Source organism: Trachurus japonicus, chromosome 20, assembly GCF_045865225.1.
Source record: "Trachurus japonicus isolate A0001 chromosome 20, Traja_1.0".
Classification (NCBI taxonomy): domain Eukaryota; kingdom Metazoa; phylum Chordata; class Actinopteri; order Carangiformes; family Carangidae; genus Trachurus; species Trachurus japonicus.
Window position 1 is genome coordinate 19,716,889 of NC_140926.1, and position 144,179 is coordinate 19,861,067.

Sequence of the window (144,179 nt, forward strand, 5' to 3'; positions counted from 1 at the left end):
ATTCATCCACCCTTCAGTTCTGACCAGTTTCCTCATCTGTGCTGCTGAGAAGCCTCCTTCCATTTGCACAATGCAGCCACAACCATTCACTGGAGGCTATGGTGGATCTGGCTAATACCCGTGGACTCCTGCTGGTATACCAAATCTCTTCTATTTCACAATTTTTGAGGCCACTGTGCTCCTGGGGACACTCGGAGCTTTAGAAATGATTTTATATACTTTCCCACATCCATGGCTGGCCGAAATTTTATTCCAGAGGTCATCAGAGAGCTCCTCTGACTTTGTGGCTTGGTTTTTGTCCTGTGTGAACACTGCACGACCTTTCTAAACTATGTCACGTTCGCCGCAAGTGCAATCACATCCCAAGGATAATTAAAGCAAACAGAATGTGCATGAGCACAGAAATCGAACATATGAGATCTGCAAAAGAATGTGTTATCAACTCAGGTTATCAACTATAGATCATATAAAGTGTTGAAAAAGTGAGAGGTTGTGAATACTTTATGATGCCACTGTAACTCTGGGTTTAATACAAACAACAACCCTGTTCCTGTGACATATTTTATCCTTGAAAAACAGCTCTAAGCTAAATTTTATATTCAGGATTTTCAAAAAGCATCGTGCCATTGTTTCTTTACCTCCAGGAACTCGTCCTCCGCAACTGACAGACGGCTGCTCCATCGCCATTCATTACAAATCAAGGCATTTACTTGAGTAAGGTGACTGATCCCTTTTTACACAGACGCGCACGCAGGTATTGATTTTTCTGAATGTCCCGTAGCTGAATCAATGTACCAACAGTCTGTAATCTATGCCTATGTGGCTATAAACTCATAATATGCCATCACCCGAGGCAGTTTTCATTAACGACGCCTGAAAGCCAAAGAAATCTTACCCCATTCAAATGACTTTTGAAGCATGACTGTTGTCCTTGAATACTAATGGGTGATTTTTTTTTTTTTTTTCCCGAACGTACAAACGGAAGAGGGGGTGAAATCAGTAAGTTGCTCACTCCTCAGAGGATCTCCTCGGGGCACAATATGTCTTAGTCCTGTCAGCCCGTGACCTTTGTGTATCCCTTCCTGATTTCTGAGTTTGTAGAGCTGCGCTGTGTGTCACACTCCGCCGAAAAAGGGCAATAGTCTCCATGCTAAGGAGACACCATGACAGCGTGGATCGCACGGGGGATCGGCAGTGTATTTTTATTGCATATGAAGGGCTGGAAGGCATGATTTAGAATGAACATGCCCTTGTATGTTTCATGAAATTCTGTCATGCTGGAGATTTTATTTTATTTTATTTTTTTCTCACATGCTCTGCTCAACTAACCCTGCTGTTTGACGAACAGTTGGGGCAAAGCTTTGCAAAGATGCGTGTTAACCTCTGCCATTTACGAAACTGTATGTCAGACTCCATAACTGGGTGGCTGTGCCTGTGACTGGTTTATTAAGATGCATTAATCTCTCTCTCCCTGGCACATTCACAGTGGAGGTCAAATATCATGATCCTGACCTTGGTCAAGTGGCCTCATCAATCACAATCTGATGAGACAGAAATAATGTCACACAGAGAGCTCTCTGGCCGATCTACATATCAATCACCGTGTGTACAAGGCTGGAGTGACCCCCCCTGATAACTGATGTCATTGATCACGCTCGGCGTAACACGCTGGGGTTTAGCTCCAATGTAACTGCAAACAGCTGCTGTAATTGTGCAGAAGAACGCAGGTTGTCGACGTCTTGGACAGCTGCTTGAGGATGGTGCCGAGGATTTTTTTTTTTTTGCAAGTAGGTGTGAAGAAAATGTCACATGAATATGAAGACAACAGGATGAATTCAGCCGGAGCCCGGAAAACAATGATCACGGCCCCAGACTTGTCAGGACCCGGAGAAGTTGTGCTTGCTTTTTTTCCAGCAGGCTTTCTCTATGAAATCAATAGTTTCATGGCCATTGGAGTGTAACTTCCCTCCTCTCCCTGCTCTTTCTTCTTGGTGGGATTGAGATCGCTATTGTATGAAATGGTGCACTCTCTTGTGACTATGCCTGACATTCATGGTGTTTTTTTTTTCTTCTTCTTCCTCCGTCTCCTTTTCTTTCTTTTTCTTTTTTTTTCTCAGAATGCTGTTTTGTTCTTTTCCCATCTGGCTTCATTTCATCATTCATTTAGCCAGGACTGGCTCATATCCACTGAAGCAAAGGCATGTCACACATTTGCAGACCCGCGCCCAGAGGATGATATGATAGAAATGATCAGTTGCAGCATTTCCACACATCTGACAGTCCTTCATTCTGTCCCTGTCATGTCCTCAGGCACATAAAGCAAACATAAAGTAGAGTACTTCCACGCAGGAGCACATATCCCTGTGTTGTGTGCATATCTGCATGTGCAAATTACAAACACTGACACATGCGTGCATGCCTTGAGGATATCTACATTCACACGCGGCGCTGGAGCACATTCGGTATCAGGATATGTGCTTGTGGTTCGCACTCTCGTATCCACCAACAAAAGCACATGCACATAGGTGGCAAGCCTTTAAATGTAAGTTATTTCCTCCAGTGTGTGATATCAGCTAATGCCCTGCAGCCAGGAGACAAGTGGGGGTCTAAAAAACTAATATTTGTATGGATAGTTATCTTTATAAGGTCTTCTGGCTTTATGAAGTTGTAAACCTTGGACTTCATTGAGCGAGGACAGTATGGGAGTTAAGATAAGGGGAAAGGGCTCAGCTGGAGTTATAGTGTTTTACTATTTATCTAAAGCACAAATGGCAAGAAGAAAAGGCTGAGATTGTATCCATCTCTACTGTGGACTCTTCAGAAGAGGACGTTATAATATTTAAGCTGCTGTGCATCAATTTGCTGCTTTATAGTTCATGTCTGTTATGTTTTATTAAGATTGAAGCTGAGCATATTCTTAAACCCACAATTTGAAAAGAGATCATATTCTATTCATGAAATGTGGTTCAGAAAGTTTCCGCTATCAAGAAATCTGCTTTGACATGTCATATCTGTCTGGCATCATCGAATCAGTAAATAATATATTTGTCACGGTCTGCTTCCCAGCTCCGGTCGCCGGTCCCCCGCTCGATTCCTCTCACGCCACGCTCTGCCCCTCGTTTCCACCCAGATGTGCCGTTCTACATCTGTCCACCAGATGTCCCTGCACTGTTTTCTCCCCATCTACAATTCAACTCACTCGTTACGCAAACACCTGAGCCTCCCCTCCCTTTGCACACCTGATCCCACTTCCACCAACACCCAAACTTTTATTTGTGCCGCGTTCAATACAGTGTGTGTTCCGAAAAACGTGCATGTTTTTTTTTGTCTATTTGATGCTATATCCTTTTATGTTGTATCGTTTTTTTTTTGTTTTTTAATTGACACATTAATATGTTTTATTGGTATGTTAAAATGATGGAAACAATCCTTTAAAATATTTTTTTTACAGTGTAATATTTTACTTGATCTTCTGTGCATAAACTAAATCAACTGAGAAACATCTTCACACTTTATTTTTGTCTTTAAACAGGTTATTGCAGCTGTTTCTTTGAAGTTGAGTGGGACAGAAAATGTCGACAGTGTGAGTTGTGTCTTTACTAATCTGTTACAGCTGTATAACATCTATAATCACAGCCAATAGCAAAATGACTTATTAAAATTAATTGAAATTTTTGCTGGAGTATTGTCTCTGCCATTCACGCCATGAGATTCAGAGCAAAAGATCCAACCTGTTCATGCGTTCAAATAATCAGCTCTGACTTGGCTCGTAGTTCCTGATTTTCCAGACGTGCCACGAATGCAACATTAAAACCCTTTGCCCTTGTCACCAGCTCAGTGCCATTTCATCTGCTTGTGTTCCTTGGTATTTCGCTGAGAACCAGCACTTGTTACCTGTTGCCTGAACCTGCCTGCTTACCTGTCAGCACACAGCCTGCCTGTATACACATCCACCTGTAAGCCTTGTTTCTATTAATAGCGATACCTCACAGCATCACCTTCCTTTTGAGTCAGTGTCTGGGTCCTCTGTGACAATATTTATGTTTGGTCTGGTTGGTAACATTTTCACTGTGAGTGCTCATCTCCAAGGTGAAACAAGTTCACAGCACAGATGCTGAAATCTCTCATGTTGTACTTTGAATGTGAATACATTTTCACAAGTAAACAAACATTTGCATGATGAGATGTTGTTTTCCTGCTTAAGTAAGGTCTGAAAGTCATAGACTGCACACAAAAAGTAATTATTTGAAATGTAAAACAGATGATGATATAAGAAAAAGGCCTGATGGTAGTTTGAGTACTGAGTTGTTGTTTTTTTTCTCTCTTTCTTTGCAATTAACTCGATTTTGCATAGCCTTAAACCTTTCTGGGTGCGTCTGAGTATGAAAAAATTGATTTTGAACGGTTGCACAAAGTTGTACCAAATGAACCCCAGATTGCCTTCAACTTAAAAACAAAGAAGACAAAAAAAAAACATCAAGGTAACTTCAGTCCTTGTGAACATGTGTGTAGATTTCCAGCTACACTAAATTACCAAGTCTGTGGAGCAGTCTGTCTTTTCCAGTGGCGTTTTATCCAAGGTTAATGAGGACAATATTCTTCTACATCTGATTTCTTTCTCCCCCTCTGCTGCAACAGACTGTAAGAAAGAAGGGGCTTCTGAAGGTGCAGAACGATAATGGGATAATTTATATCATCTGCAGGGAGGATGATGAGGATGATGATGATGATAACGAGCGTCGCTTTCATCAAGAAGTCCTACAGCTGCTCTCTGTGACCCCCCCTCCTCCTCCTTACATTCATCTCTCAATCTGACTGAATAAATGTGCCAGTTGTGTCACATCTGTGTGTCTGTTAAGTCATTACCAATGTCATGCAATATAACCAAACCAGGGTGCGGTGGGAAGACTTTGACACAGAGGCCATGATGTATGTTAATATGTGTGCATGGTTTATAGATGTATGTTACATAAATGATAGCTGGAATGATAGTTTGAAATTAATTAGAAATTAACATATAGGCATGTAGAACTGTTATATGTGTTGCTTTAATAAACATATATTCAAATATATCATAAACATAGGATAGTAACAGAAAAATAATAATATACATGTGCATTCATATATATGTCATATATCACGTAAGGTACTTTTCTCACACAGTCTTTCCAAAATATACAATCCGTTTTTTGAGTATCACAAAGGCTCAGGAGCAAAATTGGAAATTGCATTTTCGCAATTTGAGTTATTAAGTCTATTAAATATTAAAAGCTTTTAGGAACTTTTTCAGCCTCCACAGGCTCCAAATGAGAAATCCTTCCCTGTAATTAATGAGGTACTATCTTGGAACATAGTACCCAGTTCTCATAATACTTCTAAGGACCGACAATAAACAAATGTGGAAAGCAGACTCAGTGGAGGAGGTTATGGGGGAGGGAGGAGAGACTGAACCCAGTAAAAACAGCATTATTGAAGGAGATAAAAATCCAAGCCAAGAAGGCACCAATGCACTGGAAATGGTTTGATTGAGAAGTAATCACTGGGAAGTGTGTACAATCACATTACTGCTGCAGTGCATCTGCTTTTTTACCAAGCATGAGGAAAAACAGAAAACATGGCAATGATTGCCACTTGAGCTGTGTTTTTCTTGATGGCAACACTATCCCAGCAGATTGATCTGGTGCATCCACTGCATCTTAATGTCCTGACTTACTAACTGCACCGCAACTTTATCTGAAATGTATTAAGCTCAATTTACCATGGGAGCTGCTATAAGGTCACTGCTGTTTACTATTATGAAATCTCGCAGATTGTATAAATTTGCAGCTAATAACGCTCGCTGAGGTGCTTTTCTAATAGATGCAGAGTCTGTTTATGTCTTGTTGGCTGTTTGAATAAAGTCCTGTTAACATTTAGAGTGTTCTGTTAATAATTATGCAGATAGAACATTTTATTGTCTGCCTTCTTGTATGACATTTGCAGCAAATGAAAACATGATACAGATGAATAGATTCCGTTTTCTGGAAGTGTAAAAACAGTACGGCTCAGTCAGTTTTCTCTCCTACTCTCCTGCCTGCATACTGGATAACTGTGAATCTTAATAAAGACAAGCTTCCCACCAATACATATGCATGCAGCTGTGGTGGAAATGACAGTCATCTGCGTCAGAGATGTCACTGTGCCCCATGCTGCATGGAGTGGGGAGTATGAAGCTGCCTGCATCTGGTATGAAATGTCAGCAACTGGTCGATGTGCCCCCCGCTGCAGATCTGTCCCTGTTGTCTGTCACCACTTCTTTTCAGGGCTTTAACAAATTTGTTTCATGACCTCTTTCAAAAAATAAATAGACGTGTTGTAACCGTAACAAAAGGAAAAGCTTCTGAACAGATGCTTTGTTTTACCAAACTGATTGTTTTTTCCAGACTGCATGTTCATATCTTTATCTGCTTGTACTAACAACAGGAACCGTTGATGAACTTATTTGTTAGGGAACCCATAGCCCAATTATGCCTGAGTCAGCCTGAGTTTGGCCCTTACACTTTCACATCTGGACAGAGTCTGGCTATTATCCTCCTGACAGCTGGAAGATTTTCTGAGTGTGTGCATCTGATTTCTTCCAGATGTGGAAACAGCATCTTAAAATGATGCTGTTTGTGGTCCAGAATTGGAAATAGGACTGTACTGGGCCAAAAGAAAACACAATTCTGGTTTTTCCATCTATAAACATTTACAATGTGCCATTCCTGTTGAATAAAGTTTTGTTTAAAAACAAAAGGAAACTTTAAAACGATCATTTTGCACTTTCACAGTCCGACATACACAAAACACTGTTTATATCATCACAGTAAAGGCTCTTATATATCGTTACATGACCTGTGGTTGCTTTAGATTAACAAAACATTTAACTGGCTGTGAATTAGCATTAACAGTAGCAATTACAACTTTAACTTCCCTGCGAATTGCTAATGCTACTCACACAAACTACTACTGCTAATTACTAATGATCACTAATGCCAATTGCTGGCTCCTCCAGCACACACACATATCCCAACTCTGAATGTTACATGCACTCATATGCCATCTGCAACCAAAACAAATGTTAATTATGGGACTTAAATAGTATATATTGGCAACAACATGCGCTTCACAGCTCTTCAACCTATGAATTGGTGTTATATGAAGCAGTCTTCACACTATACACTGTGGAGTTAATCAAAGGGCCACAGATTGCAGGTCTGAACCTGATTTGCACATGTAAAATGCGCCTGATGTCGTCAAACCCTTAGAAAGTTTCATGTATCAGTGGGTTTCATAACTTTCTCATCAAAAAACAAAAAACAAAAACTGTACCCATTTTAATATACACATATCTGGCAAACACTAAAATAACATTTCTAAAAAGACAGATCACAACAATTACCTTGGTTTTCTGCCACTCTCTATCTCAGCAACAAATTCTTATCACTTAACGGATTGAATTGGAATTAAAGTGAATTAAAAGTTAAAACATAGATAAAGTTGTTTTTCTTTGCTTCATGACAAATTATTATTATCTAACTGTTTAAAGGGCAAAAGAGAATATCATTATGCTGATATGATCTTGTACTGGGTTCATCAGCTGGCAGATTACAAGCTGTATTGTACTGGGTGTTGTAACATTATCTATTATGTTGTTGTACTGTGTTGACATGGACCAGAGCCATGGAGAGAAATGGATGACTTTCTATGGCTTTGACATGGACAAGCAATCATGACCACGCCCACTTGGTGGAGACAGGAAGTGTGCACCATTTCACGCCGCCGATGATGCTTGTAATTCATCATCTAGCGTCTTAGGTGGGGACGTAGGAGGAGTTTGGTGACAAAGTCAGTCTGCTGTGGTACGGAGCAGTCTGCCTCACAAGGGCAGCGGCGAGCTGATAATAGCCGTGGCCCATTTGAGCGTCTGCCTCCTTCAAAGTCAGACATTCAACACAGCTACATCACAGCAGGTCACCGAGGCCGTCGAATGGCCGTCGCCATTACAGCGGAGCTCCTAAATACTGACTTATTTCCGCGGAGCCGAGAAGTGGCTGAAATGAGTTTGTAATATTATTGAGATATGTCTTTGCTTTAGTAATAACTTGGGTGAAAAGCCCACACTACAACCCACAGCATAATGATTAGAATAAATGTTCCATCTAAAAAACAGTTCTGTAAATTCTTTGAAATCATCCACCCTCCAGCAAACAAACATTATTTTGTTAGGAGTGCGTTTCTCCCACTCATAAATACTGATTTAAGTATCTTTGTCATAATGGAGAATATTATAGGATGGGCTTATGAAGTGATTTGTTCAACATGGCACTGCAGCAAACATAAATCACCACTCATCACTCATTAACGCTGACAGATCATTGTTGCAGCGGGTGTACAAACGTGTCCCTCTGTGCCCTGGGATGAAAGATGAGCCTTTGGCTTTGAACTTGAACTGTACTTGCCCCTTTTTTCATGGTCTCCTCAGATCCTCATTTGAGAATACAGAAAAACTGCAAAGTCTTTTATCGGATTTAATTTGATGGATTTGAGGTGTGTTGTGAGCAAGTCTGAAGGGTGTGTGTGACCTTGTTCGTGTCGGTCGTACATCAGCTCAATCTCTCACGCCGGGGTGTTATGTGTGTGGTAAAGATTATCGATTTGTGAAATCATTCACGGCGTGCGTTATTGGTATGTTGTGCTGCACATGAGGTACATGGACATATGAGGGACTCGGCTCTCCATCACTGTGCTGATCCATGTGGAGACAGTATAAGCCTGTGTGAGTTTATGTTCAAGCAGTCAAGTTGTTTGGACTTGTCTCTAACAGTAAACATTTAGTCTTGTCATAGCAGGTAAAGCCCTAAAGAATAATTGCATTCATGATAACTGCAATCCATACAGGTTCAGTACACCAGGGCCTTGAATGGTCTGGAGTCAAAATACCTGCTTTAAGAGTTCATATTGGTGTTTTAAGCTGTGTTTTGTCCTTAATCAAATCATCTCAACAGTAGCCGTCTTTTTAATAACACTTTAATAACAGTTCAACACTTCAAAACGTGGGTTAAAACACAGAAACAGCTTCTTTTTATTTTCCCTGCGCCTGAAAAAATTTAGAAATTGAAATAATGTTGTCTCCAATTGATGTCAAACACAACCTTTGGGGTGAATTGACTCCACACAGGTTGGCTACTGAGTAAGTAATTACAAAAGACAACAATTCAAGTTTTGTTTAACACATAAATGATCTATCTGGTCTTTAAAGCTGCATTGATCTTTTTTCCTTTTTCTTTTTTACCTTTTTTTAATAAGCGGTATTTGGAAAGCACAACAAGCTGAAAACACACAATAATACATGAATACAAATTTCCTGATGAAGAAGCATTGTTAATTAAAAACAACATGACAATGGCAACAATAATCTGATAGTCACTGAAATGCTGGGAAATGGTAAATGGACTTGCACTTATATAGCACTTTTCTAGTCTCTAGGGCCACTCAAAACGCTTTACACTTGCATATTCCTTCACACCACATTCAAAAAGAAGTCTACAGCCACTGATCTCTATTGCATACAACATTATACACAAGTGCGAATCACACATTCTCTTTCATACAACCTGATACATTACAAATTGTGCAGATTCATGACCCTGGATTCATATTGCACTTAATTTTAGCTTAGTTGGCTCATGAACTGATATACAAAAGAATTTTGAATTAATTTCATTTGAAAGAAGGAACTCTGTAGAGATTGTTTGAGGGCAAAAGTTGATATTCTCTATATGTGAAGAGTCAGAGGAAATATTTCTGGACAACCTGATCATACTCTTATTATGGGCTTCCTGAAAAGACTGTGCCACAGGTACTCCAATAAGCAGATATCAATGCACTCAGCCAAGCTATGCTGCAGAAGAGCATGACGCTCTGAATCCCTGATATGAAAAACAAGTAATCAATTTGGCTACTAGCGCCAACAGATTTCAGTCTCCAAAGAAAATAAATACGCTGTTTTATCTTTTTGCAAAGGAATTCCATGTGAGGGGCCCATGTAAGGTTTTCATCTATCATAACCCCCAAATAGTTATAGGATTGGACTTGATTGATTTCTGCATTATGGATCTTCACTGGACATAAAATGAAACTGAATTTAATGTTGTTTGAATTCATAAATATGAATGCATTCTAATAATTATAAGATGTCAATAAACAGGTGTCTTCTTTTGAACTCCTCATCTGAAAGCTGATCCCTGGTCTGGAGTCCAGTTGATCAAGAAGCCTGTACCTCCCCCATCCTTGTATTTTTGCTAAGGTTAGAGCTAATCTTTCAGTCCAGCAACAAACACCAGTGACCTTCCCTGCATGCGTGAAAGGAATGCCAAGGTGCATTAATCATTCCTGCACATAGACAAAATGTCAATTGCGAGATGCAGAGTGATCAGAGGCAGACAGGGGGGTGGTCTCTGGGAAGGTGGCTCTCTCTGAAGAAAATCATCTGACAACGGGAATATTCCTTGATCAGTCCAGCTCCCTATCAGCCTCACCAGGTGATCTCAGCTTCTTTAATCTATCTAATGGATTCGGTGAGGCTTTCTTTTTATCAGATATACTATGTTTTATCCTGACACACTCTTGTTCCCCAAAGAGAAAAAGAGGGAGGAAAAAGAAACATTCTGACATAGCCAGTAGGTAGGTGAATGGCTGGATGGCTGGTTACAGAGATTGTCAGGTCAGAGAAAGGTTACAGGCGGCATCTCCATGAAAACTATAAAGAAGAGAGGATTTCTATGAATAGCTGTCTTGCTGCTCCTTAAAACTTGACCCTTGTTTTTCTGTGACACTTAATAAATCATAAATCATATCCTCTTTCACTGGATGTGGCTACAAGAAGAGATATGTTATGATAAATATTATAAGAAAAGAGAGAACATAGACCTTTCTTTTCATTCTCTTCCACCAATTTTTATAACATTACTTGTATCAGCTCTCATTCACACTTTTGTGGAGGGTTTCCTGGAGCTGTAATTTGGACCAACTCTGGAGATCCAGGTACTTTCAGGAAGTTGTAACAAGGCCATCAATCATGGCCAAGCTAGCAAATTCGTTGTTGCATCACAACAAGGACTCCAACACCAAAAACAAATCAATAATCATCATATACCACAGTAAAAGCAATGAAACATGCACAGAGGTGCAACTGCTCGGGGCCCCAGGCTATTAGACGCAGCCCAACGGCTGACAAACTTTACTTTGCTGTAATGTCTCAAAATGTTGCTCTCTACCCCTTAAATAGAAATGCTACACTTATTCACAGCTCGTTCACATCTTAGTCCAGTTGGTGATTGATCAACTCAAGGTGGAGCTGCTCTGTCCTGCCCACATCAGCCACATTGGAGCTTTGTCACTCAGAGGGACAGGAAATAAGGTCTGTCCAAAAGATCCTTAATGAAAAGAGGGAAAAGGTTTTACCAAGTCACCATAAAAGTGCCCACACTCAGTAGTATAGTAGTAGTATTATTACATGTTTTGGAACCCTGGCCTTATTGTGGATTATCTACAATGTCTAAGTTAGTTTAGTTATTTAATTAGATTTAAATTACATTCTCTTTTTTAATTTTCTTTTTAGAATTGAACTGATGTGAACACCTGGAACAAACATTTGGTCCCAAACGGTTGAGGCAGATGGCTGGCCACCCCCTGAGTCTGGTTTCTGCTTAAGGTTTCTGCTTCTTAAGTTTTTCTTCATCACTTTTGTCATTGTGTGCTTGCATTTGGTGGGATGTTGGGTCTCTGGTAAATACTATCATGAAGAAATCCCGCTATCCCATGGCATTTTACACCATAGGATAGTGGTATATAAATAAAACGGACTTGACTTGACTTAGTCCCAGATTTTTTCTATAAAAAAAACGCTAATGAACACTGATTGGAGGAAACCCCCTAGCAATTTGTTTGCATGGGGCCTGACTGGACTCTAGAGTCGCCCTTGAATATTATGTACGTTTGTGGCTAAATAATCACATCCAGGCCCTAAGGAACACAGGCGATGAGTGAAGCTTGTACCAAAGCCTCACAGGCATTAAAAAGTTGTCGCTCCACGTTAAGCTTCCGTAATGAAAATGCTTCATTTAAAATCTATTGTTACAAAAGTCCAATTTTGTTCCCCTCTGAGCCGTCCAAAGAGTGATCTTCCACCCCAAGAGAAAGACTGTGATTTCTGCCACTACACACTAATTTATTTTGACAGAGTAATATTGAGAAAGAATCGTCCAAACTGGTTACTAATGCATCACAGCTGCAGGATAGGAAGCCTCCTCTCAAGTTGTTCACTGTTGCCATTAAGCTTTGTGTAAATTACCATCTCAGCATGTAATTGTTTAACCAAGATTGATGTCTAAATTTACCTGGCAGCGCCACAGAACACTCTTCCAAATGCAGCCTCTCTCACTCATCTTTGTCAGGACTTGTTTTCTTTTTTTTCTCCACCTAAAAAAAAAAAAAAAAAAACCCGAAAAACAAAGCTTTAAACCTAGCATCTGGCTACAGACAGTTTGGCAGTTTTTCTGTGAGGTGGTAAGTGGTGACTTTAATGAAGATGCATCACGCCTGTTTCAGATTTATCTCCTATCGTATGGCCCAGCAGATGCTAATGTAGTGTACAACCTCCACGCGCAGAAGCCTCTCATTTCTACACACCGCTGCATCCTCATCAGGGCTAATACACCGTAGATCCAAGCAGCAGGTCTAGCAGCCTTTCCCAGCCCTCACTGGGAGTTCACTGTATACATAGCATTTCAACCAAGGAAGAGTTTGTATGAGCATTCTGTCTTATTTGGCAGAGATTCAATAGCATATGATTGTTTTTTTGTTTGTTTGTTTGTTTTTCAGGGATTAGAGTGTGTCAATCACCTTTTTTACAACAGTAAAGTCATATTGTAGCAGGGAAGTTCTGCACACTACTGTATGTAGATGTTGGGTACACTGGTGTCTATGAAGACGTCTCAGCAGGGATAGATGAAGACATTATAGCTGATCTTTTCACCTTCCACTTTGTTTTCATTGAGAAACCGGCATTATCCATTCTTTCCTACAGCTATCTCTATGTATCTGTTTCCTTTTACCTACATGAGAAATTCTGTTGTCATTTCTGTGAACCCTTATTTGTGCAAACATGAGAAGATCATACAGCGATATGCAGCAATAACAATGAAGCGCACAGGTGTTGGAAGAAAACTGGAGAGGCGTGTTATGAAAACCCGCTGTGTGCTCCGGCGTATGTGACAATGACACATTCTAAACAAGTGCACACGAGCATGGAAGCGAAGAAAACGCCAATCAGTGATAAATAAGTCTTATATGAAGCAGTAAATGACAGTTGAAAGTGATTACAGAGAAAATGGATTGCCAGCAGTCTGAACACTGGGATGCAACATAATGGGTTTTTCTTTTTTTGTTGTTGTTGTTGTTGGCTGTGTTGCATGTTGATCTGTTGAGAGGTGGAGAAAACACATCTCTTCCTGTGCATTTATTCCTGCATTGTTTTTGCACAATACATAAAGTAGCCTATTGTTGTAATGATATCCACTGAAGCTGCAAGCAGTACAGATTAATCAACCACGTCTTCCTATCATTTAGAATTACTTTGAATTTGATCTTATTTTCACACATACACACATTATTGAATTAATTAATCAATTAATTATGCCATCATTTTTATATTGTCTATCTATCTATCTATCTATCTATCTATCTATCTATCTATCTATCTATCTATCTATCTATCTATCTATCTATCTATCTATCTATCTATCTATCTATCTATCTATCTATCTATCTATCTATCTATCTAAACTCTGCATTAGTTCACCAGGAAAGCAGCGTTATTGCATCAGTACTAATGCTCAGATATAATCAGACATATACCACATTAGCATCTGCATCTGCATCCGCCATCAGCTCCACTATGCTGTTACTCACTGGCAACAAAAACACCTGTAATTTCAGTCATTTACAGTCGTGGAGTCTGGCCAGTGTCCACACTTTCACTTTCAGTCCTGTGCTCCTTTCATTTATATGTCATACAAATAAGATTGAAATACAAGTAAATGCATGTCAACATGATAATAGGTGAAAATGGGACTTCTCAGCATGATTCAGAAGCTTGTGAATAGGTATACAGCCTGTGCATACAAATACAACTGCAGCCACAAAACACTGAAAAGAAAACATATAGCACCAGCCCCAGCATGGATTGAATAGATGGTAAATTGTGAACAGGACAGCAGTGGGGCCAGTTGTGAAGACCTTTCACTTTCCTTTCACAGTATATTTTAGTAGCAACTGCTGCTTTTAGTTCTTTTTGAGTTTTTACCAGCTCCTGAGAAAAATGTCTACAGCTCTTTGTAGTTACTAATTGTTCAACTCACCACTTGATGCTGTGCAGTGGGTTAATTAGGGCATATTCAATAAAAAAAAACAAGGTTAATAAGAACAAAGCACAGTCGTGGGCTTAAAATCTTAACGATGAGCTGAAAGACACTAGAACATCCCACAGAGCTGAGAAGCCATTGAATTTCATCTTTCAGGGAGGATGTTTAACCATTGTTTATAAAAAAAAAATATTGATTAGTGCAGCTTTGGGCTGAATGCTTTTCTCCGAGCTACATCTCTTCACGACTTTATACATTCAGCCAGTTTTGTGGTGACGCAAATGCATCAGTTATAGTTGTCTGCTCCACAGTGTTGAAGTGTTTCGCATTTGAATTTCCCCTTTGGTAAACTCCCACAGCCCCACAGTACAACTTGCTTGAGCTGCATCTGAGAGGAGCGAGCAGCATCACTCCTTGTAGGATAACATGCATTAAGCACATGGCCTGTGTTCAGCTCATTTCTGAGTCAGTCAGCGACGCACAGATATTCCAACAAGTCCACAAGAGCCTGATTGTATCCCACGCCTGATTTCAGTGCTAATTCAAGCCTCACACCCAGTGTCATTTGGCAGTAATGCAAAGGTAAAGCAGTCGCCGTCTCAAAGGGATCTTTCACTCCTCACTTCCATATGCTCTGCTTTGAGCCAATTTATATTTAGTGTTCTCTTTAACCTCTGTGTTATCTGGAATTCACAGGCATGAAGGACAGAGGATGAAACGAAATGTTTATTGAGTTGTAAATATTGTAAATGGAATCATGATGTTGCGCCCCCTCCTTGTGAGGCGTTTCCAATTATGGAAGGGTAATAAGACTCCTTTGTCAGGTCAAATCCAGCACGTCTAGCTGTGTGATTGCTCCAGTGCTCGGTTAAAGACTGGTGTAAGGGCTGCGCTCAGGAGATGTGGTGCACGTTCTGGGAGGGACCGGTCCGGCTATCTGCTCTCCTGAGCGTGCAGATGAAGTCATTCCTGTTGAGAAAATATGCTTGTTACAGTCAAAACAGGTCGTTAAGTCTTTATTAGAGGTATCCTTGCAATGCCCTCGTTTGTCTCGCTGGTCATTATAGATTAATTCAGCCCCAGTGCAACAGCTTTCCATCCTGTTAAATATGGTTAATATTTATGGAGATATTGTGTTTTCGCACACACTCCAGCTAGTTTACAACGGCGACAGAATGCAAGCGTGAATACCGGAGATCACACAGTGACATGGGTTTAATTATTGATGGAAAAGATATGCATAGGAGCGTGTGATGGTGTGAAGGTGCTCACATGTTGAGTGGCTGCTCGGCAGGTGTGTTTGAGGCAGTGTTTGTGCAACAGAAGCAGATATTTATGAGCTCCTGTTAGAGTTGTGAGGTGACTGGTGCAGATTTGTTAAAACAAAACGGTTGAATTAACGGATACAAGCACAACACTTCATAAACGTGTCACTTTTCATGTCAAGGTAGTTAGTGAATGCAGCTTCTGAACTTTTGATACTGTCAGATTTTCACCTCACTTTAATTAACTTGTCTGACCAAAACTGTGTGTTTTTGGGACACTTGATGATACGTCCTTGATATTTTTTAGCAAATTGAATAGAAAGATAAACAACATTATGCAAGGCATTAAAAGAGGAAGAAAACTGAATCATATTTGGAACAATAATTTGCAATCTTTCTGAACTTTCAGTTCAAATTATTTTTGAGCCACCACAACAGAGATGTTAAGAGAAAAACTGCCATGAAAACAGTAACAGCTGTGCAGTGTGTTTTAAATCAACTCTTTTAGTAAAACCAACACTTGTTTTTGCTTACCCCTAAATGTTTATGTCACACAAAAAATAAAAACAGCCTTAAAATATTAACAGTATCATCACAGAAAGGTATTGTGACACCAAAAAAACTGGTTTGAAAACCTGAAAAGATTAAAAGTGTAATTAAATATTTAACTTTAAACAAAATCAAAGTGAAAAAAACAAGAGTTAAAGCAGAAGTAAGCAGAATATTTGTGTTAATATAAGTCTTAAAGCAACATTGCAGAGTTTCAGCTCAGTGCTTCCACCATCTAGTTGAGAAGCGCTATCGTCTGGGGGGGAAAACGAAAACGAAACTTATCAGCCAGCGCATGCAGCGACGACGACCGGAGGGGAACCGTAAGTTTCGCTTTTACCCACCACGTCTCTCTCTCGACGCAGAGGGGAGGGGGGCGGTGATTCGTACCCGTGCAGGGAAGTTCCATAGTGCAGTTTCAGCCGATGCGACCCCGCTCAGGCTGCGGCGGCAGCACCATTCATCCTATTAACCATTTTTCTACCGTTGCAATGAGTCTGGAAACATTATTTTAAGGCCGAAAAACTCCGCAATGTTACTTTAAATAGTTATATCTTCCGACAGCAATCACTTATATAGAGTGTTTGGTCTTAAACACGGGTCTGTCAGTCACTCTGCTCTGCTGTAAGCCAAGGAGAAAACTTTCCTTGTATCCTACAACCTTTATCCAATGAGGAGAAAGAATGGCATAAAGGGGCGGTCCTCTCTGTGTGTGCAGCCAAGGGATTCGCGTGAATGTGGTGACGTAGGGACGAGGGCGGGGACTGCTAACTCCATCGGCTGACAAGAAGTTAGCCAAAACGACCGGATCGCTTACTTCTGCTTTAAATAAATTGTTAAACCAAGCTAATGGTGCTGTGAGGAAGAAGCCTTTTTGGGTTACTTTATCTCATAGCACTATAGCTGACAGTGGCAGTGCATTGAGCTAAATGGTAAATGGCCTCGAACTGCAAACACCCTGCAGGTGAAAGTGGGGCGGCTGGTGGGAATCACAACACTGTGTTTTGGTCACGCATGTCTTATCAATAATACACTACAACATAATGGGGATGATAACTTCTTTCTCTCACAGTGTTGTTAATATTGTATCCTATAGGATTACATTTTTTATTTATATTATGGAAAAAAAATGAATCCATGTAAAAAGCAAAACAGTTTGCAGCTGGAATTTAAAGCCGGGTGAAATGCTGCGAGGACTCCAATCAGAGATGTTCAGTAGGTACTACCACTTGATCAGGGCTGTTTTTGGGGTAACTATTTTACCCCAGAACCAAAATTTAGTTCCTGGTTCCTCTGGTTGAAACATGCATAGTTCCTTGACAGGTTCCTGTTTCCTGTGGAAAGTTCCTGCGGTGGAAACACAGCTTTATTCAAACAGTAGCTGCGTTTCCATTACAGATTTTCGCAAAATAAAAGCAATATTTCTGAAACTTTGAAAAAGTGCAATTGCTATTTGCGGGTGTTTCCATTGAAAGGTATTTTGCGAATGAGCCGTAATGCGTCTTGCGTTTCTATGGTGACGGCACAGCGATCTCAGCTGCCGACAGCTGTTGCTGTTATTGTTTTTAACAAAGACAAAAACAGCGCTTGATTGCTGAAAGGCAAAGCCCGTGTGGCGCTGCAGCGGCCACAAATAAGGACGCACTCACACGGGACAGTTGTACCGTGCTGAAGCTCTAATGCCCCCTCCTCTGTCCCCCGCTGGCCCGCACTCACACCACCTCCAACCCAAGCTGATCAAGCACGGTTACCTCCGTTGATATAGAGGGATTATTTGTTTACCAACACGGCGGATGTGCGCTTTAACTTGACTGCAGGAAGAACAGAGCCTTTTAAACACCAGCGGTGATGAGGCGCTGACAACAATATAGGTGGTGGTGTGTGTCCACACACCCGTACTGGTTTATGTGACTTAAGGTGACATTTCGGCGCAGGAGGGAGTGGGAGCGTGGATACGAGCCAGTCTCCTTCAACCAGCACGGAAAAGGGGAATGATAGGAAAGGTTTTTCTAATTTATTGAGAAACAATGCCCAGGTCAGCAATGCATTACAATAAACATGTGGTTCATTTGTCCCCTCAAGTTACATAAACCAACACAGCATGGACGGTGGACACACACAACTCCAGTGACGCCGGTGACGTGTAGAAAAGCAGTTCCATTACACTTTTGCGATACACGTTTGTATCGATACGTCTCAAAAACCACCTCATGAGAGCGCAAAAACTTTTTTGCGATATTTGAGAGTTTTTTCGAAATGTAGGTGTTTCCATTATCAGTTTTTAATTTCGATATTTAGGTTTTGCGCATTTCAAGGGGTAATGGAAACGCACCTTGTGACTGTGCTAATAGGAAGCAGATACAATATTTACCATGAATGTCATCTTAGTTTTAAGCATGATGGTATGCTAACATTTGCTAATTAGCACTAAAGTGCAGTCCAGATGTAGCATTCAAGTCCTGGTTTATATCACAAAGCACACAGTTGATGTTCTGTGCTGAACCTCTTGAGTTCAACTCAGAAGTGCACAGTAGATGACACACCTGCCACAGGTGAGTGATTTGAAGTCTGCTGAAAGAAAGAGAAAACATGTTTATGTGCATAGCAGTAATGGGAACCTAATAACAACACTGACTGACCAAGGGCCACCTGTCAGTTCTGAAGCTTGAGAGAGACATTGGGTATGAGTGTCAGACAATGGCTGGATTCTTCAGTGTCAACACCATAAGTTGGAGTCTTCAAGTGGCTAGAGAGGGTTGGTGACACTTGGTAATGATATGATACATGACTTCTGCATGTAATGATGTGCAGACTGGTGGTTATACAGTATATGCAACAATTTGTTCTGCTCTGATAAAGTGCAACCCCACAGCAACAGCTGAGATTGAATGCAAATTTTCATTTTGTTTACAATGTAGACATTTAGTGCATGGTCGACTTAGCAGTGAGTGAGCACACACTGTACGAGTTCACTGTCTTTCTCTGAGACACTTTGACAGGAAACATGGTTGTTTATGCATGTTGTGGCTGTTGTGGCTGAACTTGTGACTCTCTGCTTTTCAAACAACCTCTTGATGTGCTCAGCCACCCTGCCACCAAGTACCACCAACTATTTCTAAAAAAAAAAAAAGGAAAAAAATACAAAAATATAACCCTTGCTTTCATCAGGGAAATATTTTAGCGTCAAAGTAAATCAACGCAATGAGGGTAATGTTATTCACTGGGTTGCTGATAATGAAATGTGATTTGAATGAGATTCATAAGATAAGAGTCTGGTTAATACATGGATGTGGCTTCACTGTCCTAGTTGCAACTGATTTGCAGCTGATTTTAAGTCCTGGAGCAGTACTGTCCCAAACAGCTAAAAACACTTTATAGTGCACCGACGGTAAGAGCACAGAAGTCTGGCTGTGTAGAGCCAGCAGTGAGGGGAGGGCCGTGTTTTTCAGATATGACTCATTATCATTATTATTATTTTTAAATTAATTTCTGTGTTATTTTCGAAAAAGAATTTTAATTAATCTTTTTGTTCCAGTCGTCATTGTTATGTGAAAAGGCAGCTTTATTTCCTTTTCACCGGCCCTTGTTTCCCAATCTAAGCATGATTTTTTTTTTATGTGTGTTTGTGTGTCTATTAAAACATTCATTTCAGCCAAGTTAATTAGTTAAGCTACTGGACAGGTCGGAGAATTAACGGCACAAAAATCAGTTCAGCAGTAATTGAAAATCAGAAACTGTTACTTTGTTTGTTATTGAAGTTGCCTGTTAAATAGCAACTTCAGTGCGTTTTAAATGAGGCTCTGTGTAGGTGTAAATGCAAATTCTGTTTTGACCAGAATGCTGTGAGATTGGTCAGAGTACTCTGCTGGCATTTTGATTGGCTGTCATCTAGGAGTGAATGCAATCCATATGTGGCCTCAGTTTATAGAATTATATCTAAGGCCAGGAAGTTGAAAGGTCACAAATTCTTTCCCACTTTATATGGCAGCATATAAAACCCATGGTTTGAAACGTGACAAGTTAGACAGAATAAAGGCACTTATTAACAGAATAAATATTATTAAACCTGTATATATTCATTCATTTATTCATTCAGAAGCCACCAGCTGCTTTTCTGTTTAAAGTTGTGGGGAAGGGCCAATCCCAGCCAAGTGGAGTACGCCCTCAGCGGTCAATAAGTCTATCACTGGGCTGACACACAACTATTAACACCCGCATTCACACCAGTGGGCCAATATAAACAGTCGCCAATTAACCTAACCTTGGGTTGTGGGAGGAATCCAGAGTGTCTGGAGGGAACCACAGACTGTAAACAGAGATGGACGTAGCCTCCATGACATCATCATCCATAGGTTTTGTTTTGGGAAAAGGGGAGGGGCACGTGTGGAGCTGAGGCTTTGTGCATGTATACGTTCACCCACCTGTCACTCAAAGCTGCATGCCCTGAATGAGACCAAACTTTTAGCCTTAATAGAATTTAAACAGGTGAGTAATTCACCCCTATACAGTTGTTATGGAGGGAGGAAATTAGTCTGTACTCCTAATTCAGTTAAGATTCAGCATTTGATGAAATTAGCTGTTAATGTGATACAGTTTATCCAAGTTTATATTTAAATACTCAAACTCTGGAGCCAGTGTGGTTGTAGCTGTGTCATATTACAGAGTGTTGTTTTTCAGAACAAACATCGCAGCTGTACATGAACTCCTGTGGCCCACAGTTTACTCACTACAGTTATTTCTGCGTGAATGTTTTTGTTCTCTCCCCGACTGTAAATATACTTTTTTCATCTGAAGGAAAAGACCCGGCAGGCATTCACAACACTAAACTCATCCAGAGCAAAAAAGGTCCCAGACAGAATGAGATCATGAGCAGAGGAGACACTGACTTCTATTTTTGTCAGGGAAAATCAGACATTTTAACTCTCCCTGCCTCATAGTATATAATATGGTGTGTGTGTGTGTGTGTGTGTGTGTGTGTGTGTGTGTGTGTGTGTCTGCGTGGGGAGGGAGGGGGTCAGAAGACACTGAGCTGTACTTAGTGAAAGATGTATGAGCATGGCTCGACAGACAAGAGCCTCGGGGAGAGAAATGTAAAGTGGGAGGAAAATCATTAGCTTTGTTTGCATGTTCTCTCTCAATTACGTGTCTCACAAGTCTGGCAGAGCGGGCGAAAAAAGAAAAGATCTGCCGCTTGGATAACAATTTATCACTGGCTTTTGTATCACAGGCGCATGCGACTTCAAAAAGCATCCTCAGCTATTGCCTCCTGAATTACAGCTCTCTGCTCAGCCCCTCTCTGCCCGGGCCCAATCACAAAGCCACATTTCATGGCGACGGGGGGGATGTGGGCACCTCCGCATTGTGACAAAACTATTGCTCATTCCACCTCTCAATATTTATCATGGTACAATTCCCCCCACCACCGCCACCACCAGCAGCAGCAGCACCGCCTCGCTCTCGAGGGCATGATTTATGACACGCTCGCCCTCAGCCTCATCACAACGACGACACGTTCATCACAGGGACTTTTCACAGGCATCGGTTTTGTTTAATCCACGAGCGAGAGAGCAGAGGAGAGAGGAAGAGGAGGAAGTGGTGGCAGACAGACAGACAGGGAGAGAGAGAGAGAGAGAAGGAGAGAGCGGTGGAGATGGATGGAAAAGGAGGGAAACTGACTGGAGAGAGTGAGGCGGACGAAACAGGAAAGAGAGAAGGAACCCGGCATCCACTTATCTATACATCAAAGAGGTGACACTGCCTTGCAAATTTGCTAAAGCTCATTTGTAATGTTTTCCGCTTGTCACTGGCCTTAATGCGCACAGCTCATGGGAGTCGCAGCCTGCCACATGATCAATGGGAAGAGAGGGAAGTTACATCTCACCATTAAACGCTTTTGACTTGCAATATGCAAAGCGCGGCCGCTGTGAGTGATGCTTTTTTTTTTCTTACTTTTTTTTTTTTTTTGCTGCCGGCTGGGGGGAAGTTGTCAGATAGATTATAAATTGCACTTTTGGTGCACAAGCGAAGGCACGCTCCCCTGCATGTAAAAGGCAAAGGCTTTTGTTGAGCACTCTTTCAAAGTCACCCTCGGCCCATACTGGAGCCTGTGAAGCAGCCTGTGCTGTGGGGGCCGCCGCCGGGACTCGGGCCAGCTATAAATGGGAGAGGAATCAGAGCTTGTTATCTGTCCGCTTTGCTTCACACGCGCTTTAATGATTTCCCAGTGATTATGAAGTTTCTTTTTGGGGTCGACAGGTGCCTCCTTTAAATCATCGCCTAATTGGCCAAAGCTAGTCATTTATGGATTAGGAATAAAGACACAGCTTTGTGCTTCCAGGAGCCGTGAAGTACTTCCTCCATCAAACTTTTTCGCTGTCTTTGTCGCTGTGTTCACTTTGCCTCCTCCTGGGGACAACCAAATCAAGTCAAACACAGTTAACATGCCATTCATCATCATTATTATACTCTTATTGAATCTTTCAGGGAATTCCCATGAAAGACAGTCCATACTGGTGCATTATTAAAAACAGCTCAATCCACAAGGTAATTAAAGTCTATCAAAGCGTAATCATCAATTATAGATATGTCATAATCTATTTTCGGGTTTCACTAAACACCTTGAGTGTCTGAAGAAAATATTTCCAGCTAGAGTTGGATTTGACAGCCGGCTGAATATAGCAGCCGCTGGTGAAGAGAAAGGGTCTTAAATTGCAGTGTGTGGGGGTTTGGGGATCATTTTTGAAATAATCTGATTATCTCGAAGGGGGCTGTCAAGGCAGGAAAGAAGACCAGCTCTCATTAAAGGTGCATTTAGAAGTGGTGGGATTCCAACATGTGTCCTCCTCCTCTTCCACAAGTTTGTTTATAAGTAGGGAAAAAAAATCATCTATTTGGATGAACCCGAGGCGGGAAGCAGGTTCCAGTCATCAGTCTGTGGGAGAAAATTGCAAACTGGCACTCTGCTTCACCATTAGCGGTGCATTAAGAGCACCTGTCAGCTCTGGGGGGCTAATTCACTCATCCAAATTATAACCTGCTACTAAAAAAAAAAGGAAAAAAAAAAGCACAAACCTTTCTGCTGATCTGTGCTTCGGCTCTGACTTGTGCTGCTGGATTAGCAGAGGTAGAAGTCACATAAACATAACCACACAAGATAGTTTTATGGTTGACTCCATTACAGATGAAATATACTCATTGTTTGTTATAAAACTTTCGACTTGAATCCACTAATCCGAAAGCGGCAAAGACCCCCCCAGAGGAAATTTTTGCTCAATTTGCCCTGATATTTCCTCCTGTCACAAACATTTCACTGAATATATCCATTCAATTTCCTCGAGCCTGTGAAATCCATTTACTTAGGAGCGACTGCCTCACCCCTTCCCAAGCACCAGAATGGCAATAATGATTTAAATGACCCCACAAATAAATGGAGATCTCTCTGCTGTATATCAATTCTGCTGCTTAAGAGGAAGTGGGGAGGATTTTAAAGCAGACCTGGTTGGTGCGGTGGCGGTTTTTCCAAATGCTTGCGGTAGCCTAGACCAGGCTCCCCCAGGAGAACTCTGTGAAATACTTGGTTAAGCTGTTTATTGATCTTGGAGGAAAGGTATTCCCAGTCTTGTGCTCCTTCCTGTGCAGGCGAGCCTTTTAGAGGAAGACCTCTTTGCACAGATAGTCACTACTGATACACATCACATATCCATCCACCCACACAGTCAACAGCAGATGCAAGGCGGAAAGCACCCACACATACACACTTCTCACAGGCGATGAAGGACATGCGGACGTTCAATGCAGCCCCATAGAGTCACACACTTTTCACCGTTACAGTGCCGAACATAGAGATGTATCTCTGGCTGTTTCAACGCCTGATAACCTATTTAATGTCCGGAGCATTCAAGCAGTCCTGTGCAGTGACTTTTCAGCTTTACTCAGTGTCAGATCAGCCGTTGTACAGCGGGAAATGTCAGAAAGATAAATGCATAAATCCATTCTGGGACATTTTCTAACAGAATGGTCACACTTTGTAGATGCATGTAAAGCAGTCATTTCTGTGAGATATCTTCATACCAAGATATTATTGTTATGCTGTCTGATTATTAAATTCCTCCTGCGCAGTCGGATCTGGAGGAGTCTCAAGATGGAAAGAGCATCAAACCGCATGTACTAAAAATGCAAACAGATGATGTGCTCTGGACAGATGGTTACTGTATTTATATCAATCTAAATATCACTATTAGTCTGTAAAGAGTGTAATTAAAACATTGAAATATTAAAAAATGAATGCCATTTAAACATTTGTTAAATACAGGCGTGTAACTTGGATACATATTGTTTTTGCACCTTTTTTGTCTTTTATTGCTCCCTCTTTGATTGAAGTTTATGCAAGTACTGACTATACTGACTGCACCATGTTGCCTGCAGGTTTATCGCTCAGTCTGCAAGTGCAAGTTCCACCTCTTTGTAGCCTGACAGGCGAAAACCAGGGTAAATATATCAACGTATCACTCCCTGCGGCTTGCAAAGCCTAATTAATGTGAATGCGCTCTAATACTTAAAAGGGACCCAGAGGAGCATCCACGTTTTTTTATCAACATCTCTCTTCCCTCCTCTGGATTTTGGCAGTTTGACAGTCCAAAGATGGCATTACAGAGAAATATTTGTGATCTAGAAGTTAGGAGGGAATTGGGCCTCAAAATCAAACTCAAGTCAGAGGCCTTCTCAAAAGGGTAAAGAGCTTTCCAGATTTCTCTGGGAAACCAAGTTTGTTTACATCTGGACTGAAAGAGCCGCCTCCAGTGGTGGAAAGCAACTCTCTTGGTTTGCTTGTTTCCTGTTTTCTTCCATTTAAATGGTCAGACTGTCTTGTTACTTTCTGATACCAAGTCACTGAAGAGTACAGGCTGCCCTGAAGAAGTTGCGCTACTCTTCTAAACACAACAATGGCTGAAGCTCTCCTCAAGTTATAGGTAAACAGCTTTTGATGCTAACTTTATAGCAAAAGTTACAAGCTCCTTTTACCAGCCTCCAGTTTTTAAAGACAGTTTGAGGGATAAAAAATGTTTTATTTCTACTTTTTTAATTTCTATCACAAGAGTTATTTGATTAATTCGGGTACATGATTAAAGTATGAGCACATTTATCACAAAAATGAAATTTCATAAACATAGTAGTTTGCCTAACATCCCTACTACAGATTTTCACAACTTTGCTTGTTAACCATGAGATTTAATTTAAGAAACCGACAAGTTTTGCAGAGTTTGATGAATTGCGGGTGTGTTCAGACTAAACTTGCTTGGGCAATGTAACACACAAAGCAGACACGTTATCGCTCATGCGGTCGCCACACAGTGTGCTGCCATCCAGACAGATTGGACAGTTTATGCAGCTCCCAGGAGCAGAAACTGTATTTTCAGCTGCAAGCCTTGGCTGAATAATCATTGGGTTATTACTCCATACAGAGGCTACTGTTGTCTTATCTCGCCATGTAACCATTAATTAATTGATGATAATCAGTAAAGAGAATTAGAGTAGCCTTCCGTGTGACTTAATTAATTACCTAAGCCTGGGCATAAGGGGAAACACCCAGGAAGCACTCAGAGATTTACCAATATAAATGTTTGTCCTCAGCTGGAGAGCTACCATTAAAACTGTGGCAGGGATGAAATTCTCTGTTAGAGGAAGTTGAGAAACCGAAGATGAGAAATAATGAGTTGGTACATGGATGGAAGCAATAACCATCATTTCCCATTAGAGCCTCCTGTAGCCTAATGCATGTAAAGCCACACAGAGAACATGTATGAAAGTCGGAAGTCACACCAGCTGAAGTAAGTGATTGTTGTAATTACGACACAGATGGGACACGTTGGTGCTGATCTACAGATTAGAGAGAAAATGTCTCTTTCCTCCTATGAAGAGCATGATATCAGCTGGTCATCTACCTGTCGTAAATATACAGTAGCACCCTGCCGATTTTGTTTGCATAATTGTTTCTTTAAAATATATTTCAGCTGAGTATTTACATGGCAATACTTCTGCTTTGAAAGATCGATACTGTGGAAATACAGTCCGAGTGAAGCGCTGGAGTGGCGGGCCACTACCCGCTCGTCACCATGTCATTTCCATAAATGAGCTCCAACAGTGCTCCAATGTATGGCACCATAAACCTTTTAGGTCTTAAATTATTTATTAATTACAGGCAGTGTTAAAGCAGAAGTAAGCGGAATATTTGTGTTAATATAAGTCTTAAATAGTTATATCTTCCAACAGCAATCACTTACATAGAGTGTTTGGTCTGAAACACGGGTCTGTCAGTCACTCTGCTCTGCTGTAAGCCGAGGAGAAAACGTCTTGTATACTTCCTTGTATCCTACAACCTTTATCCAATGAGGAGAGAGAACAGCATGAAGGGCTGTGTGTGCAGCCAAGGGATGCGCGTGAATGTGGTGACGTGGGGACGAGGACCAATAGATCCATGATGAGGGCGGGGGCTGCTAACTCCATCGGCTGACAAAAAGTTAGCCAAAACGACCGAATTGCTTACTTCTACTTTAATAATATAATTGTCAAGGTCAAAGTTAACCAATTAACAGAAAAAGAATCAGTTTTTTGCAACCCCTGGCCAGATGTTGAAAATGCAGCCTAGTAATAAACCTTAATGAAATTTACCTATTAAGACGCACAATGGGTGAAGGCATTTCATGATACTGCATAGTTGTAGTGCAATTAGGCTGTGGCACCTCAAAGACTCCTTTAAAGCAGAAGTAAGTGATCCAGTCGTTTTGGCTAACTTCCTGTCAGCGGATGGAGTTAGCAGTCCCCGCCCTCGTCCCTACGTCACCACATTCACGCGCATTGTCCTCAGTCTATGCAACCATATGTCTATGCACGCAACTGCCCCCTTGGCTGCACACACAGAGAGGACCGCCCCTTGATGCCGTTCTCTCTCCTCATTGGATAAAGGTTGTAGGATACAAGAAAAGTTTTCTCCTCGGCTTACAGCAGAGCAGAGTGACTGACAGACCTGTGTTTCAGACCAAACACTCTATATACGTAAGTGATTGCTGTCGGAAGATATAACTATTTAAGACTTATATTAACACAAACATTCCGCTTACTTCTGCTTTAATGTGTGGCCGACAAAATCATTCTTCTGTTCCTGGGCAATGAAGGGCCCACTGGGTGGAGCCCTCATGGACCCTCTTATCAAAAGATTCATTGCACACTGGGAATGAAAGCAAACATCTCCATTCCGTTACATTGATAAATGCATCAGATTGCAGCTCAGTTGAACAGCAACAAGCAGTGTGACTGTTTAAAAAACATCAGGGCTGTAAAACCTCAAGTAAGATCCATCAAAGTAAATATTGGTTAAAAAAGAGAAAAGGAAAAAAAACAAGCTCTACCTACATGCTTTATCTCAAGCTTCTAGTCACATCTGCACAACACATTAAAATTAGTTTTCATTGTCTCCTCCATTGTGGTTCTTACACCACTGAGACTGCAGATTTACACCTAGAATAAGTTCAACCATCTGCTGTGTTTTTTTAAAAACATCAGTTTTCAGTTGAGGCCACCGGCTTTATGTTTATTGATAAGTTAGTTAGATACTTAGTTTCATTTATTTAAAGCAGAAGTAAGTGGTCCGGTTGTTTTCGCTAATGCTGCGTTCCAGGCAGGCTTTTGAAATCATAAATTACAGCTTCAAGTCACAACTTACGACTTTGTAGCGTTTCAGGTAACCCACTCGTGTTTTTCCGACCTGTTTTACCGGTGAAAGTCACTATAACGGCCACTCGTAACTTCCGACCGGTGAACTCGTACCAGATCGAACTGGTACCACTTCACGGTCGGAAAAATACGAGTTTCCTTGAACGCACCATAACAGTCCTCGTCGCTACGTCGCCACATTCACGGCGTCCCTTGGCTGCACACACAGCCCTGCATGCCGTTCTCTCTCCTCATTGGATAAAAACTGTAGGATACGATAAATGTTTTCTCTTTGGCTCAGAGCAGAGCAGAGGGACTGACAGACCCGTGTTTCAGTCCAAACACTCTATGTAAGTGATTGCTGTCGGAAGATATAACTATTTAAGACTTATATTAACACAAATATATCACTTACTTCTGCTTTAAATAAGGGAAAAAACAGTTTTGAACTTGCAGCCATCAAACTTATAGAAATGGTATTTGTAGTTTTCGACAAGAAAATCTCATCACAGGTGTTTCCAAACCTGTGTGCCATTGTGCACAATCACATGACCTACCTGAGTGAAGGAGGTTGTTATCACATGGCCTATGAATGGAGCCACAGCTGAAATGCTCCCTATGCTGTTGAAGGGCTTGATATGTAGCTAAAAGCTTTGGTCCTACTTCCCTGTGGTGAATTTGTGAGGTTGACATCCTGGACTAAGCTGATACAAGCTTCTACCAAACCTTGTTTTTATTTTCAGTATTTACAGCCTGTTTTGCCATCTGCTACAAAATGCCCCCATCCCACCCAACCGCCACCATCAGCCCCCAAATCCAGCACCCCATCACCCAAAGCCTCCTATCTCTCCTTCTATCTGTCTCAGCTCTCTTTCTTTCCTCAGCCTTCTATTAGTGTCATCACGCTCTATTGAGCTGCACTTGTCATACTGATACCAAACTAATCAAGACTAATGAATTCATTTAACTGATGATAATAATGTTATTAAAATGCAAATTGTTAATTTCTTCTAATTGCTCTACATCACATGTAATCAATCACAACTTCTATCGTCACCACAAATCTTTTTTTTCTTCCCCCTTCCTCCCCCCTTTGCCCTCACCGTTTCTAAAAAGATTTCCATTTCCGCCTTTTTTTATGAAGAGTCGGGCTGTGTTGGTTAGTTCTGTCATGGTCTGGTTAGAGACGTGATTGTGTGTCATATCATTTATTCTTAATCTCCTTGTTTGTCTCTGCTCCGGTGATTGTGAATCGGCTGGTGACTGTAGAGTTGTAATTGGAAAATGCATGACTGATTTGCTAAGATGGAGAAAACGTGGAGGATAGTATTTTTTTTTATCAGCATTCAGTGTTCTTTTCTGGCTCCGGACTGCAATGCAACATGGGAGATAAGTGAGAGGTAACATACCAGCTCCATCCTGGTTACCGGAGTTCATGTAGAAATTAATAAACCACTTCGTAGGAATTATCACGGTGGCTTATTGAGCTCAACTTCATTAATCACATTAATCAGTGCTTTTCTCTGAGCTGCTCTGAAGGTACAAAAAACTTTAGAGTGTGGGATTTTTACATAGGAATTGTCATCTGTTATGTTCATGCTGTTGCCAAACAAGTTCATACAATACCAGTTAAGCCTACCAATACCAGGTAAGCCTCTCTGAGTGTCACAGTTTAATATCTTGTGTCCACACTGGTGCATTAGTGGGGATATTTATATAGGATGTATATAAGTAAGTATGGAGGAGCCTATGGTGGAAAAACCTCAGAAGTAGCCTATCTGAGAAATGTTTTTGATCCTACAGAAAAAAACAAAAAACCAAACTCAGTGTTCAGAGGAAGGATTAAAGTCTGAGAGAGAAAGTGACTAACAGCGAGGACAAACGTGGATTATCACTGGTGTCGCTTTTTCTCTTTGGAGGATGTGGAAAGAGGAGAAGGGACTGAGAGGGCAGACACACATTCACAGTGTTTGTGTTATTACTGTCACTGCCAGAGGAGGGCGACAAAAGTGCAAGGAGGCAAGTTTATACAACCCAAAATCACAAGTGTTGTCTCACCCTTTACAGCCAAATAGCCAAAATCAATACACTGTGAAAAAGTTCAGATATGTTCAACTTTTACAACAAGTGCTGTACAATTTTAATTTTAACTTCTAAATGACTTCTAACATTTAAATCAATAAATCCATGTTTACCTTACAGCTAACTTCAGTGAGACATTTGGGCAAGTGTAGTATAACCTGACGCAGCGTAATGGTTTTGTTGGCAGACTGCATTAATAGTGTGTTTAAATCCTAGGTCAGCTAATATGAGCCGCTAGAAAGACTGTGGCAGCTAAAGAAAAGGTGGAATAAAGGTTACATTATCTCCTTCCAAATGTATTATGTTTTAATACGTTTTAATTTGTTTGTTTTTTTGTTTTTTTCTTGTGTGCTTCATGTATTATACTGTATCTGTAAAGCGTCTTTGGGTCACTGTAAAAGCGCTATACAAAATAAATGAATTATTATTATTATCATTGTTGTTGTTATTATTAATGCAAATGCACAGTATTATCAACAAAATACAGTAATATGTAAGATTTAAGATTTAATTGAGTTACATTATATAGTTATATTATCATGTATAATTGATGCATTATGGGCTGTATTAAAAGTCCAGGATTGGTTAAATAAGCAAATTTTAGGTGCATCCCTGAATCCACACAATTAAGTTATGTGTTTAAAAGTTGTATAGCTCATAAAACTTTAAATATATTATGTGAAATATAGTGGAATAGCAAGTAGCAGTGCACTAAACATACTCAGCTGCTTGCACATTATACAAGTCTTACAAAGTTACAGGGCAACTGCAGGATCAAGGGTAATAACATTACAATTTTTGAAGCCTAAAGGAATGCTAAGGACAGAATACACTGGCATGAATTTGCATCTAATGTGGAAAAATTTGCTCAGCAACTATGACTTACACGTCCTCATCATTTTCACCATTTACTTTGTGATACATACAAGCGCCTTCAGCTACACGGGTCTCACTCTTCTGAATTCAACGGCATCTGAAAATGATTTTCTCCCCTCATCACTGTTCAATCTCTCGTTTGCTTGAGCTCTGTGTGTGTGTGTGTGTTGTAAATGCACAGTATGTCAGTGCCAGGGCCAAAGAAAAATAGCCACAACCAAAAAATCAATCAACAGACACAATATGGTGTGCATTTAATCCCAAGGGTTTATGACCTTCACCGCGTAGAATATCAATTTATCTCAAAATTATTTTCAACACTCGATCTTCCAGTGTTTTATTACAGCACATTGTCAGCCCCCGAAAATTCCTTTGATTCCACCTCAAGTGCAGATCAATCCGGGTCTTATAAGGTTAGACTCAAATTAATCTAAAATCCTATATTGTGAATTGACACTGTTTTATCACAAAGGTGAAAAGTGGGTAGAATCAATGTTTTTTTATTTTTTTTATTCTTCTTCTATCTTAAAAAAAAAACAAATGCATTTGAATCACAGTGTTTTGAAGTGAAGCAGATTCTAACTAGGCCGGTTCCAGACCTCCCGAATCACAGCACAACATCTCCAGATAGGTCTGGAGCTGTGATCACTAACAGCAGCTCGGAGAAACAACCAATCAATCACAGCTGTATAGGAGGGATTAAGCACTGGGATAATCTTTAAGTGTCTGAGTCAGAACAATAGCTGCATTACATTTAGAGATAGCGACAGGAAAATTGCCTGCTGAAAATGTGGATGCGACAACGAGGGCAGGTAAACAAGTTGATGTGAGCAAACTTGCAGAAATAACGGCTCTTGAATGAGAACATCTTTCAGTTGGTTTCAGCAAAGCAAAAGAAAATCAACTCTCCTTCCAAAGAGAATTAGCTCTAAGTGTCGTATTTTTATTTTGGAGTAACGCTTATCTGCTAATTACTGACAAAGTGTGTGCTTAAGTTTCTTTTCCAGAGATAATTTATGTGCTAATAGTGTTATCAGTTCTTCTGTGATAGAAGCTGAACTCCACTAAGTTGACGTAGCTCTTTCAGGGAGGAAATTACATCCTGAGAAAACAATACTGTTTGTAAATTTGCCACTGATTAGCCGTTAAACTTTTCTATTTCTATCTTCCACTTGATGCCTTTTGACAGGAACTATTACGGCTAAGTACCCGGAGGATTAAAATGCTTTCTTATTTTAATTCAAATGGGAAACATCGCCCTTGGGTCGGGATCATTTTACTAGCTTTCAATTATTTCCCACCATGCTTCAACATTTTTGAATGAGCACATCTTTTGAATGAGGTCAAATTGTAGAGAGCGAGTTTCTAAAACGTGTTAGAAAATAAAAATAAGAAAGAACCTGTCAGTAAACTCTATAATCCAGAGGTATTTTCACTCTCCTAGGAGACTAATAAGACTCCAGCTACAGTGAGACTGAGACAGAGTGAGGATTTCTCTTCTATTGTTTTGTGTCTTTAACCTGAAGCTGTAGCAGGAGATGATCCTCTGTCTATGTCATGATTCCTGCCACGGTCCTGTCATTGTGAAAGGTTAGTGTTCGGCCTTTGACTCACACAACCATGGATCAAATGAATTGTGCAGTGGCTTTGGAAAGGTTGTGGCCTAGGCGGCGGCTGAGTAGTTGGAGCTTCCCTCTGTGAGGATAAATTTATATGTGTTCATGTTTGTGCGTGCGTGTATGTGTCTGTTTCTGAGAGTTCAGCACAAAGCTGAATGCAGAGAGAACGAATGACTGTATGTCCTTGTGTGGACATTACAAAGTTTTTACTCAGGCTCTGTAGTTTTAGTCGCAGCAACGGTTGTTGTAATCACTGAATGATTACAAAATATAAATGTAACTTTGTTTTGTGTTTCAAACATAAAAATGAAAAATATAGTCTATGAAACAAACTGCCAGACTTTTATTCTATGATTAGACAAATCCAAACTATGGTGATTTATATCCTGAACAATAAAGTTTGCACTCTGTCTTTTTTGTTCCTCCCATCGGGCAAAACTTATATCACCTGGTACCTGACACATATTTTTGTAGCATGAAAATATTAATTTGACTGAGAGAAATGTCACTACTGTCTGTGTCATGGTTGTGCGAGATGGGACATTGTGAACAATTCTGCCATTTTTAAACAGTCAAGTCACTGTGTCCTGTTCCATCTCTGTTAGGTAATGTATTACACCTATCACGGTATAGCAACCCAGAAAACTACAGTCATTTAAGAAGACATTTCTTTTTTTGGTATTCCTGTGATACGGTCCATTGTCCAGGTCTATGTCTCATTACACATCATGACAGCTTTGTATGTCGCTATAGCAACAACACCACATTGAGGGCATGTTATCTGCAGTGGGAAAATAAGTCAAGTAAAATTGAGGTGAGGTGGCACCATGTTGACCATGTTGACCAGGAGAAGTGGTATTGGTTGCTAGTTGAAACTAATCTGTAGTCAAGTACTTTGCTCAAGCTAAGTCTACTTATTGCAGTGTTTTTCAACCTTGGGGTCGGGACCCCACGTGGGGTCGCCTGGAATTCAAATGGGGTCGCCTGAAATGTCTAGTAGGCCTAATTGCTTAAAAAAAATTCTGATAAAAATGTTTTTTTAAAGCAGAAGTAAGTGATATATTTGTGTTAATATAAGTCTTAAATAGTTATATCTTCCAACAGCAATCACTTACATAGAGTGTTTGGACTGAAACACGGGTCTGTCAGTCACTCTGCTCTGCTCTGAGCCGAAGAGAAAACATTTATCGTATCCTACAGTTTTTATCCAATGAGGAGAGAGAACGGCATGCAGGGCTGTGTGTGCAGCCAAGGGACGCCGTGAATGTGGCGACGTAGGGACGAGGACTATTATGGTGCGTTCAAGGAAACTCGTATTTTTCCGACCGTGAAGTCGTACCAGTTCGATCTGGTACGAGTTCACCGGTCGGAAGTTACGAGTGGCCGTTATAGTGACTTTCACCGGTAAAACAGGTCGGAAAAACACGAGTGGGTTGCCTGGAACGCTACAAAGTCGTAAGTCGTGACTTGAAGCTGTAATTTACGATTTCAAAAGCCTGCCTGGAACGCAGCATTAGCGAAAACGACCGGACCACTTACTTCTGCTTTAACTAATCATTATTCTTTTTAAAATTCTGATTAAAAACACCACACACAATCTTAAACAACTATATTCGATACTTCCACTTTCTCGAATATGAGTTCAAATAAAATACAGCATGTAAAAATATCTGAGCTTGTGCATCTTGATTAACAGCCGTAATGACGTGATCACGGGGGTCGCCAGAAAATCGTGATGTCAAAATGGGGTCATGAGCGAAAAAAGGTTGAGAACCACTGATTTATTGTGTTTACTCAGCAGGGATTTTGCACACCAAATTATAACAGGTCATTCCACAAAGCCTTATTCTAGATATTTCAGCTAAGTCGCAGGTGTTGCATTATGTTCAATTATGTTATTTTAATATCAGCTTGAATAACCTGTTGTCATTGAATAAGGATGTAAGTAGGTGTGAGTGGGGGTTGTATGTCATTAAAAATGATATACTGTACACTGTGTCTCAAATTATGAAATGCTTTTATGCAATAGTATTATCCTAAATGACTACATACACTGTTTAATGTGGGTTAGCTTAGCATACACAGAATTGAAATTGGACTCTCATTGTGCATGTTGAGTTTTAATTTTGCAACCCTAGTTTAGAACTAGGTAGTAATAAAATAAACCGAAAATTAAAAGCCAATACGACTTAATCTGGGCCTTTTATTGTGAAAACCAGGAGGGGGGTGCTATTTAAATTAATGCTAATATTGAAGAGACTGTGCATGCATGTGTGAGCCTAAAGTGTACACATGACATATGTGTGCACACGTGGCATCACACGTCTGTCACACACCAGACTCACACTGGCAGACTGCATTCATGTGTCGATCAATCAACCAGCTGCAGATCATAATGATCACAGAGGGAACAGTAGGACAAAGACAACCGTTAATTTCTCTAACTATAGAAGCTCCCAATTAGTGTCTCCCTGCGTGTCAGTCAAAATAATTATCAATCAATGAACCGCAATTATGGCTAAACACGATTAAATTGTCATTATTCCAGACAATCGAATCTGTCTTGCATAGGACAAACACTGTGGGATGTGTCAGCTCCCTTTTTTAAAAAGATTTTTAAAAAGTCACAGGTAAACATGGCTTTATTTTGAAGGGTTGTAAGCCAAAGGGGGTCGGGAACTATATGCAGCACTGTACCACCATGTAACATCTCTCTTCAGCCCTCTCCACACCAGCTCTGCCTAGAAACCATGCCTTATTACAGAATCCCCACTTGGTCTCCTCTAACAATCTCATTCTCTGCAGGAGCAGCAGTGTGGCTGTAGCTATTTCAATCACTGCTTTACATGAAATGATGAATTCCAACATTACTTACACTCCCATTACTTTACCTTACATTAGACACACATACCATCTGAAACCCTGCAGCTCGCACGCAGTGTCACACCATCATGATAGATGTTTCCTCTAGACTCCATATTGACACCTTGTGCTCTCCGAGTGGGTGGCAATGATTTTGCTTGATAATAAGTCGCCTGACTGCATGAGTCCATTTTTTCCCCCCGGAGGCATATATTCCACAGTCGAGCTGCTGGGAGATGATAAGACCACGGCGAGATAGCGGCTTTCGGTACGACGTGTTGTAGCATCTATAAGAGGGCATTCGTTACCGTGATTATTGGTTTGACAGCAATGCTGAGAGGTGAGAGGGACAGTCAGGTTTTGTCAGGAGCCAAGTCCTGTTATCACAGGTTCTTTGCTGGCTAAGCTTAATGATGGTGCGTCATCTGTACACACCACCACACGGCAAAGTTGTTCAAATACTATTAAAACTTGAAAAGAAAGAAAAAGAAAGACTCTGACTTTTTTCCAATACTGTGATGATGAAGCCTGGTAAATATCTAAGGGTGTATTCAGACCTGGCTCGTTTGGAGCAGTTTAACCCCAAAGATCGGATCATTTGGGCATCACAGCAATCGCACTTGGATTCGGTATGAAACAAGCGAGCCAAGATCGACAAAGAGGGTTGTATCGGCTCGCTTCCACTTGCACCCCGGAGCAGTTTGTTTGCAGTGAGAAAAAAACAAACTAGCCAACCACGCTGCTGATGTTCCATTGTTTTTGTTTTTCCCGGGTGAAGATTTCTGGCACGTGTTTACAACTTTGGACCGCTTGGGACTGTTACCTTGTGAACACAAACTACTCAAAGGGAAAAATGTGACAATTGTATCGTTTGAGCCTGTGAATCAGAATAAAGCGGACAAGCCACATGTCTGAATGCAACCCTAGATTTAGCCATCGACCAACTGTGTTTGCAAGTGACAAGTTAGTCCTTGGTGGCGAAACTGCTGTAGCTGCTTTGTTTGAATCCCTGTGGTGTTTGTGTCCCATTTCTTTTCTGGTGTATAACCTTGTGAATGTGATGCACCAGATTCATATTATACACAAAAAAGTCAAAAAGCAAAGAAGAAGCTGGAAAGATATTTGGACTGTTTCTTTTTTGTTTGTTTGTTTGTTTTTACAGCAGGTTTAGGTGAATCATCTAGGAAAAAGATTCATTTAATAAAAACAAAACAAAACAAATGTATTAATTATAGTTTAAAATATAACACTGATGTTGGCATTGTGAAAGAATATAAAAATGCAATATTTTGATATTTTCTTTTTCTTTGTATAGTTATGTAAATACAGATTATATAAGAAAACCATTGGGTCAACAGTATTAAAAAATCCTCTTTGATTTGAAGAGGTTGACCTGTAAGAGTAGAAACACCAGTTTCACAGTAGAAAATCTGATTTGATCTACCTTTTGCATCAGTGGATCAATAGTCATAAATATCTATCAGGTTATCAGTATCTATTCTCTGGGTACCATGAATGTGTGCTATCGTTGCATTCACTCATGATCTTTCTCTAACCTTAACTAAGTGCTGTGAGTGCCCAAACATAACATTAAAGTTTAATCATGCAAATAAGTGCATATTGTAGGCCTAGCTATTGCAAGATCTGATAGTTTGGCTGAGCAAATTGCACAACTGGTAGAAAAGGGAAAACATGAAATCACAAAGTAAATAAAAAATTAAATGTTGCTTTTAAAGGATTTCCTGAGGGGTTTCTTGACTTTTATACAAAAACCTTGAAATGCATGAGGACTGACTGAGAAGTTTTCCTTTAAGTAATAAAGCTGAAAAAACAAGTGAGAACAAGAACAATTACTGAATAGCTCCCCAGTTGGGGTTGGCATGGCAACAACAAAGCACAGCTCTCTGTGCTCTTTACAGGAATTATCAACACAGCTGGGATCCCTCCTTCAAGTACCAATCTGATACTTGAAGGAAAGAAGGATTGCAGTGTTGTGCTTTTCTGAAGTGGGGACGGGCAATAAATAAACACATAAATAAATAAATAAAAATTGATTGATAATCTTTTATTTATACTTCACCTTCAAATCCAGAGTAACAAAGTGCTGTAGAAGGAAATACCAGTGTAAAAACCATAAAATCACAATCAATAAAAGAATAATAACAAGAGGCGGAAAAAACAAAACAATAAAAACACAATCCATAAAAATTAAAAATTACATTAAAGGTAGAAAGACACTAAAGCCATAAAAACTAGACTCTCTAATGCTCACAAAAAAGATAGATTGTAAAAACTTCTTAGAACTGGCGACTGATTCTACAATTTTAATAACTAAAGAAGACTGTTACAGAGGATGGGAGCTTGGTCATCTTGAATTTTTAGTTTTGATTTAGGGATTTCCTTGGTCAGTAGACTGGAAAGAGCTCACTAAGTTGTGGTGCAATAACTCAGATATATATTCTGGTGTGAAGTCTGGCGGCTGCATTTTGGACCAGCTGGAGCCAAGACACAGTTAAAATTAATGAACTAAAATAATGAGGGCAAGAGGAAATAAAAACATGGATAACTTTCTGCAGATCTTGTAAAGATGAAACACTTTTAACATTAGCAATGTTTATTTACTTTATATGTTGGCCAGATACGACATGGTCTTCTAGAGGGAGGACCAAATCCTTAGTGTTGCTTTAGCTCTTCAACGAGCGACAGGAGAAGACAGCACCTGGACCACCACCAGGACCAGAGGTTCTAGGTGTAGCTACAGAGTCACAGTTTGTGGGACAAAGCATCGTTCAAGGCCACAATGTTTCCACTTTTCAACCAGGTTTCAGTAATAAGCAGGAAGTCTAGTCTTATTACACACCGTCATTAATGCTGTTTGTATGGGGGTGGGTTGCTGTGATTGTAAATGTGCAAGGTGAAGGTAAAATCCATTCACTGCACTATAATTTAAGGAAAAACTCTGGGTAATAATACAGTTACACATAAATAAATGCACACAGCCTCATAAATGCATACAATGTTGCTCCTGCTGTTCAAGAATGACCATTAAAAGGAAACCAAACCAATAATCAACCTGCATTCAGAATCCTGTTTGTGTTATTCGCAGGTGCTAATATGAAAATTAATGCCTTGTTGATTAAATTCCCATGAAGTGTCAGCTAACACGGCCAACCACCACCGTCAACAGTGCTTAAGTGAATGGAGGTGGAAAAAAGAGCAAAACCTTTCTGTGCTTGCAAGATAATTACAGCCACTTGCATATTTCTGTCTGTCATTTAAAAATGAGTGTCTGGGAGCAGGATAATGGGAATAATCCCACTGCCCATTTTCAAATTAAATTTTGGTGTTCATGGTGAGAGGAGCGTGTGTGCTCATCTCTTGGAAGCAAATCCTCCGTTTGAATAACTTCCCTCAAGGCTTGATGGATGTGATACAGATATTAGATTTCCATCACTTCAAACCCGAAGTTTCTGCTACTGGGTGACTAAATAATTGAAGACTTCTTCCATAAAAACGCAATATATCTGCTTGAGAAAAACGTTGCTTCCTCAAATTTATCCGTCAATATTTCAAAAGTGGGGATAAGTCCTTCCCCAGCAGCATAACTGGTCTGTAAGCAGAGGCTGTAAAATGTCTCGTTTTTCCACCAGCAATTATTTTCTGAAAGTATGTCTCCATAGGTTTCCAAATTTATACGTTAGCTATAAATTTTAAAATGCTATATCAAATACATATATAATGTATTTCTTAATTTATTGCATTTTCAGATTTCTCATGTTTATGTATTTAATAAATTTCTAGAACGTGTGCTACAACTGGTAGCAGCAGAGTCTGCTAGCTCTGAGTTTTTACTCAACCTTTGCTTTATTTTTTTGTACGTTTTTGTCATATTTGGTCAACTACTGATGGATACTTCTGTGGGGAGAGTTGTTTGTTTAGGAGAGGAGCTCTTTCATTGAAATGGAGCAAGTCTGGAAGATGTCACCCTGTTCCAGCTGAGATGAAGAGGTGTTTTTTGTGGCTGCCATTCTGGTGCAAACGTGAAGACTTGAAGTGGAGATGAACTGTAGATGCTTTCTGTCGTCAGTCATCATGGGAAATGTCAACTCTCTGCCCAACAAGAGTGATGAGCTGGAGATAGTGAAGACTCAGCAAGTAGACAGTTTTTCTTATAGCACTTGTGTACATCCTTCCCAATGGCTACTGCTGAAGTTAAATGTAAAGTTTTGTAAGTTTTGTAAAGTCTTAGCTGGGATACAGACTAAAAATCCTGGGACACATATCAGCAGATTTAAATCACGTTTCCCTGATGGACTCACTGGAGATGGGGTGGAGAGATGTGCACTGATCCATTCTCAACAACTGGGATCATTCACTTCATAACACCAAAAAATGGCAAAGATGGACGGCTCCTCTCTCTTCACTGCAGGACAGAGAGATATAGAACATCCTTTTGTACCTACAGCCATTAGGTATTTTTATTCTTCTGCAAATGGTAGATGAGCTGCCAGACAAATGAATTCCCCTTTGGGGATTAATAAAGTAATTTGTATTGTACCGTAATGCAATTTCTCATGTCACAAAGTAGTTAAAATATAAAACAATTTAAAAAGAATGTTACATTTATTATGAAATGTGACAAAAAAGAGAGAGTTTTCAATATATTATTTATTCAGCTTTTACAAAGAAGGCAGGTGCAAATTAATAGCATGTGATAAAGCAACTTCACCAAAAGATTGATTTAGTAGTTGCTCTGGTGTTTGTTTTGTTATGATATGTAATGTATTATCTTAACAAATTTCTTTTACATCAACCTTAAATTTGAAATGATAAATCTGCTGTTGAGGATCGTGTCATTTGATGTTTTATGGAACAGTGGTGATTTGGGGGAAGGATTTTCACATTTTGTCCTTGCAGCCAGATGTCTTTAAAGGTCAGACCTAACGGATAGAAATGATCTCATGGAGAGAGAGATGTCGGATGCAGACCTTTCTCTGAGGTCAGGTCGGAACATTTGAAGAGATGTATATAAAATGTCAAATAGTTTGTGTCCATACAGATGAGTTTCGTTTGTATCCTTTTTTTTTTACCTTTTTTTAAAAGTTTATTTGGGGGGTGAGGGCTTTTATGCCTTTAATTGATAGGATGGTCAGAGAGAGACAGGAAATAGGGGGAATGACACACAGCATACGGTTGCCGGGGGGTTTGAACCGGGGACAGCTGTGGGGAGGACTGTAGCCTAATATGGGGCGTCTGTTCAGCTCAGTGAGCTTTACGACGCCATGTGAGCATTAGTTTATCTCAAAAACTCAACAGCAATGTTGGTCTAAGAAACAAACAACCACATCATTAATTATCGTTTTACTATTCACATTAGGAAGGTGAATGAAGCAAATCTCTGCAGAAATTGCTCCACGTGTGACTGGATGACCCTCGCTCAAGTTGTTTTTCTTTATCCTATTGTCTGCTGAGGAGTAATTAGCAGAGCTGTTCATTAATTACACATGTGAGTCCATAGCCACACTTCTCGGTGCTGCCTGGGCAGGTGACTGTATCTGTCAAATGAATCCAATATTGCCGACTTGCGCAACGTCTGTGATTTGTTCAATCAAGACGTCACAGGCAATTTGTCCCGACCCCCGGCCACCTCCAAGTTCTTCACGGAAAAGAAAATTAGAGTATCCGTCAGCCATACCTAAGGGTCCTGCCTTTGGGAGATGTAGCATCCTCCCCTTCTGTTGACAGACCTGGCGCCTGCCTCACTTGTCACTGTAATTAGTTTTGTTTCGCTACCATTGTTCTCAGCAGCCCCGCTTTATTGCTACATAGCTGTGGGCAGCCGACGCTCATTCCACAGCGCTGTATTAAAGTAGGCTGGGTTTACATGGCCGGACATGAAGAAAAAAAAACACATTCTCCCCAAGCATTGATTTCCCCTGCTCTCAACAGTCTATAATAAGCATACATACGTCTTGTGTCCGGCTCCTCGCTTATTTGTGTCTGTCTCTGCAAAACAACAATTACAGGCCAGTGCTCCATTGATGAATCACGACTAGTTTTAATTAATCAGCTGCATGTGGGCACAGTGCAAATGAACAAGGTCACGAGGGGGCTCGGCCCATCACGGATGGGAGAGCAAATCTCAGAGATTGATCAACAGCAGGAGAGTTAGTTTGTCAGCCCACACACACACTCTTCTCTGTGGAGGTGTTTATCTGTACAGGGAAGTTTTTGGTTAATGGGACCAAAACCAGGATCAGTAGGCTATACCATTCCTAGTGGAGAGAATCATCCACGTCGAAAGAATATCATGATATCATCTGCATACTGACATACCGCCGAGTAATAGTACATTATGGGTTATTGACTCGCCCATTAGCTTTGTAGCATACCTGTGCTTCTTTAGTCCCCACATGGGAAACACTGCGGCTAATTTTCTTGACAAATTCAAACTCAGACAGACTCACCTCTCAGTAGAATGGCAAAAGGTTTATTGGCATCATTAAGGTGTGTTTTAGACCACAGTTGCATGTGAAGGCAGCACAAGGAAGGAAGCAAATGAATATTGGAGAACAAATTGTTGCAAAGGCTGGAAATGTTAGCACTCAAGCAAAGAGTCAAGGGTTTATGATTCTAGCTCAGTAGGGTTCATTATGTCTATGATTGCAATAATTATGTTAGCAAGAGGAAAAGAAGGGAGATAATGGAAATAAATAAATATTTTAGGTGCTGTGTCTTGTTGGGATAATCTTGTTGGGATAATAGCTTGCTAGCTAGCTTTAGCAAAAATTGACGACAAATACACTGCACTGGGGGAATTCATGCAACAATAGGTAAATTATGCACACTTAAACTACTCCATTTACATGAAATTGATAAACAGTTAATATCATAATATACAGTGCCTGACAAAAGTCTTGTCACTCATCCATCTTGCAGAAACAACAGCTTATAACCTGACTTTTAATTCATCCATTGGTTTTAGAAATGGCTCATATGAAAGCTAAAACCCTCCCAAATTATGTTTAATATACTTATTAAATTTCCTACACTGAAGAAAGATTGATCATTTAATGAACACAGAAAGGTCAGATTTTGGCAAGACAAAAGTTTTGTCGCCTACATAGAGTAATGTAAAAATTGAACAAATAATTTACTTCAAATACAAAAATATGTTGCACAACATCAGTGAATTAAGTAGTGGTGCTGTGAGATCCATATTTAATATCTTGTATGACTTCCATGAGCCTGAAGAACTGCATCCATGCGGTTCGGCAACGATTCATACAATTTGTTGATGAAGTCATCAGGAATAGCAAAGAACGCAGTCTTACATGCCTCCCAGAGTTCATCAAGATTCTTTGGTTTCGTCTTCCATGCTTCCTCTTTCATTCTACCCCAGACATGCTCAATGATGTTCATGTCTGGTGACTGGGCTGGCCAGTCCTGGAGCACCTTGATCTTCTTCGCCTTGAGGAACTTTGCTGTAGAGATCGAAGTATGCGATGGAGCACCATCCTGCTGCAAAATTTGACCCCTTTTATGGTTGGGAATGTAAGAGGTAGCTAATACTTCTTGATATTTTAGGCTATTGATATTGCCTTCCACCCTGCATATCTCTCGCACACCTCCATACTGGATGTAACCCCAGACCATGATTTTTCCACCACCATCGCTTGGGTACAAGTTGACCATAAGTGCCCCTCAAATATATGTGCAATCAATTTTTTTTTTTTTACAAGAAATGGCTAATTTCAACATTTCACAGCCGCTGCAAATATTGCAGGAGACCTACTGGAGTCCGCATGGATTTGAGATTCATCCAGAAAACAGTTAAGTTTGGTGGTGGAAAAATCATGGTCTGGGGTTACATCCAGTATGGAGGTGTGCGAGAGATATGCAGGGTGGAAGGCAATATCAATAGCCTAAAATATCAATAAGTATTAGCTACCTCTTACATTCCCAACCATAAAAGGGGTCAAATTTTGCAGCAGGATGGTGCTCCATCGCATACTTCGATCTCTACAGCAAAGTTCCTTAAGGCGAAGAAGATCGAGGTGCCCCAGGACTGGCCAGCCCAGTCACCAGACATGAACATCATTGAGCATGTCTGGGGTAGAATGAAAGAGGAAGCATGGAAGACGAAACCAAAGAATCTTGATGAACTCTGGGAGGCATGTAAGACTGGGTTCTTTGCTATTCCTGATGACTTCATCAACAAATTGTATGAATCGTTGCCGAACCGCATGGATGCAGTTCTTCAGGCTCATGGAAGTCATACAAGATATTAAATATGGATCTCACAGCACCACTACTTAATTCACTGATGTTGTGCAACATATTTTTGTATTTGAAGTAAATTATTTGTTCAATTTTTACATTACTCTATGTAGGCGACAAAACTTTTGTCTTGCCAAAATCTGACCTTTCTGTGTTCATTAAATGATCAATCTTTCTTCAGTGAAGGAAATTTATTTTAGTATATTAAACATAATTTGGGAGGGTTTTAGCTTTCATATGAGCCATTTTGAAAACCAATGGATGAATTAAAAGTCAGGTTATAAGCTGTTGTTTCTGCAAGATGGATGAGTGACAAGACTTTTGTCAGGCACTGTAGAATTCCACTTTACAACCAAACATTGCACCTTAATCTGCTTCTTTTCACATGTTAAATCATGAACTATGCGGCTGTAAGAGGCTGTGGTCATCTGGAAACCTAAAGATAAGAGCTGACTTTTGTAAAAGGTCCACTCCATCCCAGAGGTGTAAGATGGGGTTGAGGTCAGCATATCTTTTTGGACTTGGCTATGTCCACAGGGGCCTTGTCATGTTGAAATGGTCAGGGGTCAAACAAAACAGATTTCACTTAATTTGAACAAAGGGACCAACCAGTACAGCAGTTAATAAACTGAATATTAGGTATAGAGGTAAATTCTTCATGAATTATACAAAAGGTACTTCTTAGTCTGTTTCCAATCACCCCAGCTAGTTCTGATGTTAAGAGCACACCAGAAATAGTCTCTGTAGTGTCTCACCCACCTAAAACTTACATTTTCAAAGTTCAAGTGTTCATTGAATCGTTCTCTCTTTTTTTTAAACTAAAAAAAAAAACACTTTTTAAAAAAATACTTTCAACACAGAAACATCAGTTACCTCTCAGCGCCTCACTCGCCTGTGCTTGTGAGCCACTTCAATCTACAGCTTTTAGTTTGCTCTCAGTCCGGTCGCCTCCTCTCACACAAAGGTATCACATCCTCAGACTACAATAACAGCAGTAATGAACTGACTGGTAAGTGGCAGCTGCGCTCTGACCGCTCCTCTGGCCTAAACTGATTCACAGCAACCCATAATGGCTTTTACTCCCAAGGCCCCTGCGTTACCAATACCACACACATGTTGTGGGTTCATTTATAACCGAGGACAGCCTTTTAGTAATCAGATAGTGGTTCGATAAACGCTGAACTGCTGACTCCCTTGAGGAAGGCTTCTGAAGGGCGATTTACCACCTCAGTGCTGATGTGATGTCTATCCTCTGTTGGCTCTGTGTCTGTATATGGAGGGGCGTGGGGGGGTTCTTTGCCTCCTTCTTTATATATGTGTGTGTGTGTGCGTGCAGTCCTTTGAGAGGGGATAGGCAGTGTGTGACAGCAGAATAAACTGATAGGCCTAACATCCCCTTTGGCTCCTCTGGATAAAGAAAAAATAAATAAATAAGAAAAACTGCAGGAGACAAGCAACTGATGATGCAGCCGGCTCCTCTGTCCTATGACAACACAATTTACACCTTTGAAAAGACACAGCGACGTACAATAGCATCTTTGACATTTTTATATAAATAAACATTTCCCGCTCTTAACTGCCAAAGGATATAACACAATAGCGATTAAACCTCTACTCGTTTCATGAAAGCTTTTCCATTTGCCGCATCCTAAACACTCGGCATCTGGTCTATAGGCCTTTGGTGGGAATAATCCTCCTGACGCACAGGAAATGCTGTATTTTTCTCACCCAGATACAGGAGGGCACTTTTTTTGATTAAACTCTTAAGAAAAGTGAGAGGAAGAAAAGAAGTTAGCATTAGCAGCGAAGGAATATCTACCAAAAAAATTAATTCAATTGATGATCACACAGTAACACACAAAAATCCAAGTCTATAGGTGTCACTTTTTTTTTTTTTTTTTTTAGAAATATCCTGTCTTGTTTGGGAAGCAGGCCGTACAATACCTTCCCAACTACACAAACATGCTGCACGATTTATTCATAAACATGAACTCATTATACAAACCTCATATAACAACATTATTTCAGCACTGCTCAAGTGAAAAGGAATAATTTAACCTCACTGTGCAGCACACTACTTGGTGGTAAAAAGGTTCCTCTTCCCTTCTTTTTGATCCCTTGTATAAATACAGGCATGTTTTCAGTTTCTGCAAGGTTTAGCTCTTTTTGAACAATGTGCAGGGCGAGAAGCAGGCAGGGAGGGGAGGCTACATGTTATTATTTCTATTTTTCTTCTTCCCCCTATTCTGTTCTCTGAAGATTATGGACATATGATGACAGCAGCACAAACATAATGCAGAAAATAGAAAAAGCAGTTTAGCACCAGACACAGGCTTGACAGGGATATTGTATGAAATACTGTCCTCTACCATACAAACAATGCAAAGGACATTTATACCTCCTCCATTAGTGACACAATGCAGAGTCAGTTAGAAATGCAGCAGGCATGACACAATGTAGTATGTAACATTTGTACAATATGTCTTGGTACAATAAATACAAATGTAGCTGTGTGTTATTGGACACTTTGTCAAGGTGGGGAAAGCAAAAAACAAGACTTGTGGGCCATTCAAAGGTCATTGTGCTTGAAGGAGTACATCAGCACAACTTCACTTATTTTAGTGTTTCATGGTCTGCTGTCATGTGGAGAGTGGGCTCAGATTATTTTCACCCCACACAGTCTGAAAGGCATTTTTCTCAGGTAAAAGTTCTGCATTCAAGTGTTAAAGATTCACCTGCAAAACAGTGAGACTTAAGAAACGCTGTTTACACATCATCACTCAGCCTTAGACAGTGGCTCTTGAGAGAACTTTACAAGAAGGATACAGTTTTTTGGGAGTTTGACCCATACACTATAGGAGCAGATAGTCAGGATATCGCAGCCTCTGTGTCTTGTGTGGAAGATTATTTTATGAAAGTGCTGCATGAAACCGTAAATTGCAGAGGCACCACTTCAATCAAACTAACCACAAACTGTAGCTGTCAAATCATCACGGTGGAGTTGGAGTTGAACATATGAATAAGTTAAATAGACTGTAAGTACCGTCGTGTCCACAATTGGATGTTTGTTTGTTTGTCAGTTTGATAACAGGAAAAATGTTCAACTGATTTCCAACAGATTTGCTAGAGTGGCGAGTCATGGGCCAGAGAGGAATCAAATTATTTAGTATGAAGTTTGATTTGTTTTCCTCCTGCTGTTTCCTTTGGATGGCAGAAATGACAGGAAACTGTAGCCATGAACACATCGTCCTCACAGATGATATTTATAGGCATTTTGGTGCCAAAAAAATATATCACTGTGCACTTTAAAATAGTTAATGCACATTAAATGTGACTATAAATGATGCTACAATGTAACTGGTGTGTGACTGGAGGCTTTGTTGGGGGTCCTTCTTCCACTAGGATACTTCTGTTGTCTGCCGTCACTGTGGTAATCCACTCCACAAGGTGTGACAATAGCTTCAAAACAACTTCTGTTTACTTGACGCTTTTGTCACAAGTGGGTGAGAGTGTGGGTCCACACACCTGCCAGCATCCAACCTGCTGGTGGGCGGGGGCTACACGGTTAAACCAGCACCTGACATTCATGCTTCTCTGCTGCCATGTTGGCTTGTTCTCCGGTTCAAGCCACATTCAGGTTACAGACAGAAGCTGGGATCTTTTTCTTTTTTCTGTTTTTTTTAACTTGTGGTGATGGTTGGTTTGATCTACAGTAAGTGATGGGCTGTGGGAGCGGCAAGGTGCTGCCCGAGGCATCCAAGAGGAGCTACGTAAGCGTGGTGCAATCACTTGTGGCCTTCAGCAAAGCACATGATGATGATGAGCCAAAGAAACCCCAGGAGAAGCGAAGGGGCCCGTGGTTTTCCACCAGTGTCAAGAATGGACAGCCGCCACCAAAGAGCCAGCAGCCGATACTCAGTGATGGACGGGACAGAGTGGCCAAGTATAAAGACAAGTTTGATCCAAGAGTGACAGCAAGGTAAAAGTTTATTGTTAAGATTTATATACACAAGGTTTAAGTTGAAAACAGTATGGATTGTTTCAAATGACAATACTTGTCCAGAATTTTACAAAGCTATCTAGCCTGCTATAGTAAACTCTTCTCTGGAAGGGTTGTCAGGGAAGTACGGTGGAAACATCTCAAGTCTATTTTTATTTTATTGTGTGAACACACACACACACACAATAGCATTCACCTAAGTTAGTTAGCCTGCCTGCTACAGCTACACAACTCGTGGTGTTTTGACTAGGTTTTTGACTGTAATGTTAACACAATCACAAAATCCAGAATTAACTAATAATATTATACATATATTCATTTAGCATTATTTCTTGTTCACAGTTCTAACAATTATTACTCACCGACAAGGCGTACTGGTCCTGACGATAACTCAAATGAGAAAGAAAAAAGAGACTAGGCAACTGCGTCCTGCGGCAAACCACACATGCTCTTCACACACAGTCTGGAGATTATGAAAAAAACGTAACATGTATCACGTAATAATATAGCAACAGTAATAGCTGCTGGGAAGTTCTACAATACTTGAAAATATAAATTCATAATATATACGTTTTTTTTCTGCAGTTGAAAGCCCCATATTGTGTCCAAGGCTTTTCTGATTGGATAAGAATATGGCAAAATTCAGATACAACAAGTGGTGACTTCTTTGTTGTGACATTACAAAGTTACAGAAGTCCTAATGGCTGGTTTTAAGGATCAGGTTTTGAATACAGGCTGTGAGTATTTCTCTGTGAGCTGAGTGAATATTAATAATTTCTTTATACAATATGGGACCAATGTCATGTAAATATTTGACTTTTTTCTGGTACCACATCATTGTGATTTTTAAAAAAATCTGCAAAAACATTCTAGTTTGATTCTACTTGATGTTGGTGGAGAGACCTGCTTTTGTCAAGTTTATGTAAAGAAAAAAGAAAGAAAGAACAGAGAAAGAAAGAAATGATGAACTGTTAACACCTGATGTTATTTCAGCTTCTGTGAGCAGCTGCTTTTTAACAGCCATTCGAAAATAGATCATTTGCAACACAATGCGAGGTGATATGACTTATTAAGAGCCTTACTCATGGGAGCCTTCTTAATGTCAGCAGCTTTCTCATTCATGTCAGCCAACCACCAACCACCTTTATGCAGTGCACTTTATTAGCACTAAGAGCAGACATTCTTTTGAAGGGCCTTGTCAGGTGAAAACTCACAATTACACCGAGGATCACGTCTCCCTCCACATCTGATTAGTCACAGCTCATGTGAGGTGTTGCAATATTCATGTGTACATCAGAATCATTGTGTATATGGATTTGCCTGGCCGACTCTGCTGCAGGAGCCCAAACAGCATACAGATAACCTCCAATACATCGTGGCTGGGGCTGCAGACAGAGACAAGAGTGCTTTACAACAGTGTATCATGGGATAGTTATGCCATAATGAGTCATCTTTCCCCTTCTGCCCTGTCAGATACGACATCAAGGCTCTGATCGGTCGTGGCAGCTTCAGCCGCGTCGTGCGCGTGGAGCACAGGGCGACTCGCCAGCCCTTCGCCATAAAAATGATGGAGGTAGAGGCCCCAGAGGGCCGTGAGGTGTGTGCGTCAGAGCTGGCGGTGCTGAGGCGGGTGAGCCATGCTAATGTGATTCAGCTGATCGAGGTGTTTCAGTTTCCGCAGCGGGTTTACATGGTGCTGGAACTGGCGACAGGTGGGGAGCTGTTGGACCGTGTCGTCAGCAGGGGCCACTTCACAGAGCGGGACGCCACCCAGGCCTTACGGATGGCACTGGCCGGAGTGGGATACCTGCACAATCTAGGCATCGCCCACAGGGATTTAAAGCCTGAGAACCTGCTGTACTACCACCCCGGAGCAGACTCCAGGCTGCTGGTGACTGATTTTGGATTGGCCACTTTTGCTGGTACAGGAGTCTCAGACACGGACAAGGACAGCAGGGGAGATGGAACCTCTTGGACACTGAGGACCACCTGTGGAACACCCGAGTACATGGCACCTGAGGTGTTGCTGAGGAAACCCTACACCTGTGCGGTGGACATGTGGGCCCTGGGGGTGATCACTTACATCGTGCTGAGCGGATCTATGCCTTTTGAGGACGACAGTCGCACACGGCTCTACAGATCCATAGTGAGAGGAAAGTACAACTTCCATGGAGACGTAAGTTTACTGGGCTTTGCATGCATATTGGAGTTTAACTGTGTATATAGTGAATATTTATTGGTAGCAAAGGGAAGCTCTAGACCATGTTATTAGAATCGCTTACACATTATATGCACCGATTCAGCACCTCAGGATTAATATGGAGTGCCAGCATTAGTGGACTCTATACATTCTACAGTATGTACCAAGGCTGACACTAACTAAGTGTGTAGAGATCATGGTGATGTATGGGCATGTACACATTCAGCCAGTGAAACAACTCAATGGCAATGCAGGGCAAATGTATTTATAAAGCACCCTTCATACACAAAGACAAGACAAAGTGCTTTACAATGAGAATGAGAACAATACATTTACAATTAGAAACCAATAGAAGCAGCAAACAGAGTAAGTGTTAATTAAAAGCGATGCTGAACAGTTATGTTTTGAGCTTGGGCTTTAAAGTAGTAGCAGCATAGACTGTAAAGGAGGTTTCACAGTGTTGGGTTTTAAATGTAGGCACCACCAGTAAGGCTGAGCCAGCCGACCTGAGAGGTCTGAAGGATTTGTAGTGGGTCAGGAGGTCTGAAGTATCTTGGGGCTACACCATTGAGTGGTTTGTGGACAAGTAATAGAATTTCAAAGTTGATCCTCTTGAGAAACTTGAGAAGCCAGTGTAGTGATCTGAGGACAATGGACGGAGCCAGGGAACCATGGAATTTTCAGGTGCAGGTTTGCTAACTTGGAAAACTTTAAAGGTCCCACATCATGTAAAGGTAGATTTCCATGTCTTATTTGATTTATGAGCTGTCAGGACTTCTGTAATTATGTGATGCCGAACAGAATTTGGTTTCACCAAGTGTTTACTAGAAATTTACTATAGTTTTACTGAATCACTTTGAGATTCTCTCATCTGATTGGCTCAGAAGCCTTTAGTTATTAGAGAGAAGTAGACTACACTTCTTATGGATCCACATGTCATAAAACATACTGTAATACTATATCATTCTATATTATAGGATTCAAGAAAATTTCACTTACATTTTAATTTGAAATTATATCAGTTTTTCCCTTAGGATATGTTTCATACTAATGTTTTTCTCAGTGGTTAGTGCTTGAATCCACACTAAACAAAAATGTAAACTATGGGATCTTTAGATTTATAAAGGCCAGTTTTTACCTACATTCATTTTTCTAATTTTTCTCTTTTTTATAATTTTCTTCATCTGGTCTGGGATCTGTCACAGGCATTCATGGTCGTCCTTGTGTTTATTGAGTTGACGATCACAAAAAGTCAAAATATGTCTGTGTGTAAAACCCTGAACTCCAGCTCCTGCAGCAGACGTGCGTTATGTTCTCCGATAGAAAGGTGGAAGTTGTCATTCTCTTAATGCCCACAGATGCTGGTGCATAATGCAGACTTGACCTCTGCTTCTTTGACAGTCTCCGCTCGTCACAACTCCCACCGCTGTGCCGTCTGTCATGGAGCCTGAGTGGAAACTTTCTGTCTTACGTGCTGGATGCTAACCAGAAGCTAGGGAACACACGCGGCTTAGCCTGAAAAGTTGGCTGTATAGCTATTTGGCCCGGCTGACAGTTAACCCAGTGAATGAAACAGTTTTAAGTGGAACTCCTGTCTGCCATTTCCATTTTGACATCCCTCCCACCCACCTCACACAGTGCAGTCTGAGTCAATTGTGTACCGTGTGCAGTGCATGCTTAGGAATTATCACATCCGCTCACATATGGCTGCTGCGTCTCCTCGCTGCACAGGAGTGATTCACACCTTAATCATTATTAAAACTACCAGGAATAGCTCCATTATTCTCCCCCTGCTGAGTATAAATAGAATTCAACAAGGTAACAAGGTTGATTTTTTTTTTTATTCCTTACTCTAACATTGTAGAGCACATGAAGGGATATGCAAAAAGTTTGTTTTGGTGTGTCGAGTTTCCGCTTGGCTTGGCTCTTTGAGAATGCTCCGAAATGGGAGGAAAGAGGTCCTTGCGTGTTTTTTTCCCCCCCTGTCACACGTCTGAAGTGGATATTTTTAACAGCCTATTCTGTGGAGCTCAGTGGCGAGTTTGGGCTTGTTCTTTCACGCTGATTACACCCAAGGCTGGATTATTCACTGGGCTTTAAGCCTGGCCCATTTCTCAGGGATGCAGTTTGACATTTTAGTCTGGCATACAAGAGGCTCCCTTACATAGGCCCTGGACTATTATCCCTGTGTTTACCGCTGCACTGACCACCAACCCAACAATAGTGCAAAAATCCTTCTAGACTTTATGCAAGGGCTTATTTCACGTTTTTTTTTTTTTTTTCACGGTGGCTTTCGACACAGCCCATATGTAGGCCACACGCTGGTGGAGAAAAATCCTCAGGAATAAACACACAGTCTTGCATCCCAGCGAGATACAGTAAAGACATCAATCTGTAAATTCACATGACAATATGAAGACATCATACATGGCTGAGTAGCGGTCCAGAGGCTTGATGGATTGGCCATCAATCACATTTGTGCGATGACAAGACACTTATTCTCTGTCATGTGCAAGTATCCACCCCCTCCAGTAGACTGACAGGCCTGTTATACACGTACACACAAACACACACACACATAGACACTGTGGTGGTGGTAATAATGCTGTAATGTGTGACAAAGGCTCACAAGTATCCACAAAGTATCCTCGGCCACCACAAGGGTTCTTCATGGCATTCAGGAGGGTGCTTCTCTGCGGGACCAGAACACTTTCAACAGCCCGAGCAATTCCCTCAACATATTAAACTCAACTTGAAGAGTTTCATTTGAAATGAGCTGTCCAGCAATTGGAACAGAGTGACACGGGAGCGCGTACACAATGCCTTTTACACCGAATGGTAATAACGCTGCCACTGCGTCCTCTGTGATTTAAAGCAGCAGATCCACGGATCGTTATTACTGCAAAGGTAAAAAAAAAAAAATCTCAAGAAGCAGGTTTGGCAGCAGAAACTGAGGAGGGATGTATTTTTTACTGAAGATGTCACCAGCGGCTTGACTGGATGTCAATACAATACAGCAGAATATAGATGATGATAGTTACATGGGTGTAATCGGGGGCCAAGAGAGCCACAAAAATGGTTCTGAAATGGATACTGAAATGGACAATAGGAAAGTAATTCATTATTAATAATGGCCATCTATATTCATATTGAATTTTTTCAATAGCTTCATTATCTAGTGTTGCTGATCCTGGTAAGGTTCTGACTCTCTTCGGTTTTGACTACGCAGTCAGCCAACAGAAAAACACACATCCACGTTGATTTGAAATGGAGAAGTTATTATATCTAACAAGGTGCCATCACCCTGTTCAATATGTCACACAACCAGACTACAGCCTGCACAATTGCTCTCATCAGAGCCTGTGTACAGACCGTATTGATCTGTAACTGACGCTCCAACCGCATCCTGTTTTTTTTTTGTTTTCTTTTGTTGTTATTGTTTTTTTGGGCCCCAATTTGCAGGATTGGTTTCGTTAAATGGGAGGCAAATGTGGAATCGAACCCGGAGTGCCAACCACCGAGCCACAGTATCACCATAACAAACGCAAGCAGTTTGATGTCATAAATGTGGTTTATTCTAGTTCAGCATAACAAGCACCTATACATGATGAGACTAATAGGTAAACAGAGGTGATAATGGTGAAATATGAATATCAAATTCTATATACTTATTCTCAGCTTTCAGATTCTCAGATTTTGTTTTCATTTGGCAGACTTAATAAATTGCTTTTCCTATTCATAAATAAGGCTCTGCATGTCCCTTATATACCTATGAAGAGTTATGTAATTCGTCATTAACAGCAGACTGCAGGATTTTACCACTGGAAGAAATGGAAATAAGCAAATGTGATGGAAAAAAAGGGGGATTAACTTCAGGTGCTATCATTCCTCCAGATGGACGTGTAAAGATGTTTCTCTTGCTCTCATACACTGTGCAAATGAATTCACATGGGCTGCAATTACCAACATTCCTCTAAAAGTATCAGTAACCTTTTGTGTTTATTGGAACTCAATGGGGACATGTGTATGTAAATGTGTGTGTGGATGAGGGTGCATGGGCTTGGTGTTTCCAAAGTAAAATGGAGGTGAGACTCACTCAAGAATGCAAACAGCCACCAGCACCTGCCCACGAGCTGGGTCCCTCTGTGGCTCCTGCTTCCTCTGCCCCTCCCCTACTACTACTAACCCTTGCAACACACACACACACACACACACACACACACAGGTGCAACAGTCCTTGGCCTGAAGACCTGTAGTGCAGACTCACACTGATGCGTTTACTCACCAGTGGGAGGGAAGAAGGGGAGTCGGTGGGAAAGGGTGGGGAAGGGAGGGGGGTTGAGTGGGGAGTCAGGGATGGATGGCAGGGTGGAGGAGGTCGGTGAGGAGCGAAAAAGGGAGGGAGGGAGGGAGGGAGGGGGGAAGAACGGGTGTAGCCTTGGGGAATTTTCGCACCTTATCACTCAATCCGTTCGCTGCATGTAGGACGGAGCGTGTCCCTCGCACGGAATCAGGACATCTCATCTGATGTGTGTGAGTGTATAAGTGGATTTCAGCATAGGTGTGTGTGTAAGTGTGCGTGTGTGTGTGTGTGTGTGAGAGAGAGAGCTCCAGTCATGGCAGTCTTTTGTATGTAAAGCACAAATCCTTGCATTAGTTCAGGCCAGACAGCAGCCTGCTTACCTCCTCTGCATTCTGCTGCTGTGTTAGTGAAGCCGCTCTTTCCCTGACCCAACCCCAAAACATCTGCATCTTTCAGCAGCAGCAGCAGCAGCAGCAGCAGGAGGAGTAGGAGGAGTAGGAGCAGGAGCAGAGCACCCTGGGTAACGGTTAGTCCAGTGTGCCCCCTAGTGAGCAGCAGGTGAAACACAAACCCATGCAGCCTCCACATGGCCACAGTGTATTGTACATGACAGTCCAATCTCTCCCGCATCCGGGTATCGATATTGTGATTACTGTGACTTTCACCTGAATCAGCGACAGCCAGTCCCCATCCAACCCCCACCCTCCCCATCCCGCCCCCACCCCTCTCATTTAGACTCATTATGATGGGGCATGTTTAAACTTTAAGCTTTCATGCTGCCAGGTGAATCAGATCAGGAGTGAACAGCGAGGCGCGGAGCAGTTCATTACTCAGACGTGGCGTTATCCTCGTGATCGCATTAATCCAACCTTCTAGCGTTTTCCTCATTTGCTGCAATTAGGGCTTTGTCAGGTAAAGATGTAGCGCGCCGCAAACAGAGTCGGCGGAGCTTCTCATTCACTCTAACAAGATGTTGCTCAATAAGCCAAGCCCTGTAGGTTTCTCCACTGCTTATGCCACACCACTTGTCTCCCACTCCCTCCTCCTCCTCCTCCTCCTCCTCCTCCCCTCCGAGCTCTAACTCCTCTCTCTTCACCCTCCCTCCCTTTTTCCTCTCTTTGGCTTGCTCTCTGCTCAACAGTGATGTATAACACCGGCATCTTCCAAACCCAATAAAGCCTTTGTGTATTTTGACGCGAGGAAGATAAACTTCCTGCTGGTGGCTCGATTCCAGGTTGACAACACAGTTACGTCTCTTCTTCTTTAGAAGTTGAAACCACGGAGGGAGGGAACTTTTACCACCTCTCAGAAGATGTTTTTCTGCACCCTCGCCTCACAGGGAAAAGAAAAAGCTCCTCCATCCTTCCTATGTAGCCCGTGTGCGCTACATGTTCCCATCATTTCAAGATGAAGGACAAAAAAGGAAAACGCTATAGCCACGGCTGCTGTCGTCGCAGAGAGTGTATGGAAATAAGAAGCCTCGCAGAATCACCACCACCAGTGGCGGATGAAGAGGAAAGTCAGACTTGTTAGTCGTGGGAGCTCAATCAAACACTCTCTCTCCTTCCCAGGGAAACCGAGTGTCACTCTGCCTGCCTCTCAGGTGTGAAATAACACAATGAGAAGAAAGTTTGAGTGAGAAGCATTTTTTATGGCTCGTTCGGCACACCCTCCCACCACCACAACCACCCACCACCCCTCTACTCCTTCCCCGCGCCGAGCCCGCGCGCCACACACTCCTCTCCAGTCAGTGCACTGTGAGAATAAGAGAGTCCCTGCTTCTTTTGAATTCCTCTCACCGGCAACAGTCTCGCGATTGTCAATTTCATGCTTGATTAATTGTCATTACTCGTCGAGAGACAAAAAAAGAAAAAAGAAAAGGAGGGTAGAGGGGGGTAGAGACCGAAATGCATTTCAGGATTAAAATGGAGAGCGAGACCTCCCTAAAGAGTGAGATGTAGTCGGCGCGAGGTTGAGCGGAGAATGAGAGAATTTTGCACACTCAGATTTTACTGTATTTAGCTTTTTGTTCCCGGCAGCCAGACGTGGCGTGTGGAGTATATACGGAGTATCTCAGCTAATTGTCGAGCGGCCGCCGCAACACCTTTGTGCTTCTTAAGACAATAACGCCAGATAGAAGCGATTAAGGAGGCCGACTCTGAATTATGTGCATCATTACCTGGCTTCATTCAAACAATCCCCAGGTAATCACGGCGGAGAGAGTGAAAACATGTTTGCGTTGTGACACTGATGATAACAGTTGTTGGGCTGGGCCGTCCTTTTAACCTGATGTTTGATCCAGCATCAGTATCAGTAATACTTCGCTTGAAAATAAGATGGAAGCACAAAGGTCGCTAATTTCCTGAGGCGGCCTTCTGCGCTGTTGTCTCCGTGACAAAGAAGCCAAAAGCCGCGATGAATAATTTAACGATACTGAATTATGATAAGAATTCAGACATCTTCTCTCTCGCTGCAAAAAGATGGCATGGCAAATTTCAAAGCATCCTTGAATGTCAGCTCGGGTCACGACGACTTAGGGAATAATTTTGCTATTTTGAATTGACAAAGAGCAAAACATCCCAATGAGGCTCATCTGTGGTGCTTTTATTGTGAAGCTAATGCCAGCTAAGAATAAACACGCGCCCAAATCCCACACATACAGCCCGGGCTGTCCTACCTCCCAGGCTTCGCATTCATTCAGCCAAGACTGCTGCTTCCCTTCCCTTTGCCCAGTGACATTTAGCTTTCCTTTGTGTTTAGTTCTGCTTGTTAGGCCTGCAGAGCACAGGGATCATAGTTTTATTGCTGTGTAAGAATGAAATCTTGCATCCCACTTTGAAGAGGCTTCGAGTCTTTGCAGGCGGCTCGTTTTGATAGTACACCTAGCTGGAACTTTTAAAGGAATGTGGGTTTTCACAGTGTGTGTGTGTGAATGAACTGACATCTTCTGGGGTGAGAGTTTTTACATTCACACTGATGGCATCACTCTGCTCTGCTTCTTCCACTCACACAGCCTTGGCCCTCAGTATCCAACCTGGCAAAGGACTTCATCCAGCGCCTGCTGGCGTCGGATTCGGCCGCCCGCCTGACCGCCGACCAAGCCATCCGTCACTCCTGGGTGGTCACCATGGCAGCCGGCTCTTCCGTCAAGAACCTCCATCGATCCATTTCCCAGAACCTGCGTCAGAGGGCGTCGCGCAGCTCCTCCCGGTGCGCGAGCAGTACCGCGTGCTCCGGTGACGGCAGCAGCGCGGGCCGTGGGAAGATAATAATGTCATTGGAAAAAAAAATAAAAACTGGAGCAGCATCAGGGCAGAGCATCTGGACTGATTCAGCCTCAGAGAGCCATACAACATCCAGCCAGAAGGCTCCAGGAGCATCAGCGCCATCCAGCTGAAGCATCCGATTTGTGGGAAGTCTAATGATGGGATGGGACCAGCTGCCCCAGCTCAGAGTGTGTGGCTTCACAAACCTCACAGCTTCAAACATGGAGCCAAAAAGCCTGGGACAGGTGTTTTGACAAAAAAAAAAAAAAAGTTTCCTCTCCTCCCTGGACTTCAGTCAGCCTTCTCTAATAACCCAGACACCCCTCAAGGCGAGGTTCCACCTTCCATTAGTTTCTGGTGGACGAGTTAAGCTGCTAGTGAATATCCTTCAGTTTCGTGATCCAGGCTCGCACTCAGACAGCACTGTCCACCTCCACAAGGTCTTTAGCCTCTGGTTATTCATACAGCTCAGACTAATGGGTTCAGGGTCTCATCTAGATCATTATGAGTCACCACATTACCTGCCTGTGAAGATGTTCATTCCAAAAACTGAGAAATTCATAATTTGAGGAATGGGAGCTAATCTTAGCAAGGATGATATGAAAGTAGAAGAAAAACCCGCTCCGTCTTCTTTCATCTTTTCCCCCCTCTTTCTTTTAAAATAGAGTCTGCACCCCCATCACCAAACAGCAGGAAGATTTAGTTTCTTAGGAAGCAAATACGTCCCAGTCTTTCCTTTTGTTGTCACTCCTCCCACATGGCAGCACCCACAGTCCTGAGCAACCACTGACTGCACAATCCAGATATTTGGTGACAGGCCTCCATCAAGTTAAAATGAGGTTCTGGGTATAAACAGCTCTTTGCTCTCCCCCAAACATTATGTAAGCTGTAAACAACAGCTTTTTTCAAAATAACCCTTTTTGCTCCGGTGAGAAGTTTTGAATTAAAACTGTAGCCTAGTGTGCAACACAAAGGGAGGAAAGTTATTGGGGGTGGGGGGGGCAATAAAATGCAAGTAGGATGCAAAACATCATTACCAGCTAAGTTCAGTCTGGTTAAGTAACATCACTCGTGATGTGTTGTGGGTTTTTCCCATTTTTTTGTTTTAATCATTTATGATTTATGCTTTTGGCTTCAGATGATGACTCATATTGCAGCTGGATCCACACAGGGATGTGCTGTATGGTATCTGGATTTAGGGTAGATGTGAACAAAAGCACGAGGAGAGAGAGAGGACAAGAACTGTAACACATCATGCAAAAAAGAACTCATGTCGTTGTTTTTTTCCTTCAGCTCTTTAGGAACAGCTTTAATTCACTGATGTTTTGTGCAATCAAGAACGTAATAAGAGAGGAGAGGTATGAATGAGATGAAATGCATTACATTACATTCTTTTATTCCTATTTATGTGTTGTGTAGAATTGGTTATAGTGATTTGTAGCAGGAAAGCCAAAAACAAACACATCAAACAGAGGGAGTCAGACATTAAAGTCAGTTACCTACTGGTGTTGGTGGTAAATAAAGGGAAACCCACTGCGGATGCCAGACTGTGAGCTGTGTGAGAGACAGTCAGTCAACCTGGTGTCTCACCTGGTAGAGTGTGTGCGCCATTTGGGGGCTTCGAATCTGGCATGTGGCCCTCTGTCTGTGCGTCATTCTACCTCTCCAGCTTTCCAAAATAACTTTAAAAAAAGTCTGTCTCTTCTGTGCGAGTGGTCATTTCACAAGTAAATATAGCCAAAATCACAGCTCGGCCTTCTTCATTCTTTTATGCGTTTGAGGATTTTGTCAGCTGACATCGCAGTTCTAAAAACAGGACTGGACCACAGGAGGTCCAGACATAGACCTTGTTTACAACTGCCACAGGACTTCATGTGACTTTGCATTTTTGCTATAATCCGTGTTTGCATTGTGTACTTTATTTGTGCATTGTGACATAAACTTTAATAAAGAGAGTTCCGGTTCCGCTACTGAGGGGATGGCAGCCTAAACTTCTAGCTCCCGCAAGGTTTTACAATTTAACCCCCAAAAACCTTGATTTTGTCAATCCTGGTGGGCATTTCTAAAAATAATGAAGAAAGGGGTTACTACTAGAAGTGGACTAAGCATGGCTCTGGCAGAAGAAGACCCAGACTGGAGGCACAGCCGAAGCAGCTCTCCAGACCAGCTAAACCCACGTGAGGAACATGGCCCCGAAGCTAGCCTGAATAGCATCCTCGACGAAATCCGTGCATTTAGAAGAGACAACGGGGCGCAACTCTCCGACATCAAACAGGAATTAAAGAGGGCAAACGACAGACTGGATGAAGTAGAGGGGAGAGTAGATGAAACGGAGACCGTGCTTCAAGCAACATCAACGTTAGTCAAGCGGCTAACACTGCGCCAGGCTAATTTGGAAGCGAGACTGATTGACCAGGAGGCTCGAGCGCGGAGAGACAACCTGCGGATTTACGGAATACCCGAAGACAAAGAAGGCACCGACATGGCTGGCTTTCTGGATAAGTTGCTGAAAACTTCACTCAACCTGCCGCATGACCGAGACCTCAAAATTGAGCGGGCACACCGAGCTCTGGCTCCGAAGCCCACCGGCTCACAGGCAAAACCTCGCTCCATAGTGGTCAGGTTTGGCAGCTGGCGGACCAAAGAGGATGTGATAAAGAGAGCATGGCAGAAAAAGGAGGTGTTCTGCGACAACGTTCGTTTCTATGTCGACCATGACTTTCCCCCTGAAGTGCAAAAGAAACGCGGCGAATACACCGAGGCCAAAAAGATGTTGAAAGCAAAACGAATCAAGTTTCAGACGCCGTATCCTGCAAAGATGCGGATCTTTTATGAAGACGGCACCCGGCTATTCGAGAGCGCTGCGGAGGCTACGAGGGACATGTCGACGCGAGGGTTTCCAGTTACGGTGGTAAAGACCCCCTCCACACCGGACCAAGAGGAGATCCAGCTCCTGTCCACCTGGCAGGTGGCGAGGGGACGGAGAGACCAGGTCGGAAATCAGGAGCCTGCCGCTGCAGTTTCATTGGTTTCTCATTTTAAAGACAGACTCAAGGAGTTCAGAAGACAGCCCTCCCAAGACACTAACTGATCATTGATGGATGATATCTTCGCACTTATCAGATAAGTCTTTTTTGAAACATGTAGCTTGCACTTCATGTAACTTGCATTTTACGTGCAGAAGTCTGCCATAACTTTGCTTCACCTGGCCCAGACCCATGTCTGATCACAGTCTATACTTCTATTTTTTTATTGTTTAATCAGATGAACGGGGCTTATTAGGCGAGTCATCCTCGATTTGCCCCTTTTCTTTTCTTTTACTTTATTTGGACACTGGCTGAAGCGCGGCCACATCTCAGGGCCCCACCGCTGCGACGTGGGACGTTCCCTTACGAGGGCTTTGACTTTACAAGGTCCCGCAGGGCTTCTTTGAAGCGAGCCCCAGCATCGGAAGCAACGGTTCTGAACTGCTCCGGTGATGTTTTGTTTCAGACTGTTCTATACTGTTCTTTGTTTGTGTTCGTCGGGAAAGATAGGTTTAGTAACGTTATACGTACGTCCAGGTATCCCAGGAGAGATTTGTGGGTGTGTTACAGTAAATGTGGACCACAGTGATAGATAATGAACAGGCAAACCCTTAAAGTGATCTCATTTAATGTGAATGGGATCTTAAATCCAGCTAAGAGGAGGCAGATACTAACAAAAATGAAAAGGGAGAATGCACAGATTGTGCTATTAGGGGAGCGCGGGGCACAACCTAACGCGGGGCAAGTTGAAACACGGACTTTTTATCCAGACGCACAAGTCAACTTCAGCCAACTTCCGGCCACAGGTCCGTATTAGTTAGCACTTTTATGTGGAGGAGATTCAGAAGATCCCGCTGCGATTTCACAGAGTTATGTGCGAAAGTGTGTTTTAGCGCCATGAAAGTATATTTTTCCATATCGCTAGTTTTTTGGTTGCTGAAGCATGTGTGCAAGTCCCCAAAACCATTCTTATATCATCTTTTTCAGCTTTTTCTTAGCTAAAAAATGGTACCATGCTAAAGCTTGTAGCTAGCTCGTAGCCAGTGCTATATAGGCAAGAGTAAGGAAACTACATGAGGGGTTAGTTGTAACACTGTGTTACAACTAACCCCTCATGTAGTCTTCGATATAAAACAGGGGTGCAAACTTAACCTTTCGGCGAAAATAGCAGTTTTAAATGCAAAATAGGTCATTAGTGTCCATAATAATTTGAATTATTAATAATTAAAAAATAATATATATATTGGCCTATTTTTTTTTCCTTCCATGATTTTGTCACCTCGTCAAAAAACTGATCAAGCACAATCATAACATAAATAAATAAATAAATTACACAAAACAGAAATAAAAATTAAGATGAAAATTAAATAAAAATAAAAAACAAAACAGTGTGTGACAGGTTTGCACCCTTGATATAAGCAATTAATCTCCCGAATGAGGTCTAGAAAGAAAAGGGAGAGTGAGCATTATTATTATTAATATCAATATTATCATTATTATTATTATTAAAATACATTATAGGCTATCAGTTAAACTTAAAATAATAATTTCATGTTACATTTTGGAGAGCGTTTTTTTGTTCTAATGACAGCCTGATTAATTCCAATTATATTAAAGCTTTTTTGAAAGTGCTCTTCATCTTTTATTTTCTAAAAATAGCAATGTTTTTCTTACAGAGTATCTATTAGTATCATAGATGGACAAACAATCAGTCTTCAGATAAAATTGTACTGAATCAATTGTTTAAACAAACCTTTCCAGCATGCGTTACAACTAACACCCTCCCTGTTACAACCTACCCCACCAGTGGGGTAGGTTGTAACATTTCACTTCCTCCATCTGTGGTGAAATTGTAAAAGAATGGTAAGTTCTAGAAACAAACTTCCAGTGCTCATTTGTAGTAGAGATGTGTATGTTGCTTGTGTAAAAAAAAAAATTATTTAACTCAAATATATCTGTAGATATTTACCCAAAACAAAATCCGTTAGGTTGTGCCCCGCTCTCCCCTACAAGAGACGCACCTCACCCCACTGGAGCACGAAAAACTTAAAAGAATGGGTTTTTCAAGGGTATACTACTCATCTTATAAATCAGGTCACAGGAGGGGTGTAGCAACCTTGATTTCACAACAAATACCATTTGAACAGGTCTCAGAGACATCTGACAAGGAAGGGAGATATGTAGTAGTCACAGGGAAAATACATGATGTAATTATAACAATTTGTAATGTTTATGCTCCCCCTGGAAGTAATTTTGCTTTTTATAGAAACATATTTGATTTGATGATGAAGGACACAGGGGTTGTCATATGTGGAGGTGATTTTAATATCCGTCTCAATCCAAAACAGGATTCATCCAAAAACCCAGCTACTACGCTGTTACATAGGAAAATTAATGCCTTAATAACAGAGCTTGGCATTTTGGATTTGTGGAGAGACTTCTATCCATCCGGCCGTGACTATACTTTTTATTCACATCCACATGATGCTTATTCCAGAATAGATTATTTTTTTATATTAAAGAGAGACCGTCATCGAATTCGCGATTGTGATATTGGATGCATTGATCTATCTGACCATGCCCCCCTCTCCTGCACTGTAGATATTATTGATAACCCGGGTAGAACTTTGTGGAGGTTGAATACAAGTATCCTAAATAATCCGAGATTTAAAACCCAAATGAGAGAGGAAATAAAAAGATTTCTCGAGGAAAATGATAACGGCGAGGTTGATTCAGCTACAGTATGGGATACTTTAAAAGCTGTTATTAGAGGGAGAATAATATCATTCTGTGCCTATGAAAAGAAACAAAAACAATTAAGATTGATAGATCTTAATAAAGAACTGAAAAATCTTGAGACACAACATAAAAGAGAACAAAAACCAGAAATACTAACTAAAATAAAAGCAGTTAGAAACGAAATAAATCTAATATATACACAGGAAATTGAAAAAAAGATGTTATTCACAAGACAAACTTATTATGAGTCTGGAGCAAAATCACTTAAAATCCTGGCAAGAAAACTGCAAAAGCAACGAGCAGACAACACGATATACAAAATAAGGGATATAGACTCTAACACTATACAGTACAAACAAGAAGAAATACAAAGAACTTTCAGAAAATACTATAAGCGCTTGTATACACAACCCCAATTAGAAGGTGATCAGCAAATTGATGACTTTTTAAAATCTCTCAATTTACCATCTATATCTCAAGAACAAAACGAAATATTAACGGCCCCTATAACTGAGATAGAGCTAACTAAGGCCATCTCCACCCTAAAATCAAACAAATCACCTGGCCCGGACGGCTACTGCTCAGAGTGGTACAAGGCATTTAAAGCTGAGCTAACGCCAATCCTTCTCCGAGCTTGTAATACCACATTAACAGATGCTAAAATGCCCCCATCTTGGAATGAGGCGGTGATTTCCGTTATTCCTAAGGAGGGAAAAAATAAATTAGAGTGCGGTTCATACAGACCCATCTCGGTGTTGAATGTTGACTACAAACTTTATGCAACCGTCCTCGCCAGAAGACTGGACAAAGTTCTTCCTCAGCTTATACACAACGATCAGACCGGATTTATCTCACAAAGACAGACTCACGATAACATTAGGCGATCATTACATGTATTACATCATATCCAAAAGAATAATATTGAAGCCTGCTTAGTTAGTATAGATGCCGAGAAGGCCTTTGACTCGGTAAGTTGGCCTTTCTTATACAAAGTTTTAGAAAGATTTGGCTTGGACAACATTTTTATTGGAGGGATCCGTACATTATATAACAAACCATCGGCTCGGATAAAAATAAATGGATACCTTTCCGATACCATTACACTGGAACGGGGCTCGAGACAGGGATGTCCAATTTCACCTCTGTTATTTGCACTTTATATAGAGCCCCTAGCCTTGTGGATAAGACAGACTCAGAATATTAAAGGCATTTGCATTAACAGAGAAGACCACAAGGTGGCGCTATACGCCGATGACGTGTTGGTTTATTTAAGTAACCCTCCTAATTCACTCCCCAAACTAATGACCGTCCTAGAAAAATTTGGTAATTACTCAGGATATAAATTAAATATACAAAAGACACAAATTTTGACCATTAACTATCAACCCACAAAGCAACTTAGAGAGAAATTTCACATTAACTGGGATCAAAAGTCGTTAAAATATCTCGGAATAAACCTGCCGAAAAGAATTCAAACACTGGCAGAGATAAATTATGGCCCCCTCTTAACGAAAATTAAAGACGACATACACAGATGGAACTCAATTTCTTTTCTTAGTCTTAGTCACAGAATTGACTCTGTAAGAATGAATATTCTCCCACGATATCTCTACTTATTTCAGGCACTCCCTGTAGAAATTTCCCCAAAACAATTTTCTGAACTGAATAAGATTATTTCCAGATTTATTTGGCAGGGTAAAAAACCCAGGGTTAGATTTAAGACATTACAACTCCCAAAAGAGCAAGGGGGAATGTCACTACCTAATTTTAAAGATTATTTTTATGCAGCTCAGATTAGACCCCTAATTAATTTGTGTAACCCATCCTTTCAAGCTAGATGGAAAGATATAGAACTCTCAAGTCTAGTTGATCCCCCAATACAAGCAGCACTACCTCACAAACATTTGGGAGGACTTGTAGATAAGATACAGAACCCATGGATCAAAGTGCAGTTAAAAATCTGGAATATGATAAAAGATGAGTACAAATTAAGTAACAAATTACAAATAATTCAATGGTGTGCTTACGATCCGGAGTTTAAGGCTAACGCAATAGATAAGGGATTTAAATCATGGATTTCGAAAGGGATAACGACATACTATTCTCTTACAGAAAAGGGACAATTTAAAAGCTTTGATAGGTTGAAGGAAGACTATAACCTGGACAGAACTGAATTCTTTAGGTTCCTCCAGGTACGTAGTCGTTTTGAAAATATCAGAAAGGAAACAGACCTTAATGACCCCATATCAAAAATTTTTACTGATGCTTATCAAAAAAAATCAAACAAGGGTGTCATCTCCAGAATTTATAAAGGCCTATTGTCTAAAAAGTCCCACAATACAGATTATGTTAGGAAAAAATGGGAGAGAGAGGGTAGTCTGTTAATATCTGAAGAGGATTGGCTCAACATTTGCCAATCCCAGTGGAAATGCACCAGCTCTCATTCATGGCGAGAGTTCGGTTGGAAGTGTATGATCCGTTTCTTTATTACACCTAAACAAAAGGCACATTTTACTGGAGGGGAAGCTACGTGCTGGAGGCAATGTGGACACCGGGAAGCCAATCACTGGCATATTTTTTGGGAATGCCCAGTGGTTAAATCCTTCTGGGCAGAGCTTCATAAAGTATTAAGTGGTCTATTTAACACTAATTTGCCTATGCAGTTTTCCACATTATTTTTAGGAAATTTTGATTTACATGTCAGGAAAGCTGATGAATACTTATTTGATATTTTGATAACCGCTGGTAAAAAAGCAGTTACAAGACATTGGTTGGTCCCCGATCCACCCACAATACAGGAGTGGATAAGTATCGTAAATGACATTTACCTTATGGAAAGGATTACCCTCTCCCTCCGCCTTCAAAAAATCATATTTACCAAAAGGTGGGCCAAGTGGGTTAAATATGCCGGTCTTGAACAGACAGAAGTACGGAATGGGTGACCTTGCAATGCTGTTTTTTTCTTTCCTTATTATTTTATTTTATTCTTATTTTTTTTTATTGTTTTGTTGGAATTTAGGATTAATCTGTACCACTCATACTTTACTTCAAAACTGCCTGGTAGACATTTCTTTATTTGCTCTTTTATGTAGGCCTATCTCTCCCAGTTTGTTCAAAGTTTTTAGATGTAATTCATTTACCTTTGTGTACGTTGTTTATTGTTTTATACACACATAAAAAAAAAATGTAATTGTGAGTGGCAGAAGTAACATTGTATGTTCCTTGAAAGTAATTACTGTATTGTAATGCTCTCACAAAATAAAAATAAAAAATGTCAAAAAAAAAAAAAAAACTTTAATAAAGAATATAAATATATCGTAGTTAATTGGTATGTGATGAAAGTTCATGAATGACCTTGGAATTAAAAATATTGTAATAAAAGTCCTTTACTCACTGTTTCAACCACTTCTCATGGGCTCCATCTCGATTGGGAATTACCAGTTTGTTGCATTTGTTTCAGCTTTTGCAGTTTAGGTTTGTTTTGTTTTTTCTTATGGAGTGTGCTCATCCATTGATGAAGTGTGGCTGAAAGCTGGTACAATAGTTATTGCTAATTAGCTGTTGAAATCCAGACACTGCAGAGTTGACTTCCTTCCATGTTTAGTGCATTACTAAATAGCAAATGTGGATGATGTCAATGGGAGGAGGCTCATGCATTATTCCTCCAGCAGAGAGCATGGGAGAGTTGTTAATGGCTTTCAATTGCCGCCCGGACTCAGTGACCTGAGATCTACGTCCCTTTGGGAAGAAGACAGGAACTTTTGGTGTATTTTGGACCTAATGTGTCAGGAAGTAGAAAAACACGGTGGGCAACAAGGAAATCTGCTTAAATTGCTGCAGTGTCTGGTTTTTCTTTATGCTTTGGTGAGTTTTCTTTTTCTACATTTGTTTTAAAATGAGCCACAGGCCTTGTGAGGAAAAAGTTTTTTTTGTTTTTTTTTCTCTCCATGAATTGTTTGCACACTGTTACACAATTGGGTGCGAATCTGCCGTTATCAAATGATGTTTGACTGCAGGGTCGTGGAAGAGCAAAGAAAAAGTGATTTGATCCGCATTTTTATTTGAACCTCCGTCTGCAAACAGAATTCCACTCATAGGCTGGAAAAAAAAAAATTGAATTGAATTAAATCAAATTGAAGCCATAATGGAAAAGGGGTCTTTTCTGTCTCTCTTCCCCTAACTATTACAATTCCACTCCCCGTGCCATTATCTCTCAAAAGGGAATAACAAACCAGCTGTCGCCTCGGTGTATTGTCCATCTCGTTTCCGCACACTGACTAATTCCATTGTCTTCTGCATTTACAGTGGGTTTGGAGTGGGCAGTGAAAGCTGCTTGATCTCAAAGAAATTCATTGCATATTTACTCCTAGTCTTTAACCGAGTGCTGCAGATAATCCTCTTATTTTAGTCCATGACGCTATGTGATCATTCGGCAGTTTATTTTCCACACAGCCCTGGGAGCCGGCTCCTCTGTGGGATGAAGTGCAATCCCACCAGTTGGATGCAAATAAATCTGCCATTACCTGTGGATCAGCTCTCATATTGTTTATTTGACAACTCTACCCGGCGCTGCAGGACGCTATACGTCTGCTGGTGCTCTAGGGGGGAAAACTCCCAAGCCTCCTCCTAGGTAAGGTGGATTATGGGTAAGAAACTTGCCCTAGAAACTCATTTAGCGTGTGTGCACTCGGGTCAATATCTTTCCGTCCAGGCTTTAGTCTCATCCAGTGGTCAGCACGGCCAAACAATTGAGAAAAAAGCACAGCATAACAAAGATTGCCTGTGATAGCGGTTGATCTCTGACACCGGTCCTGTGCTATATATGAGGATGGTTATTATGACAGAAAGTGTTTTTTACTCTTTCTTCAGCTTTTCTCAGCAGAAGACCAAAAGACTTATTCTCTTTATCTTTGGCCTTACTTGAGAAGATCATTTTGCCTGAGAGACATAAGCTGGCAGATCCACTTGTGGCTGCTAGAAGAAAGAGGATAACAGGAGGAGAGAGTGTGATGATGGTGGTGGGGGTGTTGTTGGAGGATATACAGGAACCAATGGATCCCGCCCCCACAGAGAAGACACCCCCTTTTGTCCCACTCATGTTTACTTCCACACCGTCGAATCATCCAACGTAAGTGCCTCTTCTTTCTATTGTATCAACCTAACACCCACCAGATCAAATATTGGGGTCTTTTGTGAGCCGCTTGGTGTGGAGGTTATTTCCCTTAAACAGCAATTACAACTCCACTCCACCTTAATGATTTGAGTGCAAAGAATACTCCACATTTTCAGTCGGTAAATTGCTTTCTTTCTTTCTGTTTTCCAGATGAGCCCGCTATTTGCTGCTGTCCTGTTATTGTGCTGCAGATACGACGCCACGGGAACACAAGGTGGGTCAATACTTTTCTCATTGAGGATGCAATAAAAGTAAACTGTCTCATTATTCTTCCTACTCAGAAATTCTCATTTAGATCGTAGCCTCGATCCCAACAGTTGTTTGCTACTCAGATTTTTTTGCTCTTGTCATCTCCTAAGGCCCTGCTTTGAATGCAGTGTAGATACAGACATGATGGGACAGCTGGTGGACGCTTGAGTCTCACGGTGTCAGGTCGACAAAACCGAGCCAGGTTGGAATCAAATTAGAATTTAAAGAAACAGTTGGCATTTTAGAAAATATAGTGTAGTAGCCTATATGTTCTTTACAAGCCCCAGATTTGTCAATTTTAATGCAAATGCATAATCCCACTACAGACTTCTACACACTCACTGATCCTTATAATTAAATGAATAGTTTAATTATAGTTATAGTTATAGTTTTGGCTTTCTTACCAAGAGTTTGGAGAGAACATCAATTATACCAGTTGAATGTATTAAAAACAAGGCATCTTGCAGTTTATTATCTCAGCTTTACATGAGTTTTGCAAACAAGGAGAAACTATTTGCCTGCCTCTTGTCCATAGATTAGAAATGTTTCCACATCTGCTAACTGTCATTTCCACAAAGGTTGATTTACATCTTCAAACTTTGGAATTACTTTTGCTTTAAAAGTGTGTGTGGCAAATTTTGCAAACTTGGAAAATGGCTAGTTGTTTCCCTCTGTTTACAGACTCTGTGTCAAACTAAGCTGAGCTAATAAGCTGCTGGATGTAGCTGCTTGTTTTGTGTACTACACTGAGAATTGTATCAAGTTCCTTATTCAATTCATGGTATGAGCACAAATCTCACCAATGCACCGATGGAATATGTTAACATCACCCTAGTTCGTTCAAGGCCATAATATTTCTTTTACTGGCCTTTTCAATTAGCAGTGTGTGTGAAAAAAAGTGTAGAATATTTTATTAGCCATAGCCAATAACACTACATTGATGAAGCTAAAATACAATAATCTAAAACCTACCTCGGGCTAACAACTTTAACATCACCACCACCAAACTCCCAACTTGTAGTTTGATAGCTCTTATCTCTTCTACAAAGTTAGTGAATGAAGTATTTAACATCCCCTGCAACTCCAGCAAACCTCATAGTCTTAATTGTTGTTGCAATGGCCACTGGGCAACAATTGGATATTTACTGATATATTTTATTTCATAGAATAAAGCATGAAAATATTGTGTTTTTCCTACAGACCTTATTTCAGTCATCTAACTTTATATTAAAAAATGCCATAAACTTCAGGATGAGGGAACTACAGTACAAGTATTAAAATGCTGACTCATTTCTAGGTTTAAGACTCATTCCTGCAGCAGAGTTTAGTACCTTTAATGGAGTCGTTGCATGCAAATGCTGCCAGCCTTTCTTGGTAGCTAAGTAACATTAAGTTAATGAGTTTACCTCAAGTGGTGAAAGTGTTTTCGAGTGTTTCCGCTCCGTGGCTGTGTGGGCTGGTCACTGAACAGGTACAGGTTGAATCCAGAAAACAGCCAGCGAGTGAGTCAGACAGTAGCTGTTGTGCTCTGCCATTAGGCTGAACTCCACCACCTTCTACTTCATCACAAGTTCCAGTTAAAATATGTATATGGCAGGAATTTGCAGGTGATTATGAGTTTGTAACGTTATGCAGCCTGAAAATGGATCGAAAGTGGTTTTACTTGGTTAAAATCGGCGTATGCTGCTGTGAATTCAGTGTTACAGCTGAGAACTGGTGTGTCCAGTGCTGCTGGTTGCCTGGATGCTGTATGATGCGGATGGCATGCTGTCTTCAAATGGAATTTGTGATGCTGCATTTTCTTGAAATAGAAAGTCAAGTGCAACATGCATGTGGTTTTCAAGTGGCAGCTGTGAAAACGCTGTTGCTAAGTGACAGACAGCTAAAAAGGACAATTATGATTGATGATTCTTGTGTTTTGCATTTCAATATGTGAAAGGAACAAAAAAATGAGAGGAAAAGAAAAGCCAATGGTAACTAAAGTAACCATCCAACTGTAAATATAAGGTGTAAAGAAAACTTGTGAAATGTGAAATGGTGCATTCACTTTACCCTTTTTTGTCCATTTCTGTTCCATCTACAGACCATTCAGATCACGAATGCCAAAGTCAGGGGGTCGGGAACTGTGGAGAGTGTCTGGCAGCGGGGCCACACTGTGCTTGGTGTACTGAGGAGGTGAGTGGCCATGGAAACGCTCTCTGCCTTCTTCTTCTAAAGGGACTATACTGTTAAAGCAACCTTGTGTTCTGTTTAGGACCATGAAGAAGGTTTTCAAGTTCCTTTATCAGAGCAGGAATTCAAGGTTATTAAGCATTTGTGATCGTATTCATGTTTAATAATTTGAACCTTTTTGTTACTAATAGAATGAGATCTAAGGCTGGGAAAATAAGTATTTAGCAGCTACTTTGTTCACCGCAGTTGACCTCATTATCAAGGCCAGAGACTCCTTGGCAATTAAGCTGATTTTGCTCCTGATTCTGATTTTTAAATTGATTAGTTTTTGTGTCTGTAATTGGCTGGATCCTGGTGCAATGCACTGCGTTACATATAAAAACCACTGGGGGTCCCTACCATGCACACATATTGCGTTGTCCCAACATAAATACCATTAAAGCCAGTGTTAAAACGGGCCATCATACAGAGGGTGGTGAATGTGTGTGTCATTTTTAATTACTTTTATTTGCATATTGAAAGATGCAGCCGTGTTGCAAGCAAAGAGAACAAATACACACAACCTGCTTTTCATTATCACATTCACACCCCCTCTACATCACTGTCATACACGGCATCAATGCTATTTCTTTATGCAAATGACTGTTTTGCACTACAGCAGCATTGTGCACAGTGTCATTTAGCATTAACTGTCGTAGTAGGTTTCATTTCTAATCTTTTTTTTTTTTTTTAGGGAGATTGTTTATATAAGGGGTGAGCTCAGCTTATATAAGAGGGTGAACTCAACCTAAACCTGTGTCAAGAGTTTTCTAGAAGTGGGCCAGCACATGTGGGAACGCTGTGACACAGCCAGGGCACTGCTGAAGAGGGGCTGTCCTTTTGATCGCCTGGAGGACCCCAGAGGGGCCACCGTCCTTCTAAAGAACCAAAAGATCACCTTCCATCCAAAAGAACAAAGACACCACCAACAGCAGCAGCAGCACAGTCAGCTCACCCAACTCCAGCCTCAGACTGTTCATCTGCACCTAAGGCCAGGTAGGAGTCACACCAGCAGTGCCAGTAAGGAAATAAGTGTATGCCAAAAGTCAGATCTGTGCTATTGTTTACTGAGGTTTAGTTTTTTTCAACAAGAGCTCTACCTTCCTATTCATCAAGCTCACAGAGGTTAGGGGAAACTCAAGAACAAATAAACTCGTAATAAGATTCTTGCGAAACAATGGATAACTAATTACAGTAGCCTACATCATATGCTGAACCTTCCATTAAGCTGCTTTTCAACAGGATATAGAGCCTCAAGATTGCCAATGTCTTGTTACTGGAATTGTAATGTAATTTCCTGCTGATGTCAGTCAGGTGGAGGACACTGTTCTTCCATTTAAAATGATTGCCTAAATTCAGATTTTTGACTCTGGCACAGGAAGTAAACAGGGGCAGTGTGCGTTCTAGGACATGTGGTGCTACTGGAAGGTTAAACAGTATAAAGGGTACACATAAACAAGGTGTCATTTGCTGTTACTGATAGGCATTTTAGCTTGAATATAATATGGATTACATCACTGTCAAAACATAATGTTAGTGGTTAGAGCGGGCGCCCCATGTATAGAGGCACAGTCCTCGCTGCAGTCGGCTCTGGTTCGAATCCTGCGTTGGGCGCCATTTACTGCGTGTCATTCCCCCTCTCTCTGCCTCCCCGTTTCCTGTCTGTCTCAACTGTACTATCTATAAAGGCATAACATGCCCAAAAAAATATACTAAAAAAACAACAACATAATGTTACCTTAAAGGGATAGTTCAACATTTTGACAAATTGGCCCATTGCCATAATCCATAGTCATAGCAGTAGGTTCGTTACCTCTAATTGTCAGTGCGAGCTATTTTTAGAATGGCGGAGCAGAGCCGCGAGCTGCTCAGAACTATGCTGTGGAGGCTCATGGAATTTCTTGGTTTCCCTCATCAAACTCATCAAATACACAAACCAACAACTCCAAAATGCTCTCGTGGACAAGTTGTGACCTGCACATTCACCACGCTATGAGATAATAATGGAACGTTGTGAGACAGAGTTGTTTTCGAGGTAAATGCATGCAAAACCACTGATGCGCGTTCTGTCGAGGGCAGTTTGTCAGTAAGCAGTCTCTGCATTTGCCTCGAAAACAACTCTGTCTCGTAACATTCCATTATTATCTCATAGCGTGGTGAATGTGCAGGTCACAACTTGTCCACCAGAGCATTTTGGAGTTGTTGGATTGTGTATTTGATGAGTTTGATGAGGGAAACAAAGAAATCCTATTAGCCTCCGTAGCGTAGGTCTGAGCAGCTCAAGGCTCTGCTCCACTGTTCTAAAAATAGCTTGCACCAACAATTAAAGGTAACAAACCTACTGTTATGACTATAGGGATTGTGGCAATGGGCCAATTTGCCAAAATGTTGAACTATCCCTTTAAGACATGAATGTAGCTTTAGATGCATAGCAGGACATGCCAAAGTCATCAATCTAAAAAAGCAAACAAATATTTGTTTTTTTCTCCCATTTTTATATAGAAAAGTGATATTTCGTTACTTTTATCACAATGGTTAGATACTGTTTCAAAGGCTTCTCCAGGCTTTAGTGTTATGCCTGTGCTGTTTCATATCCCATGTGTAGGTGAACCTCAGAGCTTTGAGGTGAAGTTCAAACGTGTGGAGGACTACCCCATAGATCTGTACTACCTGATGGATCTGTCCTTTACCATGGAGGACGACCTGCCCAGTGTCAAGAAGCTGGGAGCCGACCTCATAGAGGAGATGAAGAATATCACCAGTGACTTCAGAATGGGTCTGTATGGCTCCCCTTTTTCTTGTCCTTCTTACCTGAGTTGTAGGCCACCGAAATAATTCTAAACTTTTCATACCATACTCCCTTTTTTTGTGGAATACCCTTGTGTCACATTCACACAGTCATACTCCTGGGAGCTGCCCGGTACACTCATAATCTTACCACTGAGCAGCACCACTGGAGCGATTGGGGATTAAGTGCTTTGCTCAAGGACAACTGCTAGCTGCTGAAAGAAGGGAGAGCATTAGTTATTCACTTTGCACCCCTCAGTCACAAAATCACTTCTCAAAAACTTTACAGTACTTCTTCTTACCTCCACCCTCCCAAATGTATCCTCGCTTCAAAAGGTTTTGGTGCATTCGTGGACAAGACGGTGATGCCGTACATCAGCACCACAGAGGGCATGCTCAGGAACCCATGTAAGAGGACCCGGCCTTGTGCCCCCCCTTTCACCTACCACCACGTCCTGAGCCTGACCGCCAATGGGAGCCTCTTCACGGAGCTCGTGGGGAGGCAGCGGATCTCTGGTAACCTGGATTTACCAGAGGGGGGGCTGGAAGCCCTCGTCCAAGCCGCCGTATGTGAGGTAATGCAAGAGAACACAGCAGGGAGCAGGACTGCAACACAGAGATTGTTGATTTTGTTTGAGTGGGCGAAGTGTGGAGGAAGTGGAGAGAATGTAGACAATAGATGAGAAGGGTATTTTAGAATTCAAAGCTTCCTTTGGGAAACTGCACCAGTCAGTTTTGGGTGTATTTTAAACTCATTATGAGTGAAAATTTTGTCTTTAATAATTTCATAATGACAAATTTTAGATTTAAGCCCTAAAGAGCATGAAGGCAAAGTATTAGGCTACTCATCCGCAAGTCATTTGATTACACACAAAGGCAGAAAGGTAATTCTTTGTAAAAGCCTGTCAGAAACACTTATGTCTGTCACGGTACTGTATTTACTGCAAATTGGCAGCTCATTGAATGTTTGATGTTCTCCACTTACAGAAGGAGATCGGCTGGAGGAATGTGACCCGCTTGCTGGTGTTTTCCACTGATGCTGGCTTCCACTTTGCTGGAGATGGCAAATTGGGGGGCATTGTTCTTCCCAATGATGGAAAGTGTCACCTGCATAAAAATGTGTACACCCGAGGAAATGTACAGGTTTGGCACTGAGCTCAGATAGTCTCATATAGCACCATTTCAAGACTTTGTCTTTTTTATGGTGGTAAACTCTTGCAGCCCAACAGAACTTTTTTTTTTTTTCATTATTTTCTAGGGCTGGGTATTGGTTACATTTTGGCAAGACTACTTTGAGGAATACAAAACTAGAAAACAAAAAGTTGTGTCCAAACACAGACACCTTTACAAAAACTTAGACTAAATTTGCTAAAAATATACAAGATTAGGCACAAGGTCCAATTCACAGTCCTATTTAGCTCAGTGTTTGGCCTTTATGTTATCTCATATTAAAGAGACTGCAAGGAGTTTGCTTTTGGTTATAAAAGAGTCTCATATTTATGTGGATGAATCTACATTACCCACTTGTTAATGGGTCCATTTTCAATAAATATATTGTTTTGTCTTTATAGTTATTTTAATATTATTATTTAGTGGTCGACTCGCCCAGCATTTCCTATTTTCGGTTTCCCGGACGCTGCCCAGCGGGTCATGGGAATAACGCTGCTGGATCATGGCATCATTTATGGTCGGAACTTCGATGGTATCTGATTTGAACCTCCGACTTTCGTTCTTGATTAATGAAAACATTCTTGGCAAATGTTTTCGCTTTCGTCCATCTTGCACTGGTCCAAGAATTTCACCGTGCGCGCGGAGGCTCATGGGAAATGTAGTGTGAAAACACTTTGCTTTCCGAAAGTCCTCGTAGTCCTTTTAAAGGAGCTACTAGTGATTTTTCCTATTGCAACATAACCAGTGTTATTATTAACAGCTGTTTGTTTACCAGTGCACGCAAGAGCTTCAGCCATTGTTGTATTTACAATTTCTTGTATTTCTGATACGGCCTCTTATCAGCACTATTTCTTCAGGGCGGGCGGGAAACTACTGTGACTCACTTCAGTCAGGCAGAGACTAGCTGGTTAGCATGCAAACATCAGTAGAAGAAGAGAAGAGTTAGAACAAAAAGCAAAACAAGTAGGTTTCCATTGCTGGAGGCAACTCTTGATGAGTAAGGGAATATTGTCAGTTTCATACGGAACTCACAATATTTCTGGTAAGAAAACAGCTGTTAATGCGAACTAAAGCAGTAGCAAAAATAGAAATAACTGCTTTTGCCGATAATATAGGAGAACATCCAGCAGAAAAGAGACCTTGATATTTTTCTTGGTTAATAGAGACCAAACCAGGGTTAAGCAGACTAAATATCAGACCTCCATTTACTCTGTTATGTGAACAGAAATGTGATTTTAATGGGATAATTGCTCCTTGTCTGCGGTTTAAACAAGAGCTGCTTTGATAACACACCGTACTTTAAAAAAAATGTTTCTGGTTAATCTCCCCGCGTAGAATAAACCGAAGCTTTGTGATTTCTCATTCTTACATTCGCAAACCGAACCTTTAGCTCGGCAGAACACACACACAGCTGGGTGTGCGTTTGCTCTGTTCGTAGCATTTTCTGACCAGCTGTGGCCCCGAGGAGTGCGCAGTGTTTATCCTATGGACCAGATATTGCAGCACGTGCCAAATTGATTCCCCGTCTGCAATCCTAGCAGTGAAATAGAGGTGCGTACTGCAGCAGACAGAAGTCAAAGACAGTGATTTAAAGGTCAGCATCAACAGCACAGTGCCCTGGGTAAAGAAGATGCTGACAGGCGCACCCTGATGGGAAACAGCTGCAGTGTTTGTGGAGTAATCCAAACCAAAGCTTTCATCTCTTAATCTCACTGTGTTTGTGTTGGGATGGCTATAGGTGGCTCTGTGTGAGGGAGTCACTTGTGAGTGTGCGTGCCTGTTTATTTGCTCATGTGCGAGTATGTCTTTGTCCCTGTGTGTGTGACATCCATATAGCTCTTTTATTATAGGTTCACTAGAGTTATGCGTCTTGACCTCATTGCAGTCGAGGCAGTTGACAGGTAGAGTGAATATAGATACATTATTAATCTATTTCAGTCTGAATAAATGGCCACCCAAGACTGAGGATGTGAAAATGAATGTGCATGATGCGGGTGTCGCTCCTCCCTGAATGGTACTTATTTATCTATTTGGAGGAAATGGAAAGTATGTCAGGGAGAGTGAATGAAATAAGCAATTGAAAGAGTTGTTAGATGGGAGGGAAAGGGGGAGGACAGCAATAGAGGGAAGAGGGAGAGCGTGCTTAACTAGTGATTACACATATATATTCTGCCCTGTGTTATGCATTGCATTTTGTATCTGCCCTGTCAGGACTATCCTTCGGTGATGCACGTCGCCGAAATATTGAGACAGAAGAACATCCAGATCATCTTCGCCGTCACTGAAAATGTCACACATTTGTACGAGGTACACCAGAGGCAATCTCTGTTTATTTACCCCCCCCCCACCCCTTTTATTTCCATTCCTTAAATGCATTCTTTTTGTTTTTTGTATACTTGTCCAGTGGTGACACAGTTGTGAACCCATTTATTTTCAGTGTACTGTATAAAATTGGTTTCCTTTTGAACTCATGTTGTAGGGCTTTTGCGAAGAAAAATACAAAATACACATGCAATGAAATGTTATTTTCCATCTGAGGATACAGCTGACTTGTGCTTTTATAAATACCATGACCAAAATGAACCACTTAATACTTTTATTTTTAAAGAAATGCTAAATTATTCACTATAACTGTTTAGCATTGTAGTTTTGGGCAAACATTACTCGAGCTGAAGTAAATACTGGATTTTTTGGGAACTATTTTTAGTGGTGAATTAATCTGCTTTAGGTATTGACAGCAAAATAAACTGCAGTGCCCAGGAGCACGGTAATGAAGGAAATGTGTCATCAGTGCAAAAGCGTGGCTCACTGATGTATTTTTAATATAGCTGATGTTCGGGCCAGTTTGACCATTTATTGGATTTATTGACTTGCCTTGATAATCCTATGGAGGTGAGTCAAAAAAAACAACTATTAGGCTATAGTTTCTTTGTTCTCTCCATGTCCATGCCATATTCACCCACTTTCACATGGACTGCCTTCATCCAGCAGAGGGAGTGATTTCTGACTGTGACCAATTCAAGCAGCTGTGCTTTGATAAAACACCATGTTCAGTGCAGTAAGATAATGGCTGCTGGGGAGAGAAGCTGACAGACTGTCAGTAGGCTATGCACACACTGTATTAAACTAGGCTATATCAAGCTTCTTCTTTTTTTTGCTCTAGGGCTTAAAAAGCATCCTCCCAAAGTGTGCGGTCGGAACGCTTTCCAACAACTCCCACAACATCCTGCAGATAATTGTCGACGCGTATAATGTAAGCAATCCAGAAGCCCCCTTCCTACAAAGGTCATTAGCCTTATGCATGCAGCCTGCTGACACGTTCTCATGTTTAAGAGGTTAACTGCTCTATTGACTGCAGGCGCTGACCTCTGAGGTTGTTATTGGAGAACAGCAAGCTGCCTCTGGGCTATCACATCTCCTATACCTCACACTGTAAGGACCACAGGCCGAGGAGGGGCGAGCGAGGGAGGAGGTGCTCCGACATCTCCATAGGTGACGAGGTGCGTAGCCGAGTGGCTGGCTCTCTGTGTGGTAAATTGTGTGAGTGCTGCTGCTAGCATGTGGCCACTGGCAGTTGGAGCAGTGCAAATGCTAATTATGATTACCTCATTAGTGGGGGCATTATAATGGTGCTCAAGGAATTCTCACCTCCCCCTCTAGGTGAGCTTCAATGTAAGCATTACAGCACCTCAGTGTGAGACTTCTTCACAAAGCCCATCCCGTGTTATTATCAAGCCCCAAGGCTACAATGAAGAGGTTGAGGTCCTGCTGAGCCCCATATGTGAGTGCTCGTGTCAAAAGGACGTGGTCCCACACAGTCCTTCATGTAGCCATGGCAACGGCACTCTGGAGTGCGGTGCATGCAGGTAGGTGAAGTAGCTTAATGGCACCAATTTTGATAACAAGCCTAATTCCAAGTCACTCAGGGCAGAATCAAGCAACGGATATTTGTTTCTCTGTTACAGATGTAAAGAGGGGAGAGTTGGAACATTTTGCGAATGCGATCGTGCAGAGTCGGGCGCGGTGGTTGACCCGCACCTCTGCCGCCGTGATAATGCGTCGGAAGTGTGCAGCGGACACGGCGACTGCGTTTGCGGCAAGTGTGTGTGTCATAAGAGCAGCAAAAAGCCCAGCCACTATTATTACGGGCAGCTCTGTGAATGCAGTGATTTCAGCTGTGATCACTACCGAGGACTACAGTGTGGAGGTATGGGCGACACAAATGCAAACACCTTTCAATCATACATGTATACCAGCAGGTGATCTCACTTCTTTTTATCATGTTTTCCCATGTCAGGGCACGGCCAGTGTGTCTGCGGGGTGTGTAGCTGTCTCCCAGCATTCAGCGGTCAGGCCTGTGAGTGCCCTCTCAGCTTGGAGTCTTGTCTGTCTCAGGATGGACAGATCTGTGCAGGCAGAGGGAACTGTCACTGCGGCACCTGCATTTGCCATGAGAATCGCTTCCAAGGTCCAACTTGTGAGATTTGCCCCTCCTGCCCCGGTCTCTGCACCCTACACAGGTGCAATGACTTTCCCAGTTCAGTTCAATATGAAAAATGCAAACACTCATGTCATCGCCTTCCACATTAAAGGAGACATATGCCTGTCTTAAAGACATATCTGTGACATGCTTTGGTCAAAATACACCAAGGATCAAATATCACAGCTCTTTTCATACTCTCAAAACAGCCCTGTTCAGTACAGCTGGTTTCAGTGCCTGTCCCTTTAAATGCAAATGAACCAGTGCTTGCCCCGCCCCATCCCAGGTAGGGGTGGTATTATGCAAATTCGAATCCTAGTTACTGGAAGATAACTGAGGGAACAGCTGGATTTCAGCCTAGGGAGCCTGCACATTACAGATTTGTTTGTCAATTCTCACATTTTGGGAGCCGGAAGGCAAACCGTGATATTTCCATAATATGTCCCCTTTAAATCCAGCTCAGCTTTGTTTAGGCTGCACTAATGATTCTTTTCCGCAGAGCATGCGTCTTGTGCCGGGCCTTCTCACTGGGCCTGACTCCAAAGGAGTGCGAGATGAGCTGTTCCCACCTGAACCTCACTCTGGTAGGTCAGGCTGGTGTCTTAGCAACAGTAGCCCACTCTTCAGGCCTTCACAAGTGCATGGAAGTAGACGCGGAGGGTTGCAGAGTGCACTTCCTGCTGAGCACCGGACAAAAAGAAGACACAGTCCACGCTCATGTAGCTCTCAAACGAGGTAGGCAGAGCAGAATATATATTTTCTTTCCTGCACCACTACATCATCTGCAACGAAACAATTCAATATCTTATGACGGGTACAGCAGCTCTAGGGATTTTTTCTTTTATGTAAAAATTGATCTTCTGTATGTCCTAATAATGAATCACTAAGTGTGGCTTCAGTAGAGAAACTTGTCTTTTAGATCAGTACCCTTTTTGCATACAGTCCCTGCTGCACCCACACAAACTTACAAAGTAGTTTATCATGTGCAATATTTTTACTTTAAGTCGTGCACTGTTTTTTTTCTTTTACAAAAAAGTTACTGTTGCTTGCACTGAAATATTGTTAGAATCAATCCTAACAGCCTGTTAATGGTAAAGAGCCATGTCTCTGTCTCTCAAGATTGCCCATCAGGTCCAAACGTGATCCTGATTACTGCAGTGCTATCAGCCTCTGTTGTGGTAATGGGTGTGGCTTTGTTGCTGCTATGGAAACTACTCACCAGCATCCATGACCGCAGGGAGTTTGCCCGCTTCCAGAAAGAGCTGGAGCAGACACACTGGAGCAGGGTGAGCCCTGCCCAAACACTTCCTTCTGTCACTGCCTGTCAGTCAGACACTGTACAGGAAAATGCAGGACATTCTGACAACTAACATGGTAAAACAAAAAGCTTCTGTAGACGTGGGAGAAAAGAAGCAGATTCTACATGTTTTACGACAAGATTAGAATAGAAAATGAAAAAAAAAACCCACCCCCTGGTCACTAATGCCTTCAATTTACTAGCAGTAATGTGACACAGAATGAGTATCATCCCTATATAATGACACGTTTCCACTCTGTTGCAGATGGACAACCCCATCTACAAGAGTGCCACCACAACAGTCGTCAACCCGAAATATAAAGAACAGTGATAGCAGCCACGGAAAGAAATCTACTTTTCAATCGGGATCCCTGTTGTGCAGCACAATGAAACAACATTCTTCATCTGAACTGTTGTCAGCAGTTGGTCCAGCGTGTTTGGCAGAGGGAGGGGAAGGGAGGAAGGGAGGGAGGGGGACGTTGAAACGGATGTTGATGTCTGACTTGCTTCCTTTGATCTCAATATGCAACCCCTGGACTGCCAGTCTCCAAGCCTTCCCTGTATGCACTGCACGCACTCAAAAATCAAACAGCACCCCCACCACCCCCACACCACCACCAACATAAACTGCTTCTCATACAAGATTAGTTGTCTGATAATATTCTCGCATTATTAAAATCCACAAGAGCTAATTACATATTCTGTAATGCAAATGCAAAAGGAAAATCTGCTATATGCTGACGGTCGGCTCAGCAGTGTCACTTGGGTCTCAGAAGGTATAAGAGGCAGTGAGGTGAGTGTTCTGCATCGATCTTTACACGGGTCTCCACTGCCCTCTAGATGAGAGGCGAAGAAAGTGACACCCTGCTGGAAATGATGAGGCAGATTACCCATTCATGTACAATCCACCCAAGTCTTCAAGATGCTATTTTTGACATCAACATTAAACCTGGGCTTTTGCATATTTTTGTCCTCCCTCAGAGACCTGTGAATTCATCAAACTGAGCCCTACAGGGTGTGATATAGTGGAGTATACTGTGGAAGTTTGAAGGGAAAAAAAGCAGCTATAGGCTAGATGCCAGCCACTTTGCCAGTGCACCAGGCTGAATCGTGTTAGCGCAGAGAAACAATGGAATGTTCAAAGCTAAATGGATATTAGGGTTTCTCCGCTGCCTACAGATGGCTGCTGATGACCTTGCTGCGAGAGAAGCAAAGTGATATTAATCATAGGAATGCCTCCTCCACCCCCAGAGTCATTGGTTCAGGCATGCATACAACTTTAACACAGCCAGTGTTGTGGTGGGAGATGGTGGGAGGGGGGCTGGTAGGTAGTGGTAGTGGTGGAGGAGCATCAGAGGAAAATGACTCCATATGCTTCCACTATGCAGCATTCTCTTTCATCTGTGGTGTGAGCGTAGAAGGAAAAAAAAAAGAGGGGTGTGCAAAAAAAAAATCACAGCGTCAGATGAGGCAGCAGCCCTGCCCTGCGACAAGACTCGTGTGAAGGGGCACGATGACCAGCCCTGGAGACAGTTGCATAACAAATACTGCAATCATCTTTGGAAAAACACTGTAGCTGTTCCATCTCTTCACTTGTTGTGAGTGGCTAAAATAAAGCAGTAACATTTTTCCAATGGCTGCCTGAGCCTATGTATTTACACACAAGTGTGTTACTTTTGGATGCATAATTTGAATATGATAAATATAATAACTATTATTATCATTATTATTATTATTATTATTATTATTATTATTATCATTGGCGTTTTATTGTTATTGCTACCATTGTTATTATTAATCTTATTATTATTATGGTTCTTGGGTGGGCGGGGGGAACCAGTGAGCTCATCCTCCCCAAGCTCTCCACAGGTGATTGGTGGCATTCACCCTCCAATCACAATCCGCCTGCAAAGTGGCTTGGTGGTCAGTTTGGATCTTTTTTTTTTTTTTTTTTTTTTGTCGAAGTAACCTTAGCGAACTATTCAAGTTTCTCGTCAGCGACAGGATATCACTTTCTCTACCCCAGCCATTGTTTCCGGCGACCTGTCGCAGAGAGTTCACCCGCTCTTTGAATAATTTGCCCAAAAGATAAAATTGAAAACGTTTTTTTCCCCTTCCTCTGAGGCGTCCTAAAGGGAGCTAACCAGCGTTAGCATAGCGCTAGCATGACAACCAGAAGAAGAACTGCCATCCTCCTCCTCCTCCTCCCCAGTGGCTTCGCTAGCAGCAGGTAAGTTGCAACTCCAGCTCAGGCGAGTTTTTTCCGGTTTGTTGTCTCTGTGGGAATCGAAAGTGACGGGTTTTAAAGGCGGACAAGTTAGTTCCGAGTTGAAATGAAACTGTTGGCAGTGTGTCTGCCTGCTGGTAAATGGCGCAGGGTCAGGGTAACTGGGCTAAGCTAACGTTAGCAGCCTGTCAGCTAGCCTCCGTGTCGCTGCTCCTCGCCTCAGACAGCTGTGTGTGGTCTTTGAGCTCCAGCTCATTATAGCCCCCTTTAAAAAGAAAGGAAAAAAAGCTGCTACTATGTAATCGGTTTCGTATCGATGCGTGCTTGTCGTCCACATTTGCTAAAGATGATTTCTGACTGTCTTTCTCTGCCGTGTCCTGCTCTATTTACCCCCCTCTGCTCTACCATATATGGGTTTACTTTGCACTAATGTGTAGTGTACTCCTAGATGTTGTGGGAACAAAACTTGTTCAGTCTGATTTAACAGTCCAAAGGCAATCGCGTCCAATATGAATCATTCTGTCATGTGAATCAAAAAAAAAAAAGAGCAATGTGAACTTGTGATTGCTACCGTGGGTGTGTGTGTGTTGTAGATAATTATCAAATCTTGTTCCAGATTTACTCCCTGAAGATCCCTCATATTTCACTTTATGAGTGTAATTAATGTCCAATAGAGAAGAAAATACAGACAGCAACAAGATATGCTGAGATATGGCTAATCTCTGGGGGCGATAAATCACATTAACCATGTATTATGAACAGATGAATGATGTTTGCTTTATATTACCCTGTCTTTCTTGCCACTCTGTGTCTCACAGGCCTCCATTATGGGCTGCAGATGTGCACCCGGTGCTCCCAAATGGATGATGATTATCATGTCAGCCCACCACATCTGGATCATCCACTCATTCCCACAGGAATCTTCTCCTGCTACTACAGGTTATTTGCATTTCTTATTCTACTTCCATACGATGTTAAAAGATGAATTATTTATGTATTGAGGTTCTGTAATGGATATCCACCTACTCATCCTACAAATGCCTGAGTGAGCACCCATTCCTTCTTTATTCCAACATTGCGATCATTATTGGTATTCAGATCAGTATATGATTTCAAAACTTCTTATTACCATGCCAAACTTTGCAGAGGAGTCTTAAGACTGACTGTTCAGATAGATTTATTTGGTTCTCTTATTCTTGTTGCCCTGTTCATGAATAGTGTTTACAAACCAAGATTGTTGGTAGAGGCAAAGATTATGATGAGAAACATCATACTCTGATATGATAAGGAGGAAGTTTGTCTTAAGTAAGATTTTATATAGTTTCTATATTGATTCCTGCTAGATACATTTTCCATCCAAAGCAGTAATGAACCTGTCATAGTACATACCTTGCACTGTTACAGCTTAATGGGGCCCAGTGTTGATGGTAAGGCCTCCTCATGTATCATACTTAAAGACTACAAGTATGCTCTTTTTTCAGGCTATTGTTGATTTTGGATCAAACATATACAGTAAAATGTCCAGCAGTGCATGGCTCCAATTTTAAGGATAGGCTCACTGTTTAATAAAGTGTCATCTGATTATCTGTGCCCTCAGCTATTCAGAAATTATCCTTTATTTGTTATTTGAATGAACTGTCCATCGCAATAGTTGTAGCCGTGTGATTTTAAAAAAAAAATCAAGTTGTCGAACATCATCAATGGAGAAAGGCAAAATGTGTCTTGTCTAGACAGTGGATCAATCCTCGATAACATTGTAGTAAATAAGCAATGTGCAGACGGACCCCTCAGGATTTTCTTTTTGCTCATTAACGAAGCGTTTGGGCAACAGCAGAAGAAGACTGTGGAGTTCAACATCTGACAGTTAATGATCAAGAAGATGAGGCTACACTGGGATGAAGAGACTCTCAATCACAACAAGTGACGGTGGACAAATTAAACAATGCTGTTTGTTACAGTGTATCTTTATTTCTATTGGCAAGGTACAATCCATGGATCTATACTACTATACTACTACTTGTTTATTCTGGGGTGATTATAAACAATTATTCTAACACATAGTGTACTAGTTATTGGTAGTGGTATTGGTATGTTTTTTTTTCTCATGAACAAAAAATAATAATGTAAAGAGCATCAGTAATTTTCGAACTGAATGGCTTTATTCTTGTTTAAGAGGTTAATTCATGTGAAGTATGAGTCAGTTTCAGCATTTCAGATATCTTTTATCACATTTTTTTTAATCAGTTTCTTTATTGTAGGTCTCGAGGAATAACTAAAAGCTCAAATTTTACTTCCTCATATCTCTTATAAAGAAATAAATTAATATATATTCACTATTTTTTATATTTACTATGCAAACATTTTATTATCTGATAATCACAGTTTGTCTTGTGAAGAACAAGAAATAACAGCACAGTGGCTGGAGTGTTATCCCATTTTCTCCACTTGTGTTTGTGGCAGTTTTTATGACTGGAACATACAGGTACATCAGGAATAGTTAAGAAGTAATTGCAGAAGTAGTGTGTTGATGTTTGTACCACAGGGTGGCGATATTTGCAAAACAATAGGACCTAATTGGGAGAGCGTGTATCTCTCTCTCTTTTTTTTTTTGGTTGCACATTAATTTTTTAATAGAGGACAAAAGTTTGAAATTTCGTTTGACCTTGCAAGGTCAGAAAACAATCCCCGACACCCTGCCTCTGAGTACTGATCGCGTTTCATCCAGACATATCTGGCTACTAAGTGCTGTAGTGCTGCGGCAGACAGACATCCACTTTTATTTATTTTTTATCCATTTATTTATTTATTTATTACACGGAGAATAAATGTGTTTTCGTACGTCATCATCCGCCTGGCGTATTACAGGATAAGAACATCCCGAGCCTGGGAAGTTTACGTCCCTTCATCAGCATCCAGCATCTCGCCCCCACCATCAGTACACACCACCCCGCCTCCTCCTCCTCCCCCCGTACCCCAAGGGTCTCGCGAGCGCGCACGCGTGCGAAACTGCGTGGGAATGGCTGTTTGTGTGATCGAGGGGGTTGGGCCGCTCGGAGCGAGCTGAGAGCTGCATGAGTTTGTAATGTCCGCCATGTTGGCCATGGCGTATTGAACCGGGGAGGAACAGCGGAGCCTACGAGGAAAAGAGACCGACAGAGAGCGACCGAGACCCGGGCCTGCCCGGCTCTGTTCGCGCTGCTACGGACCCAAGCCTGCCCTCAATCGACCGGCTGACTCCCAGAGACCGTCACAGATTCATCCATGAGAACTCGAGGCAGACCTGCTGTTATTCCTAGCAGACCGTGTAGATTTATGCTGCATCTTTTAATATAAAAAATGAGTAAATTGTCGTTTCGGGCACGGGCGCTGGATGCTAGTAAGCCTCTACCCGTCTTCCGCTGCGAGGATTTGCCTGACCTGCACGAATATGCCTCAATCAACCGGGCAGTGCCGCAGATGCCGACTGGGATGGAAAAAGAGGAGGAATCGGTATGTTTTTTATTGCTGGCCGACTGGTGTTGGATCACTTTAGAAGTGTTTTTGTATCGAGGGGCGCCACTATGTTGCCTGCGCAAGCTTGTGCAAAATGGCCGCCATATCTGCTTTTTAGTGCACACGACGGCTCTCGACGAATACGAAAAATAACGACCCCGTTTCACCACATGTGCCATTATTAGGGTTTTACGCTTCGATATTTTATTCGCGAGCCGTGTTGTGTCCATTCGTTTCACTTGAAATCGCGCCCGAAAGCACAAAGGAGTCACGTGACTTTTATCTGTTCCACCATTTTGTTGACTTTCTCTCTGGTGAAGGCGAGCGGGGATAGGCCTCGGACGTGGTGCACTTACCGCGAACGACTGCCAGGGGGAGACACTGAGCTCCCTCCGCCGCCTCCTCCTCCTCCTCCCTCTCTTTCAGCCGGGTTTGACAGCGAGGTTGTTGCGTGTTGACAGCTTCGGCTCTGCCATGTGTGCTGCACTTGGCGTCTCCTGTTTGGCGGAGCAGGGGGAAGAATACCATGCAGATCCAGCCCTGTGTTTAATCATAACATTTATCTGCATGGTTGCACAGGGACGTAGGTTTATAATGTGTTTTTGACATGCATGGTATGGCGACACTAGCGTTGTGTCACAGGCGGCTTCATTCAGCTTTTTGTGTAAGATGTCTGGTTTGGATTCCCTGCTGTTTCCGTATTATGTGTTTTTTTTAATGTATCTATGTAAAGTTATAGGAGATACTAAACTTTATTAACAATGTGTCTGCAGGCAGCACACACTGTGACGGCAGAGTGTGTTTCTTAAAGTGTGTGACTCCAAGAAACAGTTTAGTGAATATAGTTTGTAATGTTAAAACTGTATAAAAAAGTAAATGTAAAAAACTTTTTTTGGACAATGGTGTGGCTGCCAAATATTGATCTTAGCTTGTTGGTTGTTTGTATGCGGATCCATTTAAGTTTATTTAGGCATTAGTTGATGTTGTTTATACCACTCACGTTGGAATTGCTTCTAAATATGGAAATGATTTGCTTTGTGCTTGGACCACGGTGTGACAGGTTGGGTAAAGATTATATTGCATTTGAAATCTCACTGTCACTGTGTTCAGTTCACACTCATTCATACAGTAAAATAGACTGTCTCATTGACAGTTTGTACCTCAGCTGCTTCAATGGCTGCTTAAGCTGATTGTTATTGCTAGTTGTTTATTATGTATTCATGGCCAGTGTAATATCTGGTATTTACTACCTCCGCTGCTGAATTGCTCTCCGTCACTTTATCAGGAGGAGAGCCCCCCCCCCCCCCCTTGTGCCGCCGAGTTGCCTCAGCAGACACAAACATAGGGGAAGCACAGACAACGGCCCGCAAAGTCAGCAGAAATCCCAACCCCCACCCCTGCCAGCCTCCCCCCCTACGTACTGTACACATGCACACAACGGCATTACATAACAGAGTGACAGAAGAGATAAAGAGGACAGTTTTACTACAAGGCTGTGCATGGCTTAGCTCCCTGACCCACATCCTGTCCGGCAACAATGGAGCGTCGCTGCGCTGAGAATTATGTAGATTAAAGAAGCGAGTACGCACGCTCTGCATCTGCGAGGCTCTAGTATTGATCGCATTAACATTCATACATAAGGATGCTTTTCCTTTTTTATTTTTATTTTTTTTAACCCACCATATCTTCTGGCGCTGCATAAGGGTTGGCATTAGGAAGAATACATCTGGTGTGGGCAATTATGTGAATGTGTGGCTGGTGGAACCTCTTTTTGGCTGTTTTGAATCATAGAATAAGTGCCTCTGTGCGTCTGCCTTATCAGCATTCATGGTGTGAAGCCCAACTGAAAGAAATAACCTCTAAAAGCGTAATTTGTATGCTGCCATCAGTTGCAGAGGAAATGGAAATGTGCTGCTACATTCATTAATAATCTGTTGTACACAGCATAAAACAATTCACCTGCTTTGCTTCACTGTAGCCAACTTATATCGAAGTTTATGTAGAATAACTACACAGTGAATAGTAGGAACACTTTATCCAACAGGCTAATCAGGGATTCAGCGATAATTGCATTTGCAGAGTTATGCGGAGATTGTTTAACTCTTAACTTGCTTGATGACGATGGATTGGAATGTTGGAAACGCACAAGAAGATATAAACTCAATTTCTCAGAAGTCTGTGGATGCATGTCTAGGAAAAATGAGTTCCAGTAGAGATCAGAAAAAGCGAACAGGTAAAGTGAGAGTATTTATGACAGGCCCAGATTCTTCCAAACGCATACAAACAACTTTTGAGGTGGAAATGGTGTTAAAAATGTATCAGTTAAAGCACCCTGAATTATACAAGCAGCTCAGTGCCCACAGTGAAGAGAACTTCCCCCAGTGAACGCATGAGGTTTGAATTAAAGGAACACACCCTCATTACAGCTTCACAGCTCGTGGACCAACAGCGGTGCTGCGTGTTTTTGCTGTTTGGATGATGTCATTTTTTTTAGTTTTTTGTGTTTATTAGGAGCCCGTTTGAATCTCCTCTGAATTATTGATGTTGCAGTAAAATTAAATCACATCTTCCCTCTGAGTTTGTTGGATGTGAAGGAATGCAGCGCCAGCTCGCGGTGTTTGCTCCGGCTGCTCGTTAGTGTGATTGCGTGCACTGCAGTGATTTGTGGCTTTTTTTTTTTGTTTTTTGTTAAGACGCCGTGTGCGTATGCCTCGACGCCGTCTGCGTGTGCAGACCGCCATCCTCCAGACTTCCTCTGGCCAGCATGAGCTGAAAACACCTGCCGAAGGCCGCACGTTGGTCGCCATGGCAACCTTTATTGGAGTCATCTATTTTTTCTCAGGAACATTTAATGGAAGGGACGTGTGTTGCTGTGAAAAATAGATTTTCATTAGCCTCTCCTTTATCTGCATCTGCGGCCACACGGCTGAAGGCAGCACTGCTTCTGTGCAGTCTACACAGTCCCAGAGCGTTTAATGGAGAACGGGCAACTGAATGGGAGGTTCGATATTTGTGATTTGGGCATGAGTCGTTAAGAACTACTTTGTAATCAAAGGGCTTTAGCATGTGTGCACACTGACTGTGTATCCATCAAATATCCTTGAACCTTTGGCCTTTATTTATTTATTTTTTTTGGTCAGAAAGAACTCAGCACAGATAAATTTAAAAAAGAATCAGGCCTTTCCAAATGAATGTTTTTATAAGTCAATTTAAATTCAGATTAAAACAGGTTGTGGCCGTAGGTCCTAGAGTAACCCAGTTCACTCGTTCCCATGTGCCATTCACAAAACCCTTTATCCCCCAGTTCCTTCACAGAGGAAATCCCAGGCTGTGAATGGTAGTTGCGAGGATCACAGCTGCGAAAGACGAGGATATCTTAAGGTCAGAGGCAGCTCAGGGAGGCCTGCCGCAATCTGCTACGCCGATATCCTGGCCGAAAGTGAGCAAAGGCATGTCTGGCCCGGGCTTCAGGTTTAATTGGTTCCATATGCACCGCTCCGTCTGCGGGGGGGGGGGTTCCTTAACTCTCTGCGCTCAGGGTTCGTCGGCGTGTCAGACAGCGGGTCACAGAGGGGGCTTTGACTCGACTCCGACCGAGTCGGCTAACTGCTGGTTCACCGAGTTTACACGAGGTCACGTCATACCGGAGCAGCGCTTCCTTGATGAAGCAGGAGTCTGTCCTTGTGTTTGTCATCATCACTGTTGTAGCTGCTCAGCACCCAACCGTGACAGGTGGCTGCTGCCGGCTGCCGAGTAATGGTGCATACAGCATTTAAGGATGTTTGGAGGAAGCGGAGAAAGCACTGGTCTGGGTGTATGGCTCGCTCTGGTTTCCACACACAGACAGAAATTGAAGTTAGGTAAACTGGAAAGAGAGAGAGTGACTGGTTGTTTTAAGACTGTGCAGTGATAATGAGAGGCAGAGTGGTCAATATTTCGGTCTATACATGCCATTAGAACACAATAAGAAAGTCTCTACCATCATAAAGACATTTTATTAAACTGCTTTCCCCCCTGTCTGCTAGTAATCATCGGTCAAAGCTGGAAGTTCACTCAAAATAAAACTCATTTCCCTGTGTTCTCAGCTGTCAAAACTGCTATTAAACAGAGAAGTGAGGGAATTCAAAGTATGCTTGTGTTGCAAAACATTTTTATATATAATTTGCAAAGTCTCAGAGGGTGAAGAAACACAGCCGTTGCAAGTTTCATGCCAACATTTCAGGCTGTTTTCACACCTAAAGTTTAGGCTATGTGCTCTGGCCCGATTCAGTTGATGAGTTGGTAAACTTGTATCATTTTCCTGCTGGTTAACTTTGCTTTCCACACAGAAAAACTCAAGTCAACCAAAAATGCATTATTACAAACCACACGAGAACATTCACTCCGGCCGGAGCAGCCGACTACACACAGACTGTTAGGGGAAGCTCATATCTGTGAGTTCACCTGTTCGCTGCAGTTGGATCGAGTTCAGAAATCTTTTCACACCAAAGAGTTTTGTCGGAGCCCAGACGGAGACCACCTCTGTGAACGGGTCTCGGTGCAATTGTTTTGGGTCCACACCTGAGCGCCATTACTGTTTTCACACCTGCTCCAACGAATCATAACAAGGTGGGAAATAAACCAGGGTTTAGTTGATCAGACATTAAAAAAAAAAAAAAAAAGTGCAGGTCTGACAGCAACCTTCATGCAAGCCGAGCTGGAGGTAGTTAAATGTACGATCGCAGGAATACGAGTGGCTGATTTTCAGGCGGTCGGGGTATTTGTGGGCAGCAAACCACACTGTGCAAAAATATTTGACAAGTTTGGCCAGGCAGTCTGCACACACTGCAACAATCGTAGCCAAGTAACAGCACTCTTTTTCTTTCTTTTTTTTGTGATTTGCATGCATGTACACGCCAAATTCAGTTGTGTCTGGAGTAACGAGCCAACTTAAATTGCTAACGAGTGATGTGTGAATACGTGGCATTTTATTACATGTGTATGTTTACATTTCACATTTATCTTAGAGGCATTAACCAAAGCAGTGTTGCGTTTCATGAGGCCGGTGAATCCTCCCAGACGAATGCCGCCGCTTCGCCCCCAAAGATCCCTGGAAGACGGGTTCATCGCGGCCCAGCTGAGACAATACGCCGCCCTCTTTGTGTGTGTTTGGTTGTAGAGAAAGTACAACACTAGGCTTGTTGATGAGCTTACCAGGGGCAGATGGTTCAGCTCTGGACACATGCTGCGTCCTTTCATGCCAGCTCACAGCACCGATACGGTTCTCCTGTTACTGCACGCAGAGCTCCTCATGGCTTTGGATTATACTTAAGGCCCTGGCCACTTAAAAACTCCCACACGAATGCCTGACGTGTCAAAGAAATTAGAATATTTTTCCGGCGGTGAGAAATTAGTCGTGCGCGTATACGGTTTCGGCGATCGGTGCGTTCTGCCAGCCACGGTCGATATGTCATTGAACGCTGACCCGTGTCTCAAAAATCCACCCAAGAAACAGTTGTTGTGGGAATAATGTGTAAAATGAGTAGGAGCGCTGTTAGAGTACTTCTTAGGGAAAGATTGGCCTCAGTCAGTTTGACTGGATTGGCCATCTGTTGCATCAACCACTGAGAATAGGCCTGTAAAGATTGTGCAGCAGCGCAGATTGAGCATACAGGCTCCGGCGTCTTTGCAGACGGCCTTGCCGGGGCCTGAGAGCAGCTCTGTGCTTACATTCTCACCAGTCAGCCAATACTGAAGATGTTTATGAAGGCCTGTCAGTCATGTGGTACTTAGACAAGCAAGTATGCGTCATAGCAAAAGAGATGAATACAAAAAATATAGCATTTTTGAGGTGACTGCTTCGCATTACATAATGAGAAAACATTCTGTGCCGGCAGAGTTCAAGAGTCAAACTGTCTGGCTCATTTGCCAACGTCTTCGCTGCCGCTGCCAAGTCAGCGAAGGTTTCACCAGCAGATCTATTGCAGGAGAAACTTGCAGGTATTTCATCTTATGATCCCACGTTTCTGAAAACTTTTAAGGACAGGATTTTTCTCTCCAATTAGCTTCCTGGAGCGGAAAGATACTGCAAATGAAAACAATGAGTCACCATTGTGATAGTGGGGTTACCTGTGCATGGGCAGAAAAAAACACAGTCTTTGCCAAGGAAGTGCACGCTTTGAAGTGCAAGCTTCGCCGACTGAAGCTCATCTCTCTGTGCTTGCTGTGGATTGACACGTCACTACACTTGACAGTACTCTGTTTAATACCACCAAATCCTATACCCTCCCTCAACTTGATGACTCATTCCTCTGAGATACAGCACCCACCGAGAACTGCGGTGGTGTATATATAGACATAACATACCATGACAAATAGCGTGTTCTTCCAAGGCTACACAAACGATTAGAGATGAGGTCGAAAAACAAGCGCTAAAAAAAACAAAAAAAAAACAGGAAACACTGGAAGATAATCAGTAAAAGGAATTAAAAAGAATTTAGGATGATCTATGACTGGCAGCCATATCCTGTTTTGAAATGATGTGTTTTTAACTGATGTGTCTTGCATTGATTTTAATTGGCTGGTTTAAATTCTCCCTTATATGGTTGTGGATTATGACTGAGAATGTAAAAATCAAAAAAAAGGTAGTGCATTTACATTTTGAGTTTGTTTTGTTTTGTATGTGTTTCTTATAAAGCTTCTGCAACATTCTATGCAGACAAAATAAGCCTGGATTGTAATCTCTCCTAATATTAGATGCCATTGTCCTGCAATTGTGGCGAGGCTTGTGCGGACTGACCTCAGGATCCTGCTCTACAAACCTCATTCAGTAACCCATAAGCACGGTTAAGTCCTGTACTCTAATGCGGGTTATCTGCGCTATCTGTTTGGTTTGTGACTGGCAGTCGTCTCTGACAGAGGCTGGCTTCCTGTCTATGTGGGAAAATAATGAACAGCTCATTAAACCCATAAAGAAAAGAGCAGTAGTTTTCCACCAGCTCAATTAGTTCTGCTCGTCTTTTATTCCTCCGCTATACACACCAGCATTCCTCGTTGTCGGTGCGTGTCCGTGTAATAAAGTGATAGTTTTTACGTCTGCCGGTGTGTGCTGATATTCACTTTGCCTCGCTTGTTTGCCCGTCTCTTTGGGAGTGGAAAAAAAAAAAGATGAGTAAGAACTAAGTCAAGAAAGGAATTTCTGGAGAAAGTCTGCACAAAATCCCTCAAACTGCACACCGACTGTTCTTTTCTTTTTTAACAGCTGCTTTCTTTTGTTTCTTCTCTCCTCCAGGAGCACCATCTCCAGCGGGCCATCTCGGCGCAGCAGGTGTACGGCGAGAAGCGGGACAACATGGTTATTCCCGTCCCCGAGGCAGAGTGCAACATCACGCACTACGAGTCCCTCTACCCCGGGGAGTTCAAGATGCCAAAGCAGCTTATTCACATACAGCGTGAGTAGCGGGGCGGCTCGCAAAACGGGATTATCCTCTTAGCTGCGTTAGTGGTCGGCGCGCACGTGGGGATGTTGTTGCTGTTTGGATGCGCCGGGCGTGTCTGATGGGTTCAGCAGGGTTTAGGCTGCTGATTGAGAGATTTGTGTGTGTAAGTTTGTGGAGCAGTTCACTCCATTTGTGGGTATCGGCTCATTAAAAGTGGCTGCTAAGTAAGCTAATACTACTTTTAAGAGGAAGTGTCCTTGATATTTTTCGCTGAGCTTTGCAGGGTCACATGTGAAAGGGACATTTGTCTGTCTCTCATGAGACATTGTGCAATATTGTGGTTGATGTCCACAGAGGCTCTCTGTGACATCACAGATGTCCCATCTGAAGTAGCTGAGCAGTCCTCACATAAATACAAGCTAGGTCACTGGAGGAGAAAGACAATATAGTTGTACTGGCTGTTTACACTGTGTAGAACTGAATCTGCGTCATTGAAATTAAAAAAGTGCCATGTGTGCCTTCTAGTATTATCTTCAAATTTCACACTTCCCTCTTTGCAAATATTTTACACACACCCAAATACACTGTTGCCAGCATCAGGTCAACTGAGTGGTGAAAGCAGTTACAGTCTGCTAAGTGTGTGTTGTGTGTTGTGTGACCACTGCAGTGTTTTCCACAGAATTAGATTGTCTTATTGCTGGTAGCTGTCTAACTGAATTACAACATGATTATATATTTAACCTTATATAAGTTGATGCTGTATATAAGGTGCTGTAAGTGTTATAATTAGATAATTGAATATGATACAGCTCACCTCCTGCATCGATTCCTGGCCGGCTGCTGTTCTCCTCCTCTTCTTCTTGCTCTCCTCCATCTTTCTCTTCATTAGCTGCAGCTATCCCTTCCTGACCCTCCTCTTGCTGCTTCAGCTGCCACAGCTGCAGCGGCTCAAGCCGGGAAATATTCAAAACAAATTAATTGGACGGCTAAACGCGCTGGTCGGACCGCTCGGCTTTCCCACAAGTTTGCATTTTGTCAACTTTCAGTTTTGCCATTTGCACCTCCTCTGGACGGGGGGCAGGAAGAAACCAGTGTAATGCCACAAGTAAATGAGTGCATTGGAAATGATGGGAAATAAGTTCCTCCATCTGAGAAGAATGGCATTCAAGAAACCCACAGGTTGCAATAGAAAAAGTATTACTGCTGCATAGGGATGTATATCGTTAGGATTTTATCGATACCGATACTCCTTATCGGTGCCTATATTTATTGGCACTCTTATCGATACTACCACATATAATTTAGTGTAAAAGATAAATATTTTAAAATATTTTTTTATGTTACCACAAGGGGGGTAACCTGCCTTTTAAATCATTAGCAAGTCAACAGTGAACATGTGCTGTGTGAGGTAGTATGTCAAACAAATTAGCAGGCAGCACACCATCCATACAGCCTTAAAGGCTTCAACAGAACAGAAGCTATGTGTTAGTTAGGACTAGGCTACCTGCAGTGAGAGGGATTAAGCGGCTGTACATCTACTGTCATCATGATAAAATAGGATCTCCTTCTATGGTTCTTGATGAATGTTTAGCTTTTTTACTCTTAAAGTTTTCTTGCTCTGACTCACAGTTAACGTCAGCTCAGGTGATCTGCAGGTTGTTTCGCTTCACTGCTCTGACGCTGCGTGTGTGTGTACAGCGCTGATGCATACATATACACACTGTAACTGTAACGCTACATCTACAGGAGCCTAGTAGTCCATGTTCTTCACGCCATAGATGAGCCAACATATGAGATGTGTTACCACAGAATAAACGACACGAGCAGCTCAATGTTTCCACAGTCTGAGTTTTCTCCTCCTGTTTCTTACCGTTGTATCATCCACACTGCTCCTCACAACAGCAGACATGATGCTGCTGGAGCCTCCTCTGTCTCCTCACTGTCCTGCTGCTCTACTGGACACTCAATCCTCCGCCTCTGACACAAATGAAAGTACTTTGCTGACGACCCGAGACAGGCGAATGGACCAGGCCGGACTCATCTCATGAACCACTCCACACGTTCACCGTCACTTTAGTTGCCACTTCTAGTTGCTCCACTTCCACTCATTTCCTCCCTCTTTTCCAACTTTCACATTATCCTTCTTCCCTTTAGCTTTAGCTGCTGTAGCTCAAACAGACTATACACACACAACAGGAGGCAGTGTGTCAGAGGGCAGACTGCAACCTGTCACAACCTGCAACACACTATTTTGGCGTGTGCTGCAGTGTGCTGATGCACTGTTTGAGATCACTGCAGCAGATACTTTTCCCATAATCATCCAGATCTGCTTTTCTATTGTCTAACAGTGTAAATATGGGGCAGTGAGAGGCACTGCCACATACCATCCCAACTACTTGAGGTTTTGGAAGGTTAATGTGTTGATTATAGCATCACTCTGACAGCGACCGTGCAGTAAACCTACTTTTTTTTGGTTCCCCCTCATCCAGGGTCACAGTAGCTGATGGATTATAACAGACAGCCACTTTCCTCATTTTAGCAGACTAATATGTTATTGTCTGGAGAATCCCCAGGCCATTTCTGGAGCTTGTGGCCAGACTGACTGGTAGGGCAAAAAAAAAAAAAAAAGAGTCGCAGGCAATATTTATGAGCAAGTGGCTGGTGACGTTCCCAGCCTGGGTGCTGGTGTTTGTCCTCCAGCGCTGCTTTATTGAGTTGGTGAAGGCACAGAACCAAACACAAGCACAGCGCTTTGTCATGATAAAATGGTGTGTTTATTTTTGGGCCAGCATTTGGCAGCAGTTGTCTGAAGTTAAAGACTTGAACATTTTATACCCTGTGGCTAATGTTTATTGACTCTGCTTGAAATGCGCTGCTGCCAAACACAAATGACTCCATGACACGGCATTATGTCTCCTAATGACATATTTTCACCTTGTCCGACATCTGCCTTAGAATTCACATAAAATAAGTTTGTCTGGCGGAAGGTAAACTTGAATATGAAAAACATCTTGATGATTTGATACTAAATCGTTGTGTTCTTCTTGCACTTTGCAATTAGATCTAATGGTGTTTACAGAAGAGAGCTTTTGTTTAGGGTCTGTCTCTCTTTTAACCAACTCTTCTCCATCTCACAGCTTTCAGTTTGGATACGGAGCAGCCAGACTACGACCTAGATTCCGAGGATGAAACGTTTGTGAATAAGCTGAGGAAGAAGATGGAAATCACCGCCCTGCAGTTTGAAGAAATGATAGACCGGCTGGAGAAAGGCAGCGGGCAGCAGGTATTTGTCTACCTGTGTGTGTGTGGGAAATGACTAGTTGTCACGGTATTTGCACAAACACATTACTGTCTGCGCCTTAACACAGGCAGTGAATAAGCCCACAGAGGCAGATCGTGCTTGACTGCACCAAGTAAAGCCGCTCACTCTGTTTTAGTTATTCAAGAGGGGGTCATTGACTTTAGTCCTTGGGTTCTGAAATAGTTACCAACACGATCTGCATTTCCAAGTGTGCTTCGATCTCTTATACAAGAAGGAAGATGCTCAAATTACAACTGACAACTAAAATGCTTTGTTTTAACAAGACCAGCTTGTTTGCACCTAGTTTCATTCTGTTATGTCGTTGTTATACGTATGAAAATGTGAATATCTGGACTGACTTGGTCGCTCCTCTGCAGCTCGTGAGTCTGCAGGAAGCCAAACTGCTGCTGAAAGAGGACGACGAGCTGATCAAGGAGGTGTTCGACTACTGGAGCCGCAAGAGGAAAACCTGCAAGGGCGGCTGCCTCATCCCCAACGTCAAGCAGGAGAAGAGGGACGGCTCGAGCACCAGCGACCCCTACGTGGCCTTCCGCCGGCGAACGGAGAAGATGCAGACCAGAAAGGTAGGAGGCCGCCGCCCCGAAGAATGAGTCAGACGACGAGACGAACGGAAGAAGTCATGTCATGCTTCTGTATGACTGTTGGGGCAAATTATGGTGTCTCTGTCTACTAGTTGGAGACGTGGCCTTTATCCGAAAGGGCAGAGGTGTTTCTTTTTTTAACCAGTGGCTGCGTAGTTACTTGGCAAAGAGCACTACCTCTGATCTCTGATGTACTTGAGGGTGGGAGCAGATAAAAACTCATTTATAGTCAAGTATCACACAGCAGGGATCTCATATAGCTGTGATGCTGTTCTTCTGTAATGGATGTAGCTGTAATGTGTCGGTAGACCCTGTTAACCTAAAAGCAGAGGTTTCAGGAGCTAAATATCTGGATTAAGTTTCAGTATAAGTGGAAACTGTTGTTGCCAGTGTGCATCTTGAGTCACCAACGCTCCGTTTTCAGAACCGAAAGAATGACGAGGCGTCGTACGAGAAGATGCTGAAGCTGCGCAGGGACCTGAGCCGAGCCGTCACCATCCTGGAGATGATCAAGAGGCGGGAGAAGAGCAAGAGGGAACTGCTGCATCTCACGCTGGAGATCGTGGAGAAGAGGTAAGACAAGACCAGCCTGTGGATGTTGTGGTTGTCTGCATGGCATCATGCACCTTGTTAGAGCAACTAGCTGCTATCCGGGGGATTTTTTTCCCTCCTCTTCAGGATTTAAAACGCAGCCGTACAAGGAAATGCTTCATTTGTCTGATTGGACGACAGATGTTCATGAACAGATTTATTTGGATAATATCCTGTTTTGCAGCTGTGCCCTGGTTCTGTCTCTCCAGGAGTCATTGGTGAACACTTTCTGATGAGGTTTAAAAAAAACAAACCACTACATGTTTACCCCCCTCAAGTTGAGACGGTCACAATGTCAGGCCTTTACCACAAGTGGTGCATCTTGGACAGCTTATGTGGTTAACCTTGGTGTTTGATAAGGGTTTTGTTTACTTGTCAAGTTGAAAATCCCAAGCAGAGGTCATTAGGACACTTGTCTGCAGGATGGATGGTATCAAACAGTCAACCAAGTATTCTCCTGTAGAGTCAGGCTTCGCTGCTCGTGTTAATTGAGGCCACAGTTATGTGCACTGTTTTGCATGCATTATCAATTTAAACTTCACCCTGTTTATTCAGTAGCGTCAAGAGCAAATTAGCTCATTGACTCCTTTGTGGCTGTAGCAGTTTTCCTTTTTTCTCCCCACTCTGTCAGGCAGTACATTGGACTATATGTTTCTTATTTTGTTTATTAAATGTATTTATTTATTTTTATCTCCCGAGCTCCGCTCTGAATCGAGCTCTTTTTTTTTCCTCCCTCAGCGGAGCCTTTGCGATCCATCTAAACATGACAAGCGAATGGAATGAATTTCCTCTGAAAGTAGCTGTCAGTGTGAGCTTAAATTGGACCCTTCTCCTTGAAGTGCTTTTGATTTATAGTGACATTTCAATTTCCTCTTGTTATCCCGGCCCTGGTTTCTGCCGGCGCATCACCGCCACTGTTCACTCCCCGATCGGACCACTCCACGCTCACTAGATAGCTTCTCCAGCCCACTACATAAGATTACGCCAGCGTAGAGTGACCCAGGTGTACTGCGTGGGGGCGCGTGTGTGTAGTCTCACAGGAGTGTGTCTTGGGCTGTATGGTGTTGCCGTTCGGGGCGTTAATGATCTACCATGTTGTTGGTACAGATTGTAGTATTATAGGTTTCTGTATACTTCATCCTTTTCTGTGAATGTTGATAATGTAGGCAAGGCAAAGCATCTTTATTTATATAGCGCATTTCATCCCAAGGCAACTCAATGTGCTTTGCATCAAGACAAAACATTTAAAAAGAACAGCATAAAAACATTTAATGTGGACATTTGCCTCGGTTTTCCACTCACTAACACCATTCATCTGTGTGCCCGTCAGGAACGTGATGCCAGACTTTGGCAGCGAGGTGATGGCAGAGGCTCTGGCGCAGCGGGCTCTGGTGAAGCCCGTCTACACCATCCCCATCATTCCCCTGTCCAGCAGCAACCAGTACAGACACCAGGACCACTTGGACATGAAGGACTACAAGAAGGTGAGGCCATATGCGTATTCACACACACACGTACACAACACAATGGCTTCCCCGCTAACAACGTCAGGAGCGGGCGCGGAAAATGATTTCCGGCCCTATTCAGCGCGACGAAGAGCGTGGGCGTCGGAACAGAACATCCACAGGAGAAGAACGGGGGAATGTTATCGACTTTGCGTTTGTCCTTCACCAAGTCAGCTCACACACCGCTGATGAATGAAACGCAGAGCCGCACACTCAACACTCACTCAAATGAGATCTTGGCATTTTCATTGTTGAAAGGTGGACTGTTTTTAAATGGCAACTAGGTATGACTTATTGAAAATCATTGACATGCTGAGAGAATATTACTGCATTTTTTAAATGGAAAAATGAATTTGAAAACATTCTCTCAAGGCAAAACTTTTTTTTCCCCTATAAAATGGAATGGCTATATTAAAGGAAATGATGCAGTAATGCCTACACACATTGTTTCAGCGTTCCCTGTAATCAGAGTTGTGTCATCGAAGGGTGCGGGTACTTTATGTTCTGAAACCTTTGATATAAAGCTGAGCTTATAGAAGTAGTTCATTATTTTGAACTCTGCGTCACCTCTTCCCATTATAACTTCATTAGCTCCAGTGTCCAACAGCCCTACTCCTCCTCTGCAGGGAGGCGACTGCCCCCCGCCCCCTGCTCTTCCTCTACCAGCTGGTTGACTTTTCCCTTTTGTTTACAGACACCCAATTTTTGGTTTAACTCTGCCCCCCTCCCTCCTCCTCCCTCCCCTCATCACTCTAAACCTCATTTCTTCCGTTGATTTGACACAGCGGTTCTTCACCGTGGAGTCCCTGCCTCTCTGTTTGCTTTGTCCCCCACGTCCAAGCGCTGAATAGGAACTGACTAATCCTAGTGTGGTTGGAGTCTGTTCAGACAGGGAGGGGTCGTCCCACTGGGGAAGTTGGTGGGTGAAGGAGGAGGGGGGGGCAGCCATCTGGCCAGGCAGCGGCATCTGGCACGTGCTGCCATCTGCATATCAATGCCTCTTTTTACTCACTGTTGTTTCTGCACACGCTCTCGGTGCACAGAGCACCAACACCAGGCCACAGCCACCAGGGTTTTTCTTTGCACTCTGTCGAAATGCCTTCTCACTCACGCCGCCTCTTTCCCTCCCATCCTCACAGCCGGAGAAGACGGAGGCCGTACGAACCAAAAGGAAATATGAAAAGAAACCCAAGATCCCTCCTCTGTCAGCAACTCAACATTCGGGGCCCTCGGTGTTCAATCCCAAGGACCTCAACCAGTATGACTTCCCCAGTTCAGACGAAGAACCGTTCTCACAGGTAACACCGTTCTGCTCCAGATGAATGGGAACGATTCCTCTTCTGTTATGACGCGGATTTAATACAATTGTCACGCATACTAATATTAGAAATTGGGGCTTAGAGCATGAAAGCTAAAAGTGGTACACTAATGGTATCATGTTTCTAAAAGAACACGGTCTCCCGTCCTGAGCTCTTCGTTTACCCAAGTTGTTTGTATTGTGCAGATCCATTCAGGTTCCTCAGAGGCAGAAGAGGAGAATGACCCAGATGGCTGCTACGCGTTCAGGAGGAAGGCCGGCTGTCAGTACTACGCTGTGAGTGCCCTCCTGTGACTCTCCCTGCTTCTATTTATAGTGTTCACAGCAGGTTGACCAGTCTGGCTCCCCCGGCTGCACAGCCCCCCCACACACTGCTGGATACAACAATGTCTTTTCTTTTATTTGATCTTAATTTAACATCTAATGCTCTCTCCCTCTCTCCCTCCCTCTCCTGTTCTCTCTCCTCCTCCTCATCGTCCTTCAGTCTCGTCCAGACCAGAGTGGCAACTGGCCCTGGGTAAGCCCGTCAGAGGGCGGGCTCGGCGACACACGCTTCCGCTACTGTCTGACCTCGCTCAACATGCCACGGCGCTGCATAGGTTTGGCGCGGCGCCGCACAGGCAGAGGGGGCAGGTGAGTTTTCTTTTTTTTGGTTTCCTCACCACTTGCTGAGATTTGATCAGCGACTCTTAGATTCTCCTGCAGGTGCACAGCCAACATGGCCATGAATTACTTCCAGGTCACATCAATAACATTTGCAATGAAAAGAATAAGTAGTGTGACATGTTCAACATGTCCTCCAGGTGCTTTTTGCTTTAATTATATGAATGTTTTACCAAAATCTGCTAATTCAGTGGAGAAGAGTCTGTGAAAATGTAGAAATGTGAAATGAAATGTGTGTAGGAATGGAGCCAACACCAATACTGAGCGGGGGAACTCAGCCAAGTGTTGGCTGTGGCTGCCGAGGTTGTTTACCATACCAGCTCTTTGGCAGGTTACCAGCGATCACTTGGCGGGCACATTCTATTATAAATATCAAGCTGGCCAGTAAAATGATGAACACGACGGTCCACATTTTGGGATTCACCTGCCACTGCCTGTAGTCGAATCAGAAAAAACCCGAGCTTTAGACAGAAGCAGCTTTGTCTGATATCTCCTCAGGCAGCACACGGACGATTGAATAATAACACAGCATCAGACGGAGCTCGCCAGCAGCTAGCGCGGCGCTAGGAGGGAGGAGGAGGCCGCTCCGGCTCGGGCAGCATCTTTCACAGACGCACACGAGATTAGCGACGTTCCTTTTCTGTCCACAGCCGACCTTATCGTCCGTCCCCGAGGGAGACGGGAGGCTGGGTTTATCTTATGAATTAAAATGCCTCTTCCAACGTGATGTGTGCGTATGATAGCGACACCGGATCGTGTGAGAAAACCTGGGAGCTTAGTGTGTTTGTTTAGCTACACTAGCAGCGCCTGTAGGGACTGCAAAGTGTGGGTCGTGTGATTTGTTGTTCTTTCCAACACTTGGCTCCAGAGTTAAATGTCTCAACAAGGATTTCTTATGAAATTCAATACAGACACACACAAGCGTTATCCTCGAGTCGAGACGGCCACCGTGGTTCCCTGACATTTCAGCCAGCGCCACACAATTTCTAGTCGCATGTCTAAAAATGCCACCGTACAGTTGTGATGTAAGTAACAGCATGGCCTTTTCCACTGGCAGCAGCCTCAGGCCAAACTAAAAAAAAAAGTTGCCCCACTAATGTTAAGGCTGTGGAATAACAAAAAAAAAAAAACAGCAATGTCATCTCTCCTCTCAGCCTCATGTGGTCGTGTGGTGAACTTATGTCCCATTATATAAGTGTTCTGCTCTGCTCTCATGCTAGTACTGCATGTTTTTGCCCTGTTTTCTGCGCTATATTTGGTACTGGCCCATTGGACATTATAATTACTTGTATGCAAGAATTAGACACACTTGTGCAACAGTGCAGTCATAACCAAAGGATGTAGATGTTGTAATGCGCTGATAATTGCTCCAGTGTGTTTTGTGATTTCATCAGGCCTCAGACAACATGTGGAATCACTGTGGTTGTTCTTGGTTTGCGTTGCAGGGCCTTGTTGGACAGAGCGCACACGGATCTCGACAACATCTGTCAGAGCCTGGACTCGGACCCGGAGCCCGAACCGCTCGCCTCGCCACTTCCAAGCTCTCCGCTCCGCAACTGTAACGCCAGTACCTCAGAAACCAATACCTCGGACCCGACCAGCTCCTCCCACCTCCCCGCCTCGTCATCGCCCCTGTCGTCGTCGTCATCGCCAACACCTATGGACCTCAGCCGGATTCTTTTGAACATTAAATCTTGCCGCTGGAGGCACTTCAGACCACGGACGCTATCCCATCACCCCTTGGGTGGCGGGGACTTGTCTCGCAGAGGATTTAGGGATTGTAACCGGACAGCGTCAGGACTAACCCGGACCCTGTCCGGAGGATCCAGCGCCCAGAACCGCACCGGCTCGGCCCCCACCCCTGTCCACGGTGAGTCAGTGGTTTCCTCCTCCACGCTGCTCTGTGTTTTCCTTTGCATCCTTGGCACCGTGCATGTAAGAATTTGTTCGGCTAAATATTTTCATTGGTCTGAACTCAGTGGAAGGGGTCGTTTTATTGCCTTATTGCATCGTATGTAAAATATTCTTGGCATCACAACGAACTCATTTAATACAGCTTTGATAAACTGTCGTTCCACAAGGTTAGTGTTTCTGGCTGTAATTTCTGGGAGTAAATTTAGCAAAGCCCAGTGGTCCTTTGTGTGCTCTCTGCTGTAATTAAAGAAGGTGCTGAATTCAGCCTGAGAATGGGAACTGTTTTTCCTCCAGCTCATTTTGAAAGTGTTGTTATCAGGTGTCAACACTCGTCTTCTAGGAACTGGAGACTTTTCGTGAGAACTCTTCAGGCTCCCTGCGCTGCTCTTGAATCTGTTGCTGTCATTAATTTACTGTATGACCAGGTTAGATCAGTTTTAATGGCAACTCAAACTTAACACACATCTTTTTCACTTTCTGCCGTTTTGACATACTGGATTTTATATTGTCTGTTTAATGCTGGTAGTCTGCAACCTGTTGTTGCTCATTGCAACACTCACTTCCCTAGTGTATAAATACTGTGTAGCATTAAAGAAATAGAAATGTAGTAAAGATTTATGCGAAAGACGATTGAGAGTCTTTATAGAAGGATGTGTAAGTAGATTTGAAGGTTTTTGGCTCAGTAGGTAATTTAAGTCTAAGATATAAATGTCACATTCCAATTAATACATGAATCAACTGATTTGCATTCTTTTCTGTTCAGAGACTGACACATAGAACATAATGGATAAATCATTGCAGCCTGAAGTTGAAGGCAGAGGTCCTGACAGGAAGGGCAGTTTGCACTGACCATTAGAAGCTCCCCTCATCAGACTCCAGCTCTTTATCTCTCATTAGAAAGAGGACTAAGAACAAAAAGACAAATTGGAGAATTGCCTTTTTTCGGTGTGCATGGGGAGCGGATGTAATTGAAAATTTTTCCATGCATAAAATTATGTGAGGTGCTGTTGTTTTAATGATTTTGTGCATGTGGAGGTGGGGGCAAAAAGAAAGTTTGGCTTTGAAAGGCGGCTCAGCTGTGTTTGGTCGCGGCTTGCTGCTGCTCTTGTGTAACACTTTTTGATGAGCTGCCTCCAAGGTAGATGGCTCCGCTGCAGCCCGGGGCTCCCGTACCGCCGCTAAATCACATGAACTTTCTGCTTTCAGACCCTCGTTCCGTATTATAATAAATTAATTCCCGCTCCCCTCTGGCGTGGGGGAGTCAATTAGCAATGGTGCTGTATAAATAGATTGATGAGATGTGCCGGGGTGAGTCTGGGCCGGTGGCTGGAGAGCAGAGAGGGCTGGTGAAGGAAGGAGGCATTACATGGGATAGAAGTTTTGGTGTAAACTTCATCATGTGTTGATACTTGCACAAGTTTACAATGAAACTGCCTCTGGTAACTAACTGTTGTGTCAAGACTGTGATGGTAAACACTGACAATTCAAGACTGGCACCACTTAAAGAGTGGCTACAGAAATGTGGCCAGCTGAAGATATGTGATTTGAAAAGAGTGTGTGTGGAATGGAACAGTTATTTGTGCAGGCCTGTGATTGATGGCTTTTATTAGGAAAAATGATAAATATTTTCCGCTCTGGGGTTTTTGTCAGTAATTAAAGTGAAATGAGGCTGAAATGGAAAATAATATGTATAGTATACCCACTGCATGGAGGCGTAGCTTTGTTTGGACGCTTTTATTTAATATGAACACATTATCTATACAAGGACTTTGTTTTTTGCATCATAACTTCATCGACTTTAGTTTAAAAGCCAAACAAAAAAACAGTGTAGAATGATGATACAGCAATATGTCTGTGCAGAAGTGCGAGTGCCAGCGCTCTGCACGTGGCAGCTTTTAAGATCCTGCTCAACGGACACAGTTTAACTACAGCTACAACACTTGGGTTCGATACCCAGCTACAGTCCCTGACATCCCACTGTCCAGATGTTAACATTTTTGCTCCAGGTGTTTGGTTATTCGGCGATGAACTCTGTGAGCGCTCAGTTGTGACATGGGCAGAAATCTTGCAACAGTGCGTGAACTGAAAAGCTGTTTGTGTTTGTGTTTCCTGCGAGTAAATGATTGTGGTTAAAATGAACAGTTTAACTTTGAGCTGACTGTTAACTGCTGGCTGGAAGCTTCAGGTTCACAGTAGAGCTGCACACTTCATCAAAATATAATTAATTGAAATCGCAATAGGGACAAGTGCAAATGTTCTATTAAATACATCAGTGTCATTGTGTATTGTTGTGCACCATAAGAGCTGCAGTGTAACAAAGATCCCCCCTGCCTACAAATCAGTCTCTAGATGTAAATGAACCCAACACAAATTACACCACAAATTTGAATTGAAGTTAAGATTTTTGCATATTGTGTGGCCCCAGTTCATCTGAGGTGAGCTCAGTGCTCCAGAGCCAGAGCACCACCTGTGGCTCTGCTGTGATTCTATTCATCTCACAGTATTTGATTACAAATGACTTATTTATCTAATTAATGTGTTGAAGTCTTAAATATTGGCAATTTGCTGATTATGTTTGCACGCTTCTTAGACAGAGCCAGAGGGTGAAATAAAACTAATTTGTGTTGTTTTTGCGAAATGACTGGTGAAACTTGTGTGTCTCTTAAGGCAGTGGTTCTCAAACTTTTTTACATCAAGTACCCCTAAATTGACACATTAGACCACCGACCCCCATTGGATAAAATTTTGAAGCAAACACCAGAAATACACAAATCTTAGTTTTGAGACTGAAGAACGTTACTTTTTTAGTCAATTCACGTTCAAATTAGGGCCATGGTGTACATTTTTTTTTAATTGTAGAGAAAAAAGGGGTACAATATCTCCAAAAATGTTTAAACATTTCTAGAAAAAAGTGCTTAAATATCAAGAAAAAGTTGGGGACCCCCTTGAATCCTCTCAAGGACCCCTGGGGGTCCCTGGACCCCACTCTGAGAACCATTGTATGGTGTATGGTTCAGCTTTATCCTTTGCATGTGTCATATTGAGTACAATACTATCATATCCACACCTGAACATCATGAAAATATCAAGTGTGAGATAAACACAGTGTCCCAGCCTCAGTGTGTTGAAGCTCAGGCCACAGGTTCAACACCTACCTTTGTGCTACTATAAGTGAAAGCTGTACAGTCAGGCCTCAGGAGAATAATCTGCTGTGTGTGTGTGTGTGGCTGTGTGTTTGATAAACATTCAAACTGGACTTTCATTTGCTGTACTTCAAACTGTGCAGCAGCACGTCGCCCACACCTCCTACCAGACCATAGTGCTGTTGTTTCTCTCTGGGACACTGGCTTTGTGAGGACGGACAGTGACTTGTTATTTCCAATGAAAGCCTTCTGGATGATATTGATGGTGAATGCCGTTTGTCATAGTTCTTTTAGCTTTTAAAGGACTGATGCTCCTCAAGGTTGCACATCATTGCGTAAAGACGACATGGACACACAACCTTTATTTTGGTGTGAAAGGAAGGATGTGAATGGATATAGTCGGCTCCGGTACAGGACAGATTCTGGTCCAGGCCGTTAGCAAGTCTGCTCTGACGGGGTTGGTTTCTGAGTCGGTTGTTATGTCTCAAAAATATGGACACGCGTCCAACTTTCCCAGATCCTGCCACCAGGGATGCAAACAGCGCACCGAAAAGCGAAACTCGCTTTTTTCATGACCAATTAGGTGACTTGTGTGAATCGTTCAGATCCAAAGAGTTTTTGTTTTTTGGGGGGGGTCTCAGCAGGGGTCAGTAAAATGTTTTTCTAACAGGCTGACAGTGACAATCACGTGAAACTCAGGCGAACTCATTCATGGTTGCCTCTGATTATACTGATAACAGCCGACCTCGTATGTAGACGTGCGACATGCGCGCTCATTAAAGCGGCGCGTATCCGCGTGCAGTCGGTGCGACGGCGACGCCGTTTTTTTTCTGCCGTGCATGTCCGTGGAGCTGTGGCCGCGGACATGCACGGTTCCCTACGTTGCTGTGTCAGGCAGATGTTTCCCACGGAGCTCTGCCCCGTTTCAGAGGTGAAGGAAGCCCTGAGTGGAAAGACGTCGCCTCCGCGATGTAGAACTTGTTAAATTCAAAAAGTGAAACTAACACATTATATAGGCCTATATGTCCATTACACACTGAATGAAATATCCCATGTCTTTATTTATTCAGTTTATTTTAATAGTAATAATTATGACTAACATTCAGTGAAGACCTAAAAATCAGTATCTCCAAAATGGAAATATTGCAAAGGAATTTTTTTTAAAGCATTTTTAATATAGAAATGTTGGCCTTCTGAAAACTATGTCCATCTATATGCACTCAATACTTGGTTGGGGTTAAACTACTGGAAATTGACCTTTCCGTGATATTGTAATGTACTTATTTGTTAATGGTGAGCACCCCCCCCCCCACCACCACCGGGAAATTCCTCTCTTTTTTGGTCCTGACCCGTTTGCATCCCTGTGCCACTGAACCGGTGCGTCTCGTCCTTCCTGTCCACAGTGTTCACAGCGGAGCAGTACCAGCAGCACCAGGAGCAGCTGGCCCTCATGCAGAAGCAGCAGCTGGAGCAGAGCCAACAGCAGCAACAAGCCAACAACCCCGCAACAACCACCACCACCACCACCAACACACAGGTCAGTACGTACGCACGCGCAGCTACCAAAGCACAACAAAGCAGAGTATGAGACGAGGAGAAAAGGTCAGAATCAGATCTGTGTCCACTTCACCCACATCTGCTGAACCCACGTGGTCGTTGTCTCCGCCCGTCCCAGTCCCAGATAGAGGCAAATGAGCCAGAGTTCTCCCAATATGGAAATAATTTTACAGTTGAAGGTCAGTTCAGCCGTCCTCAGGAAACAGGGAGACATCCTCATTCCCACGAGCAGTATTAATGCCACTGGCTCGGTTCCTGTTTGCCAGGAGAAACGCTGAGCTCAGCAGTTAGATTACAACCTAACAGAGCGATCCGGTCTTTGGCGCTGACCCACATGGTTCTCTCTCTGTCTCCCTCTCTCTGTCAAACAGGCGATCGTGTCCAAGACGTTGGACCAGGCCAGCGCCCAGTTCGCTGCCTCGGCCCTCGTCACCACGGACCAGCTGCTGGCCTTCAAGTCCAAAGAGGAGCTGGTGAGCGGAGTCAACGGGGTCATGGCAAGTGCAGGTGAGCATCCGTTGTGTTACTGACCTATTTTATTCAATTAAACCTCTTCTGGATACTTTTGCCTGTTAAAACATTGAAGAATCCTCCAAACGTATAAATCTAAGAAATAAAATACCAGCTCACAGCTGAGTCTGGGGCCAACATGTTGCTTCTTCTAGGAAACACAAGCCAGAACGGTTGGGAAATGACAGAGGGGAAAGCTTGTTTTATGTTTGAGTGAAGCATTACTCTTAATGAACATTCATCTATTGAGCCAGTCACAGCCGACACACACAGGCCTCAAGACAAACAACCTCACACTCTCATATTCATCACTCCAGGCTGTCAGCTATTAACCTAGTGCACATGTGTTTGGACTGTGTAGGAGGAAGAAGGAGCAAGGAGAGAACCTACAGGCACTGGGAGAACACACAGATAGGGCTTTCACACCGGCAGGGCTCCGTGCTGGTTCCGGTTCCCCAACCCAATTTTGAACCGGCCGGCGCGTTCAGACCCAAAAAACTAACAGGTTTGGAACCTGAACAGTTGGTTCTCAAGGAAACCAGAAAGTAGTTGGTTCTTCCCTGCGAACTGTAACATCATCAGTGGGCGTAGGCTGCGAGGAGGAGCAGCAGGAGGAGGAGGAGGAGGCAGCGACTGACAGCCTGGAGAGAAATAATTTGCCGTGGTCTGCTTTAGGCAGCGATTTGGGCAAATACAGGATTTTGAGAAAAGCTAGAATGCAGCACAACAAAGAACAAGTTGTATGCATTTCCCTTCAGGGAGTTATAAAGTACTTCTTATCTTTGAACTCGGGGAAGAGATGGTCAAGGCTGGATTCACTCAATGCCAGACCAAATAATGAGTAAACTTCAAAAACTGAAGGAGGATTACAGAGGCAAAAGCAAAAATGTTGCCACTGTTGTGTTAACGTCCTCCTGAGTTACGCAGAGTAACATACGCCCACTTTGGCTCTGCTTCAACTGAACATGAGCTGCTTCACCAGAAAGCACCGTGGCTCTGAGACTCAGGAGCGGAGCTGGAATTGGAACCATGTCCGTCAAAACACACAGAAAGGACCCAGTCACCACCACCACCACGCTGCCCCAACACGTCTGAAGCGGCTGCAGACCCACAACCAGCAGCCACTTCACTCTGCCCCCTTGTGTATAAACCAGGGTGGAAAAAACACTGAAAACACTTAACAATATAAAAGAGTCCATTAAAGCAGCATCAGCCTCAGCAGTTACCACAGAGTTGCATCAACATCTAAATGTCAACAAAAACTGAACTTTGTGAGTGTGGCAGAGAGAGCGGCTTATTGCAGCACTGTTGTATTAGATTGCATTAGCGTGACTGCGTTCAGACGGTCGCCGCTTTTGTCTGAGAGCTCTCCTCCGCCCCAACAGGTGTTTTCAAAGGCCTGCACCTCTCCAGCACAACTGCAGCCCTTCACCAGACCAACCAGTCGACACACACTACCACCTCCGCGGCCCCCACCTTCCTCCAGCCCTCCTCCAACTCGGTGGTGCCCACGCCCGCCAACGCCGTCCCCACCTCCCTCCCCTCGGCGCCCGGCGCCCACGCGGCAGCGGCGCTGGGGCTCCTGGGATGCAGCGCCGCCAACGCCACCCCCGCCACCACTCAGGTCCTCATCGGGAACAACATCTGTCTGAGCGTGCCGTCGGCCGGCAGCCTGGCCGGACGCCACATCCCCCGGACCCTCGGCAACGTGCCACCCTCTGCCTTAAAGCTGTCCGCCACCACCAACCTGCAGATGCCCAAAGTCTCCGGCGCATCACCCATGGACATGGGCTCAAGGTGAGACTCCACGTCCATTAGCTTAGCATTAAAGGGATAGTTCAACATTTTGGCAAATTCACCTATTGTCATAATCCCTATAGCCAAAGGAGTAGGTTCATTACCTTTGATAATCGGTGCATGTTGTTTTGAGATCGGCGGGGCAGAGGCGCAAGCTGCTCGGTAAACACAATGGAGGTGAATGGTACAGGTCCCCTGTCCCTCATCAAACTCATCAGATACACAATCCAACAACTCCAAAACACTCTGGTGGACAAGTTGTGACCTGCACATTCACCACGCTATGAAATAATTATGTAACGACACATGAAGCAAATACTCAGAATTACTTGCACTTTTGAAATCATTACGCCCAGCGGCCATGTCTGGAATGTAGTTCTGGCTATGCATTTGCCTTGAAAATAACTCTGTCTCATAATTATACATGATTATCTCATAGCGCGGTGAATGTGCAGGTCACAACTTTTTGTGACGTTTTGGAGTTGTTGGATTGTGTATTTGATGAGTTTGATGAGGGACAGGGTCCTGTACCATTCACCTCCATTGTGTTCACTGAGCAGCTTGTGTCTCTTCCCCATGGATCTCAAAACAACATGCACCGATAATTAAAGGTACTGAACCTGTTCCTGTGACTATAGGAATTATGGCAATAGGCGAATTTGCCAAAATGTCGAACTATCCCTTTAAGGCTCCTGTGAGACTCAATATATAACATGTTATAGTTCACAGAGTTTCCAGTCGTCATCCTCTAAGATTTCTCAGGTGAAACACGACTAAAGAACAGACATTTGTTTGTTCTTTACACTGATGTGGAATTTACAGACATTTAACCACAGGTGTTAATTAGCTGACGTCTGAACTGAGGCTGCACATACTTGAAGCCTCCACAGGTGTGGGCGTTCAGACAGGAGTTTGATTCCTTATGACGGTGTCTTTGACAACACCTCTGTGATTCAGACATGACAGAAATGCACATTAACTGAGGAAAAACAAGAATATACGTCTTCATGCCCAGAAGAAAAGAGTTTCAGTATTTAGTATGCGTTCCTCACTATTGTTGCAGCAGTCTGAGATTATGTTTTATGTAAAAATGTGTTTGCACGGTCAACAGCAAAGCCTTTGCATTAATAATAAAAAATCCCAGCTCCAAGTATTCAGCTGGACCTGGCACAAACACATCCAAATACTGCCAACACAGCGTCTGCCAGAGATAATGCAAAACCGAGAATCCACATAAATCAGCCGGAAAGAAAAAGCTGAAATAGCGGTGACGTCGGGAGCTCCTCTGTCAGCCCGAGATCTGGGACAGCCAAAGATTTAATTTCAACAACAAAAAAAAAACAAGCGGGCCACACAGGAGATAAAACGTGAAAGGTAACGCAAAGCCTTAATCTCTCCCATTTCCTGCAGGGATAATCACGACGAAGACAAGCCAGCACTGAACAGTATAGCAGACAACACAGTGGCCATGGAGGTGACGTAGTAGCGGAGCAGCGAGGGGTCCGCTCTTCTAGGTGCTGTGCATCGTAGCATCGGGAATGCAAAAGGGACGGCAGGACTCTGACGCAGACTGACAGGACGACGAGAGGCCGCAGCCGCTCGCTTGCAATTCTCATCTCTCATACTTTTTAACCCTTTTCTTTTTTTGTTGTTTTTGTTTTGTTTCTTTTGTTACCGTTAAAAAAGTAAAAAGATTGACATCTGTAAATTATGAAATATGGCAAAATTAGTATCTGTACAGTAACTACATATTTGTAATATCCCCCTTGTATATATTACTTGAATACAGAACTGTCCATTTGTGATGTTTTGCACTTGGGAGTCAAACTTAAAGGAAAAAAAAAGTAAAGCCAAGTAACTTGTGGCGAGTGTGAGAGATGTGGGAGTTGTATAGAGAAGAGTTTTATCACATCATGTGCATGGTGCGGAGCCTGCTGTTTTTATCTATTTATTGTGCTGTGTTTACAGTTTTTTTTGTTTTTTGGTTTGTTTTGTTTTTTTATTTGTACACTGTACCTTTGTTGGTTCATGTGCTGTAGTAAATGTTAGGTAGCTACGGACTCCTGGGTATTTTTGTATATTGTGAACACAAAGCAGGTCCCCCTCCACACACCCCCGCCCCCCCCATCACATTTATTTTGGGTCCCTGTGCTTCTCTCTGTCGACGGTGTGAAAATCAATGGTGACATACATACAGACCAGGGAGGCCAGGAGGAGGAGGAGGATGAAGAGGAGGAGGAGGTGGTGGTGTGGTGGCGGGTGACTGCGCCTCCCCTGAAGAGAGGGGACTCCTCTCTCTTCCTGGGAGCGTCCATCAGCATTGTCCCAAACACAAGTAACAAAACAGGGATGAAGTCTCTTCCCAGAAGCCCCTGCAGCTTCTGATTAAAGCACTATTTTTTTGTGACATTCTTTTTTTCTTTTTCTTTTTTTTTTTAGTTCATGGTTTTGATAAATATCCTGATGCTGCTTTTGTATTTTGTTTTCAAAGGGGTTGTCCTTCATTTTCATGCAAGCGGAGTCCCCCTTTATATTTGTTTTTATCCCACAAACATTTTTGTAAAACAAAAACTGAGTTATTTTTGTATAATTTTTTTTCTTCTTGTGGTAAACTTGATTGTAAGCTTTTCGTTTATTGAAAGACTTCATTCTTTTGTTAATTTGTTACTTGTTCATGCATAGGTGATAATAAGGGAGGTGAATGGGCAGTAATCGCTGTACGTGTTTCATCATTCCAGTTTTTAATAACAAAAAAAAATGCTAACGAGGGGACGGAGGGGTCGTGAGAAAAAACAACCGTTTTTCTCCCCTCGCTTCTCCTTTTTTTTTTTTCTTTGTTCTTTTTTTTTCTTTGAAAAAAGAATCTCCAGACGGCTGCAAGGCCAAAAACCACAAGTATTGGGTGCCTTCCTTTGGGGAATTTAATGTTCTCTCTTCTGTGAAGAGTTAGGCACAAAGGCAGCATTACTTAGTAGTGCTTCTCGTCTTTGTCAGAATCTGAATGCCCAGTCCAATGGCAGGATATATCCTTGAGGTTTACTTGTCCCACCTGGAGGCTGAAAAGACTAAAAAAAAATGTGACAGATCTCTCACTAAAATAAGACAATAAAGCCCAGGGCATTAAATGTGAATTGTTTGGACTCTGCTGTCTTCTTATGCATGTATGTAGGTGTGCGTGTGTGCATCTGTCAGTGTGTGTGTCCTCGAATCTGAGAAAGGTTGAGATCAGTATGATTACTCATACTCAATATAATTTAATATGAGAAAGAAAAACATGCAACAAACTTCATGTGTTTGATTATAGGGACACTGAGCCAAAAAAACTACTTCTGTGACTTTGTGATGTCACAACAGCCCAGTCTCCGCCTTCAGCCAGGCCCCAAGCTCATAACTGAATACCGTACACATTTATCTTTTAATTGAAAACAAAACTATGAAACCTTTTAAAATTCTCATGAGCAAACAGCATGAGTCACTCCGGTGTCTGAGTACTGACCATTACAATGTAACATTTCAGCTATTTCTATATACAGGAGACCAATAAAATGTCACTGTTGAAGCTCTGGTCGTTGAGGAGCTGCTGTTATTGTGTTCTAACACAATTCAGCTCAAAATGTTCAACTCGATGCCTAAAAAGTTGAATGTGATGTGTTCATTAGTGAGCTGTAGAGCTGCTGCTACCTTTGGCTAACTGACTTTGTGCTAAGCTGCTGCCTCCAGCTACATATTTAGCAAACACATGAGAATGTTGTTGGGCTCATCTAATTCTTGGCAAGGAGGCACAGCAGAGTGGGGGGAAAAAAACAACAACAAACTCTTGCCTTCCAGCACCTCTAAAGCTCACTAATAAACATGTTGTGTCTCATTTGTTTAATCCATAACAAAAACCAGAGTAATAGAAGACAGTTTGTGGTTTTAATGGGGGTGGAGGGGCGACTAATTCTTGGAAGGATGCAGCTACTTCCTGGAATTTTGTCATCATTGTGAGGCAGCCAGGCAAACTCCACAGCCAAGACATAAGTACTTATTATGAACTATAGCATGTTATATTATATTAAATTATACGAATCCCTAGAAAGCAGCGGTTAGAGCTAAGTGAGTTTCCTTCATTATAGCCTGTAATGAGGCCCGAGTGCGGCGCAGGGCTCCACAGGTGGACTCACACACTCTGCAGTTTGTTTCTGCATCAGAAAATAAAAACAACTCAGATTCCCTCCCCTGTAGCAACCCGCCTGCGTACGCATCACTTTCTCGTCAGCAGCCAAATCACTCCCTAAGTTTTTTTTTTTTTTTTTTTTCAATTTAGCCGTGCTGGAGCTCCGCCAGCGGTGTTCACACTGCAGATTATTTATGCTGCGGAGGAGAGATCAGTCAGCAGCGAGACAACTGGCCCACCTCACAGTCTGCAGGGTGGGCGTCACCTCTTGCCACACGCTTTCTCATTACTACACCGAGCCAGACCTGGAATAAAAAGTTGTTTTTCTCATCAGCTCCTCCAGTTTTTCAGCTCAGCTTTGTAGCTGAAAAAAATCACTGAATGTCTTCTGGGGAGGAGATAGCAGCAACTGTGGCTCATATCTTGGAATTTTTCCCATTAAATTCACTATACATTTATTTTTTTCCCCCCCGAAAATGACTTATGTGTATATGCAAGCGTGGACTATAGCTTCTTTCCCTTAGTGTGGAACAGAAGCTAAGTGTGTGTGAGTCCGATAGGCCTAATTCATCTCCTCAAGCCACAGACCAACAGATTATTATTATTTTTTAACTTGCATCGTTATGTATGAGTCTTTCAGTTTCTGCTCACAAACACAAACGCATGGTGCATTCAGGTCCAAATAGGGAGATCGGGAAAAGTGCGTGTCTGGCAGTGGTGGTGATAAACACGGTGCAGCTGTTGGCCACCACTGGATCAGATGTCCTTCCATCAGCGGTGGCGATTGGACCGACAAGAGAGGCGGTTCCCGTTAACACGACTCACACTCCTCTCTGCGGTCTCAGACAACAGGTGCGAGGCCGGAGGCAGCGGTTTAGCCGGCGGTGACTGACAGCCTGGTTCTGTGGAAAGTGACTCCGCTTTTCAAGTAATGAAGAGCAGGAAACAGCGACCACGCTTCAATTACAAGTCAGAACAAGGACTGCAGAGTTTCCAGTTGGTGGTCGAACGAACAGGGGCGTGCTGAGCTGGTGACTTTGCTCCCTTTCATCTGAGGCTGTTTCAACACTGAGGCCCCCCCCACCACCACCACCACCACCACCACTCTTGTCTGTGCAGACTTTGAACTGTGTGGCTGAAGTTCTCAGAGCCTCTGCAACAAAAAAAAAAAGAAAAGGAAATGAGTCACACAGGGCTGCGGACAGCGAGGTGTGAAAGCAGCACAAGCACAAGTGTTACCTTTCTACCAGCACTTTAGAGGAACGAGAGGCTGAAGAGCTGCTCGCTGAGGCTCTTCACACCGACCATGATGGTAATATTAATGTCATTAGCGCTGACTTCATGGTCGCTGCATGAGCCTCTGCACAGATGCTGCGAAAGCCAGCGTCTTCTTTCGGATTTCAGGAGAGACAGGCATAGTCCAACTTTTTGGCAAATTTGCCAGTTGCTATAATCCCTATAGTCGTAGGAGTAGGTTCGTTATTTCTTTAATTATCAACAACTCCAAAACGCTCATGCACATTGGCCACGCTATGAAGTAATCATCTATAATTATGTAACATTACGACACATGAAGCAAATACTCAGAACTACTTGCGCCTTTGAAATCACTCCATGTTTGGAATGTAGTTCCGGCTATGCATTTGCCTCGAAAACAACTCTGTCCCGTAATGTTACATTATTATTTCATAGCGTGGTGAATGTGCAGGTCACAACTTGTCCATGAGAAAAATGTCAAAAATGTTGAACTATCCCTTTAACACAAATGTAGAGATATTGAAAGGCCTGTGAAATTGAAAAAAATCTGATCTCAAAGTAAAGACAAAAAGATCTAAAATTCTGAAAGCGAGGAAATAAGATTTGCAACTCCAAAATGATAAGACCCGAATCTGAAATAAATATCAGGATATCTATGAAGGTGAAAAATGAAAATAATTAATTCGAACAAAATTCCTGTCAAAAAACTTTTTTGTCAAAAGCTTTTTTTTTCAGTTGAATTCATTGGTATTTTTCAAAGGTCAATATCAAAACTTGAACTTTCCGCTTCAAATTTTAGTTTTCAGTTACAAAACTATGGAGCCTTTCCAACTTCCAACTAAATAAGAGGTAGCTTTATTTCAAAGTTTTACTGGCCATATGATGAGGTGTAATGTAGATTAGTCAAAGCAGTGTAATGACGACTGTACCCAGGGACGACAAACTGAGAAGACAATACAGCAATACAATATAATTTGATATTATTCCACATTTGATATAATCAATTCTTGCTCAGACCAAGCATGTCTGATATAAGATGTTTCACTTTTTGTCTTCAATGGAGAGAGGGGCCTGGCGCTGTGCAGAAAAACATCTCTGATAAGACGGAGTGCGTTTAAACAAAAGCAGGATTTAAGAGACTTGTCACAGTGCTTTGCTGTGGAACACACACACATGCTCAGACACACACACACACACACACACACACTACATGCATCCACAGCCTTTGCCGCAATCTCTATTTCATGCCAGCGGCACAAAGGTCCACAATCAGCGCAGCGTTCAGCCTGCCTCAGAGTCAATAAAGTCTTGTCTGAATTGGTTCTCATATCAAACGGCAGAGGCGGTATGCTAATATTATCCCTCAGACAGACTCCTTGTTCCAGTGTTTGACTCGGGCTTAGTATTTTTTCGCCGTGCCAGAAACGAGCTGCCACTTTGATGACACATTAAAATATTCTGACATGAGAGCAGAGAAATCCAACTCCCCGCTGAGAGCTGCCACTCGCAGTAAAGACAAATGCATTGTTGAAGGTGACTGTGGGGAATGTTAATGAGAGACGTGCTCTTTTAGCTCTCCTCCATTATGCATCTGCAGGACTTCGCTTTGAAGGTCTGATAACAATGGAAAACTTTATTGATCGGGTCAGAGAAGGAGAGAAAAGTGGAGGGAAAGCCTCAAATAGAAGCTCCACACATTACTGATGTTTCCTTTGTCATGCAGTAACTTTTACATCAGAAAATAGCGAGTGGTGGTGTAAAAGGTGCACTCATGTTCTTTATCACATCTTTTATCTGACATTTTAAATCAATGTCCAAGTCCTGATTGGAAAACTGCCTTGTTATGTTTGTCACAGTCAGAGAAACATTAGAGTTTTTGGTCTGGAAGGTTCAATATTTTACATCTCTGTGAAGTGTTGATCCCTAAGAGAATAATTGGGCTTTTAAAAGCCCCCCCCCCCAAAAAAAAACATCTAAGTGTAGTTTCCATCTCCTCTCTTGAGCTGAAGCAAGAACAGGTTGGAGACCCAATCAGCAGAGAGTATCAGACTCTCTCCTGATTGGCTGATCCAATAATTGTATGACAGGGTTCAGGTAAACACTCAGAAAAACCAAATACTGCAAGGTTTGAATGGTGGGTCCAAGTGGGCAGTGGCAGCTGCTTTGTTGTGACATCACAAAGTTACAAAGATCCTAATGGCTCATTTTAAAGAGGACTTATGCAGGATTTTTAGTTTTACTATGCTACATTTTTCTCTTAATTGAACAGCTTTGGAGTAATTGTGGTGGTTAAATAAACAACTGATAAATGTAGCTTGTTACAGGGAGAATGGAGGCTCTCTGCCTTACACCTAACATCTCTTGGCTTGGCTTCACCGCGACACAAAAGCACCCCATTACCCATAATCTCTTCTTTATCACACATAAGCCTACACAAATATACACATCATAACGCGTATATGATATATAATGTTAGTTGAAACGAATGGTTTCGTTGAAAACAAATGCACGTGGCCAGGAGGAGGGTTAGCAAAATAGCGGAAAAGCGACCGGACTCGCATAGTTCCCCTTTAAGGCTCAGTGTCTACCTGAATACAGACTGTGTGCATTCCTCTGTAGACCGAGGCTTTGATAGCCTCACAGTATTAATACAGAGACCTGCTTTATGATCAAAAAAGACATGGAAATCTCACTGTATACAATATGACACCTTTAATACTGCCAACAAAAACAAGTGCTCTGAATTAATTTTACATTATAATAAAAGACAATGCAAGCACTTAGCACTTGCACTTAGTTAAGAAACATTTGCTGCTCCAGCTGAATAGAATGACAGAATAAAAAAAAGATGTCGTGTCACAGACTCTCAAATCTACTTAGAGCTATTTAATATTTCATAGAATTTGCTGTACGTCAAGTTTCAGGTAAGATAAAGTCTCACACGTCCATATTCAGGTTCATGTCCTCCCTCCTGTCACTCAAAGACACCTGGCTGTGTGATTTTAGGGGTTCCAGATGGATTTAGAGAGCTTTGCTGCCAAAGTATTGAAAATTGAGGACCCGACTCTCACGCTGCAACTATTGCTACAGCTACAAGCCATTCAATCGGAATATGAAATGAAATAACCCAGAATACGGTGCACAGCCATAATGCTGCTACTACTGCTGCTGCTGCTGCCAAAAAACATCCTCCAACTCACTTTGCCAACTTCACACTCTTCCTCTTCTGAGGCTTTTTTTTTTTATTTAGCTGCGTGCGCTTTCATAATCCAGAGCAGAGCACAGGGATGACATGACATGAGCTGGGTGACATGTCTTTGCTTGCATCTGTTACTTTTTTCCTGTTTGTATTGTAGCTCTGTGATTCAGCTGACAATCTCACCTGCCCCAGGAGACTGCATGAGACCGGCACAGTGTGTCTGGCAGTGAACCCGCAGTGTTGTCAAATAACACCCCCCCTTTAGCTCATTCAACATGCGGCCCTCCACCTGAGTCCTCCCACTCCTCTCCTCCATTAACCCGTCCTCTCTCTCCTTCCAGCTTGACCCCCCCTCTCTGCTCCATCCGCCACCTCACTGTGCTTCAGAGTAAACAGGGTAATAGTGATCCTCAGAATAAACATTAAAAAAGCATTTTCATTTCCACCTCATCATTTTCATCCTTTTTTTTGCCTTGTTCTAAAAATGTGAAATTGAAGTTGTTACATTTTGAACAATTTTGTTGTTGCTTTTTAACTACCATTTTAAATTGAGCTGTCAGACAGGTTTGACTCTCTCATTTTGCCTCTATTACACTACAGTATAGCTTACAGGAGCCTGTTTATTCTATATGATCAGTGCCACTGGCTGATGACCGGATTGATCAGCTTTAAACTGAGAATGAACGGACTCATGAAAGCAGTAACCTTTATGTTCACCCTTGACTAAGTGCTACCAAATGATCTGCCTCTGCGCTTGGTGTGTAATGATGATGATGATGATGATACTGTCATTAGCCTCAGGCTTTGTCCTTTGAAAATGAGTTCCTGATTGGCTCCTGTTGATGCAGGGACAGACTTTGAAGAGTGGACACATGTTGCTCAGGAAAAAACTAAGCTCAGGACAATGATAGATGTTTATGTGCCAGGGAGCGTCAGAGCCCCGTTGTTTACCACCTGTCTGTTCACCAACCTGCCAACCTCCATCTAACAGGTTTACAATTGAGGTAGGCTATGTTTTTCAGGTGAGGAGAAATGGGAACCCTTTTTTTGTATCATCTCCTCATTGAAAGGTAACTAGAGCACATGGTCAAAGGTGAAACTGCCTGAACTGAACTGTTGGTGCAGCAGCAGAAAATACACAGACAAAAATATGATGAAGATGAAATGATTTCCAAAAGGCATAGGCTAAAGTTTCAGATGACACATTCCCATTACATTAAAAATAATAATAATAAGTAATACTCTGATAAATATCAGTTGTATTTATTTAGTTTTTTCCTCTCCTGGTAATAATATGATAAACTGCCATAAACTGAATAATATTCAGTTGTCCCATAGCCTATGGTTAAAATCATTTAAATAGCTTGACATATAAGATATTAACAATGTATAAATAAATTTAATTAAAATATGTACATTTTAAAATTATATTTAATAGTTTTAAAAATGTTAAAATAAAAAAACCCAAAAAAAGTAATTGGGCTACCATTACGGGTGTGAGTTCATGACCTTAGTGTTTACACTTCCGGTAGACCTGTGTGTGAGGAAAGAAGGAGCAGAGGCTAGACTGTGTGTGTGTGTCGTCTCTGTGCCGTGTTTTATTCCTGACGGACTGAACTGTTGTCGGATGTCATGCTATGAGTGTGTGTTAAACTCTCCAGCGCAGTTGAGTGTTTCTTGTGTTTTATTGGAGACGAAGAAAGTTCAGTCAGTCGAGTTAGCTAGTCGGAGCTAGCTGGTGCTAGGCTAACTGCACAGTCGTCGTCACCGTCGGGAGGAGACGTGGAGGAGAACGCTCGCAGCACGGACGAGGATTGCCGTTCGTCGCGGAGGAGTGTCGCCGACGAGGGAGCTGCCGCGACGGTGGAGGGGTTCGGTATCTGCAGCCTGGTCCCGCTGGTTTCTCCAACACACAGAGGTAGGCTACCCGCAGTCCTTCCCATCATGAGCTCCAACCATAGACGAAAAAAAAGAAGGCTCCAACTAAAGCGCGCCAAAACAAAAAGTTTGAATGTTTGTTTGTTTCTTTTTTCTTTTCTTTTTTTTGCATAATTATGTGCCATACATTTCCAAAACATTGAGTCAACATAATTCACAGGTCAGAGTTTTTCCCGCCAGTCTCTAAATGAGTATCATACAGTGAGAATCAAACATTACACAGTTATTATTGTAGAGATGTTTCTTAAACTTGTGAAATACAGAAGAAAGGTAAAGCAGAAGTAAGTGGTCCGGTCGTTTTCGCTAATGCTGCGTTCCAGGCAGGCTTTTGAAATCGTAAATTACAGATTCAAGTCACAACTTACGACTTTGTAGCGTTCCAGGCAACCCACTCGTGTTTTTCCGACCTGTTTTACTGGTGAAAGACACTATAACGGCCACTCGTAACTTCCGACCGGTGAACTCGTACCAGATCGAACTGGTACCACTTCACGGTCGGAAAAATACGATTTTCCTTGAACGCACCATAACAGTCCTCGTCCCTACGTCGCCACATTCACGGCGTCCCTTGGCTGCACACACAGCCCTGCATGCCGTTCTCTCTCCTCATTGGATAAAAACTGTAGGATACGATAAATGTTTTCTCCTCGGCTCAGAGCAGAGCAGAGTGACTGACAGACCCGTGTTTCAGTCCAAACACTCTATGTAAGTGATTGCTGTCGGAAGATATAACTATTTAAGACTTATATTAACACAAATATATCACTTACTTCTGCTTTAAAGCTTAATCTTATACAGTTGAAGGTGGGTTTCCTGCACGAGCCGATTTATTTTCATCTCTTTCATGTTCAAAATGATAGTAAAGGCCCTTTGAACATGAAAAAGAGGTTTGGGCACCCTGCATAGTTAGTACCTAGGACAGGGCTATTCAATTGGCGGCCCGCGGGCCACATCCGGCCCCGAACCAATGTCCGAGTGGCCCGGCTCGTGGTGACCCCCCCCCCCCAAAAAAAAGACACAGAGGGAAACACGTTTTGCGAGAACTCCAAATCCCTACTGTCGTTCAGACAGTGAATGCACCACTCGACGCAGCCTAGCAACCAGGGCTGGGTATCATGGCCAATTTCCTAAATCGATTCGATTTCGATTCTTAAGGTTTTAAATCGATTAATCATGATTCGATTCGATTCGATTCGATTCGAATCGATTCGAATCGATTCAATCTGCTCTTAAATAATGAAAATGGCTCAACTGTGTTGCAAAATACACATGACTTTATTTTTTCTCTTCAGGTTTAAAGTGCAGACTTGAATTAAATTTGACAGTTCATATTAACTGTAAACAAAACTGTCAAGTTTCAATAGTGCAAGTGACAGTACTTGAACAACAAATTGCATAAAGGCATTGTTTAAGTGCAAAATAATATTAACAAAACTAAAAGTACAATTAACCTCTCTCAAGTCAAGTCCTGTTACTTTGTAAATTTGACAGTTCACACTTGTTAACTGTAAACAAAACTGTCTTACTGTAAATCTCTAAAGTGCAATTGAAAGTGTACTGCAAATTGCAGCAAATTGCATTGTTTAAGTGAAAAAATAATTTCAACAAAACTAAAAGACAGTTAACTTAAACTGTCTCACTTAGAGACTGAGAGATTCTTGTTGAGAAAAATGAGCTCATTGACGTGTTCTGGGGTGATGCAGCTCCTTTTGGCAGTGACAATATCACCCGCAGTGGAAAACACCCTCTCCGACGCAACACTGGTCCCTGGGACTGAGAGGTAGTGCTTTGCCAGGCGAGCCAACAGTGGATACTCTTTTTCTTTTGCCCTCCACCAGGTCAGAGGGCTTTCATTCAGCCCAGCAGGTTGTTCTGCCCTGTATCTTCTGATTTCATCTTCAGCCCTCTTTGCTGGAGTTTTCTGTCCATCTCCCTTTACTGGTGGCGAGTAGACTGCCCCAAGGAGGGACTCCAAGGTGCTGGATTTCTTGGGCTTCTTGGGCAAAGTCGCTTCCCCCATCTCCTCAGTTCCTTCATCAGCATCATTACCATCAGTATCTTGCTGTTGAATAAGACAGAAAAAAGAAAAATACAGAAATAAATAAATAGATTTAAAATCATTTATGAACTCTTTTAAATTACGGTATATAATATTCCTAAAATCCAATAGAGAATATTTTAATTGATTGAAACTCATTTATGAACTCTTTTAAATTATATAATGTTCCATAATCCAATAGAGAATCTTTTAATTGATTGAAAATAATGTATTTATTTATTCATTTTAAATACTTACATCAGGTGCAGCAGTGGCAGCCTCAGCCTGCAGTTTGGAGAAGGTATCATCTTGCTCTTCAGCAGACAGGGATGGTAGGGCCTTAAAGCGAGGGTCCAGCGCTGTCGCTGCATACAATGTCTCCTTCTTTGCATCATATCTTTAAGACATTTCACAAATTATTTTTTTCATCACAGTATGAGGATAAACATGGCATTGATACAATATACAATCTCACACACACAAACAAAAAGGATGATAAATTATTAACTGCTACAAGATCAGTAAAATGAGAAGAAAATGTACATGTAAATACAAAACTTTGCTTTTGTAATGTTTTGATTTGGCCTACCACTGACTATTGCATACACACATACACACACACAAACACAGAGAGAGAGAGAGAGAGAAAAAGAGAGAGAGAGCTTAGCATACCTTGTCCTCAAGTTGTTCTTTACAGCAGCCTTTAAGTCCCTCACCACGGTGGAATCTTCCTGGCTGGGGGTCAAGGCTTCCTGCAGCAGGGCGAGAAGTGGTGCGATGACGGACAGTGTTGGTTGCTTGTCCTCTGACATTGCCAGTGTAGCTTCTTTCATTGGTTTCAAGGTCCGCACCAAATCTTCGGCAATCGTTACATCTTCTTCTGTTAACGTGCACAGATCGTTTTCATTCCTACGCACGTCTTGTGAAAGGAGAGTTGCAGAGATAGCTGGCTGTTGTTCTAAAAAGCGCTCCAGCATCTCCAGTGCGCTATTCCACCTAGTCACGACGTCTAGTGTTAGCTTATGCGCTGGCAGTTGAAGCAGCTTCTGTTTTTCTTTTAGTATGTGGTTTGCCGTCGTACTCCGGTGAAAGAACGTTGCTATACGCCTCACTCGAGCAAGCAGACGTGACACGGCTGGGATTTTTAGACCTGCTTGTGATGCTAAGTTCAGTGTGTGCGCGAAGCACCCGATGTGCATCAGCTGCATTATGTCCACCGCACGCACCATATTTGCAGCGTTGTCCGTCACGACTGCTGGGTCTTTGCTGGTCAGCCCCCACTCCTGTATGGCCCTCGTCAACATATCAGCTAAATTAACAGCGGTGTGGCTTGTGAGAACCTCGGTGGTCTGTAGCACATGAGACATGAGGCACCACTCCGTGTCAATGTAGTGAGATGTCACCGTTAGGTAGGACTGCGTTGACAGTGATGTCCAGGTGTCACACGTGATAGCGACTCTTTCTGCTGACTGCATTTTCATTCGTATGTCGTCTTTCACACATGTATACATCATGGGGATAACAGTTTCAGTCAGATGTTTACGTTGCACCATAACGTAGTGTGGTTCGAGCACCTGAAGCAGCCGCCTGAAGCCTTCATTTTCCACTACCGAGTACGGGCGTAAATCTTTGCAAACAAACGTTGCGATGGCCTCTGTTATCTTTACGGCCCGCGGAGACTCGGGTGGTAATGTTAAGGTCCCTCAGCTTCTTTTGTTTTGCCCCGGACGGCTTGTTGTCGGAAGCTAACGTACTTAGCGTAGTGTGGTACCTCGTCAAGTGGCTTCTGAGGTTTGTAGTATTTCTACAATAACTGAGCTCCGCTTGGCATATTTTGCATACAACCTTGGTTTTATCCAGCTCGTTGTCCTTTGTTGGTTTAAATGTGAAATGATTCCAGACGTCAGACTTCAGATGGGACGGCTTGCTGAGCGGTGTTTTACCTGCCTCAGCCATTTTGTGTATGCGCGCTTGAACGTCAACCTGACGTAACTGCGCTCAGTGCGCTGCGGCTTCATCACGCACGAGACTACTGGGGGAGGAAAATCAATCTCATGTGTGCACCATGGATGTATTATATCGTGCACCAGCATACTTTGTATTGTATTGTATTCATATGAACCTGTATGTGAAGTTTGAAAAAAAAAAAAAAAATCGATCTCACGCCCTGTGAATCGATACTACAAAATTTAAATGAAATCGATCCAAAATCGATTAAATCGATTTTTTTACCCAGCCCTACTAGCAACACACAACCCACCCACCCACCCAGTCAGTGCGTTGTTTTGAAAGTTACCGGTAGAACCGAGGCTCGGTCGGTCAGCTGCTCTCCAGAGACGCTGTGTCGGGCCACAGCCGCTCGTCACGGAGCGGGAGGCTTCGCCGTGGCAGACGTCCGGACGGCCGAGGCTGACGCCTGGGATCAGGGCTGTAAACTAACTTTTTGGCTCACCTGCCAAGGGGACCGGTAGATGAAAAAATCTACCGGCCAAGTAAATTTTTTACCGGCCAAATAATAAATTGCCTCTTTTTGTTGCATATACATCTGTTTCAGTACTTTTCATTGAGATAACAGTATTATATAGCAGTATATGCTTAGAAAAGACTCAGAGGCCAAAGTATTATTTAAAAATACATTTTAATATTATTAATTGAATTTCATTCATTTCATCTCAAACATTGCAAATTGAAAACTTTAACAGTGCAAAACTGCGACAAAGGAAACACTCATTAATTACTCATCAGAACTACAGATGGGACCAATCCGATCCAGTATGCATCTCTAATCAGAACTCCTCATCACTGTCTTCAGCAGACACCCTCTCAGACACCCTCTTTGCACCACCATCCATATAGTCAGGCCGTCTGCTTCTAACTGAGCTCTCGTGCCACAGCATCATAGCTGTACTCGGATCAAAGTCTTTTATGTCTGGGGAGCAGAGTTGAATGATCAGAAGATCTGACAGAGTGTCAGACAGAAGGCTGGACCTCCAATCACTTTTCACCATCTTCATGGTGCTAAAACCCCTTTCACAGTCCGCAGTGGAGGCAGGAAGGGACAGGACCAGGTCGATGACAGCCAGCAGGTCAGGGCAGGAGTGCTGATGGCTCCTGTTCACAGTGGCCCAGGACACGTGTGGGTGTGACAGGAACTGTGGCTCTTGGTACATGAAGGACTTCAAGACAGTCCACTGGTCCATCACGTTCTCAGCATGGATGCCACAGGTCTCCAGGACAGGCCTGAAGTGGTTCACCAGTGTCTCCACTTCAGTGTCACCAAAATCTAGAAGAGTTGTACACATAGGTCTACATTACAACAAGCATAATGCATGTTTTATTTCTCAAAATTAAAATATAATCTTCATGACCCTGAACTTAAGTGCTCTGCTGTAGTACTTAATTTAAAAACACCTGCTGCTGCATCTCCTGTGCTTAGTGGCACACAGCACACCTACACTGACATCCTGGAACCTGTCGGTCATACTCTCGACTAGCCTGTCAAGCAGTTTAACCCGTGAGGCGACGAGGGTCTGGCTGTCACTGCTTGTCAGTGAAATTCCCTCATAGCTGTTGTTGTTGTCCCTCATAGCTTTTGTCACTGCGGCCTGCATGGGCCCTTCTCTGGTGGAAAAAAAAGGCTAATTTTTACTATCCTATCAGAATAAACCTTTACAACACATTCACACATTCTACCCCTCTCTTGTTGGAATCATTGTTATTAATAAAGTTCAGAGTCAGTTATTTCCTATTACTTCTTAAATGACCATACCTGGTTTTATACTTTTTGAGGACTGCCTGTGTTGCGCTCAAGCAGCTGTGAGCCTCGGCGATGGTGATGGTAGACCTCTGGAGCGAGACGGACAGGCTGCTCAGGTGTGTCAGTGTGTCATGAAGGAATCCACAGAAGCGGATGAAGACAGCCTCCCTGGCAGTGGAGTAGTACTTTCTGGCTTTGGCCTGTTGGACTCCTCTGACATTTGCAGCATCACAAGACTGAATCTGAAACACATCAAGAACAAACACATACAATAAAATTACTAGCTTTTCAAAAACACTTATCAGAACACCGACAGGCACTGTCACAGTCACACATTCCTTTGATATATTAATAATGCCACTACCTGCTCCAGATGTTGGACAATCCCCTGAAAGCCCCGCAGGAAGTGGTCCAGGGCGCGTAGGAGGTGTCCTACCCATCGGGTCCCACCGATCCTTGTAGGCACCAGTGGTTTGTGCCCGAGAGCCTGGAAGCTGTTGACCAGGTTAGCTCTGTTCAGTGGACTGGCATGGTAAAAAGTGTAGAGCCCACTGAGGAATTCTTCTACTCGCTGGAACATGGCATGGGACTTGATAGCATCCATGAAAGCCAGTTCTTGCCGGTGAGCCATGCAGTGGATACCAATGATATAAGCCCGGTCCCCCTTCAGCCGGCTGACCACACCGCTCTTTGCTCCCACCATCACAGCAGCGCCGTCTGTTGCCAGGGCGACCAACTTGCTCTCCCATTCTTCGCACACACGCACCATGATCTCTCTGATGGTGCTGGTTATGTGTGCTGCATCTGCCTTCTCGACTGACTTGATCCCAACAAACCTGCTCTCTATCTTGCCCATGTGACTCCACCTCACATATACCAGCTCCTCCTCTTTCACCGAACTGTCAGTGGAGCCGTCGGACATGATAGACAGGAATCTAGTCTTTTTCAGCATCTGCCTGATTTCATCTCTCTCCGCCTCGGCGATGTATTGGGTGAACTCTTTTGCCTGTGTTTTGTTCCGGTAGGTTGCACCCAAGGCAATGCCTTTCTGTTCATCCAAGCTGCAAAATCAAATCAAAAATCATGCCAAACATTAACACTAATCCAATAATATTAATAACACAGATACAGTAATGTTCCAATACATCTAGTTTTGCTATTGCTATTCAGACCTACAAACTCTGGAGAAGTGGAAAAGGTGACAACACCATGCAAAACTAAAACCCTCTTCATTCACTTCTACTACCCTGGTTGACATAAAAAAGGTGAACAGTTTACAGGTGTGTTAAATTTGTCTTCACCACCAATGAGGACAACTAGCCCTGCTCACTTCAGAGGTAACGTTAACGTTGTATCTGAGGTCAAACGGGGCTAACGTTATCAAACAATTGTATAAAAAAAAAAGAAAGAAAGAAAGAAAGAAAAAAAAAGCCATAACATTGTGGGGCTAATACATTTTTATAGAGCTAGCTAGGTAACGTTAGCTAATTTAGCAAGCCTTGGCCTTAGCTTAACATTAATGTAAACAATATGATGAGGGTACCGGGAATCAGAATCATTTCATTGACAAATAACATTTTTCACTTACTCGCAAATCCACTCGTAGTCCGTGAACGGTCTCCCCTTCTTCGCAAGGGCATGAGCTGTCCTAAACATGGCCCTCAGTTTGGCTCTCGTCTCCTCCGATAAACATGTCAAGGCAGCAACAGCGGGTTGAGAAAAGAGTGGCTCGGACTGAGCTCGAGCCACTGATTTACAGACACCGTGACACCGGCTTCCCTCGTGCTCCCGGATGGTCTCCACTTTCATCGTTTTGTTGCCCACCACAAATGAATTTCCGCGCTGTTTTTCTTTGGCGTGTGTCCGGCAGACGGAGCAAAACATGACACCCGTCGAGTCGTCGTACTGAAGCCATTCCCTGTCAGTCTTCCACTTCTCACTGAACTTTCTCACTTTTGCTTTTTTCGTCGACGTTTCGCCTTCTTTGTCACCTATCTCCTCTGTATTTTTCCTCTTTGGTTCGGTCACACCGGGGATATGCCGCCACATTGCTGCGCTCGAGTCTCACTCACTGCGCCGCCAAAGTTTTAAAGAGCGGTAACGCGCACGCTACGTTGCTTCGGGGGAACTATTTTCTACAGCGGTGACGTCGGGGGAGAGACTTCAGTGTGACACACAACAAATCAATTTATTGCAAGAGCACGACCATTCGGGACAAACATTTACCCGCCCCAGTGGCGTGTATCCCTCCAAAATTAAGTCGCCAGGGGAATATTTTAGTCGCATTTGGCGAGTGGCGACCGTTAGTTTACAGCCCTGCCTGGGATCCACTGGCGTTCGTTTCGTCCGCCGCGACGCGGCTGCCTGTTCATTTCTATGGGACGCGTCGAACCGTTAATGACGCGCCCGCAAAGCATTCTGGGTACGCGGCACGTCCGTTCGAGTAGTTGCGGCGCGTCCAAAAGTTGACCGGAGCTCAACTTTATGCAAATGAATGCGTCCGACGCAGGGTCACTGTCCAATGGGGAGCGAGATAGAGAACAGCTCGGGGGGGCGGGGGTCTGTTTGTCCACTGTCCGTTAACTCGCCGGTCTGTGTTCCCGCCTACCGAAGCGTCCGTTTTTTCAGAGGCGTCGCGTCCGGCAAGAAATCGTATTGACGCCAGTGGATCCCTACGGTGAGGCTGAGGCGGCCCTCCGTGGTCCTGTGGTGCGCAGCGCTACAGGTCAGCGAGAGACAAGTCCCCGTCCGTCCGGGGCTGACGGTCCGACGGACCTCACTCCCCACCGGGCCGCTGTGACACGACACGGTGTTTCTGGAGAGCAGCTGACCGACCCTCAGCCCTCCCATCAGCCAACAATAAACCGTGGTGGCTGGTTAATACTCCACCAGTCTCTCCACTCCTTTCAGTCACACATGAGCACCGTCCACGCAGTGACAGCACGCCACGCTCTGCTGTCCTTTTTTTTTTCTTTTTTCTATTTGAGTGAATGAAGTTTAATTTTAACGCAACTAAATACTTGCAATGGAATCAGAACAGTAACTTGATTAGGATAGCTACTTTTCAAAGGAATAATCCGTAATCAAATACTTTCCCAGAGTAATTTGCCCCAAATGGCTTTTTGCTCCTTGTTTTTCACCAATCAAAATATGTTAGAAAAGAAATCTTTGTTCATCTTTAGCCCTAACTTTAAGACTAGGCTACATTTAGTGATTTACATAACCCCCTGCTGTAAACCTCAGTGGAAACTCAGAGGAAAGTAGGCCTCAGGAAACTTTTAGTTCCTAAAAAAAACCTTCCAATTCAAAGCATTAACAGCTACACCTTTACTACTACTATCACTAGGTACTACTTTTATTGACTCATTCTCTTTTTTCTGGCTGTGTAGATTTGTTTTTAATAGCTAATGCTGGGTTTAAAAAATGCCCCTCATTTGTCATAACCTTCTTATTGACCGCTGAAAATGTCCGGCCCGGCTTACGGCCTCGGTTTTAAAATCTGGCCCCACTGAATTTGTAATTGAATAGCCCTGACCTAGGACGTGCAGTCAGGAGAGGCAGGTGAGGCACTGGAATAATTAAATTATTTAGTTAATCTAAGGTTTAATTATTATTTTTATTTCAGATAACTTTACCACAGGTTTAAATGTGTCAGCATTTGGTGATTTTCATAGTATAATAAACGCAACTCAACTGAGTTTACCTCCGGCCAGGCAGCGGCCGTAGAAGCCACTCGCCGTCTAGTTGTATTTCAGAGGTGAGGCACAGAGCTGCTCTGCCTCTTCTGCCCATACGGTGTGTATGTGGCTGTTTGCGCATGCGCAGTTTGTTCCCCCCATAGACTTACATGTACGCCAAGTGAGGCAGAGGCTACGCTGCCTCACTTGGGGTTTTACGTATCCTAGTTTCTCTCTCCCTCTCTTTCTTACACACGCACGACGCACACACAGCCCAGGTTTTCTGTTGTAGACCTTGTAATAATAGCTTGTTGAGTGCAGTTAACATTATTGTTGCTTTGGTTTGAGTGTGGATTAATTGTTAACGGTTTGTTGTGTAATGTTAGCGGTGGTCCAATGTCGCGATCCTGTAATTGATGAGTTGCGTTTTAATAACAGCTGATCTGTGTTACTGTAACGTTAGGTGGCGTGGATTGTAATGAGAAGGTGTTGCAATGCACACATGTTAAGACTTATCTGTACAAACCATTGTGCAAACCCCCCTCCCCCCCGTCGTCGTCTGTGATTGCCTGCCTCCCCTCTCCTAGAGGTCACCGCACGTCACTGCTAGTAGCCCCCCCCCCCCCCCTTTGGAAACTATCACAGCGTGTAAATAGTAAATATCTTGTCTGATACCTTTGTCAAAGTATCTGAGAGCTCAAGTCTCCTGGGTTTCCCATTCTTTTCCCTTTGTCACTCTAAAATTGTAGACAACAAAATTAATACACTAATACGTCTTAAAATCTTGGAAAAGAGTGTTTCATGTTTAACTTTATGCCTTTTGGAGATCATTTCATCTTCTACTTGCTTGACTGTTCACATTAACAGACATTTTGACCAGGAGTACCCAAATCTTTGCGTGCCACTGTGAAGGAGGTGAAGTCCCTGCTGCAGGGTTGTCTTTGCAGGACAACAATGGCACACGGCAGATTAACAAATTAACACTTCCCAGCACGTGCACGTCTCGCACCACCACACTCGAGAGCCTTGTTGGCTTATAAGTGCTAAGCCCCACCCTGAGACAAACCACAATCAAATTACCACAATTAAGGTGCATTTCTGCCCTCCACAACTACTATCAAACACATAGGGACAGAAACAATCCATCAGTGCAACATCACAAATAACACACAGTTGCACCATACCAAAGTTACATTAATTCCAACACACCCCCCCCCCCCCCCCCGCAACTCAGGCCTTGTCCATACGAGCCCGGGTATTTTTGAAACCGGAGTTTTGCTCCGCGTCCACACCAGTGGTGTAATAAAAACACTCCGTACACACGCAACCGTGAAATCCGCTACCAAGTGACGCAATGCACGTGTGGAAGGCTGTTTTAACCAATCAAAATACAGTGGAAACCGCTTGGATCAAAAGGCTTGGGACGGAATCATTTCTATACAAATGCTATTTAAATAATTCGTTATCAAGAAATCCGCTTATAGTGTTCATTTTTGGTCATTTTATGGATGTAAACATGCGCAAAAACCATTTCAAAACTACGTGTTATTATAGCTTTATATCACAGACTCCAAGTCCAACAATTAAATATTAATTAATTTAATAAAAATGTGTAGCCTATTTATTTTATTTCCGGCGGTGTCCCTTTGACGTGCACTGCTGCAGCAGCCTGTACATGTTGCTGCGCTGTGTCTTGACTCTTGTGCTGTGTTGTTGTGTGCTGTGTTGTTGTGCTGTGTGCATCACCTGGCTGCTGAGCCACATGACTGTCTGTCGGTGCGGCGCAACTCTGGCTGTTGTGTTGTCTGTCAAAACATGGATGAATGAAACATATCCACTTTATATCGACCGCGGACGTCACGGATACATTTTCGGCTTTTGGCTCGTTCCTCATCTCCGCATAGGTTCTTTTTATCACTGCATGACAGCAGCGCGACCCCCCCTCCCGTCGTACCCGGGACATAGGCTATTGCCTGTTCATTCATGAAAATCATCCCGAAAAACTCTCAATCAAACAAGGTGGGGAATAAGAAACGGCAGCGCTAGTAGTTCTGTCATTTTAAAAACAGCTGATCTGTAGCGTCACTTGTTGTAAATGATGCTGTGTGGAAAACCAGCTGTGGTCTGTGATTGAGGGTGAGTTTGGAGCTGACAAGAGGATCGCCCTGACGACCGTTTCGTTATATTTTTCTCATCGAAAAACTATACAAATAGCCTAGCATTTAGATGATGTAAAAAAAAAAAATGAAATAAAATAAAAAGTGATAAAAATCCACTTTGTCACCTCCATTTTTGCGAGCTCACCTGCAAACCGCTGCAAACAACCTCTGCGGGCTGGCAGTGTTTACATCAGCACGTGTGCAGCTATGACGTAAACGAGTAAAACAATCACGGTTGCAGTGTCCACACGCACCCGGTGAAACCAACCCCGGCCGAAAACCCCACCCTGGACTCCGGTTTCAGGTTTCCAAAAGCACGGTTGCATGTGGACAGGACATACAACCGGGAACATATGTTCACGGTTTCAAAAATACCCGGGCTCGTGTGGACTAGGCATCAGTGATACATGGTGTCTCCAACCATTACCACACCTGTGCAGGTAGCTGCTGTCTCCATAAGGCAGCGTTCTGCAGCTGCTCTGTTTCAAGGAGGAAAAAAACATGATTTTGGCAACGCTGGTGTGAATGAATTTGTATGTAGTGTGTTTCTTTTGTTACACAATCTTTAGTGTGTTTCCAATGTGGTACATGCAGCCACCACAGTGACAGAGGGGGTTTATGCATTTGACCATTATTGATTCTCAGACCGAGTGTCTTCTTCCTCACCATGCGCCGCCCGTGATCAGTGACGAGGCCTTTGTCGCAGTATTATTTGCTGCACGCGCGTTTAATGAGATGCAAAATCCCCAACATCCCTCCGACCAAACAAAGAGCACATTTAACCAGATTTTTTGGAGGCAAAATCAGTGAGGGAAAATGCAAATGAAGGAGCATTTCCGTCCAGTAGCCCACAGTCATGCGAATAATAGAACATCCAGTCGGGCGCCATTAAACTGCTGCAGAAGAAAAGAACTCAGTGAGATGACATAATTAAAATAGTGCCAATTAAATCTGAAGCCACGCAACACAACGTGAGATGGAAACATGACATTTATCTCTCTTGGGTTAATCTAAATGTGACTATCCAGTGTCCACACACATCATTTTTGTCTGCTGCTGTTTTTTATTTTTTGTCTCCTCAGGGGTGTGTCTGTGCACAATCTGCATGTAAACAGGTGGATGGAGACCCGCCTGTTGGTATAAAAAACAAAACAAACCAAAAAAAAACATTTGGAGTGCATGAAACAGATTCTATATTTGCCCTCAGTACCCCGCCTGATCTGTGGTGTGGGCTGCGCCGTGGGCTCCGGCTGTGAAGCCGTTTCAAGAGCGGTCAGCCTGTTTGCACATCTCAGCACGAAGTGGGTGAGTAAAAAAAAAAAAAAAAAACACGTTTTCCCATAACTGAGGTGAAAGATGGCCCCAAAAATACAATACGATGACACAGACTGAAGCAAAAAAAAAAAAAAGAGAGACAGAGAGAAACAGATCTATCCTTTAATACCACTGGGCAGGGCCTCTGACCTTCCTGAGAACAACAATGGAGCGGTGCGATGGGGGTCACATTCAGCCTGTGATGAAGGAAGTGTGGCATCATCGATCTGGCAGCAACAGCCCCCCCCTCCCCCTCCTCCTCCTTTCACTTCCCCGCCGCTCTGCCCACTCATCACTGAGTGTTTTGTACCACAGTGAAGTGTAAGCCCCCTCCCCTCTTCTTTTCTCCCTCCCCCCTCCTCCTCCTCCTCTTCAACACACACACTCTGGAGTTTCCAGAAAGGACAATCTGTACACTGTCAGACAAGGCGAGGAGTGAAGTGACCTTTCAATCATTCCTCCAGGGACGGAGAGAGGGGGCGGGGCTTCCCTCCTGACAGAAGATTGGAAAAACGTCTGCCCGGATTTTTTTGTTGCTAGGCAGCGAGGCCCTGCAATGACAGCGTGTCAACAATGAGAAGAGAATGAGAAATAGATTGCGCCTGGTCGCTGGAGATGAGAGGGCATTTGATTCACATTCACATGAGCCGGGCTCAAGGCTCAAGCTCTTTCTGTGTATCGCTGCTTGAGCTCAGGAAAAAAAACCTGTAGAATACAAATTACTTTAGTGTGAGTCATCTGAAGTGTACAAATACAATCAGCAGATACAATGAAGTTTGTGCTAGCTGATGGAGGACAGGAGGATCTGGACTGTACGTACATCCTGGATGGCTGATGATGAATCAATAATTAACAGTGCAAATGTGGTTTGAAAAGGTTTTTCAAGTTTTGACAATAAAGCTATACACCATAGTGAAACTTTCCTGTATTTTTCCAAAAATCCTGTGGCAATAAGACCCTTCAAAAAAAAAAAAAATTCTCAATCACTGTCTTACTATGAGCAATGGGCTTTTGCACAAACTTCATATTATCTGCCAGAGCTTGAACAATTTTGTTTCATGTGACAGATTTCTCTATTTGAGCTCCTCTCTCCAGTTTGAAGTGGGCGGGGCTCAGCTGGAAAGAGGTGATGAAAAAAAAACACTTGTCAGTGTTGGTGTCAATCAAATGTGATCAATACTGAATGCTATTCAGACAAAAAAAATAAATGAAAGGTTTGAAACCAAGTTGATGGGGATGATTGATGAATTATTAGAAGGCTTCATTTTTAACTGTTAGATCACAACCACAGGATGGCAGCTCTGTCTGTGGGGTGGCTAATATTTGGCCAGTTTACACTATACGACCATATCCCACCCCTGCTGGGGCGACCACCTAAGTTAAAACAACTAATTAGCTGCCATTTTCAAACAAGTATTGGACTGCTTTAAATATACAACCATCTATAGGGTTTCAGATGTTTACTAGGCTATTTATCAATTGTTAAAGGGATACTTCACCCAAATGTGATAATTCAACAGTTTTCTACTCACCGTCATGCCAAGGATGGGTTTGGAGAACTTTCGGCTGGCATTGGATTGTCATATAATGGCGGCGGATAGTGCTCACTATTGAATTGTCCAAAACACACACCGTGAAACATCTAAATACCTCCATACTGCTCGTCCGTACTGACCCAAGTGTGCTGAAGCCACGACATGAAAAAGTTGTTTAGAAAAAATTAATTTGATCTCTGTTTTTAGCCTTGTTGTAGCAGTAGCTCCCAGTGGCTCTGTTGATGTTTGTGCGTATGCGCGAGATTTGCTGCGAGATGTTGGTTCGTTGTTGTAAACCATTGGATATATGATGTAAACATGAGAGAACATCTCGCAGACTCACGCATGCGCACAAACAAAAATGGAAAATGGATGTTTCATAGTGTGTGTTTTGGACGATTCAAAAGTGAGCTCTATCCGCCGCCATTATATGAAAATCTGTTGCCAGCCGGACCCCCCCTGGAACTCCAAAAGAGTTTTGATGACTCAGAAAGTTCTCCAAACCCTTCCTTGGTATGATGGAAATGGTTGAATTGTCGATTTTGGGTGAAGCATCCCTTTAACTTTGTGTATCGTATTGTTCCACAGACCTTCCGGAGGTGTATCATTTCAAGCAGCAGGTATTTCATGTCATTATGCATTATAGAATAGATTCTTAGAAAACATGAAAAATGTAAGACTCATCATTTCATATTGCATAATTTGCTCATAACCAGGTATGATATGAATGATGAATAGTTTATAGAAACTGGACTTTGTCTATTTTCACTGATTTAGTGAAGGTCAGAAATGGAATATAAATCACAGCTGGATTAATACCACACTAGGGCAATACTTAATGACAGGCAGAAATTCACATTACACTGTATAAAATGGATGTCATATTGATCCGTGCCTTTCAGAAAAATAAGGGCTTTCATTTGCTCGTTGAATACTGAGGTCTACGTGGGTTTTGTGTTTGATGTCGTCCATCTGTGGTGAGACACCAAGGCAAAGAAAATCGAGCTCTGCTGATGGTCTAAATGGGAGTTTGATCACTTCTTAATAGTTCGTCGCCTCTTTCAGAGTCCATTACCCTTGAGAGAGACTCATCTGCAGAGCAGGTGTCGACCGCATTGACGGCGACAGAACACAATGCAATGGCATTAGAGTCTGTTGATGTGACGCTAAATTTCTTGTCTGCACATAATTTTCCATGTGTATTCGCAGGCAAAGATATGACTCAGGATCTTAAAGATTATTTTTTAATTTTTTGGCTGTCTTTCCTTTGTTGTGTCTCATCTTCCCTGCAAATAGCCAAGCTGCAGCAGGCACAGAAATGTGACAGGCTGGATAAGCTATACAGTTGGCACTCAAGCACTGAGTCGCACATAGGTGGCAAACCTCAAGATCTGACATATCAACACAGTCCAAGAACTGAAATTATATCTAACATGGCAGTGAGGCTTTTTGATGCTCGTTCTGTGCCATATGCAAATGAGCAAATCTAAATTAATATGTGTACATATATATATAGACTCCATAGGTTGAGAGGAAAAAGAGACAAAAATAACGAGGCACTGTGGGGAAATTGACTGGAAAGAGGAAAAGGAATCACTCTCACACCTGTTTGTGGCAATGGTGGGGGTGAAACAGTGTGAGATGGAGTGAACGTTTGGGGGTGAGGGGGTGGACGAATGTGGAGAGACACTCAAAAGGAGCCACAAGTGGCCCACTGTTCCCCGGCAGCAGCACCTGCCTCGCCGCCTCCCTCCTCTTTATTACTCGGCAACAGAACTCCTCTTAAGGCCGGCACACGGGGAATTCAAAGGGAGGGTAGGGGGGATGGTTGTTTGTGTGTGTGTGTGTGTACATCTATAGGAGTGTGCTTGTGTGAGCGTTACGTCACAAAGAAGGTCTTTTACTGTCCACATAGACGGATTCTGCCAGGTACTTCCTTCTACTCCCCATTCATCCTGCAGTGGATCTGAACTGGGGTCTGTGCAAAACCTCATTCATAAAATACCTGTTTTTTATCATTAACTATAAATGGTTGAAAATGATTGAGCAACTGATACTGTGATGCTTTCTTAATTTAAATGACCATTTACAAAACCCTGCCATCTTCATACCAAATATCTTATCTAATAGATATGACAATATTTTATTTTTAACCATAGTAACTATGGTAAATTGGCTTTTTTGCATATTTTTGCAAGAAACACATCTCCAGTGATACCTGAACCTAACGCTGCTGCATACTCTATCCTAACCTCTGCAAACCCCTTGTCTTTAAAAGCTCAGACTGTCGTTGTCCCCATTCATGCCACCATAGTCCACTGATTGGTCCGGTATTCAGCTGCCAGCCTCGGTCGATTCTTGACAGATGTTTTCCAGACCTATATTCAATAACAAAAACCAACCTTGTGAGATTTGCGCCCGCCTCTGCAAGGTCAGAATGAAACACTTCTGCCTGTGCCTCTGCCTCCGTTTAAATCAGCGGTGATAAAACCTTAGATTTGTTATTGACTTCCCCATTGTCCCTTGAAAATCAATGCGAGGAGGCAAGAAAGAGAATTTTCTTTTTTCTTTTTTTGAAAAGCAATTTACCACAAGGGCGAACCCTGCCAGTCAGTGGTCAGTCAATGACAAGCTGAGTCTTAATGCCACCTGTTGAGGATAATTATACCAGAGATAATTGGCTTGTTGATTTGGGTGCATTAGTGCAACTTCTGCTCAAGAATACATAATTATTAACTACATTCTCTGTGATTTCATCTTAACTGCAGGTAGGCTACAAAGAAAATTGTCTTTTGGCGAGAAATATGTTGAGTGTTCCGGCGTGTGTCAAAGCCAACCTGGTACCAACATGTACAGGATTAACATGGCATTATCTGTCTGTTCAAGGTTTTAAGGTTTTAGTGAGAGTGTTATTTTTTCTTTTGAAATCAAAGGAGGTATGTGTAAGTTTTGCCACTGCCACATAACTACCATAGCTAACATTGGCTTACAGGATAAACATTGCAAGTTCAGCATCGAACGTCATTCCTTTATTTGCTAAGAGTGTAGCAGTGGAAAACAACGCCAATGTTGAGTATTGCTTCTAATATTTCCTTTATTCTACCTATACTGGCTAACCAGCTAGCCTTCCAGTCCGTCCCATCACTTTGCAAAAGTCTCACTGTAGGCCACCTACCCTCCAATCTACCATAAAAACCAAAGTGCTGGTGGTGTATTATAACCCAGGAAGAAAGATGTAGTCCTTTTTAAAGGGAATGCTGTTTAAAAGCATGAACGTGTACTGTAAGATAGCATACATTCTGATGGAAAACAAACAAAAATCTACCTTGGCACTGCAATTGCAAAATGCTTCTTCTATATGAAACGATCAGTTGGTTAGGATGCTGCAACATTAGCCTCATGCTGTGTTAGAAACAACTCAGAACTCAGGATTTTCCGTCCTCCTACTTGAAAAAGTGCATTTGAACGCCACCTCATGATTAAGCTCCCACCCGGGAAAAGTGAGAAAAAGAAATCTACCCCAACTTCTCTGAGAATCGTCACAACAATCTGAACCTGCACAGATCCACACTGTCAATGTTAAAACATATATTAAAATACATTAAAACGCTTTTTTAATGGTTTTTGTGCCCTTTGTAATATTTTCATGCCTCATGTCCGCCATGTTTTTAGTTATTCTTGCATGGTGCTTCTCGAACGCTTTGAAGACGGAAAAACTGGTAAATTCTGAGTTGTCTCGAACGCATCTTCAGTCTGTTAGCGCTATACCATTATGTAGCCATCATGTGCATATTTAAAGCTCTTGTTTTAGAACCCGTCAGCTGGCACACAGCTAACATTAGCCTAATTAATTCATGAGGAGAAATACCCTGATTTTGTCTACACCTGTGAAATTGTATCACAAATTTTAACGTCTGCTGTGAAAACACAGTGATGAAGCAAAAATTTGTTGGATTGGGTTTCGACTGCAGGAAGCTCTTTGTTCATGTTTCACGACCCAGTTTCTAAAAGCGCCACATGATTTATAGAATGTACATCTATTTGTGGAGACGGAAAGTTCTCTTTGCCCACTTGCGCCCACATCATTTGGCACCGGAGCCTAAACAACATGCATGTTTCATCGCCTGCAACCATGACAGCACCCACTCTTTGTATTTTTTTATGGCTTTGTCAGGGAACAGGAACGAACAGCAGATTTGCATACAGCGATAAAGAAAGTTATACAAAACTAATATAATCTTCTGATGTGTTTTAAAATCTGAATAATTGATTTGATTTGGTAATAGATTATTATGCTGCCTGTCAAGAACTTTGAATGAACTCATAAAAATTCAAAGTCCTCTCTTAAATCATTTTAACTACAGCTGCAACAGATAAGATTAATGTTTCTATCTTTGAAAAATGTTGCTAGGAAAATCATACAGTGACGGTAATATTTGACTGGTTCGCTGCTCTTTTTTAACATGCATAAATAACACTTTACTGCATTAATTCTTTAATAGGCTGCCCATGTCAGTGAGTAGCTATATAGCTTATTGAGTTTTCAGGGGATCATCCAAGGTGAGCTTATACATTACATGGTTGTGTGTCTCAGTACAAACGGATGGAGCGCATGCCTCACAAATACACGCACACGTTCACACACACACGCCTCCTCAGTTAATGGGAAGGAGGACTCAGCCAGCTGGTGTAGCTCACACACACACACACACACACACACACACACACACACACACACACCTAATCCCACGTTCAATTTGTCACCCCTCCAAATCCTATTCATCCAACTTCCTATTCACTGCTGTAGAGCCTCTCCAGTGGAGTCTCCATCAGCCTCTCATCTTTGTTCTACATCTCAATAGTTTCAGCCTCACAGTCAGTGTGACATATGATAGGCCCACAGCTGAGCACATTTCCTGTCCTGCAAAAAAAAAAAAAAGTCACTCACTAAATCTAAAGTTGAGATTTAAAAAAATCTCAAAGTAGTTTTAAAAAATGATTTTGAAATGTTTTATATGCCTATGAATTTGACTGAAAATGTTGTCACACATTAAGGCTAAAACAATGTTTGCCTCATATTTTTAAAGGAATAGTTTGATATTTTGGGAAATACACAAATTCCCAGTGACCAAGGTGGAAAAGCATTGTATTTTTGTGGATTGTCTGCTCCCCATGTGTTGGCTCTATGGTGATCATGTTGCCATACATTTTAAGAAACATTTTAAAAAATCAGTAATAACAAAGATGATTGCTCACCCACTTGTGGAGGAGTTTGAATCCGGTGCCCTAATCCTGACACAGTTTTAGATTTGCACAATCACAGGTTTTAAGTTGAAAAGCTCACAGTGACCTCGAAGCAAGATTACTGATTTTCCAATTAACTATAACAAAGGGCTTCACATTAACAGTAACTACTTGCTGTCCTAAAACTACGCTCTGGAGTTTCTGTTCACTAGTGGTGCTATAATAGTTTCTATGGGGAAGTTCCCCTATTGTTGCACTAAAACAAATGAAAAGAATATGCAGGCAGACTTAATGTTCAATTTAAATCATACGTATGTTTGATGAGGAAGGAAATGCACTCAACACTGGTCTGGCTTTGAGTGTGTTTTGGTATGTAACACTAGATGTAAATGAAACTCTTTTTAACTCCACTTGGCACCATTAACCCTTGCCTTCTCTACTAGCTGTCAATTATAGCGCCACCCCCTGAAGTTAAACTTGACCAATGAGATTGTTTTTGCAGAGGCAGCAGCCCTGTCTCTTACAACTGCAGTCTGTTCCAATCAGAGCACTGTCTTCACAAACGACTTAACACTAATCTTGGGCCACCTTATGCCCAATGCACTAAGACAGCCTCAGCATAAAGGCTAATCGTATGCTGGCACAAACTGCAGCCAGGACTGACCAATGGCAGGCCTGCAAAGAGATTGAGAATGAACTGTGGTGACCTCTTAATATCACACCAGGTTAAACAATACATGCACCTTACTGGGCATCCGTGCAGGCCTGGGCTTGAAACAACATGATGGGAATGCACACACACACACACACACTCACTGAGCATTCATAAGGAACACTTGTCCAACACAGGTGCGATCCGTCAGGTTCTTTGTGAATGAATCTAAAATTACACTTGTAGCTCGAATTTACTGATTTAGAAAATAAAAGAAATCAGAGTTTATCAATAGTTATTTCCCAGTTTTAGATGCAAACCCACAGTTATCAACAACTCTATGAGAATGGTTATTAATCACACATTCCCCTCCCTCTGTGTTCATCTTCATTCACCAAGCATCGACCTGTGCTACCACAGATTTACAGCTCCACCATGTGGAGAAAGCTGGCATTGCACTCCAAATGCTTCATGACGGTAAACTGTAAGACCTGTGTGTCATCCCATTGGACATTATTCGTTCTTTGTGTCAAATGAAAATTGCTGATGTAATTTTTAACTATTAATCATAGGCTACTCTGCACTTTAATATCCATGCAGTCGATTAAAGTTGTTGCAACATCAACACAAGAAATGAAATGCCAAAACAAACGAAATTGATTGCGCAACGGTTGTTTTCTGAGAGCATGACAGAAACAGTCATTGTAAGTAAGGTGACTGTCATATGAGTTACACAGTAAGATCTAAAGTGCAGCTGCAAAATTCCTGCATCTATATCTATTAGATATAGCTATGCACCTGTTGGCCTGTTCTTATTGCCGTTGTTTTGACTGTATTGATTTGCTATTTGTTAATATTGGTTAATATTGGCATTGCTAACCTTGCTCACAACATTATAAAGAGCTGTTAAATCGTGTATACACAATACCACAAACATTATGCAAAACATCTACCAATAGACACTAATCTCTTTTATTCTGTGGCTCTTGCTTCATGGCCCATTGTCTCAAAATCCATGACATGGATGGACCAGGACGACTTGGCACAGAGAAACATTACCCTCAAAGGGATAGTTCAAGATTTTGGCAAATTGGCCCATGTCATAATCCCTATAGAGTAGGTTCGTTACCTTTAATAGTCAGTGCAAGCTATTTTTAGAAAGGCAGAGCAGAGCCGTGAGCTGCTCAGAGCTACGCTACGGAGGCTAATGGGATTTCTTGGTTTCCCTCATCAAACTCATCAAATACACAATCCAACAATTCCAAAACGCTCTGGTGGACAAGTTGTGACCTGCACATTCACCACACTATGAGATAATAACGGAACGTTACAAGACAGAGTTGTTTTCGATTCAAATGCAGAAACTGCTTTATGAAAAACTGCCCCTGACCGGAACGTGCATCAGCGGTTTTGCATGAATTTACCTCTAAAATTTACCTAAATCTATTTACCTCTCTTGTAATGTTCTGTTATTATCTCATAGTGTGGTGAATGTGCAGGTCACAACTTGTCCACCAGAGCGTTTTGGAGTTGTTGGATTGTGTATTTGATGAGTTTGATGAGGAAAACCAAGAAATCCCATGAGCCTTCGTAGCGCAGCTCTGAGCAGCTGGTGGCTCTGCTCCGCCACTCTAAAAATAGCTTGCACCGACAATTAAAGGTAACAAACCTACTGCTATGACTATAGGGATTATGGCAATGGGCCAATTTGCCAAAATGTTGAACTATCCCTTTAAAAGTGAGGGCACATTTTCATGTTTCTTATTAAGACATTAGTCAAACAGAAAAAAAGAGACTTGAAAGGACAACAAAGGGACATCATGACCAGAAGGAGTTGCAAAGCAGCCAATAAGAGACACTGGACAATAAAGATGGCTGCTTTTCTGTGGCTCTCATTATTTTGTACAAGGGTGGCAGGCCTTTAACATGGCTGTCTCCTCCTAGGAGTGTGTTTACCCCACTTCCAATGGGGACTCGTGTTGATCTTCCAGCCACCGTGCTTTGACGGACAATGCACTGTAACTAATCTGACAGCTGAAGTTTCATAGCCACAGTCATAAGGCCCGGCTGCTGTCTCCACCCCGAGTGTGTTCAGTTTGCTGCACAGCTGTGCAACCGCACGCACGGTGGGGGCAGGAGTTTGCAGCCAGCAGAGGGAGGTGCAGTTTCACATTTAGAAACACTGACGATGTGTCCCATGGAGTTCTCTCGTACTCTATCACTGCTCACGAGCTGGAGCCGGTTCACATTCAAATTTGTATGTTGGTATTTTGTGAATTGAACATAACCAGGACAAGTTCCTTCCTGGCCCCGGCTACACACACAAAAAGCAAAAACACACAAAAGTCCTAAATAAAAACATCTGCAACAGGACAGATGTTTTCCTTTCATAACGTCTCTGATTCCCTCCTTAATCTAATTGTGTCCATCAGCCTTGCTGTTTGACATGGAGCCTTCCCTGGTCCCAGCATTTTCATTTTCAGATGAGATTCACACTTTCTTCTTCATTAACTTTCCATTTATCCCAGGTTTCTTCATTTCCACGCTCTGACTAATCATCCTCTCTCATCTTACTTTTCTTTTTACTTGTTTGTCCTACTTTTTTAATGCTTGTGCTCTTCTCTTATT

The 144,179-nt window shown here is 42.5% G+C and overlaps 3 protein-coding genes and 2 pseudogenes across 7 annotated transcripts; 3 read left to right on the plus strand and 2 right to left on the minus strand.

Annotated features, from left to right (window-relative positions):
• Positions 1 to 47,405: 47,405 nt before the first annotated feature.
• LOC146966814 (serine/threonine-protein kinase H1-like) lies at positions 47,406 to 57,519 on the plus strand (annotated as a pseudogene). Its single transcript, XR_015034556.1, has 3 exons — positions 47,406 to 47,665; positions 49,160 to 49,862; positions 57,203 to 57,519. The product of XR_015034556.1 is annotated as a serine/threonine-protein kinase H1-like (transcript).
• A 2,043-nt stretch (positions 57,520 to 59,562) lies between these two features.
• On the plus strand, positions 59,563 to 81,552 carry LOC146966815 (integrin beta-1-B-like; annotated as a pseudogene). Its single transcript, XR_015034557.1, has 17 exons — positions 59,563 to 60,447; positions 68,199 to 68,348; positions 68,544 to 68,607; positions 70,726 to 70,817; positions 71,618 to 71,873; positions 73,459 to 73,629; positions 73,977 to 74,215; positions 74,628 to 74,783; positions 77,022 to 77,117; positions 77,974 to 78,063; positions 78,169 to 78,310; positions 78,471 to 78,676; positions 78,776 to 79,017; positions 79,108 to 79,330; positions 79,790 to 80,025; positions 80,410 to 80,576; positions 80,853 to 81,552. The product of XR_015034557.1 is annotated as an integrin beta-1-B-like (transcript).
• Positions 81,553 to 82,483: 931 nt separating this feature from the next.
• LOC146966816 (enhancer of polycomb homolog 1-like) lies at positions 82,484 to 113,756 on the plus strand. Of its 3 annotated transcripts, XM_085763089.1 has the most exons (15): positions 82,484 to 82,817; positions 83,633 to 83,753; positions 93,577 to 93,736; positions 96,862 to 97,007; positions 97,403 to 97,609; positions 98,052 to 98,200; positions 99,549 to 99,702; positions 100,863 to 101,021; positions 101,228 to 101,317; positions 101,526 to 101,674; positions 103,150 to 103,574; positions 108,165 to 108,298; positions 108,690 to 108,825; positions 110,214 to 110,625; positions 112,036 to 113,756. In XM_085763089.1, the coding sequence occupies exons 3-15, from the start codon at positions 93,637 to 93,639 to the stop codon at positions 112,106 to 112,108; spliced, it is 2,334 nt and encodes a 777-aa protein (XP_085619215.1). In that variant the 5' UTR covers positions 82,484 to 82,817; positions 83,633 to 83,753; positions 93,577 to 93,636; the 3' UTR covers positions 112,109 to 113,756. The 3 variants fall into 3 exon arrangements, with proteins under 3 accessions (XP_085619215.1, XP_085619214.1, XP_085619216.1); XM_085763088.1 differs by lacking the exons at positions 82,484 to 82,817; positions 83,633 to 83,753 and adding an exon at positions 85,757 to 86,303; XM_085763090.1 differs by lacking the exons at positions 82,484 to 82,817; positions 83,633 to 83,753; positions 110,214 to 110,625; positions 112,036 to 113,756 and adding exons at positions 85,765 to 86,303; positions 109,190 to 109,415.
• Positions 113,757 to 122,811: 9,055 nt separating this feature from the next.
• Positions 122,812 to 124,724, minus strand: LOC146966817 (E3 SUMO-protein ligase ZBED1-like). Its single transcript, XM_085764005.1, has 3 exons — positions 123,886 to 124,724; positions 123,472 to 123,610; positions 122,812 to 123,237 (listed from the first exon to the last, which is right to left on the minus strand). The coding sequence occupies exons 1-3, from the start codon at positions 124,722 to 124,724 to the stop codon at positions 122,812 to 122,814; spliced, it is 1,404 nt and encodes a 467-aa protein (XP_085620131.1).
• Positions 124,725 to 125,999: 1,275 nt separating this feature from the next.
• On the minus strand, positions 126,000 to 128,779 carry LOC146966818 (zinc finger protein 862-like). Its single transcript, XM_085764006.1, has 5 exons — positions 128,559 to 128,779; positions 127,335 to 128,031; positions 126,983 to 127,212; positions 126,665 to 126,834; positions 126,000 to 126,496 (listed from the first exon to the last, which is right to left on the minus strand). The coding sequence occupies exons 1-5, from the start codon at positions 128,777 to 128,779 to the stop codon at positions 126,000 to 126,002; spliced, it is 1,815 nt and encodes a 604-aa protein (XP_085620132.1).
• Positions 128,780 to 144,179: the final 15,400 nt, after the last annotated feature.

Excerpts from the sequence above, each read along its gene's own strand:
- LOC146966816 (XM_085763088.1), top strand. The coding sequence starts at position 86,151 with ATGAGTAAATTGTCGTTTCGGGCACGGGCGCTGGATGCTAGTAAGCCT. Across the intron at positions 98,201-99,548 it reads CTGGAGATCGTGGAGAAGAG|GAACGTGATGCCAGACTTTG; the intron begins GTAAGACAAGAC and ends TGTGCCCGTCAG. Across the intron at positions 101,675-103,149 it reads CGCACAGGCAGAGGGGGCAG|GGCCTTGTTGGACAGAGCGC; the intron begins GTGAGTTTTCTT and ends TTTGCGTTGCAG.
- LOC146966818 (XM_085764006.1), bottom strand. The coding sequence starts at position 128,779 with ATGAAAGTGGAGACCATCCGGGAGCACGAGGGAAGCCGGTGTCACGGT. Across the intron at positions 128,032-128,558 it reads GACTACGAGTGGATTTGCGA|CTTGGATGAACAGAAAGGCA; the intron begins GTAAGTGAAAAA and ends TTGATTTTGCAG. Across the intron at positions 127,213-127,334 it reads TTGTCCAACATCTGGAGCAG|ATTCAGTCTTGTGATGCTGC; the intron begins GTAGTGGCATTA and ends GATGTGTTTCAG.
- LOC146966817 (XM_085764005.1), bottom strand. The coding sequence starts at position 124,724 with ATGTATACATGTGTGAAAGACGACATACGAATGAAAATGCAGTCAGCA. Across the intron at positions 123,611-123,885 it reads AAGAACAACTTGAGGACAAG|ATATGATGCAAAGAAGGAGA; the intron begins GTATGCTAAGCT and ends AATGTCTTAAAG. Across the intron at positions 123,238-123,471 it reads CTGCCACTGCTGCACCTGAT|CAAGATACTGATGGTAATGA; the intron begins GTAAGTATTTAA and ends CTTATTCAACAG.